This window comes from Sphaerodactylus townsendi, linkage group LG07 (genome assembly GCF_021028975.2).
Source record: "Sphaerodactylus townsendi isolate TG3544 linkage group LG07, MPM_Stown_v2.3, whole genome shotgun sequence".
Taxonomy (NCBI): Eukaryota; Metazoa; Chordata; class Lepidosauria; order Squamata; family Sphaerodactylidae; genus Sphaerodactylus; species Sphaerodactylus townsendi.
This window is the reverse complement of record NC_059431.1, coordinates 96,445,762-96,581,728: the sequence shown is the minus strand read 5'-3', so window position 1 is coordinate 96,581,728 and position 135,967 is coordinate 96,445,762. Positions and strand designations below refer to the sequence as shown.

Here is a 135,967-nt window from a genome sequence, read left to right as displayed (position 1 = left end):
AGAGGGTCTATCTATGAACAGAACACAGGTGCAATCCAAACCTATGCATGTTTACTTCCATGTCCCAAGGAACTTGCAGCTCCATCAGATACTTCTAACCCAGTGGTTCCCAATCCTTTTTCACTTGCATACCCCTTGGCAACCCGTTTACCTAAAACTATACCCCTCTATCAGCAAACCCATTTCATATTTTTTCCCGCATATCCCCAAACTCTGGTGTGTGCCTCAGGTTGGGAATCGCTGTTTCATCTTCTTGAGTGGGAAGTGCCAAGATGATGACAAACTAGCTGTTCATAATGTAAGCTCTTGAGTTATGACTGAGCTAACACCCTCTGGTCCAGTCCTCATGGTTTATGCCACCCAGGGGCAAGAAAAGAACCTGGACCAGCCCCAGCAAAAGATACGGAGGTGCATAAATCCAGCAAGCCAGAGAAACAGATGAGGACTGACTTTTCCAACCTCTTGCTATTAATCAAAAGCTGAAGAGTACCTGTGAGAACCACTGTGGTGTAGTGGTTAAGAGTAGTGGCCTCTAATCCGGACAACTGGGTTTGATATAGAGGTGGGATCCAGCAGGTTCTCACTAGTTCTCGAGAGTGGGTTACTAATTATTTGTGTGTGCCAAGAGGGTCTGCTTTCCGTTAGAAATTGGGTCTGCTAATTGGGTCTGCTTTTCCGTTAGAAATCCCATTAGGTCCAAAAATCATAAAGTCCTGTTGTTTCCTATGTGGCTGGATAGCGAAGGTAGAAAACAGGATAATTCTCCCTGTTGGGCTGTTTTAAAAACATGTTTTAGAAATATGGTAAAGTTCCTTGTTTAAAGAAAGTATCCTTTTGATTTCTAGAAACAAAATTAAGTATTTGAAAGTATTAAGTATTTGACAGGCAGTCAATTAGAGGAGAAGTAGTTGTTTCTGTTGGTAGTAGACGATAGGACTTGCTATAATGATCTTAAATTATGGACAGAAAGATACCAGCTGGAAATTAGGAACTTTTTTTTTACAGTAAGAGTTTTTTTACAGTAAGATAAATTATTAATGCCCCGCCCCTGGAATGCCTGGCCATGCCCCCATCGTGCCCCGCCCAGCCCCATTGGCGCTACGCCACTGTTTGAATCCCACCACCATGGGAACCTGTTACTAAAATTTTTGGATCCCACCACTGGTTTGATACCCCACTCTTCCACATAAAATAGAATAGAATAGAATAGAATAGAATCTTTATTGGCCAAGTGTGATTGGACACACAAGGAATTTGTCTCCGGTGCATATGCTCTCAGTGTACATAAAAGAAAATACATTTGTCAAGAATCATAAGGTACAGCACTTAATGATTGTCATATAGGTCTAGTAAGCAATCAGGAAACAATCAATAGTAATAAAAACATAAAATGTAAAATCATAAAATAAAATGAAATGTCAGCACAGGCTATAGTCATACAGTCATAATTGGGAGGAGATGGGTAATAGGAATGATGAAAAAAGTAGTGCAGTAATTATATAATAAATATATAATAAATAGTTTGACATTATCGAGGGAATTATTTGTTTAACAGAGTGATGGCATTCGGGAAAAAACTGTTCTTATGTCTAGTTGTCTTGGTGTGCAGTGCTCTGTAGCGACGTTTAGAGGGTAAGAGTTGAAACAGTTTATGTCCAGGATGCGAGGGGTCAGTAAATATTTTCACAGCCCTTTTTTTGACCCGTGCAGTATACAGGTCCTCAATGGAAGGCAGGTTAGCAGCAATTGTTTTTTCTGCAGTTCTGATTATTCTCTGAAGTCTGTGTCGATCTTGTTGGGTTGCAGAACCAAACCACACAGTTATAGAGGTGCAGATGACAGACTCAATGATTCCTCTGTAGAACTGTATCAGCAGCTCCTTGGGCAGTTTGAGCTTCCTGAGTTGGCGCAGAAAGAACATTCTTTGTTGTGCTTTTTTAATGACATTTTTGATATTAGGTGTCCATTTTAGGTCATGAGATATGATGGAGCCTAGAAATGTAAAGGTCTCTACTGTTGATACTGTGTTGTCTAGTATTGTGAGAGGAGGTAGGATGGGAGGGTTTCTCCTGAAATCTACCACCATTTTCTCGGTTTTAAGTGTGTTCAGTTCTAGATTGTTCCCTTTGACCCACGAGGCTAGTTGTTCAACCTCCCGTCTGTATGCGGTTTCATCGTTGTCTCGAATGAGACCAATCACTGTTGTATCATCTGCAAATTTCAGTATTTTAACAGATGGATCATTTGAGATGCAGTCATTGGTATACAGAGAGAAGAGAAGTGGTGAAAGTACACAGCCTTGGGGGGCCCCTGTGCTCATTTTACAGGTGTCTGATGTAATTTTTCCTAGCTTCACCTGCTGTTTCCTATCTGTTAGGAAGCTTGTGATCCACTTACAAATATGCTCAGGTACTGCTAGCTGATTTAGTTTGGTTAGAAGAATACTATCAATACTGATAGTATTGAATGCTGAACTAAAGTCAACAAAGAGGACCCTTGCATAGGTCTTTGGCGATTCAAGATGCTGTAGGATATAGTGCAAAGCCATATTAACAGCATCATCTGTCGATCTATTTGCTCGGTATGCAAATTGCAAGGGGTCCAACAGTGGATCCGTGATGGTTTTCAAATGGTACATCACTAGCCTTTCAAAAGTTTTCATAACTACAGATGTTAGAGCAACTGGTCTGTAGTTGTTAAGTTCCTTGATGGAAGGCTTCTTCGGCACTGGGACGCATAGTGGAGGCGTTTGAAGCAGGAAGGAACATAGCACATCTCTAGTGATTTGTTAAAGATTTGGGTGAAGATGGGGGCCAATTGGACAGCACAGACTTTTAGGCAAGAAGGTGTTATCTTGTCTGGGCCTGGTGCTTTTCCAGGCTTCTGTCTGTGAAATAGATCTTGCACTTCCTTTTCTGAGATCACCAGGGGTTGTAAACCCAATGAAAATGGAGTTCAGTTATAGGAAGTTTGGCTATTGTTGGTGCATCTGAGATAGAGGTTGTGGAGAAAGGTGACTGTAGATTGTTTTCAAACCTACAGTAGAACACGTTCAGGTCGTCTGCCAATTGCTGATTTCCTTCAGCTTGGGAAGGTGGTTTACTGTAACCGGTGATATTTTTTGAGAGTTTTCCACATGTTTGCTGTTCCGTTTGGTGAAAACTGATTTTTTAGCTTTTCAGAGTAGTTTCTTTTTTGCTGCTCTGATCTCCTTTGTTAATACATTTCTGGCCTGATTGTACAGCATTCTATCACCCTTTCTGTAGGCCTCTTCTTTGGAACGTCGTAACTGCTTAAGTTTAGCTGTGAACCAAGGTTTGTTGTTACTATATATACATAGCTAGTTCCTGGTTGGTATACAAAGATCTTCACAGAAGCTGACATATGATGTTACAGTATCTGTGAGTTCATCCAAATCTGCAGAGGTGTCTTTAAAAATATTCCAGTCTGTACAGTCAAGGCAAGCCTGCAGCTTTAACTTTGCCTCTTCAGTCCAAGTTCTCACTGATTTAGTTATTGGTTTTGTGGCTTTAAATCTTTGTTTGTAAGCAGGTACAAGGTGAATCATGCAATGATCAGAATGGCCTACAGCTGCTTTCGTGGTAAAAGACCGATAAGCATCTTTCAGTGTTGTATAGCAGTGGTCCTAAGATATTCTTGCCTCTGGTGGGACAGTTGACATGCTGAAAGTATTTTGGTAGGTCTTCCCTTAAGTTTGCTTTGTTTAAATCTCCCAAAATAATAACCAGTGAATCAGGGTATTTGGCTTCAGCCTCCATAATCTGATCGGTTAGAGTTCTTAATGCCTTTTACAGATGCTTGTGGATGAATATAAACCAAAAAAAACAGAACTGAATTTATCTCTCGAGGGGAATAAAAGGGTTTGCAATTAATAAGTAAGGACTCCAAATTTTCATCACAGAATTTTTGAATTATTGTTATGTCTTGACACCAGCTTTGTTGATGTATATACATAATCCTCCTCCTTTTTTCTTCCCTGATAATTCTGCAATCCTGTCTGAACGAAATATCTGAAACCCCGGTATGCACATGCTATTATCATCAATGCTCTCATTTAGCCAGGTTTCAGTAAAGCATAGGGCAGATGCGTTGTAAAAATCAGAATTGCATCTGTTTAAAAGAAGTATTTCATCTATCTTGTTGGCAAGTGAGCATAAATTGGTAAGAAAGATTGAAGGGAGCGGGGTTTTTTTTAATTCCCTTATTCCTTAGTCTATTTAAAATTCCCGCCCTTTTACCTCTTCGTCTCTGCCGCCTGTGCTTGTTTTTGCTGATCTGTTGTTGCCGGGAAATGGCTGCCTCCTGTGCTGAAATTTCCTCCATGGTTGTAAAGATCTGTTGTTGCCAGGAAATGGCTGCCTCCTGTGCTGAAATTTCCTCCGTGGTTGTAAAGACAGATAGGGGTAAAGTTGCAGAGAGCCACTCCTTAAGGAAACGTTCCCTAATTCTTAGCAGATGGTCTCTGGAGTATGAAATTCGTTGTAAATTGCAGGAAATAGTAGAAAGTGTAGAAGCCATTTGAGAGCATTCCACCGAGGCAGCCCTCGTCGGCGCCATCTTGGGGGATATAGATTTTGGTGAGCTGTATTTGTTTCCCCACTCCAACACATGAAGCCTGCTGGGTGATCTTGAGCTAATCAGAGTTCTTCAGAACTCTCTCAGCCCCACCTACCTCACAAAGTATCTGTTGTGGGGAGAGGAAGGGAAGGCATTTATAAGCCGCCCTTACAGGATAGAAGGCAGGCTATAAATTTAAACTCTTCTTTCTCGGCGAATCTGGTTTTGACTATTTACCCTACGTTCACTGCTTGCCTGAGAAGTCACATACCTGGGCAGACCACCCCTTGAGAATCACTGTGAGCTGAAAGAGTTTGTGTATTCTTGGTGGCTGTTAGTATTGATAGAAACTGCACAAAATACGATGGTCTGCAAAACTGAAAACACACCCAGGGCACTTTAAAGATTTTCAGCAATGCTTTCTATAAGGAGGATGGACTAACCTTCACATAATTTTTTTTTCAAACCAAATCTGTAAGGAGGAGCTTTATGGGAGATCCAAGATCTTTCCTGCAGGATCAGCCCAGAAAGTTTTCCAGATTGGAATTAGATGCTCAATTACTAAATAAATGCAACACCAAAATGCAACACCTGAGCCTACGGGGAGGGCGGTATACAAATATAATAAATAAATAAATAAATAAATAAAACCAGCCCTAATCTTCCTATATTAAAAAGGATTCATTTTGCAAGCCTGGAGACTTGAATCTGCATCCAGGGCAAATGATGGATGCTTAAGATGCACAAAATATACTGGAGGGGGGGGGGCAGGGATAACTTTGCTTCCTGCCCCCCAAATTTACCCTTCAGGACAGAACACTGGGAGGGGAAACTGTGCCCAGGACATGAATTGCCCTTGAGCTCCTTTCCGCCCCCGACATGTGACTGCAATAGCAGCGCCCAGGGTGAGCCACCCCAGATGTCCCCATTTTGCAGCTCCGCCTCTGGGTCAGAACATTAGCTGGCCTAGAGACCCTTCTTTCTGGGAAATGGCCATATAACTTCTTTAACAGCCTTCTAAAGCTCTTGGACAAGCAATGGAAAACAAGTTAACCAAAAGGAATGCTGGCGAAAGCTCTGACTGAAAGAGAACAAAAATTATCAAGGCAAGGGCAACAGGGACTGAGGAACAACATCACACCCCAAATAGCTATCTCAAACACAACCTTGGCTAGGGGTGTGTGTGTGTGTGCTGTCAAGTCACAGCTGATGTGACCCCATATGGTTTACAAAGCAAGAGACTTTCAGAGGTGGCTTGCCATTAACCTGCCTCAGCATGGGCTGAGAGAGTTCTGAGAGAACTTAGCAGGCTTCATGTGAAAGAGTGGAGAACTGAACCAGGTTCTCCAGGTTAAAGTCTGCTGATCTTAACTACTACACCACACTGCCTTAAAACAGCTGTGCAATACAACTAGCTAGCTGTACGCTCCGCCCCAATTCTCAAAAGCAGGCAGGTGACAAAGCAGAGAGATCAAAAAGGATGTGAAACGAAACTGCACTTGGCCTGAACAAACACCTAAAGAACTAGGCAAACATTTGCTACCCTCCTTGATTCCGGACCTTGGTTATTTGCAATACTGTCATATGTATGTAGAAAGAGGTGCAGCTTTGGGGCGACCACATTGACAGTTCCTACTTGTCACACCCAGGCTCTATCAGGCAATGGCTTCTTAAATGCAAACCTCTGGAAATCTTACTAAACTTGCCCTCTGACATTTCACCAAGGGAATTACAACGTGTTTGAAAGGTGAGAGCAGAGATTCTCGCAGTTGTGTGTTGCCATGCGCTCCAGCTGGATGAACTTCACTCCCACCAAACTGAGCAATACAGACAACACTGAGGGCCAAAAATACTACAAAACTATAAAGCATGCCAGCCAGAGATCACAAGCTGTGCTAAGATTCCAAAGTGTCCTAAAGAAGCCTTATCTGGATGTGACAAACCTCAAGATGGAGATCCCAAAAAGGGCAAAGCTGACCAATTTGACAAAGTAGCTCAGGGAGAAGAACAAGAGGTTCATGAAGACAGAACCGCACCAGAACACAACGGGGTAAAAATGGGACAGTGAAGACCTCCCCAAGGTTCGGAGTACATAGTGATACGTGGAAAGCTGGGCTAGGACTGAATTGCCCTACCTATTCTGAACCCGCTAACAGGAATTGTAAGAAGTTTCGAACACACAGAGTGCCACTGGACTGTATTAACCAGAGCAAGGCCACAGAGAATTGAACACTGGCCGAGTCAGACAAACGGATGGAACAAGGCGTGGGAGGTGTTAGAACTGAGTCAAACCCAGCCAAAGCAAATTACACTCATCTAATTTAGTGCAAAGAGCATCCTATTCCCCCATCACAACCACAAGCAAGTTCCTAGGGAGCTGAAATTTGAGTCATTTTAACTACTGTTGTATTATATTAACTATGATTGTACTGATCTGTAAATGTGTATTGATGGGTTGCACACTTCCCCGAGCTCGGCCTTTGGCTGGGGTAGGGCGGGGTAGAAATAAATAAAATAAATAAAAGTAAAAAGATTATGAGCAACTGAAAACATTGGCTATGGTGTGTTTCCCAGGCTGTGTGGCCATCGTCTGGCAGTTTTTGCTCCTTAACTTTTCACCTGCATGTGTTTCTCTCTGTGGCACAGTGAAGAGGCCAGACACAGATGTGCGCAAAACATTAGGAACAAAAGCTACCGGACCATGGCCACACAGCCTGGAAAACCCACAACACCAGTTGGCTCTTGCCATGAATTTCTCTGACAATAAATTGAAAACTTCCTCCAAATGTTTAAAAAACAGTAAAAAAACCCTTGTGAATCTTTGATGACATTTTTCTTCACACCTGAAGCCATTTATGGCATTCACTTAAGATTGTAGGTCTCCAGGGAGAGTTGTCACACGATTGGTGCCACATGCTTCCTGAAAGACCAATTCAGCAGCTTTTCCACCTTGTAACTCAGCAGAGGGGTCTACCCTAGCAGATGGAAACCAAATAGCCTTTTAGGAGATCCTAAAGTATGTTAAAGTTACTAACAGCAATGATGAAAAAAGACAGAACTAAGAAGAAGAAGAGTTTGGATTTATATCCCCCCTTCCTCTCCTGCAGGAGACTCAAAGGGGCTTACAATCTCCTTGCCCTTCCCCCCTCACAACAAACACCCTGTGAGGTGGGTGGAGCTGAGAGAGCTCCGAGAAGCTGTGACTAGCCCAAGGTCACCCAGCTGGCGTGTGTGGGAGTGCACAGGCTAGTCTGAATTCCCCAGATAAGCCTCCACAGCTCAGGCGGCAGAGCTGGGAATCAAACCCGGTTCCTCCAGATTAGATACACGAGCTCTTAACCTCCTACGCCACTGCTGCTCCTAAGACAACTGGATTCCGAATTCTACATCACGGCATTGCCTTGCTTTTTCAAGAATAACTGGGGTCAAAGCAACATTTTTAGACAGGAAGCACTGCAGAGAACGTTGTCAAGAATGTAAGGAGCAAAAGGGACAAGCGCACAGGCAGCAACTTAAAACAAGCTATTTTCTTTTCAGCAAAAATGATTCTTCTAATCGGACACCAACTCAGACTGGGTTGTGGACAAGGGTGTTTTTGTCTTGCAACGCTCCAGGTCCTTCCGCGTGCGAAACTGTGCAAAGACAGGGACAGAGCAGGGAGTTTTAGAGAACTGTCGACTGCCTAGTACTATTGCAGTGATCACACACACACACACACACCACAAAAAGACTGGAAGGTATGATGTGAAAAAAACCCAAACCTCATAAAGTTTATTGGATGCAGAGAGCGGCCGGAAAAATACAATATCCAAAATGCCTGTTCAGTCCAGGAACTCGGGTTCTGTTTGGTGATTGACAGCCAGGGAGAACTCCCAAGAACAGTCTTTGGGGCTGTTACAAGTGATCAGGGCAGTTAACAATCTGAACAGCATTCCTCCTGCCCCTTCACCCCCTTACAGAGGCAGTGAGCAAACGAACGTCCCCCCTGGAGGACGACGGCTCTCTGAACACCGATTCAGAACTATTACAAGCTCTGTGTAAACAGATAAGTTCTTTGGATTGCTGACTAAGCCAAAGACAAAACATCACAAAGGAGAACAATCCGAGGAATGGAAAAGGGTGAGGTGGAGAGAGGAGCATGTTCCTCACTGGCAGAAACAAAAGGTTTAGGCAAGCAAAGCCAGTAGCTTTATGCTGCCCATCTTGCAGAACAACTTCTGATGGGGTCATTAGAAAAACAAAACATCAATGTGCAGTTCGGCATTCCAAACCTGAGCAGGGGACACCACTGAGAAGGAAAAACAGAGCCCCACTTTGCAGGGATCAGGGACCGGAAGGAGGGCAACTTGGAAGATGCCAACTTGGTTCTCCAGGATTCGTTTGTCACTCACACTCAGGAGGACGGTGGGACTTAAAGCAAGACCTGCCTCCAAGTCACTTTGTACAGCATCGAGAACAATGCACTGCAGCCAAGGTAGGGGAGAATTAAGGAATATGCCTTCTTGTAAGGGCAGGGTGCCCTTTATTTCATTTTAAGGGTCGGAGGTGCCCTTGAGTGGAAAGGAAGAGATGTTAGACTGGATCCATTCTGCTAGCAGAAGTGCATTCCTCTAATGGAAGGAGTCCTCCCCAGCACAAGATACTCAAAGAGGATCTTTCCGCTAGAGGAACATGCCTCCACTAGAAGAATGGACCCACAAGATTCGACCCATTGCTAGAGTCTAGTTAGAAACACACAATGATTCCGACAGGAGACAAGGAGCAGGATCACAGCACAGAGGGACATCAGGCCCACTGATATGGGAGAAAGGGGGTACCCTGAGGGCACATCATGCTCCAAATAACCCTCAGGCGGCTGCTTTGACACGGGTGGTGTGGCACTTCCTACACAGCACGTGGCCATCCAGCGGGAAGCAGCCGTTATCATCGGCCTCAATGGAGAGAGGTTTCCCACAATCCTGGAAGGGACAAGGAGAGAGGGGGAGAATCAGTAACACTGAGAAGCTGATGATATCAAGGCAAAAAGGGGAGTATAAAGTGAAGTTGCAGCCAACTTATGGCAACCCAGAAGGGTTTTCAAAGCAAGAGAAGAATGGAAGTGGTTTCCCCATTACCCGCCTCTGCATAGCAACCCTTGGAGGCCTCTCAGCCAAGGACTAACCCGGGCCTACCCCGCTTAACTTCCAAGGTCGAGCCAGCCAAGTCAGGGCAATGGGGAAGATGGTATACAAAACAAAACTATCGTTTACCTCACATTTGTAGCATTTCATGTGGAAGTTCTTTTCAAGGGCCACCACTCGGACTGTCTCGTCCTTCCCAGGTTCGGGCATGATGGGCTCAGTGCATACCGAACAGCGAGGCGCATATTTCCTGGAAGCAAATAAGGGGACACTTGGAGGCTTCAAACCTACACTGGCAGCACTTGAGCTGAGCAAGCGCTCAAGGGAAAATAGGATGACTGTCGCAGTGAGAAAAGTAAATACCTGTGGTAATCATCCACACAGTGGGGCTGGTTGGCTTTGTCCACAATGAAGGAGGCTCCCTCCAGGGGTTTGTAGCACACCACGCAGGTGAAGCACTGAGGGTGATAAGAATTGCCCGTGGCTCGCAGCATCCGATCTGTGATGGTTTGCTTGCACACGCAACACTTCTCTAAAGTGCCCTGAAGAACAAAGAGGGGGGTCAGAGAGGAAGAGGAGCCAGGGATAAAACCACCAGAGGGTCAGAGGAAGGCTCTACAGTTCAGTCCACATATGTCCTGATCTATCTAGTAACTATTTATCTGGACTGATTTTCAAGTTCACCTTCTTTGATACAGGGCATCACTGCTTATAATGGAAGGTGACAGGTACACTGATGGGGTAATATGTTGACAATTATGTACACAAACTACTTGAACCTGAGCAGCAAAGATAAACAGTAGCACATTGTACTTTCAGACAAAAATCAATCAATGCCCCTGCTATTAGATAGATGCCTGATAATAAGACAAATATGATACAAATTGTGTATTACATTATACAACACAGTGAAGTGTATGAAGCATCGAACAAACAGCTAGAGGCAAATTACATCAAAACGTGGTATGCTAAACCCCATATACAAATGACTCATATGGTTTCAGACTGGGTTATGTGTAACATTCAACTTGAGAGACAGAACAAGATTGCCAACCAACTAAAAAAATGCTTCTGTAATAATTTAAAATTGTGTGTTTCTTTAAAATGAGACGTAAGTTGTAGAAAAAAAGGGGGTAAAGAGGGATGAGAGAGCGAGGTGATTGACTGACACTGGAGAGTGACTGTGTAGAGTTTGTGCTGGACTGGGGGAGAGAGAGGCTGTCTGGGATATACTGAAAGAGAAAACATATGCATCTGTGTTAAACTGATAATGTTATATGAAGTGTAGAACTGCCAAAGAAATAGGAAGAAACCTTGAGAGACTAGAAATGAAGTCAAATCCTAATAGGGTCAGAGATGTAAAGGAGTGAGAGAGGGTGGATTGATGTGAAGTGAAAGTCACTTCAGCAGAAGTTGTCGCCTCAAATTGTTTTATTTATTGTAAATTATTTTTGGAAACATTTAAACTAAATAAAATTTTATTCTGTTAAATGTAGCTTGAAATCCCACAATAGTACTTCCCTCAAGACCACGTAGAGTAGATCTTCAAAACTATTTTAAACTGTTTAAACTGTTTCCATCATCTAGGCCTCCGGTGGGCTCTGTTGGGGGCGGGGGGTTCCTTCCATCTGAGTTATCTGGTTTTAAATCTAAATATGTTCTGTTATGGTTTTTAATAATGTTTTATTGTATTTAATTATTATATCTTATGTTGTTCGCCACCCTGAGCCTTCTGAAGAAGGTGGCCAATAAGTCTAGAGAATGAAAGAGTGAATAAATAAAGCTCTAACCCATTACTTCAGGAAAAATTAAAAGGGGTTTGGAATTAAATTCCTGGTGGAAGCAAAATATAAGCAGAGAAAGAAAGGAACATTATTTTGCACCTATTTATATTATTTGCAAAGAAATAAGAGAGTGGGCATTGCAGCTTTCCGCAAGACTTACAGCATAGCATTCCTCACAGAAGGGCTTCTCATCTACGTTGTAGAACTGCTGTCCCTGCAGCTGTCTCTCACACTTGAAGCAAGTGAAACACTCCACATGGAACAACTTGTCCAGGGCACGGACAGCCGGCTGCGTCCGTGACAGGGCCTTGTTGCAAAGGTCACACAGCTCTGCTACAATGGGAAGGGAAAAAGAAGGAAAAAAAGAGGAAGACTAAAGACACAGAGCTGCCAATAGATAAAATTTCCTGTACCTCAGATTCAGAATTATTTATTTACAGTCACAGACCAATAGTTAAGCATAGAATAAACAATACCAGTTCCAGAATAATAAAATGAAGAACATTCCAAGGAAACCATAAATTATTCAAGATTTATAATTTGCAATAAAAAATAGAAAATATAATTTGCCACTAACACTTAAAGGTAAGATTATTTAAATCCAAAAACATTTCCTACATGATAGTAAAATTCTGTTTTAAAATGAGGCATGATCAGATTTGCCATGGATTTTAATCACATGGTAACAGAAATTTGCCACATGCCTCGAGATATTAGATTTACATCAGTTAACTATTTTTCTAAATGAGGCTTATCCAATTAAGATGGAAATATATTGAAGAGAGGGAGAACAATCTTTGCCTGTAATTACTTATAAAAAGGGCAGCAAAAAAAATGCATGACCCATAGTATCAACTTCTTGTAGCACATGGACATAATTTTTTTTGGAATAATCTTTCTTTGCATTTTGGAATAAGTTTTTCTTCACATGGGCACATATGGGGAAAGCCACACCTGTTCCAGTTCTGCATGTCAGGCTGCATCCACACACAGTTGGATAATGCTTATAGCAATAATTTGCAATGGGATTTTTCAGTGTGGGCAAGACCATGCAGGAGTCAAAATGACTGCTACCGCACAATGATAATTTACCATCCAACAGCATGTGGATGGACAGTCAATCTACAACACAGGTGTCAAACTTGTGGCCCTCCAGATGTTATGGACTACAGTTCCCATCACCCCCTGCCAGCATGATGGTGGCAGGGGATGATGGGAACTGTAGTCCTAAACTTCTGGAGGGGCGCGAATTTGACACCTATGATCTACAGCTAAAGCTGCAGTGAGGTGGGTACTGAAAAAAGGAAGTGGAAACGCTGGATGAAAATTCAATTATCTACCTTTCCCTCCTCTCTTTCCTTTCATACACCTACCAGAAGTGGAAGCTTCTGCAAGAGGAGGACGGTCCATGTCTTTCATCAGCTTCTGAGTTAGCATCTCCAGCTCTTCTACCTCCTTCATGGTCAGAACAGAATTTCCTCTGGGAGGATCTGACCTTTCGTTTGCAAAGGTTACTGGATTGCGCTGGATAAAAAACACAGATCCAAGAATCACTTGGACTAGTTCAGAAAAATGTTGGCTTACACTCCCCACCCTAAGCCACATATTGCACAACATGTGAACTCAAGATGACTTCACGTGGACTAGTCTCTCTACCTCTGTCGAGCACTTCCTCCACCCATCCGTGCCCTTGGAAATCCCTTTCCATCTTATCAAGCCTGCAAACCTCTGGATGGAGACCCCATAGCGAGGGAGAGGCCTAAGCTCCACCTCTTCCGTTGTAGTAGAAAAGAACTTATTTAACCTTTTAATTGGCTGCATAGAGAGGGGAATTTCAGCAGGCAGTTTGGGATAAAAGAAGCATGCATGAAATACCCTCATATACAGATGCTCTGGATGGCGTTCACATTTTTTAGATAAAAGAACACATTCTCTCTCCGTGCCAGAGAGAATACTTCACGTCATCTTTTCAGAAGACTGAAAACCCACACGTTTAAATGCTTTAAGAAACACCTGTCTGGAATGCTGTCCAACCATGTCTGATCGCACCCTCACTTCTGAAAGAGCAGTTAGGCAGCAATATGCAAAAGTGGCTCTGGCAAAACACAAGTCAAACCATTGGTCTGTCAGAGCAACACTGGCTACTTTGGTTTGCAGCAGCTCTCCGGTGTCTCGAGTGAAGGTCTTTCACGCAGCCTATAATCTGATCCTCTTAAACGGAGGAGGAGGGAGGAGTTTGGATTTATATCCCCCCTTTCTCTCCTGCAGGAGACTCAAAGGGGCTGACAATCTCCTTGCCCTTCCTCCCTCACAACAAACACCCTGTGAGGTAGGTGGGGCTGAGAGAGCTCCGAGAAGCTGTGACTAGCCCAAGGTCACCCAGCTGGCGTGTGTGGGAGTGTACAGGCTAATCTGAATTCCCCAGATAAGCCTCCACAGCTCAGGCGGCAAAGCTGGGAATCAAACCCGGTTCCTCCAGATTAGATACATGAGCTCTTAACCTCTTAACCTGCATGCAAAGCAGATGCTCTGCCATTGAGCCACGGTCTCGTGCAGGATGCAGCCAGTTAGAAAGGTGCTTATTAAGACAACAGAACAGGGTGTAAAACAACTTGTTGAAAATCATCGTCCCCTGCCTTGATCAGAAATATGGTTTTATTTCATCCAAGAGCCACAGTGACGATTCTGGGGTCCCCAGGAAACCTCTATGTTAAGAGGCAAGCTATAAATATAAGGAGACACAGTGCCTTTATTCCTCAATTATAGTATTCCTAGAGGTATCTGGACAGCAAAGGAGGTGTTTCCAGCACAATCCGGTAGCCTTTGCAAACGAAAGGTCAGATCCTCCTTTGCTGCCCAGGATGTTTTTTGGCACTCACTTGCTGCTTCCCTGAAGCACCCAAAGTAAAGCACAGAACCTGACTTTCCCCCATGTCACCAAAGGATGAAGGAAGCCAGAAGATGCTATCTACAGGAAATACCCCAAAAGGGACTTAGCTCAGTAATAAAATGCTGGGAGGGGACGTGCCTCAGTGGCAGAGCATTCACTTGGCAGGTAGGAGGTTCCAGGTTCAATACCCATGTCTCCAGATTTTACAAAATCTGTTAGCAAATGATGTGACAGACCTCTACCAAAGCTACTGCCAGTCTGAGTAGACAGTACTGACCTTAATGGATGTAAGGCAGTTTTATGTATTCATGGGAGGCTCAGCTCAATCACAAAGCATGGGAGATCCCAAGCCAAGTTTTCACCAATGGTGGATGCCACCAAGTCTTGGCTTGGATCTTCCCAGCACCTTGTGAGTGATCTTAACTTTCAAGGCAGCCATTTTCTGGTGGCCCACACTTGCTAATCTCAGAATTCCTGAACAGCCCACAAGGGAACTCCTGCCTTATAACCTCCTGCTCTCCAGCTATGGGCAGCTGTTTTCATCCAATACAAAACCTGGCACTCATGGGACTTTTCAGGGCAGGATGCATGGAAACCTGATATTAAACCCCCCCCCCCCCCCAAATATAACTCCACTCTTCAAGTCACTTAGACAAAAGTGCCATCTGTCTCGAGTAGGGTTGCCAACCTACAGGTCATGCATCTACCATGCTGAAACCCTAAACAAAGGAGGAGGGGCCACAATGATGCTACAACTGTATGAAAATGGCTGCTTTGGAAGGTGAACTTGATGCCTTATTCCCAGCGGAGGTCCTACTCTTCTCCAAATCTTGCCCTCACAGGGTTCACCCACAAAATCTCCAGGAACCTCCAACCTTGTCGGAAGCAAGCTAGCTCTATTTCGGCATGCCTGAATTTTCCACTCCCACACGTTGTCCCCTCACCGTATCTCGCAGGGCAGGTGGCTGTGCCATAGGGCGTGGCTTCTCCAGGACCTGAGGTTTTTCCTGCTGTTGTGCATAAGTGAAGGTAGGTGGCTGTGGCTTTAGGGCTGGACCAGTACCAGAAGGGGCCGACGAGTGAGACTGAGAAGAGGTTGGAGCAGCAGGTCTTGGGAAACTGGAAGGAGCTGGCTTAGGAACAAATTTAGGGGCAACAGCAACAGGGGGTGGCGTGAACTTGGGAGCAGATGGAGCTGGTGGAGGAGGAACAGTGGCAGGTGGCGGCGTGGGGAGCGGTGCAGACGGCAAGTCTCTACGCTGCTTCGAAGTCACCCAGGGTGGGGGAGGTGGAGATGCTTCTCTTTGCGATTTGGACAAGTAAATTCCACTTGGACTCGAGACAGCATTGGAAACAGGAGGGGGGTCATCTTTTGGAGGAGCCACGTTTTCCAAGGAAATCTTTGGTCCAGCAGATACACCTGCAGCAGCCACAGATCCAGGAAACACCTGCAGAATTAAAACAAGGATCATCAGATCTTAGAAAAGTGAAATGGCAGCAAAGGAGCAATCCAGTTACAGAACAAACGGATCCAACTCTCTGTTGGTGTGGAATGTAAGATCAGAAACAGAACATGGGCTGATTACAGATATCTACTTCACCACCGTCGTGGCATGTAATGAGATCCTCCTTACCACTTGGGCAAGCCAATACAGATGTTATGTCCTGGCTACCGAGGGGTGAGGAAGCTCAGCCCAGGGTAGCTATATTATCTGTATGGGCTCGCTTAAGAAAAACAGGCTTTGGGCCAGAGGTGTAATCCAGCAACAGTAAGACTGACTTTGACATCTCTTCTCCCAAACCCCCAATATTCAGAACTTGTTTCTCCCAAGACTCAAATTGTGTCCATGCCACACCACTGAAGCTTCCAAGAGGAGACTCAAATAACCATATGCAAACACTCCCTGCACACAGATAGCTAAGATGTCAAGGAGAAAGGTTCTAGCTTAGCCTCTGCCCCCAACAGAAGACATTCATGTGCAGGGAGATGTGTGCTTGCATGGAGGAGCCAGGCCTCAGAAGGGCTGCCCCCTGTTATTGCAGCTCACCCGGGGTTTGAAGGGATCATTCTTCTCCATCTCATCCAGCATTGAGGACAAAGAATCAATCTCCAAATCAATGCTGCTCATCTTGCCACGGGCCTGCCCCTTCCATCACGGAGGAGAAAGGAAGTGACATGTTAGAGGACATTCCAAGCCTGGCTGAGGTCACAAAAAGTGGCAGCCAACCCCAGAGAGGCTTGGTAGTGTTTCAACCCAGCTTTGCACAAGAGAATACAAAAGGCAAGTCAGGCCAGTAAGAGCAAGGGGTCCTGCACTGAACCATTTCCTCAAACATCTCAGTTTCCACTGAAAAACAGATGCCTCTAATTCACATAGTCAAGATGTGCGTAAGCAAACAAGCTCAGGGGAAAGTGCAGAAGCAGCTAGTTATTTTACCCTGCCTTTGGGGACCCCCAAGTGGCTTACATCATTCTCCTCTCCTCCATTTCCCCCCTTCACATCAGCCCTGTGAGGTAGGTTAGGCTGAGAGTAAGCGACTGACCCAAGATCACCCAGTGAGCTTCCATGGCAGAGCGAGGAATCAAACCTGGGTCTCTCAGATTCTAGTCCATCATTCTAGACATTACACCACACTGGATAAATACAGTTGCCACTTATCAGAGGGCAGGTCTCTTTGGTACACTGTTCCTCCCTGCAAAATGCAGATGCAAAATTTACACACTGCTAGCTAGGATTTGCTTGTTTTATAGGTCTCAGAAGTCCGGTTCTTTAAGTGTAAAATCTGAGTGACCTTGGCCTGAAATTTTAATTTTAAAAAACAGAGATTGCACAAACACACACAGAATATGCACAGGGTAAACAAAGAGAATGGCTGTGCTTCTTGAACTCAACTGCCCCTTCCCCCTTCTTAGAACTGCATCACTACTTGCTTCATGGTACGGATCATGACCCAATCTGGACAGGTTAACAGCACAGATGTCTAACCTAGGCAAAGCATCACAGGAATAAGAAGGTAGCGCAAAACCACACCCAGGTCAGAGACCCACCTGAGGAGCAGGCAGCCCACTCAGAGAAACAGGATCCTCCTCTATCACTGGAGGAGGCGGAGATGGAAAAATGTCCTCTGGAGCTGGGGGAAATGGCTCCACAAACGGGGGAGGTGGAGGAAGGAAGGCACTGCTGGTGGAGAGAACCATGTCTTCTCCTGGAGGGGGTGGTGGAGGCAGCGGAAGATCTGTGGAGAACAAAAAAGGCATTCTGTTACGGCTTGTGTCTTGCATCACTCTCCCACATTTTTTGCTGTTGTGAACGGACTGTTTCTCTGAGGGCACTCATGAAAATATGGCATTGGCTTTGGGGCAACCCATAACGTTTTGATTTATGAAGTACACATTTAAATCAACTTCAGTGCGAATCATCTGGTGTGCCTTCAGTCTTATTCCTCAACCATATCCAGGACATGCAGTGCCTCAGTAGGCCAAGATCTTCTTAACGCTCGTCAAGGAACAACGTGGTCTTTCCCACGCTGTTCCCCTCTCTGACAGAGCAAGCATTTACTTGCCTGACAGCGTGGCTGCACAAATTACACATCCACACATTTGTCTGTATCTTCTGCCAAACCAAAAGGAAAACAAGAAAGAGCATTTTTAAAGATAAGGGAAAGGGCTACTAGCCGGGCCCGAGCAAGGGGGAACTATGCCCAGGCCACACGTGCGCCCTGTGCCCCTGCCACGCTTCCAGAACGCCATACCACGCCCCCATGGCGTTATGCCACTGGCTACTAGTCCTTTCCAGACCTTTTACACACTTTGCCTACAGTGTAAAGTAGCCATTTCACGCAGTTTAGCCTAGCAGCCATATTCTGGCAATCCATTTGCAATCATTGAGGTGAAGTGATTAAGAACAAGCGGACTCTAACCTGGAGAACCAGGTTTGATTCCCCACTCCTCCACATGACCAGCAGACTCATCTGGTTAATCTGATTTGTTTCCCCACTCCTCCACATAAACAGCAGAATCTTATCTGGTGAACCAGATTTGCTTCTGCACACCCACAATTCTGCTAAATGACCTTGGGTTGATCACAGTTTGCTCAGAGCTCTCTCAGCCCCATCTGCCTCACAAGGTGTCTGTTAAGGGGAGAGGAAGGGAAAGGAGTTTGTAAGCCCCTTTGAGTTTCTTTCTTTCTTTCTTTCTTTCTTTCTTTCTTTCTTTCTTTCTTTCTTTCTTTCTTTCTTTCTTTCTTTCTTTCTTTCTTTCTTTGTTAGATTTATAGGCCGCCTCACCCCCAAAGGGCTCGAGGCGGCTCACAATATAGCTGTCCTCCAAGACAGCAAATCAATACCAAAATATAACTTAAACCCATTAAAACTTAAGCAGCAATTACTAGGAAGAGAAAGGGGTGGGGGTATAAATCTTTACAGGAGAAAGGGGTGGGGGTATAAATCCAAACTCTTCTTCCCTCTTTATCCACTTAACAGCCATGTTCACACAACAGTCAATGAATTCAGTACTAAATAACAGCACACGATAGATAAACACATGTCCAGAAAGAAAGCTCTGCAAGATAGCAGTATCTTCATTGCCTTATTTTTTCAAAGATTCCTTTTGCAATTTTTATTCATAAGGGTTGCAAGATGAACACATGATGCCTCCAGTTGTGTCAAAAGTTAGTGAAGGAAAAGCTGTACCGGCAATAGATAGCATTGCACCACAAATCATATTCTGCCTTGTGGCAGCAGCCAAGGAAGATAGAGCAACCAGGTAAGGTTAAGCAAGGCTTAACTAACATTGCCTACAAGTTCACAAGTGTGTAGATCTAGAACCTGAAGAATCTAAGAGTGTGAAGGGATGTTTCTGGAAGTCCAAGGAAACAATTATTCCACTAATTGGCCTGCCACAGTAGAACAAGGACAGTTTCGTTCATAGCCCTCTCCTTTTGAGACAAACACTGACCCTGCTTGTTTGAGACAGCAGCCCAAGATGAAAGCATCGGCTCTACTAAGGCAAAGATTTCAGCCAGAAGCAGCATTCCTGTTTCCTGAAAGTACTGACTGCACTTGGCGATTTCAAAGAGTTTCATGCCCATTCTCCCAGTAATTACTGAACACCCCTGTAAGGTAGGCCATGTTGTTGAACCAATCGCTAGTCAGCAACTTTCTCATTGGCATGAAAGATAAATTTGAAATGTTTGGGGAGATGGGGGGGGAGTTCATAACTTACACTCTAAACCAGGGGTAGGGAACCTGCGGCTCTCCAGATGTTCAGGAACTACAATTCCCATCAGCCCCTACCAGCATGGCCAATTGGCCATGCTGACAGAGGCTGATGGGAATTGTAGTTCCTGAACATCTGGAGAGCTGCAGGTTCCCTACCCCTGCTCTAAACCATCACTCAACATCCTCCTTGCATTGCTTATTTTGCTGAAAGAAAAGACATTAGACATTGCTCTCCACTCCGGCCAAACACAGCTGCTAGCTCAGTGGGCTAAACTGAGTGAAATGACTGCTTCTCATATTAAAACAGTAGTTGTTCAGTCTCGGTTTCTTTAAGCAGTAATTTCAGAGTTTCTAAGAGATATGTGCTATGGGAAGGGGAAAATATTAAAAGAACACCAGGTGGTATATGGCGGGGACACTTAACAGTGGCATTTTATAGCATCTGCCAAACACGGGCTACCAGATTGCCTGTAAGGATTGTTAAAAATATCTTGTTCGGCAATGGAAGACCAGTGCCCTCCACGGGAACATAACCGCAAAGCCCGGCAATAGTACACCAGTGTTGTTCTTGCTCAATTACACACACTGAGACGTCAGTTTTTCCACACAGATGTTGTATTGTGGTAGTGAGACTGACTTGTATTTATTGGTGGGGGTGGGGGGGAGAGCATAATGTAATATTCACAACTTTTGTACACTCTACATCAGAATGGAGCTACATCAACTGAGCATCAGGCCTAGTCCCAAGACTGGGACAAGAGGAAACTAACCAGTTTAGGTATATTGCTAACCACGTTCTGGTGTGCACCGCTTCACTTTCACCTACGACATCTGATTTCACTGCACAGGGAAAGCTCTGCCCTCCGGGGAGAACTCTTTCCGTAACTCAGAATCAGGAGGAAGCATTTCTCACTTCCTCCTCAGATGCTGACTGGAGATCACTGAGCTGGCCCAGAGTTGCGAAAGACAGGCCTGGCTATGCCCAAACCATTGTCCTTAATTAGGGTTACTAACTTCCAGTTGATCTCGCTGGGAAAAACAGCTGTTTTTGATAGTAGATGGTAGCATTATATCCTCCCCTCCCTTCTCCAAACCCCACCCTTCCCAGACTCCATCCCCAAATCTCAACAAATTTCCCCAAGCTAGAGTTAGAAATCCAAGCCTGAAAGATAGATGGGAAAGTGTAGAAGGGGGACTGATTGAAGGGCAGCTTGAGAATTTAAAATGCCCAAGGGCAGTGATGGTGAACCTGTTAGAGACCAAATGCCAGGGGCGGAGCGAGGGGAAACTGCGCCCAGGGCACATGTGCACCCTGCGCCCCTACCACGCCCCAAAACACCCCCACCATGCCACCGGAACACCCTTGCCATGCGCCCAGTGTGTCACACACCCCTCACCCCCCTGATGCTATGCCACTGCCAAGTGCCCAAACTGGGGCAACAGCACGCGTGCCCACAAAGAGGGCTCTGAGTGCCACCTCTGGCACGCCACAGGTTCACCACCACTGCCTTAGGGTAAGCAACTGGGGGTTGTCTCTGTTTGTCCCAGCAGCCCCAAGGAAGCCCTTGGGGACTGTCTTCAATTGTCACCCAACCAATCTTTGCTGCACTGGCCAACGTGAAGGATATTTAGCTAGATAAGACCTTACCTTCCCCAGGGGAGTTTCTAGGATGTCTCTCTCTATGGTAAGCAGCCCTTCAACTTTTACTTCCATATCTGATTTGTCCAAAAACATTTGTAAATGGAGACAAGGAATTAAGAAGCAGCAAAACAAGAACTCACGTAGTTTTTGCTTGGAACATCCAAAGCTATTGTTTTGGCTTCCGCTGTAGCCATGCGGCGCGCGTAGCTTATTCACATGAGTAATCTATCCCCACTTGTTGGACTGGCACCGTCTGCAGTACACCCAACGGTTGTTACACAGTGTTCCTGGAGATTTGCTTGCGTGGGCTGATCTAGGAAGGCTTTGCTCCACTTCAGTGGTCTGCTTGAAAGTCTGCTTCAGCAATGGAGAGTTTTGCACAGCCTGAAAACAGCTTGTTACAGCCAGGCATGGAAGCCCAACACTTCACGGTCCTATTAGTAGTGACAACTCCACATCTGGCTCGTCTCTTTACAACCCCTGCCATCATGTTGCCGCTTTTAGTCCAAAGGAAGTTGATAGGAAATTGCCTCTATCTAACCCCCTGACAACTTCGACCTAAAGCTTTTGTCAATTTCCCCATTCAGACAATAACTCACCTGAAGGGTTCAAGGATTTTATTGAAGACAGGAGGAAGACAGGAGAAGACAGTTCTGGCGAAAAGGCACCAAAGCAGTTGAGAATATGTTGCAGCAAATCTCCATCCCCACATGTGAACCAACCAGGTCAGTTGGGAAAGGTCCAGCCTGAAGACTCCTCCCAGCCGCCGAGCTCCAAGGCCAGGGAAACAGGTAAAGCAGCACCTGCAAATGCTACAGCTCTCCCCAGCAATTCCCCCCCTCCCAACAATGGCACCCTGACAAGCTTCTACAGCAAAACACTGGTACTCTGATAAGGCATTACTTTTCAGCAAGGACAACACAGGACAGTATTTTGATCTGAACAAGGATATCCATTCACACCACCCACACAAGTAGAGACCCATACACAGAGACCTTGAATGCCTCTCTCTCGCTCTCGCTCTCGCTCTCTCTCGCTCTCTCGCTCTCTCTCTCTCACACACACACACACACACACACCATGGCAAGGTCCTTCCTTTCTCACAATACTAGAACCAGGGGGCATTCATTGAAAATGCTGGGGGGAAGAATTAGGACTAAAAAAAGGAAACACTTCTTCACGCAACGTGTGATTGGTGTTTGGTATATGCTGCCACAGGAGGTGGTGATGGCCACTCACCTGGATAGCTTTAAAAAGGGCTTGGACAGATTTATGGAGGAGAAGTCGATCTATGGCTACCAATCTTGATCCTCCTTGATCTGAGATTGCAAATGCCTTAGCAGACCAGGTGCTTGGGAACAGAAGCCGTAGAAGGCCATTGCTTTCACATCCTGCATGTGAGCTCCCAAAGGCACCTGGTGGGCCACTACAAGTAGCAGAGTGCTGGACTAGACTCTGGTCTGATCCAGCAGGCTAGTTCTTATGTTCTTATGTTCTTTATGTACCACAACCACTTAGACACACACAGAAGCCCATATCCTGGCCAAGACATGGCCAAACCAGACTATGCCAGAAGTTAAGAGGCTCACCTTCAGCTTACAGAGGGAAGAAGGATAAAAACCCAGAGTGGAAGTGGGGAGAAGAGAAGGAATTCTTGAGGTTAGAATCTATGCTGTGCCAAAGAAAACGAGCCCTAAGGTAGCATAGATTTCTCAAGCTGTCACTCCATGGCAGGGGTAATTTGGGGGAATTGGATCTGCAGGCAGAAGCCAGCAAAATAACCACGCTTGGTCTTTGGAAGAAGCTCAAGGCCATACTACTTGCTCTTCTTTGAAACTGTATCCTCCCCTGGACCTTGCAAGAGTATGCTCAGGCAAGGAATCAAAGCACATGGAAAAGTCCACAGTCATTCTGAAGTCCTGCTCATACCTAACAGGTTTAGAGCTTGTCTTTTATCAAGGCCAAAGGACGTGGCTACGCTGTGCATTATCTAGCACAGTGATGGCGAACCTTTTTGAGACCGAGTGCCCAAATTGCACCCCAAACCCCACTTATTTATCGCAAAGTACCAACCCGGCAATTTAACCTGAATGCTGAGGTTTTAGTTTAGAAAAAACCAGTTGGCTCCCTCTTCCTCTGCCCCACCCGCTCGAGCAGGGGCCAGCCTGCTCTAGCCTCCAGTAAGTCCCATGCTCTGTGTCTCTCTAGCATCTCTGCCTCTGCCCCTGCCAGCAGCCACCCGGAACACAGGCAATCTGTGTCCCGCAGCGCCGAGTCCCTCCCTGCTCACCGTGGTGCGCACACGTCGTGCTCAGTGGCCCAGCCTAGATGTGTGTGTGTGTGTGGGGGGGGGTGATTTTCCACCCCCGACACACATGACGAACTCTGTGTGCGCGTGCCCACAGAGAGGGCTCTGAGTGCAACCTCTGGCACCGGTGCCATAGGTTCGCCATCACTGATCTAGCAGAAGAGGAGACATGCTCACTTAGGAGGGGTGGGCTAAGGTCAGAGGAGACACAGCGCCCACCCCCGGGGAAGCTGGCTGCCCATGCTGAGAAACCCAAAGGCGACGGATGCAAGACGCTACAAATTGTCAACGTTTGTCCTGAGACTACTTTTCTTTTTTGGAAAAAAGAGAGCAGCCTGCCAAAGAAACCTCAAAATGCTTTATAGAGTCATTTCACAAGCATCAATATGGGCACACTTCCCACTTAGCGGAGTAGGAAAGAAAAACATGGGTGATTTGGCAATTCAGAGCCGAGCTTGCCTCTCTCATTCTGACTTCATCCCCGCCCCCCCCGCCGCCGCCGCCGCCTCCAAGACATGTTTCTAAATACAGAAATATCTACCAATCAAGGAAAGCAGAGGGTAAGTTCAAGGATCAGTATGGCTTAAAAAAAAAAAGTTCTGGGCAGAAGTTTGGATTCAAACCCTGCTTTTCTCGACCATAAGGCATCTTAAAGGAGCTTACCAACTCCTCTCCTTCCTCTCCCCACATCAGACACCTTGTGAGGTAGATGGGGTTGACAGAATTCTGACAGAAACTGTGACCAGCCCAAGGTCTCCCAGCAGGCTTCAAGTGCAGGAGTGGGGAATCAAACTCAATTCTCCAAATTAGATTGGAGTCCACTGCTCTGAACCACTACGCCGTACTGGATTAACTTTGCCCAACCCAAACTCAGAAATGACCACTGGAGTCTCAGCTTCCTACCATTTCCAAATTTCATCAGAGATAGTGTAAATATTTCTGTGATACACAGGATTGAAAATTAGGGTTTCTATCTGAAAAAAAAATCAGGTAATAAACCAGCAAGCCGTCTTTTGCGTGGTAGCCCCTCCCTTATCTTTAAAGTATCTTCCCTTCAGATTTTTAAAAAAGTTTAGTTCTCTTTTCTCCTTCCAAAAGTATGTAAAAACAATTTGATTTAGACTGCTTCTGCGTTACCGGATGTCATGTGAATTTTGCACTTGTGACTACCATTCCCAACTCCAGTCAGGGAAATTTCTGGATATTTCGCCAAGGAGCCTTGGAAGGGCAAAATTTAAGGAGGGAACTCAGTGGGGATGTGATACCACAGAGTCCACCCTCTAAAGCTGTCGTTTCTTTTAGGAGAACTGATCTCTGTCATGTAGAGATCAGTTGTGACCTCAGGAGATCTCCAGGCCCCATCTAGAGACTGGAAATCCTAATTTGTGATTCTGCCTGGGGTTGCTTTAGTAGAAAGGTATGAGATAAATAGTTTAAGTACTTCAATAGATCTCTACAAATGTTATTTTGAAGGGGATCTTTCAGGAAGCATATGTTTCTCTGTATTTGCCAAAACAAGGGCTTCAACCACCAAATCTCACATGCGTCCCAACTGTGCAAGTCTTTACAAACGGAAACCACCAACTTCATGTCACATTTTTGAAGCATCAAGGGAAGTCAGGTGGTCTGATGACAGGCTAGTTTGTGGGGAAGAGAACAGCTCTCAGAAATGCAGAAGTTGGTCTGCTATTAACCCACAACAGCTGAAATTTCTACGCAAGAACATCCAGGGATGCCCAGCTTGTAGTTTTAAAGCCAGCACCGTACAGAACATAAGGAAGGATAAAAAAGGAGAACTTGTTATTCAAAGTCACTTTGCAAGGGACAAACATAAAAGAGACAGAATACTTCTTTGCCATTGAGTTGTGTACTTTCATAAGGGCCCAAGTATAATTATTTTTTTAGTCGGCTCAAGGTGAGTGTCCACAAAGCCTGAAAAACAGAGAAAAGGCCAAAGGTGACAGAATTATTTGAAGCCTGCAGAAGAAGTGACACAATCAGTCTGTGCATGGCATGTGCCACATTAAACTGGCCAGTGAGGGCACTTGTGACTGATACAAAAGGAAATCCCTCCCCAGGGAAAACTAAAACCAGTGTGAGGCAGTTGTTAGTGAGTTGGACTAAGGTCAGGAAGACCCAGATTCAAATTCCTACACTGCCAAGCAAGCTTACTACATGGCCTGGGTGAGTTATGCTCTGGCCCAGGGGTAGGGAACCTGAGGCTCTCCAGATGTTCAGGAACTACAATTCCCATCAGCCCCTACCAGCATGGCCAATTGGCCATGCTGACAGAGGCTGATGGGAATTGTAGTTCCTGAACATCTGGAGAGCCGCAGGTTCCCTACCCCTGCTCTGGCCCTTTCCACACAAACCTTTTAAAACATTTTGAGGTAGGAAATGAAACATCTCTTCCATGGAGTTCCATATTGGTTTCTCCCCTTTTAGTTCGGAAATCATTTTCTTTCCTGCCGCAAAACGTTTTCCGTGAATCCCCTTTTAAAAGGATACTTTAGGCTGAAACATTTTCAAAATGGATTCACTGCTATGCAGTCCAAAACGTTTTCCATGCCTCTCTGCCATGCCCAAGCTTTCTCCTGTTCACCATTTTGTGAACTCACTCTCCAATTCCCCTCACCTATGTATTTTATCATTTCTATTAGTTTTTGTTATTTTTTGGGGGGGGGGGCTAATCTTTGAGGCATCAATTATACAAAGTATGGAGAATCGCAGCACAAAGCTGTGACGCAAGAAAGCATCAATTCTTCAACTAACTAAAAAATGAGGAGAAACAAGTAGCCATGAATCATTTCGAGGGAGTGAGTGTGTGCATAAAAAGGGGTGTGTGTGAAAAATTTTTACAAATGTTTTGGGAGATCTGTACAGAAAAGAGCCACCCTCTGCCTAACGTACCACCTCATAGAGCTATTGCAAGGATAAAACATGGGAGAACCATGTTCACCACCCTGAGTTCCTTGAAGTAAGGGTGGGATACATATATTAAATAAGAATGCCAGGTGAAAGAGTTCTAGCCAGGGTTAAGAACATGTTCTTTTAATTCTTCTTTGCCTAGTTGCTCTTTGAAACCTAACTATCCTTTTTCTTTCTCTGTAGGATTTTGGAGTCATTTTCTAATCAATTGTTTTGATTCAACTGAAGGGGACAAGAAAGGAGGTTCAGCAAAAATTTCACTCTGTAGATGCACAGAGGCAGACAGTGTGTTCCCAAACCTCCTTATCCTCTTGCTAGGACACCACCCCGTGGTGTGAAACATAAAAGAACCACAAGATCTGAAGTTACAGAAAAGTACATCAATTTCTCTTCAAAGTGAAATCCCTCTTTGAAAGAGGGAATCAGAGGAGTCAATGGCTGTATCTAAAAAAACGTGAATTTTTTTGCGGGGAGAAGTTCTACTTCCTGTCACAACACTAGTTCTACTACAGCCTTCACCCCAATACACAAGCTTTCTAGAAAGACGGGTGAGCTTTCTAAAGAGAAAGGCATGAGGAAGCATTTGACCATGGGAGCCCCCAAATGGTATGCCAGGCATAGAGGTAGCGTCTTCATGACAGAATAAGGGATGCCTTGTGCGCGAGCAATCGACATGTTCACAAGGATTCTTGGATCAGAAACGAGAAAGTGAATCAGGAGCAGAGCTGGCCTTCCCGACAGACTGCCTCGCAATTTCAAACCCTGTAATGTTGGGAAATGTACAAGAGCAACTGGGAACACTGTTCGCTCGAGAAGAAGAGCACTGCTGTCCAAATTAAAACTTAGCCAAGAAAAGAACAGCGGTCTAGCAAGAGGGCTGCTGGAGCAGACAAGAAGCATAGGTAGATCCTGGAAATCAATGATCAATAACCTTGCTGGGCTTGTGAAGTTTAATTAGCTGACTGTTATACTGATGCTGAATGTTCTCTGGGGTGGCAGGTGGGAAGCTACAGAGGAACCAAGAAACAGCAGAAACATGCCTAAAGTGAGTGCAAACGCAGGGTGGATGCAGCAGCAGAAGAAATGCCTCATGCTGCAGAACTAAACCTGCTTTGGCTCTAAATACTGTTGGAGAACTATTTCACCAGGCCCAGCCCTACAACAGCAGAACTAACTTCCATTCTGGGCCAACACCTCCATAAAGAAGAGTTTGGATTTATATCCCTCCTTTCTCTCCTGTAGGAGACACAAAGAGGCTTACAATCTCCTTGCCCTTCCCCCCCACACAACAAACACCCTGTGAGGGGGGTGGGGCCAAGAGAGCTCCAAAAAGCTGTGACTAGCCCAACATCACCCAGCTGGCATGTGTGGGAGTGCACAGGCTAACCTGAATTCCCCAGGTAAGCCTCCACAGCTCAAGTGGCAGAGCAGGGAATCAAACCCGGTTCCTCCAGATTAGGTTGCACCTGCTCTTAACCACTACGCCACTGCTGATCCCTTAAGTTTAAGACTGTAACCTTCATCTTAGCACAGTAGTTCATTCAGTTTGTAAGCCACTTTGAGACTCCTTCCAGGAGAGAAAAGCACAGTATTAATCGAAACTCTTCTCTTCCTCAGGGGGTCATGATTCTTTAACGAGGACCTCTGCAAAAACAAACAAACAAAAACAATACTGTGCAAACAGAGGCTAGACCTAGGAAAAACAGCCGTTTAATACTGTTTTTGGATAGTGCCACTGTGTACTGGAGATAAGGGGACACAAATTCAGACGTTCCTCCAAAGGGAAAAAAAATGGTCTCCAGGTAGAAAACAAGTGTTAGGGAAAAGGCTACACTAGGATTCTAGTCAACAGCATTACATTTGATGAACTAGTCTTGTGTGCAGGGGGTGTTCCTTTATTCAGTTCCCCTCTAGTCCGAAGTGGTATAGCCCAGAAACAGTTTTTAACACATGAAGCGTTATTCCTGCAGATCAGCTCCAAGAGGCTTTCTCCCCTTTTCCATCTCAAAAGTGGATCTAGCACTTTTCACTAAGCCAATTCATGAATTCAGCTGGCATGAAACACAAAAGTCATGCAAACCAAACCCACACAAAACCATTGGGCTTAGGCAAGATGTTAAAAAAGAACTGCACAAAAAACATGCACAGGGTTGTGTGTCACTTTAGTTGCCCCTAATAAAATGTATTAAATGGGGGCAGGGGGGGGGGGTGTTCTGGATTGTGCACAAACAAATAGGGCTGGTTACAGATTTTGATCTAGAGTAGCCAATTCCTCCAGCCATCTAAACTATCAAAAAGGAAAAACAAGGGCTAAAATCTGGCACCTTCAAAATGCATTCGGAAGCTTGCTTAGCTTTTCTTTTCCTACTGTAGCCCCTGGCCAACGATCACCATGATCTCGTAGGGTGGCTATACCACTTCAGCAAGTAGATCTGGGTGGGTCCACATGCGAACACTTTCCCTTTCGTCCGCAGAAAGAGTTGCCTGCACCTCTCGATCCATGCTAGCTCCCAATATGCAGAGAAGCACAAAATCAGGCCCTGCACTACGAAGTGTGACTGTACCATGTGATAGTACTGCTGAGTATTTAGTCTGGCTCACTCACTGGGAATTTTTGTTTCTCAAGAACATTTAACATGCAGTGGTAAAAGGTTCTCCTCTTGAATAAGGACAAGCCATCTCTTGCTTCCTACTTTGAGTACATGATGTCATGTGGAAAAGACATAGATGCTTGTCTACCATGTTTGTTACCAAGTCCCAGACTAGCACACTGGTTCTGCTGACTATACAATATTAGATTATCCTGCATTTTCAGATTTAAAATCAAATTTAATTCTCCCATTACTTGGAGCTGGCTTCGGTTCCCTGGAAGAGAACATTTTCGGTTATTAAGAGATATAGAAAACCCTAGTTTCATTGGCTTAATTTTTGTCTCTAAGCCTTTCCTAAGGAGGAGGAGGAGGAGTTTGGATTTATATCCCCCCTTTCTCTCTTGCAGGAGACTCAAAGGGGCTTACAATCTCCTTGCCCTTCCCCCCTCACAACAAACACCCTGTGAGGTAGGTGGGGCTAAGAGAGCTCCGAGAAGCTGTGACTAGCCCAAGGTCACCCAGCTGGTGTGTGTGGGAGTGTACAGGCTAATCTGAATTCCCCAGATAAGCCTCCACAGCTCAGGTGGCAGAGTTGGGAATCAAACCCAGTTCCTCCAGATTAGATACACGAGCTCTTAACCTCCTACGCCACTGGCCCTCAGCTGGCTCATATCCACAATATCACTGCAGTTCTGCACTCTAAACTACCGGTCATTCTCACCCCTGGTTGATTTCATGACTTGGGGAACTATGACCAAGCCTCAAACTCCAGTCACAGGCCCAGTCTGAACCCGTGATTCCTCACGGAAAGCACATTCCCAACCATGAGAACGGCTCAATCTCTGCAGTCAATGATTTGGGGAAAGGGAAGACTGATGAAAGTTATTTTCACTATCATACCCTTCCTTCCAATGAGCTCAGAGCTGTTTATATGGTCTATTTTAATTCATGTATACCCCCTACCTTTCTCCTCAATAGGTTTCTATATACCACATATGGTGATCTTTCATGATTAGTGTTAATTATTTTACGCAAAGGAGAAAATATAGACTGTCTTATCATTTGAAGCATCTAACTTACAGATCCAGTCACATAGGGTAGAACTAGGAAACGGTGCACCCATAATCTGGAATTGAACTACGGGAGATGATGTTCCTAACAATGCACTTTTTGCCTCAGCAACCAGGAAGAGAACTTGATAATTAAAACTTCAAAGCATCTTGGCAGAATTTCTATCCTTATAAATCAACTACCATTTTGTTGATTTTAGTTACTTTAACTTAATAGTTTATCCATTAAGTTAACGCATCTAATCTTGTTTTGGATTTTATCTGCATTTCGTATTGAGATTTATTGTTTTATATTGTTACAGCCAATGGCCAAAATGCAATAAATTGTTTGTTAATGCAATAACTTGTTAGTTAATCCTTGAGCCAGTCACACAAACTTAGCCCAGCATCTACCTCACAGGGTTGTTGTGAGAGGAAAAGCCACTTTATTGAGTAAGCTAGGGGGTGACCAACCTATGGTGCTCCAGATGTTCATGAACTACAATTCCCACCAGCCCCTGGGAATTGTAGTCCATGAACATCTGGAGCACCAAAAGTTGGCCACCCCCTAGCTTACTCAATAAAGTGGCTTTTCCACTCACAACAACCCTGTGAGGTAGATGCTGGGCTAAGTTTGTGTGACTGGCTCAAGGATTAGCCAACAAGTTTCCATGACTGGGTAAGCATTTGAACCCGAGTCTCCCAGATTTTAATCTGACATTCTAACCACTACAGCACATTGACTCAAGAATATGTTATTTGTTACAGAGCCAAGTGCTCAAGGTACTATTACTATATTCACACCACGAGCCATCATACGACTGTACAACTCAAACCCATTTAAGACTGATGAGAGAAAAGTCCAGTCATTTGAGACATATGGAACAAGGTTATAGATAGGAAGCCATCTTATTCTGTTGTAGAGATACCTTAAAAATACAGGGATACCTTAAAAATCAGCCATTCTTGAAAGATTAGAATCCCCTTGGCCAAGTACACGAAGCAATCCCCTCAGAGGAAAGAGGGTCTGTACACAGTAGACTCACAAGACTGTGAAATTCAAGGGAACACCAGAAGAAAAGACATATTTCTATACTGAGTTTTAGACTGTGTCTTGTCCCTTGCGATAGCACACAGAGATAAAAATCAGGAGTGACTCCTAATTCCCTGGCACTGCTGATAAACATAACAGCAGCACTTACTGTCTGCAGCGGGGAAGAAAACCCCAGTGCCTGTTAACACCAGTAATTGAAGTTTAAAAATCAGCTAAAGGTTCAAATCAGTTTCCCACACATGGAATGATGTCTGAAGCACCCAAACCCCTTTCCTCATTAACTCCCCACCATGAGCAGATAAAGTTCTCCTCAGATGTTTCATGAGAATAAAGGCAAGCTTGGGTCAGGCCTTGTGAAGGTCTCCATCCTCCCAATGTTTTCCCTTTAACAGACTAGCAAAAAGAGGACAGCCAGTCACATTCTTGGGCCTGTCTCAGATGAGACATTATGCTTACACACTTCCTCTTTTATCTCTTAGCTGAGAAAAGCATCGTAACACTGTGGCTACCCTGCTGTGAAGTCAAGGACATATCCTTGAGTAGCTGCCAGATGTGGCAGGAGGCAAACATGGGAGTTTAATTTCTGGGAGGCCTGTGAAGCAGAGAAGGAAGACAGCTTTCAGATTAAAGGAAATTAAGGAGAGCCAGGTCAGCACATCGAAGTCCCTGCTGAAAGGCATCTTTAAAATGGGGAGGAGGGTGTGAAGAGCTAAAAAAAAACACACCCAGACAGAATTTATGCTAGGCTGTGGTTTCTGCATAGCATGTGCTGATGGTTTGTTTGATCCTTAGAAGTGATAAGCAGAAGTAATTTGGAAAAAAAACTCTCCACAGGCGCTGCTGGTTTCAGACTTCTAAAACTTCCTCCTCCTCTACCCACACCCAAAGTGTGGTATAGTTGTTAGAACTGCTACAATCTGGGGACTAAGGTTCAAAACCCCACTCTGCCATGACGCTTCCTGTGTGGCCTTGGAGTAGCTGCTCTCCTTCGCCTCACATACCTCACAAGGTTGTTGTAAGGGCAAGTGAGTGGAGAAAGAGCCAGACCCACTACTGAGCTCCTCAACAAAAGGACGGGGTAAAAATACAGAAGACAGAAAACAAGCATGAGATAACAAGGAACAGGACCTTTCAGAATGATCAGAACACCATTCACCTTATCCCTGAGCAACTGTTAACTTGACCACACGCATTCTGAATTAAGTAACAGGGTTTCCTCCCAAGGCAGACAGCTTAGAGACAGCAAGACTCCCATGCACACACACCCCAGTCTTGGCACCTCTGAGGTTTTTTAATTGCTCCCACAACCACGTCCCAAAAATACAGCACGAACGTTTATGACTTACCACTCCTGTAGGTCATTATCCCATGCTAGCTCACTTTTTCACCATCACAAGTATAAAAACAGAACCAGTGACAGGGGGAAATGTACCAACCAAAGATAAACTCCAGAAGAGGAGAGCAGTGCTTCACATCCATGCAGTGCATCAGAAGAGGTCAAAGCTTTTGAAGCCAGCTCTGTGGTCTTAACTGACCTACATAATCTACACTGCGGATTTGGAGGGCAGGTGCCAAAGCCCAAGTTCACCTGAAGAGTTCCTGCCTTCACCTTCCATCCCCCGCCCGGCCCCCAAATGCATTTTTGTATTCCATGTAGCCATCTGGAATTGCTCCATTAGACCATATGGTATTCCAGAAGGGTAAGAGGTACACTGTGCAAAGAAAGAGAGCTTAACCCTCCCTTCTCCAGCTCCCTCAGTTTAAGAGAATCCACAAGCAGAAGTGTGTTTGCTCTACTGCTCAGAGATTTACTTCCTCTCTCTAACAGAGGGTTAAAAGAAGGTTCATTCTTGAGCTGTATTTCTCACATCATCAACCTGGGGAACGCACTGATTTCCCAAGCACAAACTAGCATGGCAGTGACTTACCTTCAATAAGAGAAGGTGCTGTCGCTGTAGGGATCTCACCCACCTTCCCCACCTGAGCACAAGCCCCCGCCGGCGGAGGTGGCATCTGGTCCAAGCCATTTCCGGGCCCAGCCCCGCCAGATTTAAAGGGGTTCACTTTGGGCTTGGGAGCAACCACAGGTGCAAATTTCTTCTGGGGACTGTAGAAACTTGGAGTGGAGATGTTGATGCTGACTGAGGAGGTCATGCGGGTTCCTGGGGCTCCTGAGGAGGCCATCTTGAAAACAGGCCGGCTCAGCACCTAAGGAGAGAGAAAGAGTCATTCTGATCAAAATGAAGAGTCAAGATTTGGGAGAAAGGCAGGGTTGCATAAGAGGTCAGAAGGTCACAGGTATTTTTGGAGGGTTAAAAATCAAGAAAAGGGCAGGAAAAAAATTTGGGCACTTTGTAGAGATAAACAGAAGACAGGCCTAAAAAAAACTCTTTTTTTGTGCACACGACAGAGTACCACTACATTACCCTGGGGGAGGAGAAAGCTGAACAGTTTGCACAGGAACCACCAAACTAATGACACAAAGATAACCCAGGGACTTGACTTAGTGACAGCGAATGTCACCATTCATGTGGCATTTAAAAAAACCTGGAGGGGATTTCGAAGACTCCGCTCAACTCAAGAGTTCCTCCTTCAAATGCAACTGAGGAAACGAGGGGCTGGCCCTAGGCAGCTTCTGGCATGGCTACCCAATCCCCTTCCCCAATTCTACCACCCCCTCATCCCCTTAAGTTACTTGAGGTCCACCCCCCCCTCCCCTACACCTTACCTCAAGGCCCTCAGCTTATCCACAGAGAGGTCCCTACAGCAGAAGCGGAACAAAAGAAAACCTGGCAGATTCCTTGGCAGTGTCATCAGAGAATGACCCTCCGGCATCCCCAACGCACCGCCCAGCTGCCCTCTTTCTGCACAGGCAGCTGCGATTCTGCCCGGCCAATCCCCCCCTGTCACTGTGGCCAGCGACCAGCGCTCTTCTACTCCAGCATCTCCGCCTCCCTCCCTCCCCGCAGGAAGCAGCTCCGAGACCCAGCCAGCCTCGCTGACACGTTCCTGGAGTCACACGCCTCCTTTCCCAGCCGGAGCTACAGAGAGGCTGTCCTAAAGCCCGCCCGTCCCACTACTGGCCTTTTTTTTCTCCCCCAGGCAAAGCAAGGTAAGGGAAATGCTGCCGAGCGTGCAGGGCAAAGGGATGGCCACCGCTATGTCGCTGACACGGGCATGTTGTTCACAGACAGGCTGGCTTGGATAGAGCCAGAAAAAAGGAACGCCCAGATCGCTACAGATGGCTAAAAGCCTTGCAGTGAGAATATCACAAGAGGTTTTTTTAAAAGGTGAATTGCAGACAAGGTGTCTTTGGGGAAAGTTTCAAGTAATGCACGAGTCAGCAGCAACCGCACATCAAGAGTCTGGGTTTGGCCAATAGATATCCTATACATATACATGTTAAAATTTCTCCTTTTTATTAATGACTGTGACAGTACACAGTGTAAAAACCCAGTCCTAGCCAGTATCGAACGGCAATTTTTCCTTCGAATGATACCCTCCGTATAATACACTCCACACTTCAAAGACAATGCAAAAATCTTTAAGGCAGACTACCTTAACAAGTGGGAAGGAGGCCTTTTTGAAGGCCAGATTAACATAAGATTTCCTAAAGAAGATTCCTAACTTTCTCCCTCTATTTCCAAGAGGAAGAGATTTTTCCACAGATGCAAGTTGTGTCACCTATTGTCCATGCTAGTCCATCAGATCTTGGAAGCAAAGCAGGATTGGGCTGGTTAGTTCTTAGATGGAGTTGCTACACAGAGGCAGGCAATGGCTCAGAACATGTCTTGTGCTGCAAAGTTGTTCAGTCAGTTACACCTTGACAGCCCTTTCCATCACCACAACAGGCAGGCAAGCCCAGGACACTATCACTACCCAAGTCAAACAGATCCCAGGCTCTGGGTCAGCCATACCGATGTCTCTGCCATTTACAGCCACCAGTTTTCAACATCCTGCAAGCCCGGTCCAGTGATGGTACCCACCAGCTAAACCTCAAGGGCAACCGTCACATTAGACCTTAACCTGACACGCGCCAAGATCTCTGGTGCACAGTTAACAACATCACCCTTGTCATATTGAAGACACATGCAGAGATCGTTTCAAGCCCAGGCTGTTTGCAGAATCCATCTTCAACACCACCCACACAGCCAACAGCAATCTTATTTCCAGAGGCTGTTAAAGTCTTTTGGAGCAAAGCACATCCCTTTCAGTTTGTTTTTAGGAAACACAATAGAAATAGGAAAACACTCCCACCCTCAAGTTTGGATTATCTAGTTCTTTCCTCATACAAGCCAAACACACACACACACACACGTGTCTCACTCGCACATTTTGCCTGCTGCCAGAGTTTGACTAGAGAAACCACAAACTTGTCGTTTCCTATAAAGCAGCTCAGAAAACAAGGCTGTGGTTATTTTACATTTTCCGATCGTATTTGGGGCCTGATCTGAGAAGCAGCAGACTGGGGCTAGTTAAAAATGGAAGTTGGCTAGGCAGATATACAAGATGGGCGGTCAGCTGTCTCGCAAAACAATAAAGCAATCTTGGGCAGTCTTTGAAGCCCACTGGCTTCAGGAGAATGAGAAGGATAGAACTCCACTTAAGGGATGCAATATTTGCTCCACGGTCAGAGCAACTGTTCACTTCTCCTTGACCCCAGGACACACTCCGCTTGTACATGTCCTGCAGCTGCTCTCCTTATCTTCTTCCTCTGGCTTGCTTTGCCAGTGACCTCATATCTTTCCAAGACACCAGCCTTTGAAACAAAGCGTCAGCTGATGAACAAGGAGACAAAGGAAGGCCGTTTTAGGATGACATGAACACAAATGGAGACACACGTCCCAGAACCAAAAAAGCTAAGCTCCACTGTTTGTGCCAGCCACCCAGCAACACCAACCGGGCAGGCCTGAACGAGTTGTCAAACATGCCCCAGGGAAGACATTCCCTGTGCCATGTTGCAAAATGCAGGAATCTCCAGGACGGTTCTGGCGCCACCTCACTTTCCAACTACTTGGGAGGGATAGAGGGAGGATGTGGCGGCAACAAGGTACTTGATACTTTTTAAGAAACCAGGGGAGCCGCAACACCTCCTTGGACAGTGACTAGGTTGGGCGTGGGGCTGTGAATAATGCTGATCTAGGGAAGGTTCAAATGCATGCTCTGCTGTTAAGATTGTTGGGTGATCACTTTCTCTCAAACTAGTCTGGCTCACAGAACTATGAAAATAAAAATGGAGGAAGAGAGAACGATATATCCCGAGTTCTTTGGAAGGACAATTTTTTTTAAAAAAACAAACAAACACCCCATACTGAATAAACAAGCAAATCTTCACGGTGGCTATTTCCTTAAGACACGCAGTCTCCAAATGATTTTGGGAAAGGAGGGTTTTGCCAGCACAATGTATAATTTCTCAAAGAGTGCCTCCTCTAAGGCTCTTTACCATACAAGAAGGTTTAAGGCTTTGGACAGTGTTGCCAGAGGTAACAGCACCTTTTCTGTGATGGCACCTTTCTTAGGAAATTGCCAAGGGACTCTCCAGACTCTACGCATATAGCTGCATTTAATTATTTAAGTATGAGCTGCTGCTATAGGAGTACTGAATGGAAGGGGTTTTGTTTTGTTTTGCATACTTAATATTTGATTGCTTTTTTTATCACCATGAACTGTTGGAGATGGCAATAAAATATTTTAAATAAAAGGAATAGCTTGATGAAGCAATAACTGGGAAAGTCTGACCGTATCCGTTTACCATGACTTCTACAGATAACCAATCATTCAAGTCTCTTGCTCATTTATGTGCACAACTGAGTCAACTGGCCCACCTCCTGGGCATCCTGTAGTTGTAACAGCAACCTTTAAAATGCACATTAACACAACCTCACACTCACAGTCTCAGCACAAGTGTGTATTTTTTTTCTTCTCCAAAATACACAACCTGCAATACGATTGGCAAAGCCTGAGTGACACAAATTATATAATCCAGCAACAGGACATTAAATCTACAAAGGGATTACTGCATAGATGAAGCAGACAGTGTTTTGATGCCAGGGAGGGAGTTGATCAGATGCCAATTTATACAGTTAGCAAAACCAAGTGGAAGACTGTGCCAGTCCAATATACAGGAGCAGAAGATCTCAACACTGTTCAATGGGAAGGGGCACGAACACAGAGAGAAGAATTCCGCCAATGTTTCCCCTCGGATGCTAATTTTTTTTTCCAATTCATGAACACAACCTTAAAGCAAGAAAACTTCCCCGCTTTGCGGTCAGCAAATGAAATTTATTGGTGATCCCTGGCCCAAAACAGATCCAACTGACCTCAACCAGGGCTGGGGCGTTCTCTGTCCTGGTCCCAACCTTCTGAAATGCTCTGTCTAGTACAGGGGTCTGCAACCTGCAGCTCTCCAAATGTTCATGGACTACAATTCTCATCAGCCCATGCCAGCATGGCCAATTGGCCATGCTGGCAGGGGCTGATGGGATTTGTAGTCCATGAACATCTAGAGAGACAACAAGTTGCAGACCCCTGGTCTAGTAAGACCTGGGCCTGTAAGGCAGAGTCGTTCCATCCGGAATACAGCTGAGGCAGCTACAGTTTCCACCTTTCATCCTCCCTCTTTCCCACCCACCTTTACTTCCCTTTTGTATTCAGTATGATTTAGTCGCCATCTGATTTAGATTATGTTTTTAATTGTTTCAGTTGCTTTAGTGGGTTTATAAATTGTTGTGAGCTGTGCCGAGTCCACAAGGTGGGCAGGATACAAAACAAACAAACAACCACTGTGTGTTGTCCAAGGCTTTCAGGGCTGAAACCAACCTGCTGTTCTGGCTTTTCTGGGCAATGTGGCCACGGTCTGGTAGTTTTTGCTCCTAATGTTTCACCCGCATCTGCAAAGGCATGTCATGGTGAGATGCATTTCTCTGTGTGCCACAGCGTCAATAATAATAGCCCTCAATCTCTTGCCTCCTTCCCTCCCTGTGCAGACTCCTGAAAGCAAAGGAACCCCTCTGAAAGACAGTCACCTCCAAGAACAACATGAAGACATGAAGTTGCCTTATTCTGAATCAGAAAATCGGTGCATCACGATCAGTTTCGTCTATTCCAACCGGGAGCAGCTTTTCCCAGTCTCAGGCAGACATTTTTCACATAACCTACCATCCTGATCCTTTTTTCAAAACTAGGGATGCTGAGATGCTGAGGATCTGTAACGTCAAGTTGTTCCTCTACCACTGAGTCACAGCCCATCCCCAATCTACCAGTGACACTATTTGGTTTTGTTTCTTCTCATACTGCAATGCACAAATTGTGGTTATGTGCTTAGCCCCAACCAGATGCAGAATCAGGTCAATTTCTGCACATATCTATACCTGTATTTTGGGAGGGGGAGTAAGGAAATCCCACCAACAAAGTATGCCTGGCCTAATTCAATTTAATAGATCAGTTCACAACACAGTGCAGCATTTTAGCTTCTGAAGTAGTTTAGGGGCCACCACCAGTAGGGAAGTGAAACTAGGCAATGTCACACCCAGAGCTCTGGAGAATTTCTGACCTCTGTCCCAGCTCTGGGCCACACCCTGTGAATTATTGCAACCCTAATACAGTTAGCAGAACTTTATACAGTTAGCAGAAACTGTGCCAGTCCAATACACAGAAGCAGAAGATCTCAATACTGTTCTATGGGAAGGGGCATTCTGAATGAAGTCAGAAGGATTCAAGCTGGTCTTGCAGAGGATCTCTACACAATGAAATCGATGATGGCTCTTTTGACACCACTGTATTCCACTGATTGTGACAGATGTAATTGTAGGGAAGTACGCCCTCACCCAAATAAAGAACTATGAATAAAACACAGGTCTTTAGCAGAGCAATAGCATGCTGTGAAGTTCTCCTTCTCAAGACTATGAATGAATACACTGATCAGGCTACTGGAAAAGGGTAATGAAAAATGAAGCTGGATTATCAAGCTTCCTGTCCAGGAGCAGTATACCTCTGAATACCAGGTGCTGGGGTCAAAGAGGGGAAGACTGTTTCTTTTATACTCTGCCTCAGCTTTCCAGAGGTCTTCCATCTGACCACTGGTGCAGGGACCCAGATCTGACCCATGTCCACTTTTCTACTTCCACCAGTGCCAGACAGATGGGAGACCTCTGGAAAGCTGACGCAGAGTACAAAGGAAATGGTCTTCTCCTCTTTGACCCCAGCACCTGATATTCAGAGGTATACTGCTCCTGGACAGGGAGAGTTCATTTCATTCCCTTGGCTAACCTTGCACAAACTAAAGTGAAACAAGAAAGCACTGTTCCCTCCTATGCTCCTGTTCCTTCCCTTCCCTCATGCAAGTCACCCCTGGCTAATCTTGCACAATTTGCTTTGTTGGCAAGAAAAAGAGCATTACAACACTCCAGCAAAAGTATTTTCCTGTGACTAAGCTACAGCCGGACAATGAAGAACGCTGGCAGGAAGAAAGCAGACTCCTTGGAAAAGTGGTATTGGAAGAGAGTATTAGAGATACTGTGTGGACTGCCAAACTAATGATAATAATAATAAGTGTGTTCCATTGCAAATCAAGCCTGAACTGTCCCTAGAAGCTAAAATGACTACACTGAGGCGGCCGTACATTATGAGAAAAGACAATAATGCTAGGAAAGGTTGAAGGCACCAGGAAAAGAAGAAGACTCAGCATGAGGTGGGTTCACTTTATAAAGCAAGCCATGGCCCTCAGTTTGCAAGATCTGAGCAAGGGAGTTACCGACAGGACGTTTTGGAAATGACCAATTCATAGGGTTGCCATGAGTCCAAAGTGACTTGATTGCACTTAATACATACATTTGCAAAAACTACAGCAAAAATACGCCCCCCTCCCCCCCCCAAAAGAATTAGATGTTGGGGTCTTTAAGCAACGTCTCCAATCTGTCTAATCTTTTTTTGCGAACTGTTCACTTGAACACCACCCACCCCTCTTTTTTTCTTTCAGGAAAGGATTTTTGGCAGGGTTGTTTTTTTTCAAAGAGTAAACTAGAAAACTGATCCACCATCCCAATTCCCCCTTCCTGGAACAGACACCAAGTTCTTCCAACAATCGCATTCCCACAAGGGCTGGCAGATTCTTTCCGCTACCTAAACGCACACATCTGGAAAAGTGCGAAGGAACTTGGGGGTGGCGGGGCTGTGCTCCCACACAGGCAAAGCAGCCAAAAAAAACCCTCCCAGCCTGCGTCTCAACTTTCAGCAAACTGCCAAACCTTTACAAGAGAAAGGAGGAGATTGTCAGAGGTATTTCCTCCGAGCAGGAAAAGGGGGCTTGCCAGACACGAGACCGCATGGTGTGGTTTTACCCCAGGCTTTTCCAAGGGTCAGACACTGAGAAAGAAGGCCATTCCCTGCACCCACCCCTCAATGGATTAGACTTCCTCAGGAGGAGACTTCCTTCTTAGTAAGCAAGCTCACATATGCACCCCACTTTTAAAAGGGTCCCCAGCGTGGTGTAAGAGAGTCATTCTGGTGTAGTGGGTCAGAACAGCAGACTCTAATCTGGAGAACCGGGTTTGGTTCCCTGTTCCTCTACATGAAGCCTTGGCCAGTTCTCTCGGAACTTTCCCAGCACCACCGACCTCACAGGGCGTCTGTTGTGGGGAGGGGAATAAAGAGAGTTTGTATACCACTTTGCAACTCCCCACGGCTGAGAAAAGCGGGATATATATCCAAGCTGCTCGTCTCCTTCATTCAACTTTTTACCTGGAAAAAAACGCCCATGGACCTCAAGATGGCTTTGTGCACCAGCCTTGGCACAGTGGCCACCCAAGTTGGGAACCAACTCTAACAGACTTCACACTACAACTCAAGGCAGCCCAACTTTCAGCCAAGTCCCATTCAAGTCAATGGGGTCAGTGCGAGTAAAATTCCACTACTGCGACTCCGCCACGCCTCGGTCCTGCCCCGGCTGAGTCCGGCGAGACTCCCCTTTGCGTAAAAGCGCACGGGGCGGTTGTGCAAGCGAGCACCCATATGCAGACACGCGCGCGCTGCGTCCGGCTGGGTCAAAGGAAATTCCCCAGGCGCACGGGGCGCTCCGGACACGCAACTTTCCAAGCACGTCTGAGTTCTCAGGCACGCTTGAAACAGGGAACGGAGATTTTGGAAAGAGCTTGGAAGAAAGGAGATGGGCTTACCTTGAGGGCGAGGCTCCAAGAAACCACTGCAGCAGCAGCAGCAGCCTCTAGAAGGGGGCTCAGTTATTGGATCCCTACGGGAGGAGGAGGAGGAGGAGAGGAGGAGGAGGAGAGGGCCAAGGGAAAGCCTCTTTTCCCGGCCTCCCGGGAAGGAGGGCTGCTGCTCGCTTGCCCGCCCGCCTGCCTGCCGCTCGCTTGGCCCGCGAGCAACTTTGTGCGCTGCTTGGCTTTTGCCCAGAGGAGGCGGGGAGTGGGAAGTGCAAAGAGCAACTGCTCCGGGCCGACACTTCCTAGCCCATCGCCAACTTCTGGGTAGCTTTTTTTTTTTAAGCGGAAAAAAAAGGGTGCCTCGCCCCTGCCTGAGCTGTTTGACCATAAAAGGAGAGAGGCAGCTCGGAGCGAACAGCTGAGCTCACTCTTCGGGGAATGCGGGGGGGGGGGGGGGCGCCCGCCCGCCCGCCCGCCCGCCCGCCCTTGTTCAAAGAGATCATTTGTCAGCCAATCTCTTTTCCTTCCCCGGTCACGAATTTTCCCCTCCTCTTCTTTCGCGATCCCTTGCCCCACTCGCGCTGTCCCCAGAAGACGTCCCAACCGCCCTGGGGCACCCTCCCGAGTCGCCGCGCGCCGCAGAAGCTCACGAGGTTGGGGGGCGCCCTCCCGAGTCATTGCTCGCAACAGGTCGCGGCTCTGCAAGAGATCCCCGTCGTCGGGGAGGTGGATTACTCCCGAGGAAGCGGCCCGAGAGAACTCCTTTTTGCAAAGGGCCCGAGGCTTTGCAGTCGGATAGCAATGCAGGCCCTAAAAGGAGTGGGAGCCCTCCCCCTCGGGTAAAACCCGTGTCTCTGCCCGCTGGGAGATGCAGCATTTCCCCCCTCCCCTTGCCATGGCCTCCTCCACCTTCTTGGAGGTTTGTGGCTTCCTTCGGCTGGGTTGCCCATCCCCCGCCACTTGCAAAAAAACCACCCTTGCCTGCGCCTCCTGGCCCCCCGCCCACCTTTCTCCCCCACTAGGAATGACTTCATTTCCTGAGAAGCCCCCCAGGTCCAGGGAAGCGTGATGAGTCAGGGTCTGCTTCAGCCGGGCCTTCGCCCCACTCCTTGCTTGCACGAACTGTAAGGGAATCTGACTCAATTTCCTTGTTTGCAGAAACCGGTGAGGAAGTTTGTTCTTGCTCGATACCAACCCCCCGCCCCCGACGGCTAGCCTGACCCCCCCCCCCGGACTTTTCCGTTATCAGACACAAGTAATACAATGTGGGCCTCTGCCACTAGAGAAATTGGCCTCGAGGGTAAACCCCAGATTTGTCCAGACCTCTAGTCCAAAAATGAGCCGAGCCAGTGGAAGAGAAAATGAATTTCTGAACTCTGCGTTCCTTAATCCTGCACTGTAGGCCCGACTCTAATACATTCCCACGTATGTTAAGGCACTGGAGGGAGTATGAGGCAGCTGGAATAGGCTGTGTATATTTTGGGGTCCGGCTGCCAACTCCAGTTTGGGGGGAGAGCTTAGAAGGAATGTGATTTAATACAGCCCACCCTCAAAGATGCCATTTTCTCCTTATTATGAAGAAGAGCTGTAATTCTGGGACAACTCCAGGCCCCACCTGAAGGTTGGCAACCTTAGCTGGGGAGAATCTTTTCCAGGGGATTGTTGTGGGTTTTCCAGGCTGTGTGGCCGTGGTCTGGTAGATCTGGTTCCTAACGTTTCGCCTGCATCTGTGGCCGGCATCTTCAGAGGTGTATCACAGAGCGAAGTCTGTTACAGACTTGAGTCCAGCCATGAAAGCCTTCGACAATACATTTTCCAGGGGAGTTGTAGCTCTGAACCTGCCTGTTCTAAAAAAGTATTCTCTCTGCTGCTGAATTCTCCTCCTATCAACTTGCTGCCCTACCTGCGTGGACTGGCAAGAAATCCTCCTGTAGGAAGCCCAATGGCTCCTGGGGAGAGGTTCTTGGCCAAGGAAGTGGGCCATCACAACTAACCCAAGGTATCTGATTCATAGACAAGACCACTGAGGCATGATTCACATGTTACAGGTTCCTTATGGCCACCTCAAGGACTTTCACTCAGTTATATTCTTGGAGTTCCATGCTTAGAATTTAATTCCCAGGTGGGTGGTCCAATTCAGAATGAGGGTCACAGCGCACAGAAAGAGGGGGGCTTAGAATAAAAAGAAAGAGTTTGGATTTATATGCTGCTTTTCTGAACCGTCAGAAGTCTCAAAGCAGTTTACAAACTCCTTCCCCTCTTCCCACTACAGACCCCTTGTACTGGAGCTGACAGAGTTCTGAGAGGACTGTGACTAGCCCAAGGTCACCCAGCAGGCTTCATGTGTAGGAGTGAGGAATCAAACCTGGTTCTCCGGATTAGAGTCCACGGCTCTAACCACTACGTCACATTTAGCCCCCACTCCTGAACCATTTTCATGAGGTGCAATGGCTGCTGGGAGCCTCTGGCCGATTATACACTGGTGTTCTGCCCCACAGCAAGTGTATAATGCCCGCAGGACAGAGATTCTTGGACTGATGTCATTAGAGTTGCGTTGCCAAACTGCCCTGCAGTTTGCAAGAGCAGGGGTTTCCCTGCTCTTTCTGTGGGGTTTCCCTCCTTCCAGGTCTCTCCAATGAAAAGGCAAGATGAAGGTTGCCTGTTTTGTTTCTTTAAAGCCCTTTGGCAATATCAGTAATATCAATATTGTTGAGGCTGCTTTTGCATTTTTAGGGAAAAACCAGCCGTGAATCCCTGAAAGGAGGGGGGACCATCTCCCCCCTAAGGGATCCACAGCTGTCTTTCCCCTAAAAATGCAAAAGCAACAAAAAGCAGCCTAGATAATATTGATAAATTGATATAAACAATATCAATATTACCTTTTAAGGGTACTATCTTGCCTTTTGAGTGGGGGCAGGCAGCCACGAGCACGATTGTGGCTGCACGGCACACAGTGGGGCTCCTCCTTGCGTTTAACAGGTAAACATGAGGAGCCCCCACTGTGAAGGGACCGCAGGGCTAGAAGTACTGTAGAAAGCGCTCCATGCATAATGGGCCTCTGTTTGCCCAGTTGAGGAAGCTTGCATCTTCTGGTGGCTATGCATTCAGTCCCCACCACAAGGCATAGAGTAGTTGTGTGAAACCCCTTCAGACGAGGGAAGTGGTGTGGGTGAAATGGCCAAGCCCTCTCTTCCAACTTGCTCACCCCACACACCTGGTAATTAAGTTTTGAGCTCAACAGCCCTCATAGGGAACAATGGACTTTGTAACACATGAATGGACCCTTATGAGGCGTAGATAGCAAAAGCGTTGTGGGGGGGGGGGGTAGGAAGGGGAATAGCAAGACTCCTTTTGTTTACTGAATCCTTAGATTCTGAATCCTGCAATGCCAAGGCAAAATGTTTGTCTGAATTCCTGTTTTCTGCAATTAGAGGGGAAATAAAAGTTTGTCGGTGTCTGTCTCTGCCCCCACCCACCTTGATAGTAAATTTTGCTGACTTCTGACTAAACAAGCACAGGATAGCATTGCCACCAGGCCTGAAGGGGAAATGTCCTGTCCCTTTAATAGAGTTTTAATGGGACTGTATTTATCATGGGGATGTTATTTACCTCCATGTCATTAAAAGTTTCAGCTGCCCATTTCAGTACATTAAGTCTCTATTCAAGGGTCAAGACATTTTTTTCTACAAGGCAGATATATAGACTGTCAGCTCTTACTGATCTCAAAGATGTTGTTGCAGGAGTTCGTCTTTACCTGTCACCTGCAGGTGAGCCCTTGAACGGGCAGAAGCTGGCTAAGTGTCTCACTCAAAAGGAGGTGTTTTCCCTTTAACAGAGGATTGATGTATGGAAATGGGTCTCAAATCTTTTTATAGTATGAAGATAAGTAATATACCGGTAACCTGGTAAATAACATCCCCGTAAGCCTCTGGCCTTTTAGTCCTTTTTTTGCCCTGTCAAGTTGCAGCTGACTTTTCAAGGCAAGAGACGTTCAAAGGTGATTTGCCATTGTCCACATCTGTGTAGCAACCCTGGACTTACTTGGTGGTCTCCTATCCAAATACTGACTGGGGCTGGCCCTGGTTAGCTTCTGAGATTGAGCTTTCCAGGGCAGGGCCTCCAGGTTGTCAGGATCCCTATAATCCAGTTGCTTGGGAAAATATATATGTGAAATGAAAGTTAGTCAGATTCTGGAAGGTTAGGCTGATCTGTGAACCAAGACAGCTAAATAGAACCTCCAGTCTCTAAGGGAGCATACCTCTGAATACTTGTTACTAGGAACAAGAGGAGGTCACTGTGACTTTCCCACCCTACTTGTGTAATCTTTCTGTGAGAAACAGGATGTTGTATTAAATGGTCTGATCCAGCAGAGTCTGAGATATTTCTCATAGATTCATTCATGGCTCCTGTCCCTACAGACAGATCAGAGATCCCGGTACCCAAACCCTGCAGGTGCTGATCTCATGTTGAGTCCAAACTGGATACCAACAAGATTTTCAGAATGTGAGCATTCAAAAGTCAAAGATCCATTTACTAGATCACTCTCAGACTGATCTACAATCTGTGGGAGATGCTGACAATCATTTTGATCCAACTGGTTGTGGTGGTTTTTCCGGGTTGTGTGGCTGTGGTCTGGTAGATCTTACAAGATCTACCAGACCATGGCCACACAGCCTGGAAAACCCACCACAACCAGCTGAATCCGGCCATGAAAGCCTTCAACAAAACATTTTGATCCAAGGTTATGGGAAAGATTCCTGATGGGCAGAAAATTTCACATGGACACAGCCTTTGAAAGCAATCAAAGTCCTTAACATATGATACACTCTGGATCGTCTTGAAGTGTCATTGATTAGTTTTTGCTGAGTTTATACCCAGCTTTTTTCCCCAGTGAGAACCCAATAGAGTTGCTAACTGTGGGTTGGGAAATATCTGGAGCTTCTGGGGGTGGAGCCTGGGAAGGCAGGATTTAGGGAGAGGGAGCCCTCAATAGGGTATGATTCCATTCAGTGAATCCTCCAAAGCAGCCATTACTTATCTAGGGATCAGTTGTAATAGCAGAAGATCACCTGGAGGCTGACAACCCAAAGTGGCTGATGACATTCTCCCCTCTTCTGTTTTTTCCTCACGACAGGCCTGTGAGGTAGGTTAAGCAAATCCACCCTGTTTATTTGAAAGGAAAACCTGGAGTATTTTTCCCACATGTGTTATGAAAAAAGAGAGAGGAACATCTTTAATTCACCGAGAAGTTACAGTTATCTTCAGTAATTCAAAACCTTCTGTATACATGACCAGAAACCATCTTCTGGGGAAGGTAGCACTTCAGCGGGTTTGATTTCTTATGAGCTCCCTGCCACACATTACTGAAAGGGGCAATTTGCTGGGGTCAGAGCAGACTGGGTCTGGTTCCAGCTTCCCCAGGAGCTCTGGGGACCTTCAGTTTGACAGCTGAATTAGTTGGGGATTGTTAATAGACCCACTAGTTCTGAAAATATCCCGGATCAGTAGGTGTGTGCTAGGCCTTCGGCTTTCAGAAGCACCCCACTCAGTCTCTTTACTCCTTTTCTTTTTTCTTTAGTTTCATTTTCCCCATTATTTTCTTTTCTTGTAATTCTCAGGTCTTCTTTACTTTGGATTCCAGTCTTTTTTTTTTCTTCATTTCTAACTCTTTTATGTTTTTGTAACTCTGTGGAAAATATTTTTTGTCTTATAAAAAGCAAAACCTTCTGTATACAGGACCATCTCACTTTCAAGGTTGTTTTCCTTTTGGATAAGCACTGTGAATTCTAAATAGTGTTATTTCTTCAAGGGGGATGAAATCCAGCTAGGTTTAGGACCAAACCACATAATACAGTGTATGCAAACCTGCCAGCTGCAAGTGTGGCTTTGTGTACATTGACGTATGTAAGCGTTGCCCTTGGGATGCAATTTTAGTCCTGTCGACTCTAAATCCTGTTCAGGTCTATGTAGTGGGGCTGGCTCCTAAAGTTGCACTACATGCTGTTCATAGTCCCACCAACCCCAAGCACTGATTTAAACATTTGGAGAGCCAGTGTGGTATAGCGGTTAAAATATTGTGCTAGGATCTGGGAAACCAGGTTCGAATTCTCACTCTGTCATGAAAGATAACACAGAGTAATGTAAACCAATTGGGGGGCCTACTGAGAGAAAATGGCAGGATGTGAATAAAGTCAATAAATAACATATACTCAGTGGGATTTAAATGTACTTTGATTTGCATCCAGGGTGGCTCTGTTAGTCCTGACTCTCTTTCCATACATGGATGTCTGTGACATTTTCCTTCATTCTTAAAACAAACGGAAAATTCCGCATCCTTTCCGTTCTCGGCCGAGTGTGGGTGCCTACCCACGTGCATTCATGTATGTGCATACACTTGTGAAATCATAATCTTTGATCTAAGCCTTTGATTTGATTTGAAGCTGGGCGCTTTCATGATGTATCCTCATGCTGAGCCACAAGACATACAAACAGAGAGATTTTTTCTACGAGCCGGGTATATCTGAGAGGAAATGTCTGAGACAGAGGACTCCACCTGGAAGTCTGTGCTCGTTGTAATCTACAAAGCATGATATAGGAGTGATTCACCATGCACCTATAGAATTGATGGAAAAAGGAGACTCACACTGGAGCCATATGTTACATCACACTTAACAGGCTTATTTGGACCCTGTTCTAGCTATCAGTAGTGAAATGCCCACTAAACCCTGGGAATGAATAATGAGGAGCTCTTTGCTCACCTCTTTAGGCCTGCTTTCATTCTTGATCTTTTTTTCTTCCATGCCTGGGGATCACTTAGAATTACAGCTCATCTCCAGACTACATGGATCCCTCTGAAGAAAATGGATCCTTTGGAGGGTGGATTCTACGGCATCATGCCCCACTGAGGTCACTGTCTACCCCAGGTTCCATCCGCAAATCTCCAGGAGCTCCCCAATCTAAATCTGGCAACCCTACCCCCCAGCAGATCTCCAGTACGTTTTTAATTGTTAAATAGCAATCAGAGCACTGGGTTAACTCCTACTTAGGCCAAGATAATCAGGAACAGGTTGCCTCTATCCATGCCACGGTCCTTCTCTGAGCTGTGTGGCTGCTATTTGGGAAGAAAAATATGTTGGAGGTAAGCTGGATTTGAGTCCAGTAGCAACTCCGAATCCAATACGTTTTTCAGGGGATACGTTTTGAGAGTCAAAGCTCTCAATTTGCCCCTTGAAAACCTATACCCCAATAATCTTGTTTGACTCTAAGATGCTGCTGAACTTGAAACTAGCTCTTCCACTCCACACACTAGCTCAGTGATGGTGAACCTTTTTGAGACCGAGTGCCCAAACTGCAACCCAAAGCCCACTTATTTATCATGAAGTGCCAACACGGCAATTTAACCTGAATACTGAGGTTTTAGTGAAGGAAAAATGGTTGGCTCTGAGGCGTGCGTTACTCGGGAGTAAGCTTGGTGGTAGTTGTTGGCTTTGCTTTGAAGCCAGCAACCAAGCTTACTCCCAGGTAAAGGATCGTGCTTTAGTTCTTTGCATGAAAATCAGTGGGGTTTAACAGTACTTAACAGAGTTACCTATACTGCTTCCCCAAAACTAGGTCTTAGGTTTAATGCTAATAATCAAGCCCAGCGGCCCAGGCCAGCCTAGATATTGATATGGGGGGCAATTCCCCCCCCCCATGATGAACTCTGTTTGTGCGTGCCTACAGAGAGGGTTCTGAGTGCCACCTCTGGCACCCGTGCCATAGGTTCGCCATCACTGCACTAGCTGTTTTACTGCACAGCTACCCTTTGAAACCATGTCAGTGATCAAAATCTTCCAGCATCTCACAGCTTTTATGAATGAAATGTACCTCCTTTTTGTTTGGGGAGAAGGGGAAGCATGTCGCAGTCATTTGAGGTTTGGGAAATGCTTTGCCATATAGAATATTTTGTGGTGCAACAAAATGCCCAAATGATAAACGTTCTTATTAAACCACAAGCACCCTTCCTTTCTAAAATGGGGGGGAAAATATACAGAGGCAACAATCTGTGACTTGTAGGTAAATATTCCTCCAACACAGACACACCCTTACTGACTTCTTGCCTCCGTGCTAATCTAGACAACACCCAAAAAGGGTGCGCCCAAACCCTTGAAATCTGTAAATCTGGCTGCAGATATTGCAGACGGTGCATTGAAATGACACAGTCCTCTTTGCAACCCATTGTAATTGCCTGTGGCCCCCTGCTGGTCACTGTGCTGAGTGTCTCAACTGTGAAGAGTTTTGTGATTTGGTCTGAAACTGCGTAGACAAATTTCATACGTGGGACTTTGAGTAGTTTTGAGTCCCTCTCCTGACATTCATGTGCATTGGCTAAAAGAAAGAAGTGCAGTTTTAAATACACTGTTGTGATTTAAGTTTTCAAATCCGTTGTTAAAAGAATGCTGAGTTCCCTACCACATTTCAACTTTCCTGGGTGTTTCTGTATCCCCTGTAACCAGATGTATTCAACCTAAAGCCCACTTTTAATTCTCTGCTCAGGCAGCCAAGAACTTTTTTCCCCTAGATTTGGAAGTAGCTTGCATGTGCTCAGAGAGGGTGATGGTGTAGTACGCCGTCTCTGTACTGTAGTACACTGTCTCTTTAGCTGTCAAGAATGGCCAGAATACCCTGCTCCATTGGAGTCAAAATAATGGAAGGTGTCATATATATATGTGGTTGCTAGCCAATAGAGATGTGTGTCTTTTTGTTCTGCCTGCCAAATCTAAGCTGGAGTAAGAAACAATTTGGCATCGCACCCATTGAGGCAAAAATGAGAGAGAGGCACCTGAACTGGTTCGACCATGTCCGGCAAGCAGTCCCGGACTCTGTCGCCAGCATCGCCTATCACATTGAGGTTACTGGTTGGAGGCCACGCAGATGGCCAAAGCAATTATGGCAAGATACCATCAATGCAGATCTGAAAATGACAGGCCTGCAGCCAGACATCGCGCTTGATCTAGAGAAGTGGCGTTTAAAAATGCGAGCAGAGGACCCTGCGTTAGTGGGACAATGCTAGGAAGAAGAAGTATAGATGATAGTGATGCTGGGGAAATCCTAAACTAAGGCTAAGACTGGTAAGGGAAAGAGATTTAGTCGTATAGGGCTGGGGAAAGGCCTCTTTCTGACAGAGAGATCAGTGTTCCGTTACTTCTTTTTTCCTCTCCCCCAAAGCCCTAGATGGGGCTGCATTTACCTAATTCTGTCCAAGTTTCGTGCCTAAATGCAAACGTTCTTCTCAGTCCAGACTCTCAGTTGATCCAAACACCCAACTCTTGCTGTTTCTTCTCCAAATTCCACAGCCTCAGTCCATTTTCCTGCTGATCTTCACCCTTCTTCAGATCTGTACTCACATGCGGAGACTATTTCCTCACAACATCTCCTTCAGTATCATCACCCGCCCTCCCTTCATATTTTTCCCATTACCCCCAGCATGGTGTGGTCAAGAGTAGGTTTGATTCCGCACTCCTCCATGTGAGCGGTGTACTCTTGTGTGGTGAACTGGATTTATTTCCCTGCTCCTCCACATGAAGCCTGCTGGGTGACTTTGGGCTAGTTACAGTTCTCTCAGAACTCTCTCAGCCTCACCTATTTCGCAAGGTGTCATTTGTGGCAAGAGGAGGGGAATGGAGTTCATAGGCCCCTTTGATTCTCTTTACAGGAGAGAAATGGGGATAAATCCAAAGTCCTGTTCTTCTTCCCCCTATTATCCCCCTCACCAGTCACTCAGGTGGCATTTTTATTCCCCACAGTCTCACTCTGTCACCTGCTTACACCCTGCCCAGCCACACACCCACACACCCAAAACAACTTGCTTCCTTGTTTTGCTTTAAATTCTGCCCCTTAGAATTGCCAACCACCACATGGGGGCTAGCTATCTACTGGAAATATACCCTGCTGAGATCCCCCCCCCCCCCACACTTCCCACCAAACGCCATCCTGCCCAAACTCCACCTCAACATTTCCTGGAATTTCCCAATCTGGCACTGGTAGCCCTACAACCTCTTTTTATTTTTATTTATTTATTTATTATTTTATTTATTTTTCAAATTTATATCCCGCCCAACCCCCGAAGGGCTCTGGTTTTGTTAAAACAACCCCCAACACCACCTGAATGTTTGGTGATTTCTGCACCTGTGTGGACATACTATATGGAATTGTCCAGAGACCCAGTGTTTTACTTAGCTTTCTGGGAAAAAAAATATACTTTAATCCTTTGTGATCCCTCACCCCCCATGAGCATTTGCTCCGCAAGGTTGGAGCAGGCTAACCATCACAGGCTGATCTTGCTTCGATTAATGTTGTGGGACTATTTTGCAACCCTTATTTCTCTGGAGAGCAAAAAAGGCCACCGTGTTCTTTCTTCTCTGGGCAAGTGGCAACAACAGGAGTTTTTCTTCTGCCTTTGCGAACTCCTGGCAGCAGCTGCTGCTGCTGGTTTTCATCATGGTTTTCTTCCTGGGAGGGCAGAGAGATGATCTCCCAATGGCCCATCATTCTCTGGCCAAGGACAGCAGTCAGAGTGTCCTTTCGCTTCTCTTCTCTATGATTATTTATGGCACAGTAGCTATTTTTGGCTTTGCGTTCAAATACCACATCCCTCTATTCTGGTCCTCCCTGGCCAAAACCTTTTCCTCCCAGAGTTAGGCTGCACCTACACAGGGGACCTGAAAACTCACCTTTTTTCCCATCACACCTGGGCAAAAGAGAAGACACAATGATTGTTTGAGGGGACACAGACAGGACCCCTCTCACTTTCTATTTCCCCATTCAGACATGCTCGCAGTAGATTGGCTGTTAAGACTGTCGGGGAAAGGTCGGGTGAGCCAGTGACTTTTGGCTTCCCTGACCTCAGGAATGGTTCTGGGCAAAGTGGTCAGGAGCCACCACAACCTGGTCAGCTCTGGAAGAGGGAGGCTGGAACTGCCCCCACCACAAACCAGTGACCTCCCTCTGGAAGGACCCAGCAGCTTCCACCCTGCACAGGGCACGAGCAGGGCAGAAATTGTGGCAATCCAGTTTCTTTCATAACTCCATCTGCTATTGGATTGGGGAAGGGGGTCTTTTCCAGTGATATTTTGCTTCCCAGTTTGCCCTTGACCGTGCTGTAAATCTGGCTCCTCAGGGATCAAAAGGAGTGAGTCAGAGGTGGGATCCAGCAGGTTCTCACAGGTTCCCGAGAGTAGGTTACTAATTATTTGTGTGTGCCGAGAGGGGGTTACTAATTGGTGATTTTGCCACGTGACTTTTGCCTTAGTTACGCCCCTCCTCTCAGCAGTAGCGCGCAGAACTTGAAGCAGTCTAGCAGGAAGTGAACCGGCGTGTGTGGCAGCCTGCACCTGCATTTCCCACCCAAGGACCGGTGCAGTGGCTGCGTCCTTTCCACAGCCCCGCCCAGGAATGCTCCGCCCCAGAATGCCCGGCCATGCCCCCGTTGGTTCCCGCCCAGCCCCATTGGCACTACGCCACAGTTTGAATCCCACCACCATGGGAACCTGTTACTAAAATTTTTGAATCCCACCACTGGAGTGAGTCCTTTAAAGTGAGGGTGGGGGCATTCAGTGGCAGAGCTAGAGGGTGTGGGGGGTTACAGTCCCAGGCACCATGCCCTTGGGTCACTTGGGGATGCACTACAGAACTATCCATCCAACTGACCCCTGACCCCAAACTCCCAGTTTTATCCAGCTAGGGCCCAGGGTGTAAAGGATTCAATGGTGTTGATGAGCGGGTCAGCCGCCTGGCCTTGACTACATTCCCCAATGCTTCGAGGCGATGGCGCCAGCTTCTCCGGCCGGAGGAACGCCTTATCTCTTGAGGGAGATGAGACCTCCGTTCCCAGGAATCGGGGAGGATGGGATGGATGCCGGAAGATTATAACCTGTGTTTCTGGCGGGAGATCTTATTCCTGCCACTGCGTGTACGTGAGCTTTCTAAGATGTCTGAATAAACGGTCTTTTACACCCCAAAAGCCTTTTATTTCTGCTTCTGTAAGATTCACTTACATTGTATGGCGAGGAATCGCTTTGTTTAACCTATCTTCCTAGTGCAGTGGACCTCTAGGAATTGTCTCGGCATGGAAGGTTGAATATTCCTGTGTGGAAGGTTCGGTAGCCCCAAAAGAGAGGCTCCAGAGCTCTCCTTCTGGATTTTAGACGAACCGGCGGAGAAGCGAGGTCACCAGCTGGTGACTCTTTCCGTCCTCGTATCAGCCGCGAGTCTTCCCTTACTCGCTGGAGCGAGGGGCGTGAACTGAGCCATGGGGACTTACATGAAGTCGTTTAAGAGGTTCATCTATGGATACGGCAATGGTCCGAGTATCTACCCGTTTTGCGTTATGGATTACAGAGCCTCAGATGCAACCTGTCACGGAGGGGCGGGCCTGACCACCTTTCATCGCGACGCTTACCAGGAGTCCATTGAGCGATTCCTGGACTCATATTTTGGTGATGCTCCCAAAGATCCACCGTAGCATAGCACTGGGGCCGATCGAAGACCACCGGTGACACTGGGACTATACCAGGGATTGGGAGGGTATCGGTATTACGTCGCTTTCCACGATCCGGATCCCCCACGATCACGGATAGCGGCAGCACTTGCGGAATTTTGTTGAGCCACCCGGTGAGCCACGGCGTCACTGCGTTCAGGTGAAGTCGAGGAGAAAAGCCTGCACTCCCAGCGGATCTATTCCCTCTCCCATCCCGAAGAAGGCTGGGATGAGGAAGTGGGCCGACTTTCACCGAGATGCCCAGAAGCATGGGCCCGTGAGCGCCATGTGGGAAGAAGGAGCGAGAACAGCTGCAGCAAGAGGCGTGAAAACCTGCAAAAGAGACCGGGAACAGCAGCGGCGCAGAAGTCCAACTTCAGGTGGACCGTGCCAAAGATCTTCTGGCTGCGGCAATATCGCGCCAGAATCCTATCAGTCCATGATAAAGATCCTGGAACACTCCAAACGCTGGACTTACAGCGTCAGCATGGCAGTTCGACCCCATCACCATTACACAAAGTAGAAAATTACCGCAGCTGTTCAGCCGGGACGAACTGGCTAAGTGGAGCACGAGGAAAACAGCTGCATGGCACCAGGATGCAGTGATTTCGCAAAGGAGAGAGCTGAAAGCTCGCGGAGGAAGGGAACTGAAGAAACAACAGACCAGAGACAACCCAGAAGTTGGAGTCACAGCTGTCACTGGTACAGCCGGTAGCCAGAAGGCGGCAGCTGCTGGGTCCTACCACCTTCAGGACCGACTCCCACCGAACTTGCCAGCGTCACCGGCGTTGATATCTCCACCGATTCCAGCCCCCCCCCCCTGCGCAACCATGCCTCCAACCTGCTCAACCTGTAACCGCAACGCTTCTCGCGTATGCGCCAAAGGAGGCCGTGGAAGGATACTACAGACCTCCAATACCCTTGCCGTTTCGATCGGGACCCGGCTTCAAACTTCCCTCGCCATAAATGCAATTACGATTCGTGCCCACATGGAGGACTATGGCGATTTATATACCCGGTCTGGCTGAAAAAATGCGGGACATGCCGACTCCGGTCCTGGATAGGGCTGACGGCCGACTTTAGTTTGTGACTCTTTGCGATACCTGCAAGATGAAGATACTGCGCATGATTGCCCGCATTCGCTCCAAGCCGCCAGGGCTTTAAGCTTCCAGATCCGGGATTGCTGAAAATGAAGCCATCAGCACCATCAAAAAACCATGGCAACAAGGCAACATGCGTTTGCAGAATTTGCCCGTGAATTTAGATGCGGCGGCACCTGCATTCGACTCCCTCCTGAGTGGCCCTGGTAGCATGAAATCGCGAATACTTCTCCGGATGCTGTCGGCCGGCGAAGCTGCGTGAGGCGGTGTTTTTTAATTGGGGATTACCCAGCACTATTGCTGCAATTAGATTGAACTGGGATCCCCAGGTGATGGCGTCACCGTTTGAATGCCATTTCGTGCGGAGGAGAATACGCTTAAAACCTGCCACTCGTCCACCAAACCAAGCCCAGCCGCCCCGAGACCACCTCCGGCGCCCGTCGCCGTAACTGGGATTATTGATAACTGCCGGAGGACCAGGTCACCTGGCGTAACTGCCGAAAAAACAGAAGCCAACATCCGACGCGCTCACCCCAATCTGCCAAACCCGCAGCATGAAGCAAAACGCTTCCCGGCAGGCCCAACGGGCTCGTCTAAGGCAGTCATCGAAGGCGACCCAGAGGAGGAAGGCTAGCTGTTTGCCTTTCTTCAAGCTCCCATGGACATGAGTTCCCGACTCTGAGCGGTGAAAGGTGAAGGCAGCGGCTCCCATTACAATCAAAGCGTTTGCATTAGCCCGCTAAACATAGCGCCTTTGGTATTTATAGCCTCAGCCCTTGTGGATTCTGAAGCTGCTCCCATTGCTTAATCTTTTGACTGCCCCAGGTGGAGGAGGCTAGGTCTAGACCAGAATCCCCTGGCTAAGCCCATACCATTCACCCAAATGGATGACAGTCCTCACCGAGGGCGAAAGGACCGGCCCAGTTCAAAAGCGCCAGCGGTTCTCCTCCACTCCATGAAATAATTCAGAGAAGAAAAAATTCGAGTTTAATTCTAAACCCAGTGGCTACAAACGCTCTATAGTTCTGGGCGTGCCATGGTTGTTTGTTGCATGAACCAAAATTCCTTTGGAAAGAAAAGGATCTTCAGTGCAGAGGTCACTGACCCTCCTTACGGTGAACACGCATGAATGGAAGCCTTCGGCTTCTGCTGATACACCCCCCCTGAAAGCTTCATCAGCGATTGCTCGATTCTACGGCATCCACCGAGCATTGCCAAGATCCTGGCAAATTATTTCAGGAGCAAGAATGCGATCAGTTGCCACCCATAGAGGGTACTGACTGCAAAATGGTAATGCACAGCCAGAAGTAACGCTGCCCAAGGGTAGAATCTACGCATGAGTCCCAATGAGGAGAAGGAACCCCGTGCCTTCTTAGACAAGAACCTGGCTTCGTAGCGGGTTCATACGCAGTGAACTACCAAACACACCCATGCTGCTTTCCTTTCATATTGTTAAGTAAAAAAGAAAGATGGAATTCTTTAAATCTGCACAGATTACCGAGACTCAATGCAGATCTCCCTATCAATAATAAATACCCTTTGCCATTAATCAAGGACCTTTTAAGATGCATTAGACAGGGGCGCATCTTACTACTAAGTTGGACTTGAGAGAAGCTTACTACAGGGTCTTGCAGAAGTGCTGAAGGCCCCTATGAACACTTGACTGCATTTTAACACAAAGTTTGGACAGTTTGAATGCTTAATACTTAATAATGCCAGAATACTTAAATGGGGCCCCGGGCTTTTTATGGCCCTTATCAGCGAAGTTCTCCATGATTTATTGTACAAGGGGTAGTGAAGGTGTACTTAGATGGCCGGTGTTAATTTATTCCTACCAAACCATGGAGAACATGAAGCATTGGTTAGGAAGTATTGAAGCGTTGTTGCTCAACAACTCCTCTTTAGCAAACTTTCCAAGTGCTGTTTTCCACCAAACCTCTATTGAAGCTATTTGGGTTACGGATCTCGCCGAGGACCTAAAGTAATGGATCCTACGCTAAGATTGATGCAGATCCTCCAATGGCCTGCCCTACCAACGAAAGAACTCAATCTTTTCTAGGTTTTGCTAATTTCTGTCATTGACTTTATACCCCAATTACCGCTGAGACTGACTCTCCCTCTCACAGATCTCTTAAGCGCTAAGGGTAAAGATCCACTGACCCGTAAATGCCAGGGCCCCTTTCCTGGTCTGAAGAATGTCGAGCTGACGCTTTCGGCAACTTTTAAAATCTGCACTTTTACCCACAGACCTCCATCCTAAAGCAGCCTGGCCGAATCTCTCGCGTTTGTGGTTCCGCGTGGATGCCTCCGGACAAAGCGCTTAGGCAGACTTCTATTGCAGAGAAATAAAGATAATAGGCTGGATTTCACGTGTGCTTATTTATCAAAGAAGTTACTCCGGTGCTGAACTCAAGCTGGACTGGTAGGGATAAAGAGACTGCGCGCCATCAAAGTAGCACTCTCTACTTAAGCCGCACTGGCTGGAGGGGCTAAACTTACCCCTTTCAAGTTTTGGTGGGATCACAGAACTTGGCGCCCTCTCCACCCCCCTCAAGATGTCAGCTTGAAGCAACTTCGTTGGGCGATTTCTTTCTCGTTTTCTCTTTCCGCGGTCCATTTTTTCCCGGAAAAACCAATAAGCTGGCTGATGGCTCTGGCAGCCTACCGAGGAGGGTGGGGAGCTGCCTTACGGGACATTCAGCGCACTGTTCTCTCCCCTCCCAGTTGGGGCTGGCTGTCACCGATCTCAGGTATCGGCATCTCCTTACTCCATGCATTCCCAACCTGGTCTCTCCTTTCCCTCACGGGGCTTCGAGGGGCCGAGGGCTCTTGTGAACCTCCGGTGGAAGGTGGCTCCCAATTAGCGTTTGGAGGAGTATGGCGTTTGGCGGGGGGAGTGTTGAAGGCTACGTGCACTCCCCTCCGTAAGCAGGTTCACCGAGGCCTGCACCGCCATGATGCCAGCTTCGGCTGGACATTTTGGCTTTCTAAAAACTCTGCATTTAGCCGCCCGTCAGTTCTGGTGGCGCTGGCAGCGATGGCATAGAACGATGAGCGTATATTAAAGGTTAGCTCTGTTTGTGCTTTTTGAAGCCAAGAACATTCGGGGAAAACCCCATGGTCTGTTGAAACCTCTCCGGTGGCCTCCGCCCTGGGAAGTCATTTCCATGGATTTTATTACAGATTTGCCAGAAAGTCATGGCAACACCGGTCTTCTTGTGGGTAGTGGTGGACTTATTTTCCTAAACAAGCCCATTTCATCCCATGTGCTTCCATCCCCTCGGCTCTAAAGTCAACCACGTCTGTTCATTCAGCATGTTTACCCGTCTACACTCCGCCCCGTTAAAGGTGGTCTCGACCCTTTACGGCCCCAATTCATTTCAAAGTTCTGGGAAAGCTTTCTAGGGTTGTTAGCGAGGGCAGCCCGTGATTTCGCCCCCTACCGCGTTCAAAGTGGCCGGTGAGTCGGAGAGAGCGAACAGAACCCTAGAGCAGTATTGCGTTGTTACACCAACTACCACCAAGACAATTGGTCGCGAGCTAATTCCGTTTGCAGAATAAGCCTATAATAATGCCGGTTCGCTAGCAGTACAAAAAAAAACTGGCTATGAGAATTGTGTCCGATGCGGCTCCTTCCCGCCCGTTGCGCAGCGCTGCCTCGCGGAAGCATTGGATCCTCGGAGTTTCAGCAGTGGATTTCGGCATCTCTCTGGCCAAGGGGTGGAAAATGGTCCAGACTTTGCCTTACAGCAAGGTAAAGACTCCCCAAAAAAAGCTGCACAGAGTGGATAAAGCATTTCAGGATTTCCCTCTCTTGTAATAGGGAAACCTGGGTGTAATTGTCTACCAAAATCTCCAGAAGGCGTGCATAAATTTTTTTCTAAAACTAGGCAAAAGATTTGTGGGACCTTTTCAGATTACTAAAAGTGATTAATGATGTCGCTGCCCGATTAGTTGCTGCTAACTCTTAGTAATATTCATCCTGTGCTTCCATTTCCAGTTTACTCAAAAGGAGGCTCCCGTTTCCGATGCCACAACCGCGACCGCCCGGAGAGACCCCACCGACTATTATTGATGGCCACAAGCATTCTGTGAAATTGGCCATGCCATCCTGGACTCTAACAATAAAGCATAAGCTTACAATATTTGATCTCTTGGGTGGGGGGGTATTCCTCTGGGTCCATAATCAATGCGGTTTATTCGAGAAAATATTGTGCCCCGCCCTCATTTCCTGCTTTCCGCAGCGCCTTTCCGCGCTTGGAAACCTGGGGGGGAGGGTCTTTTTTTAAGGGGGGCAGAGTGTAAAGGATTCAATGGTGTTGATGGCCAGGGTCAACCGCTTCTGGCCTTGACTACATTCCACAGCCCGGGCGATGGGCCAGCTTCTCCGGCGGAGACCTTATCTCTGCGAGGGAGATGAGACCTCCGTTCCCATGGGAATCCGGGAGGGGGGATGGGATGGACAGAGTTATAACCTGCTATGTTTCTGGCGGAGAATCTTATTCCTGCCACCACTCGTTAATGCGATGAGCTTTCTAAGATGTCTGAATAAACGGTCTTTTACACCCCAAAAGCCTTTTATTTCTGCTTCTATGGAATTCCTTACACAGGGGGCATTAGCATGTGCACGTGGAAAATGGCACCTGTGTAGGCAGAATCTTCTAAAATGCACATCTTTTGATCAAATGGCCTGCTTGGCTGAATTCTTTCCAGAAACATAATACCAATCCAGAAAGACCATAACAAAGAAGGGAGGAAACCTGGAACGTTATCCCGGAAAGTGGTTATTTTGAGGATGACACTGTGCTAGGATTGCCAGCCTCCAGGTGGGGGCTACCTAGAGATATTGCAGAATTAGAACTCTCCAGGTGATATAGATCAGTTTCCCTGGGAGGAAAAATCTGCTTTGGAGGGTGGAGTTTATGGAATTATACCCAATAGAGGTCCTGACTCTCCACAAACTCTCCCCCAGGCTCCACCCCTAAACCTCCAGGTATTTCCCAATCCAGAGATAGCAATCCTAAACTGTGCTTATGTTCCCCTGTGTAAAATCTGACTGACAGAGGAAAACCTTCCATGTGAGTGCAGCCATTTTATTCTGTTGTTTTATCCGCTGTCAGGTTTCCTGAACAACATGGTTGGGAATTCGAGTGCATTTCCTTCCAACAATCTACACTTGCTCGATCAAACCGTATGCAAGCTCAATCAAAAAAGGGCTTGCCTGACTGGAATAGATACAGCACCTCGTGAACTATTTTGCTTGAGCAAAACTCAAGCGCATCACAATTTCCATGTGCCCGATGGGGAGATTGAAATCTCAGTCATGTAGAACTTACCACCAAAGCCCCAAGCATTGAGTAATTCTGAGCTATTTTGTAATCATCTCCTTTAAGAACAATCAGGGCTAGCAATCTGGCTGCCTTCTGTGCCATGTGCTAGACATATAGTCCAGAAATCTTGGCCACAAAGGGTTGCCAACTGTGGGGTAGGAAAATTCCTGCCGATTTGGGGGGCAGGGAAGTTGGGGAAGGAAGGGTTTGGGGAAGGACCACACCTGGGTATAACACCATAAACTCCACTCTCCGAGATGGTCCTGTTCTCCCAGGGAATTGCTCAGTAGTTTGGAGATTGGCTGTAATTCTGTGTGAACTTCAGCTCCCTGTTGCTTTGAACATGGCAAATGTTGCTACTGCATGGTTGGGAACTATGCTTCAGCCATATTGGCAATGGCTCTCTGGACACTAACATGTTGTTCAGTGGACTAATTCTTCCCTTAAACCTGCCTGACTCTGCCACAGATTTATGGACTCAAATTATGTTGAACTTGCTCAGCAAGAATATGAGTGTGCACATACTCCAAGGAGAGAAATAAATGTTGCTCAGTCTATTCAGGCGCATACCAAAATGGGAATGCTGTTGCGTGTGGAGAGGAGAAGGATAATATCTGGGGAATCATCTGAGCTCATTGAAGAGACAAGACGGATAGCTCCTGAAATTGGTGTAATTTTAAAACTGTACCGTTGCGGTCTAGCTAATGTATAATTTATTTGCAATGTGAGATATCCCAGAGCAGAGGTTTTACTGAATAATCAAGTATCCCTTATCTTAAAAAAAATAGTTTTGCCTGGATATATTCATGGCGGTTTCATGGCATGATGTAATGGGTTTAGATTTCATGCATTCCTAGAGAATCTGTAAATCTTGATGGTTTTGGGAAAACAAAGACGAGAAGGGAGTTAGCCAAGAACCAATAACATCAGAGATTCCTCTTTCACTGCTGGAACAATTATCTGCAATGGTTCCCTCTGGGTTATTTGCAGTACAAACATGTCCTGATTACATTTCTACATTTTTTGCACGTTTCTGGATGGTGAAGGGGATTTCACAGTCCTACAGAACCAACGGGATTATATTTACTTTGTTGGAGATAGATATATGTGCCTGTGAGATTAAGGCACATTCCCCCTGCCATTTAATCCCCGTTTTGCAAACCAATAGGAAGTCCCAGGGTCAGCATTTGATAGGACCTGTTTCTTTGTGAGCAGAGAATGCAGTAAGTTTGTAATTCAGCTTGTGGAGGCAGCCTAGCATTCTGACAGACAATGCTAGTACCCCTAAAATAGCATCCGCCCCAAAAACACTTTGTCGTCCCAAATGCCAGTTTCCTGCAACTTAAATTTGTGATGGGAATCCAGTAGCGAGCAGCTAGTTACCACTGTGTAACTATGGACCGATCATATACTTTTAAGGTGACTCCATGTCCCTATAGGCCATACGCCTCTGCTTTCAACCTAACCAACCTCACATTGTTGTTGTGTAGATAAAAAGGAGAAGAAACTAATGTGCACTGCTATGGTCCTTTCTGCGGAGGCAGACTGTAGTTTTCTGTGATAAAACCTGCAGTTGGGAGGTGACAGAAAGTATAAGACAGATGGGCCAATGAAGGTAGGTTGGCTGTTGGGTGAGAAGGAGGTGGGGTTGCCAACTCCAGGTTAGGACATCTCTGGAGATTTGAGGGGTGGAGCTTGATGAGGTTTGGGGAGTGGCAGGATCTCAGAAGGCATAATGATACAGACTCCACCCTCCAAAGCAGACCTCTACCTCCAGGGAAACTGATGTTGCTAATCTCCAGGTAAGGGGATCATTTAGAATTATAGCTTAGAATTTTCTAATCAAGGAGATCAATTCCTCTGGAGAAAATGGCAGCTTTGGAGGGCAGACTCCAGGGCATAGGTGTCAAACTTGCAGCCCTCCAGATGTTCTGGACTACAGTTCCCATCATCCCCTGCCAGCATGATGCTGGCAGGGGATGATGGGAACTATAGTCCATAACATCTGGAGGGGCACGACTTTGACACCTGTGCTCCATAGCATTATACCCTGCTGAGGTTGCTTCTTTCCTCGCCCTCCCAAGGCTCCGCCCCCAAATCTCAAGGAATTTCCCGACCTGGAGCTAGCAACCCTAAGAGGGAAATTATCTCTGTAGTTGGGAGATGTTATCATTCTGGGAGATCTCTGGCCACACCTGGAGGCTGGTAACTTTAGGAGGAGACAAGAAAGCCGAAAAAGGAGCAAGGCTGTGGGGGCTTTCGGGAAAGGGAAAAAGTAAACAGCGAGGGAGGGGACTTGCACGCTTCCTGGAAATCCCCGGGGATCCCCACATGGGTTATTTTAATGTGAACTGTCAATCAGATCTCAAACGGCCAGTCTGAAGTCCTGCTGGGCAGCAGCCTCATCTGGCTTCACCCACTTAAAAAAAATACTTGGTAGGCACTAGGAAAGGTGTCGGTGGGCACCATGGTACCCATAGGTACCATGTTGGGGCTCCTGGTTTAGGGCTTTAAAAGTTAAAACGAGCAGCTTGGATTTGAGTGGGAAGCCAATCGGAAGCCAGTGCAGCTGCCTCAAAATAGACTGAATGTGCACAGACCATGATGTGTCAGTCAACCACCTGGAAGCTGCATTCGACAGCCTGGGGTTTCTGATGCATTTTCAGGCGCGGCCATGAACAGAGCAAAGAGCCGTGCAAAGCCCACTAAAGAAACATCTCCAGCTGTTAAATATGCCAACATCCCTGATGTCACGCCTTTGCCGGGTTTTGTTTTTTTTTTAAATTCCATGCCAGTCACTGGAGTGCCAGTGGGCATACTGCAACCCTACACTAGATGGCACATGCATGTCACATCTATTCTGCAGACACTCCATTGGCTACATTCAGTTACTGAATTCAGTTCAAGATTCTGCTTATCATCCACAAAGCCCTTAATGGACTTGGATCAACATACCTACAGGACCACTTCTCTCATTGTGACAGCTTTGAGCAAAACCATCTAAAGGTGCCATTAAGGTACCTGCAAGCAGGTAAGATCACCAACCAAGCTTTTCAGGTGCATTTTCTGCTGTGGTTCCCATACTGTGAAATAGCCTGCACACTTCTAGCATTCTGAAGTATGGGCAAAACAGAAACATTCAGGTGGACATTTTTTAAAAGATACAAGGACTATTTTGGAATGGAACAGCCGACCAGGGCACCTTTATAATGAAACAGGATTGTGACTCTGGATGGTATAGGGGTAGATCCAACCCCTATCTTATCACTCCAGTGAGCAAACTTTATTTCGTTATTTAAACATTGACAATCCTTTCAGCTCAAGTTTGAAGTCGCCCTCCAATTTAAGGAGTCATCCTCAAAATCCAGTGGGTGAAAGAGCCACTTAAATTGAAGGAAAGCTCTTTGAAGGATGCTGATTCACCCTGCCACCTGCTTTAACTGCACTGTTTTAGGCATGGTAATCCATCCACCTTCTGCATTGTTTACAGTATACCTTGTGTTACATTAGTTTGTTGTTCCCATTGCTCTTTAAGTCTGTAACCCTAGTTCCATCTCATAAAATCTCAGAAGTGGAACAGGGTCAGCCCTGGTTGGTACTTGGATGGGAGGCTACCAAGGAAGTCTGGGATTCTTACAAAGGCAGGCAATGACAAACCACCTCTGAACATCTCCTGCCTTGAAAACCCCAAGAGGGGTCTCCGTACATTAGCTGTGACCTGACGGCACTTTCCACTACTAGCCCTACTGCATTGTTCATTGGCTGCAACATGCTGTCCAATTGTCTTGTTTGATATCCTGCAATTTGCCTTGTGTCTTAACAAGGAAGGCTGCCTGTAAACAAAGTAAATAAAATTAAAAATGAGGCTTAAGTAACTATGAATAGCTGACTGCAGGAGGATCCTATTGTGTAACCTCTGCACCCCTTAACCACCAGATAGAACTGCAAGGACAGCATGGAAATACTTCTGTGAATACTTCTGTTGTTCTTTCAGTTCTTTCTTGTGGGTTCTCGTCTTCTAAAATCCTAGTGCACTGGTTACTCAATGTCCCATCTTGCTGGTAGTACTAACTCAGTATGCATAATCCTCCTTGAGTTCCTATGGGAGAGGCAAACTAGGAATAGCACGAATAATGAAAATAAAATAAGGCAAGGTGGAACAGGAAAAGAAGGGTACAGTTCTCTCGCCCCATGTCACCTTGCTGGGTGCAAAGATCAGACCCCCCCACTCACTCCACTTTATATGGCAGCCACTGTCAAGCTTGATTTGGCCCTAAAGTAATGTGGCCTTGACCAGTGACCATGGCCACTCCTGACAGGATGTCCCACGGCATGCGCAAAACGCTTCATGGTCTTTTTGTGGCCTGGTGGAGAAGGTGGCTCAGCATCCAATTTTTTCCTCTGCTTAAAAAACAACTGTGTAATAGCAATCTCAGCACAGTTTCCCACAGGGCTTTGGTTGGGTTAGACATGAGGAACTTGGCGTAGAACTGCACTGTTAAGAGAGTTGGTGTGGTGATGTTGAACAAGAACTAGGTTCAAACCACTGCTTGTGTAGTACAACAAAGCAATGTTGTGTGGATAAAATGGAGAAGAACCATGCTATAAATAGGTCTGGGTTCCCCTTTGGGGAGAAAAGTAGAGTTTAAACATCTAAATAAATAAATGTCTAAACAAAACACAGACCTGGGGGCTTCTTCCTACTTACCCACCCTGCACCTTCTACCAGACATTCTCTCTCAGCTTAACATACCACTCTCATAATACTATGGAGGAGAGTAGAAGTTTCTATGTTACCTAGAACTCCATGGAAGAAAGGTGGGTTAAAAATGTACTAAATAAAGTTTAAATGATTGTGTGGAAAACAGGCAGATGGCTGGAACCATCGCATTCAACACCTTTCAAACAAGATGTACACAACACAAAATAGACAAATTGGTGACTTCCAGATGGAGACGATACCTCCCCCCCCCCGCAGCTGATGATTCAGAGCAGAAGCAACAGGGCCTACCTCATTTCGCCTACCTCAGCCCCACTGTGGTGGTTCTCTACCACACTGCATCAACAAGCAATTAATCTACTGTTATTGTGTTACAATGTTATAAAGGTCTATTAGGTCCATTGTTTCAAAAAAGGAAGTCCCTTTTCAATGCGGGGATAGAAGGGAAAAAGCATATTTCTGCAGTGAAAAAGTCTAGAGAGTTATTTTTCAACAACAGCTGGAAATGAAGAACAAATAACATCATCATGATTTGTCAATTACTGATTTTTCTAAATGCAAATTTATTCATCTCTATTTCACAAGAACCAAGGCAACTAACATTAAAAAATATGTAACAAAACCACGTTTTAAAATCGTTAATACCAACCAAAAGGAAAAACACATAATTAAAACCAGAATGAGAGTACATACGAAGCTGTCAAAACAATAATTAAAATATTGGGCAGAAAAGAGGGATCACAGAACAAAGATAATAGAAAGAGGAAAGAGCCCTCCAGTGGCCTGAGGGGGAATGACAAGGTAGGGGAAATGATGATGGCGTGGGTTGGACCAGGAGATATCTGGACTTTACCACCCACTTGGCACCCACCCACCCATCTGCAATGCAATGTTTCCTAAAAAGACTGTAGTAAAGCAGATTTAGGAACGATTGCATCACTAAATTTAACAGGCCTTAGCCTCCAGGAATATATGACTTGATGGCGCTTCCAATACCGTCCGTTCAGTAAAATTGGATGGAAAATAGCACCCAAAAAGATGCAGTGCCACAAAAAGGCCTCAGATCTGTGCTTCTTCTGTGTGGATGTTCTTGCCGATGTACCTATGAAACAGGCTTATGCCTAATACTGAAGAAGGGAAGAGGTTAGATTTATACCCTGCTTTTCTCAACCATAAGAAGTCTCAACGTGGCCTACAATCTCCTTCCCTTCTTCTCCCCACAACAGATACCTTGTGAGGCAGGTGACGCTGAGAGAGTTCTGAGAGAACTGTGATTAGCCCAAGGTCACACAGAACGCTTCATGAGTAAGAATGGGGAAACAAGCCTAGTTCCCCAGATTAGAGTTCACACTCATGTGGAGAATCCAACCCTGTTCCCCAGATTAGAGTTCACATGCTCTTAACCACTACATCACAGATATTGACTGGCTGTGGTATCCAAGTCTGGAGATGTCTTGTTGAAAGATGTCAAGGATGGAATTTTCTCTGCCCAAAGTTAAATCTATGAGCCCTCTCCAGAATACTTGTGATTCTTCTCATCTGCCAGGTGGACACGACAGGCATCATGCTGCTCGCAAATGATGGATACAACATATCACATCCAACACAGAAGTAAAGCCAGTGAAAAGTGACTCCTGGGGTGACAATCATAATTTACTTCTGAGAAGCACTGGGTTCCATAAAAGCGTTGGGCATTTGGTTTCCTTAGTCCAGAGGTGGCGAACCTTTGGCACTCCAGATGTTATGGACTACAATTCCCATCAGCCCCTGCCAGCATGGCCAATGCTGGCAGGGGCTGATGGGAATTGTAGTCCATAACATCTGGAGTGCCAAAGGTTCACCACCGCGGCCTTAGTCACTGTTGGGAAGACACATAAACAATTAAGAGCCGAATGGGGTGGCCCTGTGGCTCAGTGTTTGAACACCTGCCTGCATGTAGAACGTTACAGGTTAAATCCCTGGTATTTCCAGTGGAAACTGTTAGGTAATACAGGAGAGCCCCTGCCAGTCTGAGAAGACAGCCCTGTCCTTGGTGGACCTTCAGTAGAAGGTACTTCTGCATTTTAAACTGGGATTCGGAGATGTAAGCTGATCATACACTGGTGTTCTGCCCCACAGGGAGTGTATGATTCCTGCGGGGCAGATTCTCATACTGACACCATTAAAGTTGCGTTGCTGGAGATCCATAACGCCCCGCAGTTTGCGAAAGCGGGGAAACAGCAAGGTTTCTCTCTTGCTGCAGGGCTTCCCTCCTTCCAGGTGGCTCCAAAGGCAAGAGTGAACATTGGTTTGGTTTTGATCCCTGAAAGTCACCCAGCTTATATGGACATTACCTTTAAAGGGTCATATCGCTCTTTCCTTTTGACTTTCAATCTTTCCTTTTGAGCAACAGGGCGGCAAGTGTTCACAAGCTGTGAGGGAGACCATGGGGCAGCTCCTTGTGTTTAAACAGGGAACTGCAAGGAGACCCCACTCCAGAGGGACTAGGAATGCTGCAAAAATCACTCCATACATAATGAGCCATAGACTGGAACTAACATCTGAGCAGCAGAGGCGTAGCTCCAAGGGGATGGAGGTTGAGCGATGCACTGGGTGTCCCCCCTCTGAGGGCGTGGGGGGCATTCCAGGGAAGGGGCGGAGGACGCACCGGGTGCTTTCCCCCCTTGCTAAGCCTCTGCTGAGCAGACCAACTTAGCCTTGTTCCCTGTGAGTAGGATTCTTTGGTCCAGGAACATGCCATCAAATAAGCCCTCACTTCCAATTTGAAGAGCACAGACTCCAGATACAGATTTGCCATCTTCAGTCTTTGTAAAGCCAGCATGACAAGGAAATGGAACTCAGGGGAAGGCGGCCAGCCACGCAGATCAAGCTGCTTCCAGACACACATTAAGAAAAGACTCACACATGGTCTGAGCTCCCTTTTTGATCTATGTGTCTATTAACATAGGAATTAGTCTAATCCCCACTCTGTCAACGCATGACCTTGGGCAAGTCACACCCTCTCAGCCTAATTGACCTCACAGGGCTGTTGAGAGAAGGGGACAAATCCATCTAGGCCAGGGCAGCCGGAGCATCTTGGATGATGGATGGGATTCAGAAATCCCGCAGGCAGTGTCTGCTCCACTACTGCTGCCTTCCCATTCCACCTTCAAGGAACAAGCGGCCCTGCAGCCAATTGCTATACCCTTTTCAGGATACACATGATGCCAGATTTGAGAATTAATCTGCCATTTTCTGGGCCATCTTTGTTCTAGAACGCTCCGCTTGAGCCAGCGTGGTAGAGTGGTTAAGAGCAGGTGCACTCTAATTTGGAGAACAAGGTTTGATTCATGGCTCTGCCACTTGAGCTGTGGAGGCTTATCTGGTGAACTAGATTAGCCTGTGCACTCCAACACATGCCAGCTGGGTGACCTTGGGCTAGTTACAGTTCTTCGTAGCTCGCTCAGCCCCACCCACCTAACAGGATGTTTGTTAGGGGGGAAGGGAAAGGCGATTGTAAGCCCCGAGTCTCCTTGCAGGAGAGAAAGAGGGGATATAAATACAAACTACTACTCCTCGTGCCTTGGTGACAGAACTAGGTGGGCACCAGGACCCAAATGCAGCATTCTAGAACAAAGTCGGTCCAGGAAACGTTGGATGAATCTCCAGTCATCTTTATCCTGAAAAGGGTATAGAAATGGGCTAATTCCTCTCAGCCATTTGCTGGAGGGCATGAACCCAGCAGCCAGGCTATTTATTTGCTCCATTTATACCCTACTTTTCTCTCCAGTGGAGAGAACATCTAACACCATTCTTCTCTCCTCTATGATATCCTCACAACAACCCTGTGAGGTGGACTGAGCTGAGAATACATGACTAGCCCAAGGTCATCCAGCAAGCTTCCATGGCACAGCAAGCTGAAACTCTAACCACTCCACAACACCACCTCCTGACCTTTCTGAATGAAAGCGTCTGGCACAATAATACCAAAGGTGCTGGGACCTCTGAGCATGGTTTGTGATTCTCCCAAATGCGGGAGGGGACGGTATTGCCAGCCTGCTCATCCACTGCCCTTCCCTGTGCCACTCGCATCAACCCCCAAAGGGCAACGTATGCTTGCCAGTGCCTGAGCACAGCCCAAGGCAGGCCCAGGTTTCTGAAGCCTTCAGTCAGAGCGGCCTAGAAGACAAAAGGCAGCCGGCAGCCAGCGAGGCCAAACTGCTCCCTTGTCCTAGACACCATCGACAGCTTGGGCACCTGCTCAAGGGCTGCAGCAGGGGAAATCTTTGCAGAGGGGCCAAACACTTCGGAGGGTTGGGGAATTCTGGAGGTTGGGGTGGAGGCTGAGAGGGCAAAGTTCGGAGAGAGGAAGGGATCTTGGCAGGACATAATGTCAGAGTCCACTCTCCAAAGTGACCATTTTTCTCCAGGGGAACTGATCCTTTGTAAATCCAGTCAATCAATAGCAGGGAGACGGACTGTTATTCTAGGACATCTGCAAGATCCACCTGGTGGTTGGCATGCCATGCCTAGTCACTGGGCCCAGGACCTCCCCTTGTTGCTCCATGCCACCTCACCAGACAGTCAAGCCGCAACCCCCCCCGCCCCCCCGCAGCTTAAAGGACATACGGGTCGCCCTACTGCCGGTCCTAAGGACGGGCATTATGGCTAACGATGAGGCGCAGCCTTTCCACGGGCATCATTCCGATCTTCATTCCGCCTCCCTTCCACCATACCCTTCTCAACCCCCGCGTAAGGAAAGCGGCTCTGCAAGGGAGCGGAGGGCGCCACAACCGGCCCCGATTCTCCTCCAGCCAGCCAAGACCACGGCGGCTTCTTTCGCAACGCCTCTCGCCTAGCCCCGCGCTGGGTCCCGATCCGGCCGCTCCGCTGCCCTCTGGCCGCTTGTCTGGGGGCGTGCTGCGTCCACCTCCCCGCTGGACTCCCGGCCCGGGGCAGGCAGGCCGGCCGGCCCCTCCTTCCTCCCTGGCGTCACCGGGCCGGGCAAGGCAACGCAGTGCGGCTGTCTGGGCGCTCTGCACGGGGACCGCGTGTCCAAACGTTGCGGCCGAGGTTTCCGCGCGCCCCCCCCACAACCCCCCCCCCGGCTTCCGTGCAGGAAACGCAGGCGCTGGGAGAGGCCTTCGGCCACCTCCCGGACTCCTCTCCCGTCCCCGGTGGCTTCATGGCGGGGTGGGACGCCTCGCTTCGCCGGCTGTCCTGGGAGGGGGCCTTTTCCTTGGCGCTGGCTGCACCGTGGCAATCTCCCCCCCCCCACAAAGCGCCCCCCTCTTCCTCTCCCGCACCGCCGACCCGCCCGTGCAGCCCCTTTCTGTCCCCGGCAAGGCGGGTCTGCGCCGCCCACCCCTTCTTGCTACGCCCGCCTCAAAATGGCCCCCGGAGACGGGCCGGAGGGGAGGCGAGCGGTCCGGGCGCCGCTCTCCCGTGTGAATGCGACTCGGCGGCTTCGCAGTGCGGCTCCGCGGCGCGGGTGGGTGGGCGTGCGCGCGGAGTCCCTGGGCCCGGCGTGCCGCCTCGTGGCGCGCCTCGCCCGCCGCCGCCGCCTCCTCCTCCTTCCCGCCGCCGCGGCTCCGGCTCAGCCAATGGTGGTGCCGCGGAGCTGCTCACCCAATCTCCGCCGCCCTCCTCCGCCCGGCCTCCCGCCGCCCTCCTGCGCTGGGAGCCCCGGGAGCGCCTTCCACCCCGGCTGGCCGAAGGAGACGGCGGCGGGAGGCGGGTCTGGCTGCTGCCCGGCGGACGAGCGAGCCCCTCTCCCCCGTCCCTGGCCGCGGGAGGGAGCCGGGACCCCCTGCCTGGCTGGCTGCAAGGCTCGCCCCCGAGCGGCATGAGCAGCTCCCTCCGGCCCCGGGTGGGCCGCCCGGGGGACTGACCGTGCCCGGGACTCGCCGATTGCGCTGCCGCGCTCCCCTCTGCTGACGCCTCCTCTTCCTCGCCGGAGGGAGCCCGCCGGCCACAAGCATGGGCTGCATCGGCTCCCGGACCGTCGGTAAGGCAGGGCGGGTGGGCAGCCGGGCCCTGCTGGGGATACGGACCGAGGCACTGCCGGGGCTGCTGCTGCTGCAGCGGCGGCGCGGCGGGAAGGGCCTGGCGCATGGCTGGGGCTGGAGAGCGCCTGGCGCGGATGCCAAAGGGCGCCGTCTGGAGCGGAGGGGAGGCCAGCCCCGGGCCAAGCGCAAGCTGGGAGCGCAGGGGGACGCCGGGGGTCTGGCTGCCTTCCCGGGCGGGGGGAGGAGAACCATTGTCCTCCCCCCTCCCGTTGCAGCGCCATCGGGCGTGCATGGGCTGTGGACTCCTCTCCCCCCCCCCCCGGTCCCTTTAGGTGGTGAGCAGAGGAGTGATTGGCAGATAGCAGCACTGCACCCACATACCCCCAGGCAAGGTGCACGCTTCCCCTGTTGGATGCTTGGCAAAGCGTTTGCAGGGGAATTGCCGCCCCCTCCCGCAGCTGGCTGCTAGGATGGAGACGCACCTTGCATGGTAAACCAGAAGCCCGGGGAGGGGAGGGCAGAGGGGGTGCTTTCTCCCCTTGGCAGAGACTTGAGGGGGTTTCCTGTTTCGCTGAATAGGGCCCCTTCTCCGTCGCCCTCAATGCGATGAAAGCGAAGGCGGCACATCCGATCCCGCCCCATGTCTGCCCAGTGCCCACGCCTCAGCTGAAAGGACCACTGGGTCCCTCCTACCAGACCACAGCCTTGCCAAGGGCAGCATCCTCCCCTCAATTGCTGGAAGTGAAACTAGGCTCTCCCCCCAACTCTGTACCTAACCCAGCTTTCTGGACTGGACGCTGCATCTCATACCTTGGCACTCAGTTGGCAATAGAGCAATCTTGTTTACCTTGGTCCCCCCCCCCCCCCCAAAGGCCTGGATGCAAATGCTTCTTTTGCAGGGACAAAATACCAATCCAGGGCCCATAAACGCTAGGATTGGGGATGCCCTTAAAGCTTGGCTGAATGAACATGGGCAAATTTTGCCCCATAAAACTTTTTTTTAAAGTCCTTGCAATGAATGGGAGACAAGCACGTTCCAGTCAGTGGACTGTGCCTGCGTTAATTAGCATGCATGTTTCCATCTGGATTTTCTGCATCAAAACGCTTCAGGCCATCCCAGCTCTGTCCCTTTCCCCTGTGCTATGCCTGATATAAAATCACTCTTCTGTTTGTTTGTTTCCTTTCTTACCCAGCAGATTCCCTTTGGGGACTCATGGGCTTTAAAATGCACCCAAGCATCCCCATTTCATTTGGTTGTAACTGCCTGACTAGGAGGGAAGGCCCGTTATATGGGATGGGCTTTGCTTCCAAGTAGACATTTCACAAAAAGGTTCTGCCCAGCATGCCTCCCCATTGAGTCAGCCTGATCAAGACGTAGCTGTAATTGGGCAGGTAGTTTCCTCAGTAAAATATCAACAGCGAAAGGAGCAATTGGTCTAAGTACCAAGGAATTCAATGAATCCTTTGGTTCTCAGAATTGTCTTTGCAGGTGCAGCGCTGGGTTGTGAGCTGTATCCAATTCCATAATTAGGTTCTGTACTAAATGTTTTCAAATTGCCAAGAAGTTTGTGGAGGGGGCTGCTGCGGATTTGGTTGCAGAAGGGGAGTTGGAGGCTTTAGTTCTGCTTCTTCATCCATTTTTCCATACAAGGGAAAAGGTAGAGGGATCCTTTATCTTTCCTGCCACAGGTGTGGAAGCAGCAGGGGGAGGTGGGTAAGGGGCACAACTTTGAATGGGCATGCAGCAGGAAGGGAATGGGTTAACCACTCCCCCAAGACACACAGGTCAAATTTTTGCAGCGTGCTGTGGCTGAATTTTATTTAAAGGGGAGAGGAGGACGGGGAAACAGTTCTCCCTCACGATGCCTCAGTTTGCAAACAAACTGCTGATACTATTAAGAGTATAATAGAAAGCCATTACAATCCATGGGAGCTTTGGTATGGTCTTCAATTAAAGCTGGTCTGCCCCCTAAATGTGTTTGTAATGGGGGGGTGTGTGTTTTGCTGCAGCGATGCCCACTTGGCTGGCCTAATACTCTCCATACCTTACTGGGGAACGAAACTGTGTAACTTACCTATGGGATGTAGGAAACCCTTGGACCCAAATACGAGGTTGCCACCTTTAGTGTCCAGATGCTCTCTTGTGAAACTTCTGCATTGCTGTTCAAAAGCTGCCATTCATTTCATTCCCCAGCAATTTGTGCTCTATGTTAAATTAGTCTACTACACGATCTAAAAATCAGGGTGGTGCAATATTAATTAAACCCTAACCATCCCATATGTACCCCTAAACAAACAGTGCAGCAACCATAAAGTGAACTATACCTGTACCAAGATATTATAAGGACATTTATGCCAGATTTGTAGGAAGATATAAGGACATCTATTGTGGAACCATTTGGATTGAATATTAAAGGTTGAACATGTGTATAATATTACATACAACTGGAATACTTGAAGTTAACTGTTTGGTTCTTTAGTGGTACATATATGATTTAGAGAGCAGCAGTGGCGTAGGAGGTTAAGAGCTCGTGTATCTAATCTGGAGGAACCAGGTTTGATTCCCAGCTCTGCCGCCTGAGCTGTGGAGGCTTATCTGGGAATTCAGATTAGCCTGTACACTCCCACGCATGCCAGCTGGGTGACCTTGGGCTAGTCACAGCTTCTCAGAGCTCTCTCAGCCCCACCTACCTCATAGGGTGTTTGTTGTGTGGCCGGGGGGGGGGGGGGGGCAAAGGAAGTTGCTTATGGCCAGCACGGTGTCCCACCACAGGAGAGAAAGGGGGGATATAAATCCAAACTCTTCTTCTTCTCTTCTTAGTGGTACATATACAAATTAGTGGCATGCAGGTTCATCCTGTATTCTCTACCTCAGTCTTCCAAATGCCTGGAGATGGCCCTCATTTGGACATTTTTAACATTTTTTTTTTGGGGGGGGGAGCAGAGATTTTGTGGTGTTAAGTTTATTGTACATGCTTGATATCTAGAAAAGAAGTTGCAGGAACATTTATTGTGTTACTTAATTTCCAGACATTCTACCCCCTATTTCCAAGGAAGTATCCTGAACTTTTGGCTTGCTCCTTGGACCATTATGATCCCCTTTCTAAGACAGTCATGAAGTTGGAATCTTACCTGCAGGTGTAGCAGTCTGTTGCTTTGTCTAAGGCCCCTTCCATACATGAATGAAGGCCCCTTTCACAATGGTTTGAAAGTGGATTTTGCTATTCCGCACAGCTGCAAAGTTCATTGAAAGTGGATTGGAAGTGCATTATTCTGCATGTGCGGAAGGGGTCATATATGACACCATGCTGTTCTTTTCTGTTTTTCCAGCAGCATTCTGGGGGCTAAATGGAGAAGACCCCACTGCTTTTCCGTATCCAAGAGGCTGTGTGTGTGTAAAAAGTATCATCTTGTCACAGCTGATTTATGGCGACCCTGTAGGGTTTTCAAGGCAAGAGGTTAACAAGAGGTGGTTTGCCATTGCCTTCCTCTGGGTAGTGATCCTCGTATTCCTTAGTAGTCTCTCATCCAAGCACTAACCAGGGCCAACCAACCCTGCTTAGCTTCTAAGAACTGATGAGATCAGGCAGGCCTGAGCGATAGGAAGGTGACAATTTGCAGACAAAAATTCAGCAGCAAAGAGCATCTTTCTGTGACATGCCTCTGAAGATGCCAGCCAAAGATGCGGACGAAACATTCGGAGCAAAAACTACCAGACTGTGGCCACACTGCCCAGAAAACCTGCAACAATCAACTTAGCTGTTCTCTCCATCTGCTACTTTTCCCTAGAAAAGGTGAATGCGCAACTAGAACCCCATAGAGGACAGGGGAAGGGGGCGGTTTCAGTTGGAAAATGGTGGGTAAGGGAAGGATCAAACACTTATTTCCTGCTGTCTCCTCTCCTGCAAATTGCCATGTTGGAAAAGCAGCTGCTCGAGTGTATTTGGCATGTGATCCTCAACTGCTCTTCTGGAATGTGATCTTTTTGTTTACTTGATGTACATGGCGCCTCTTTTCATTTGTCAGCTCTTGGCAGATATGTCACTTTGGGATCTTCTCTTTTCCTTTCCCTGTCCCCAACGTAAATAGAAATTGCTGAGTGGAGAGCAGGTTTCCAGAATATGCGCAGAGCAACAGACGTAATTGCTGGACAGCGACTTCTGTGAGACCGATGCTGCCAATCAGCTTTACTACTGATGTCAGTCCAATTTTTTTAGTCTTCCTTCAGCACTAGAAAAAAGTCAGTAACTTATCTCATGTGGAAGACAGCTAATAGATTCCTCCTACACACACCTAAAATCTGGTGACAATGCTCACAGTGATGCCTGCTCGTCCCATTCCTGTCTTTGACCAAATAAGGTCTGCAGGTTTTATAGAGCTTTCAAAACACACACACACCAAATCGAAACCTTGATCCCTGCCGTTTTGACACATAATCAACACATACAATTGGCTTTATTTTTATCTGAGCTTTTCCATTTACAAAATTTTTACACTGGAATGAATGCATGTATACCTATGGGGAAATATGCAATACAACCGGTTTAATCTAGGAACAGATCACATACATTAGAGGCCGTGATAGTTCTGTCATAGCCACAAAGGTACAAAATTGAAAGCTGTAGAGCATCGCTCTCCCCCTTCTCATCACGTTATATTATATTTGGTTTTATTGTTATTGGATTATATTGGATTTTGTAAGCCACCTTGAATATGGACTGTAGTTAGGCAGGATATAAATACTTTTAATAAATAAATCTCTACGCAGAATGTACCATGCCACTCAGAGGGAAACAAATGCACTTTCAGTACCTGTAAGGCCTATAACACTGCCTGATTCTAGTCATGATCTTTTCCACCCCTCACCTCCAAAAACCCTTTCTTTACAGTATTCTGGAACCTAGTCCACTGTGGTGGCAATCTAAGGCCGAATTCCCACTGAAAATTTAATCTAGATTCAACCAAGTTTCAAAAGAATCGGCACCTTTTCATCCAGGTTCCAACATCCTCACTGCAGCATGTTTCTAGTGAAGATGTCTAGGCCTGCCCCTTGGTGGTGGGGGTGGGGGGTGCCTGCTGTCAGGGGTGCAATTGTTAAGCTAGCAGCACCAACATTTCAGAGTATCTTCTGGAGACCCTCCTGATGATACCCACCCAGGTTTGGTGAAGTTTAGTTCATGAGGGCCAAAGTTATGGACCCTCACATGTGTAGCCCTCATCTCCTATTAGCTCCCATTGGAGTATTTTTTCAAAAAGGTGCACATACAAGCAGGTCCAGGAAAATCCCTTGATAAAGGGGCGGGGCGGGGAGAGGAGCGCCAGAAACGGGACTGATCGGTGTTCCACGGTTCGTCTGTGAGGAGATCTCGAGGGAACCTGGATATTTCGGGTGACTACCCCAGGATTAATCGCCAGTGAGGATATCACCTAAGAATGTTACCTCTTTCAGTCGAGAACTAATCTGATCCATTTGTCTTCTAAGACATGCTCTGCATCTTTCTCTTGCATGTAAATTCATGGTATTCGCTCATCAAGTTTTCCGTGTCACCCACACATTTGCTTAAAATAACAGAAGTACCATCCCCAACGACACCCACTCTTTGCTGGCCAGGATTCCACTGAATGGCTCATCATTACCCACTTGGGGGAAACGGAATGCCAACTAGGGCTGAACGAAAAGGATTCTAAGAATTGAACCGAAGTCTTATCCAGAAGAGGCTTTTTCCCTTTTGAATTTGCTCAGAAGAATGGGCCAGGTGTACCATTGGCTGTTGGTGACAATACTCCTGCAGCATACTGGCTACGAGCTGTGGGGGGGGGGGGGGGGGACCCTTCTTGAAAGCCATACCATTTCTGTGAGCTTGTGAGGTAGTCTTAGACAAATGGCTGCCTCTTAGCCTGGGCCTCTTACCTGCAGTCTGAAGATAACACAACTTTATGGTTTAACGGTCATGGATATTTGTTGACACATTTCACATTTGTGTCTGCACCCCTTGTTTGGTTAGCACTGTGAGAAGATTCATATACAGTTATCACTTCCACACCACAACTTTCCCCATCACGGTTTTGATACATTGGAGGTCAGCATATGAAATTAAATGGAAATTTGGGGGAAGTTTTGCAGAAGCTGCAGACAACCTGTAAAGGCCATCAGACAACACAGAAAAAGTTCAGAAACTCAGAAATGCATAAAATACATGTGTAGTACTGTATAATATTGACATATCTTTTAATGCCATGGATATGCACCATTTCTTTTAAAATTAAAATAAAAGGTAAAATTCAGACTTATTCTCTGGTACGAAGGGAGGGTCAAAATTTGTACGTGGATTTCCAGATTGCAAGGGGGCGCCGCTCCCCTAACCCCAGTGATGTGGAAGGGATAGTTGTTAAAGCATACCAATATATATGCATCGGAATAGGAATGCATAATATCTGGCGCATTGTCTTGCTCTTGTTTTGTGCCTGCAATCCCAGTTTGCTGTTGTGAAGCTTTTTCAAGCTCTGTGGGTGGGCTCAACCTGTCCACTGATGATTTATTATAAAATGCTACCACTGGTTGTGGGTTTAAAGGCCTTTGAGTAATGCGGTATTGCTGTGAACGCATCTCCTAGTAGGATGAGTATGATTCAGATCTTACTGTGGGTGTGAGGAACTTGTCACTGGGAATCTCGAGGGTTCATCAACTTGGAAAGGCAGGGGCTGCAAAGTAGGAGAAAGATGCTTAGTTGAGCAGATAAACACCAGGGCTGGCAGAGTCCCAGGTGTTACTTATCGGAAGAGAACATATAGTAAAACAACATAATATAATCTTTCCATAAACTATAGCACAAAGGACACTTTCAGTTAAAAATGACAAAGCTTAAGACATGGAAATATGCTTTAAAAGTTGTTAGTCATGAAGAGAGGTGTTGTGTCTCTGAAGTAGAACATCTCTTGGAAGGCAGAAGGTCCAAGATTCCATTCTCAGCACTTCCTGTTAACGAGATCACGTAGCACGTGATGCAAAAGACCCCAAGATGAACCCTTGGAGGGCTGAGTAGGCAATCCTGATTCACCAAAATATTTGATTGAGTGTGATCAGCATGTTCAAAGAATTCTCAGAATAACTGGTGTTTGGACTGGAGATGACATGATATAATGAGCCACAGGCCTGTGGGATCAGACTAGGATCTGGGACATCCAAGTTTGAATCCCCACTCTGGCTAGGGCAGCTCGCTGGGTGACTTTGGGCCAATTTCTTTCTCATGCTAACCTACGGTATTTCATAGGGCAATGATGGTGAACCTTTTTGAGACCGAGTGCCCAAATTGCACCCCAAACCCCACTTATTTATCGCAAAGTACCAACCCGGCAATTTAACCTGAATGCTGAGGTTTTAGTTTAGAAAAAAACAGTTGGCTCCCTCTTCCTCTGCCCCACGCGCTCGAGCAGGGGCCAGCCTGCTCTAGTCTCCAGTAAGTCCCATGCACGCTACTCTGTGACTCTCTAGCATCTCTGCCTCCTCTGTGCCCCCACCCCTCGGGCAGCAGCCACCCGGAGCACAGGCACCAGGTCCGCCAGCCAAGTCCTCCCTGCTCACTGTGGTGTGCGCACGTCGTGCTCAGTGGCCCAGGCCAGCCTAGATGTGTGTGTGGGGTGTGTGTGTGTGATTTTCCATCCCCCACATGATGAACTCTTGTGTGCGTGCCCACAGAGAGGGCTCCGAGTGCAACCTCTGGCACCCATGCCATAGGTTCGCCATCACTGTCATAGGGTGTGAAGATAAAATTGAATCAGGGAGAATAGTGTAAGCTGCTTTGAGTTCCTGTTGTGGAGAAAAGCAGGGTATAAATGTCTATATAGATAAATATGCCTCCATTTAACATTGAACTTAATGTCCAGTGCAATTCTATGCAGAAAGAAGCCCCATTGAGTTTAGTAGGTAGGACATACTTTCAGGTCAATGTAAGCAGGTCTCGGACTGCAACCCTAGGTACCCTTGCTTGAGAAAATGCTCTGGCGTGGGACTTTCTTCTAAGTAAAGGGATAGCTGGGCTGCATCTTTGCAACGTTCTGTACCACATCACATCTATTCCACTTCCTTAGGTTGTTCCCTGCTTTGCCTCTGTCAGTCTGCTAACTGCTGATACTTATAGAAAGCTCTTTTAATTATGTCAAAGTAACACATGCAAAGTATCAGTAACCCATGAGGGAATTGGTTTACTACTCAATGGTTGAGCTGAGATTCAAACCTTGGTGCCCCAGGTCACAGCTTGCTTTTTTCATTGCAAATATGTGTAAGCATATGTCTTCTCTGCAAAACATTCTTTTTTTTTTGGTCAAAGTATAAAAACTTCTGTTTGCATAGCGGGGAAAATGTGTGGTTTGCTCTTTTCATCTGCAGCATTCCTGTCCCCCCACTCCACCCCCAAGCCACTGCAGGGTGTCTGCTAACCTCTGGCAACAATTTTCTTTTTTTGAGGGGGAGGCAGAAATAGAAGAGTTTCCCTACATAAAAAGGAGGTGCTGTCTGCTCAGGTGATGAGCTCTTTTGACCAAGGTGTATTTGCAAGTATCAACAAACCAGTTGTAGCATCATAGTGTATATTGTAGATAAAACTGTGTCATCAACATACATGAACACATATGAAACTGCCTACTCAGACTGCAGTGGCTTTTCAGGGTCTCAGGGAAATTCTTTCACATTCCCTACTGCCTAGTCCTTTTCACTAGAGTTGCCAGGGGTTGGACCTAGAACCTTCTGCTTGCCACAGCCTTTTTTCAAGCTGTAATTTCAGATTACCTAAATGACAATCAATACTCAAATTATCATTAATTACAGAATCAATGGGGAGATGTCAATGGAGCACTTTCCCCCTATGCTTATCCCAAACTTTCCATCAAGTATTAATGGTAAAAGTATCTTTGGGAAAATATATTTGTAACTCAGACTTGATTATCCATATTAGGTCTTCCACAGGTAACCTACAACTTAGAGTCATTATTTTCTTCCAGCCGTGACAACAACTAGGTCAGTCTGTTTGCACGGAAATTGCATGTTCAGGCTCAGAATTCCTAGCCCTCCATTTGCCTGGTGATCACATACAGCTGTGTAAATAATGTTGGGTCGTCTTTCATTCCAGATGAAACTGGATGTAATATTCTGCAGTATCCTAATGTTTTGTCAGAGGACCATTTGAAAAATAAAATCCTGGGAGAATATGCATCTTAATAACACCTGTTCTTCTGTGGAAGTATATCTATTAATCAATCAATCATTAGATGCACACCCATGTATATGTATGTGTACATAAACAGGGCCAGTGTGGTACAGAGGTTAGACTGTTGGACTAGAATCTGCGAGGCTCAAGTTTGAATGTCTGTTCTGCCATGGAAACTTGCTGGGTGACCTTGGACCAGTAAAGAAGATGATGATTTTGGATTTATGTGCCACCTTTCTCTCCTATAAGGAGACTCAAGGTGGCTTACAAACTTCTTTCCCTTCCACTCCCCACAATAGGCACCTTATGAGATTGGGGGTGGGGGAGTGGGGTCTGAGAAAACTGTAACTAGCCCTGGTCACCCAGCAGGAATCGAGGAGTGGGGAAACAAATCTGATTCACTGAGTGGAGAAGTGGGAAATCAAACCTGGTTCTCCAGATTAGAATCCACGTGGTGTTACTGGCTCTTAACCACTACACTATAGTGGTTTCAGCCTAACACATCTCACAAGGCTGTGGTGAGGAAGAAAGAGTAGGATGACATAAACCACTTTCAGTCCCCATTGTGGAGGAATGACATCAATAAAAATAAAATATTCTTTAAAACACCTTAACCACTATTTTTAAAATAAGTTTTGGTTGTCTTCTAAAACTTATCTAGAACTTTGAGGGTCATTTTTCATGATCAGTATTTTTTTAAGATACATTTTTTTAAAAAGGAACAGCTGAATAAATAGAAACGAACAACATGCCAGTGAAAAGAATTGCAGAAGCATGACAGAAATGCTTTTGGTGGTGGGGGTTTGGGGGGGGGGTGCTATTGAACCAATTGGGCTGCCATACACAGCTGGTGGACTCTGGTTAGTTTATTCAGTGACAAATTGCGTAGGTCAGCACCCCTCTGGTGATGCAATGCACTTCACTGGTGATGCAATAGCAGCGCACTATTTCTTCCCCTTCCAACCCACACACAGAAGAGGAGGCGGGAATCTTGTTCCTGGTGAAGCTAACTCATTGTTTTGCGGTGTATAATGGGGAAGGGGGTGGATGTTCGAGGCATTGCTTGGCATGATGAATGACCAGATACAACAAGCATTCGCTTTTTGGCAGTCTGCATATGGGTTGCCTGCTCTAGCCCTTTGCTGGCAAGGAACAGAGCTGGAGGCTGTTTGGTGAAGTCTTCCTATTAGATCTCTCGACTGCTCTCGAGACTGCTGAAGCAGACAGACTCTCCTTTGCCATGTGCTGTTTGGGGACAGAGAAAATAACCATCTCTCTTGGGCTGAGCCACAGATGGTTGAGACTCAATATCAACCCTGGAAGCCTGTCTGCTTTTCTGAAATTGTGAGCTTAATTATAAGGCGGAAACAAACATCAGATGCCGGAGTCATGTTTTTTTTCGTTTCATTACAGAGCAGCAAAATGCCTGGTTTTGTGATCGGCCATGCTTATTGACAGCAGGCGTTTGGTTAGTCAGCTATTGAAGGATCCTGTGCGGGTTGATTGAGACAGAGGGGTTCTAATACAGTGAATTTCTGTATAATGCATTGAGAGAATTCTTGCTGCTCCCCTAAAGAGTCCCTCTCACGTCGAATTTTAGACGTCTGTCCAACCCCTACAGGAAAGGGGAAGGCATTGCACGGGAAACCAGGAATGGGAAACTGACTGATGGATTCAAAATAAACACTCATATATGATTTTATCTGTAATTATGGCCGTGACCTTTTGGATCCTAATTTCAGCCCAGCAAAGCTGCAACATTTGCAAATGTTCGACCAAGTTCTAACCGAATTTGGGAGCCTTTTCCACATAACATAGCAATGTTTCTGTACTGATGACAAATGTATTTTTGTCCAGTCACAGGATACTTGCATATCAATACATTTCTAGTACATTCAGCAGAATACCATTAACTGTAGTTAGAGGGAGGGAGTGGCTGACTTGTTGAAGGCATTCCATCGAACCATTCTTGTGTACTTAAAGGCTTGTTGGACAACTCAGATTACTAAATACTTTTTTAAAGTTTGAAAAACTGTTTCAGGTAGGAGGTGAGTTCATTGTGATACAAGTGCTGGCCAATCGGTGCTGTGTACAGTGTGCTTCTGCTGGAACCTAGCTGAACTATCTTCTTGAGGGTTTAATCTTGCGAGCATGGTTGTATGTCTGACGCAATGTTCTGAGTGCAAATTCTGCAGTAGGCTTATTATTATTTGCATTTATTATTTTTAAAAATCCTTCTCAGTGGTGTTACGGCCTTAACAGGAGTAAGGGTTTTATTAAAGGGATTCTCCACCAGCTGCTAAAAAGTGTAACAGCACACATATAGTTTTTAAAAGTAGATCAATGGGGAATGAACACTCACGTTGGCAGCGAGAGGGGCCGAGAGGAGATCTTTTAGACTGTATCTACGGGGAAGGAATTCTTGTTATGCCTGATATTCCACAGGAGAAGCCAAAGAGTCCAAATTGAGTTTAAATGTTTATATAAATTTGTTTAAAAAATACACACACACAGCATAGAACCCACAAGGGCACATACATTCAAGTTCCTGAGATATAAAAAAAAGGTTTTAAAGATAGAATTGGATGATGATAGAAATGGAGGGGGGGGGGTTTTTGGGTAATACATTACCTATCGATTCTTAGGAGGGTAGAAGTAGAAGGCAGGGATTCCATGCCACAGCACAGGAACTCCAATGAAGGATCTAATCCATGTCTCAACACCACAGCAAGAGAACATGTAAGCAAATAGAGCAATATGTTGCAGGTAAACTGAACCTTTATAATTCTTTTGCCCAGGTGGGCGGAGAACAAGTAAGATTTTAAGTTTTATTTATTTTCTAAATTCTCACTGAACTTCCCATGCTGTGTTTTGGGGTGCTGAGGTAATTGGTCAGCTCCTTTCTATTGTTCCTACACCTTTGGGACAATGGGAGTCAATTGGTCCTGTAGATTAAGTCAGGAAGCTACAGGTGAAATGGCTTCTTTATGCAAAGTAACTCTGATTTTGAACAGGACATGAGACCCCAGGGACTGGAAAGGTGGGTGCTTTAGGGAAAATTCATAACAATGGGAAGAGGGGAGATGCAGAGAAGCAACCATCTGTTGATGAGCTTAGTTTCCTGTAGCTGAGATGTGGGAAATGACAGTATCTGATATGCAAGTTGAAACTTTCCATACCCCTTTGTTAACAGTATGTTCTTTGCAAGGTGAGGTAATCCAAGCATTCACTAGTTACTCAAATGAGACCTCCAGGTTTATGCTGGGGTAACTCATTATCTTAGCTTTTGTTAAAGTAGTTTTGACCTTTTGACATGCTGCTACCTACACCCATAGGAGTGCTTTTGGCAACTGGCTTTTGCCAATATGATTTTAAAGCAGAAATATATATAAATAATATTCTGGGGGTCCTTTGGGTCGTTACAGTGGTAACTTAGGTTGGAGGGAGAGGCTGCAGAAGTGTTCTCACTGTCGCATTTATTCGGTGTCTGCCATTAATGAACACTACATACCAATAAATAGGGAGTGCCAGTTCAACACTATTATTAGGTGCGTGGGGTTTTGTGAAAATAACTTGAAATGGTTGTCGAAGTTGGTTCCCTTCCTGATCCAAGGTTGTCATATCAAGGTGCCACCACGCCTGGAGCTTTCTGAATCCCACTAAAGAACCTTAATGTGAATTACAAATACTGTGACCCTCTCTGCTGTGTGTTACAGATATCTTGATGTTAGACAACATTACAACTACTTCAGTATTATTGTTCCCACAACTTAGATGATATTAACTGATGGTAATTGCCCAGAATTACCACTGATCTGCAGAGTGCACAGATCTGTTTCCCTGGAGAAAATGACTGATTTGAAGGCGAACTCTGTGATATCGGATCTCTCCCCAAACCTTTTCGCCCCCAAATTCCTAGGATTTTCCCAACCCAGAGTACTTGTAGCTTAAATTCTTAGCCATGATGGGGCACCCAGCTTTTCTGCGGAAATTAATTTTGACAAGGAGGTGTCTGCAAAACTCATCGGGGAGGGGGAATTCCATTTTCCTCCATAGCCAAAGCTGGCATGGCTCCAGGCTCTCCCACCCTCCTTTAAACCCTAGCCGCAGCTGTGGTATATAAATAGGAATGTAAACCCCAATGTATTTTTAAAAGATTTTAGATTTTTCTTGCAAACCTGGGGAGTTGGTAAGAAAATTTGTTTAATGTTGGTGTGGTCCTAATCCAGTGACTTAAATAGTCACAGCTGAGGTTGCATGTCGCGATTAAATATATAGGTTTTCAGTCCGATTGCATGACCCTATCAAAGAACATCTACTCTTTCCAAACTTGGTATCTTCACGTAGCCCTGAGCATGTCCAATATGTTAAGATTCTGGAGTATGTGCACAGTCAGCACTGAGGCCTACAGCTGCATCAAAGTATTTTGTCACCTCAGGGCTAAATCTCAACTTGGAGACCTAAATCTGTACCACCACAGGTTGTGTCCAAGCAAAGCTCTTGTAGCAACACCATGGGCTTCGCTTGAACCCCATGTTTATGTTTTATGTATGATTTTGTGTTGTTCACCGCCCTGAGCCCTTCGGGGATAGGGCGGTATACCAAGTTAAATAAATAAATAAAATAAAATAAAATAACCCAGTCAGCAATGCTGTAGGGCTGAGAAAGAATGCCATCCACTTCCCGTACCGCTGGTAGCTGGAGAGTAGCCTCAGTGATGTTGCTGTTCCTAAGCAGCTACTTGGGGACTTGGCTAGAGAGCTGTCCCTACTTCAGGTGCCTCGCAGTTGCCTTGCATAAAGAATCCAACAGTGATCTTCTGTGGCTGCTTATTTCAAGGAGAGATCCAAGAAGGTGTTTGTCAAGAAAGGCTTACCGAGATAAGGCACATAAAGCACTTTAGACATTCAGGACTATATAAATACGAAACAGTGGTGATGTTATTGTTGACAACAATATTGAATTGTGTGGGGCTCCCGAATTGCCCGCTTCTATGTTTGTTTAGGAGAGATCTGGCTGAAAGTGTTTAATTGGCTGAATAAAGGACAGTGGGGCAGGAAAAGATGGAGATTCATGAAGGGAAATGAGCTAATGAGATCTGGCATTATTAAGAGAGCAGAGCTGGGAGTTGATAGCATTGTAATGTATTCAAGCTGATTGGTGAGGCTGGGTTAAAGCTTGCTGGGCCTTCAAGCAGTGAGGAAATGGAAGCAAAGGAGCAGGTGACCCAGAGGGACCTGTTGTAACCAGTTTTTCCTCTGAGGCAGTAGCCTCCCCTGTCAGATCTTTGACATGAGCAGGAAACCTATTATGTGAAAAGCAATCGCTGATTTTTAACATCCACTGTTTAAAAGGGGAAGGGGAGGAGGCTGCCTTGTTTGTCATGTGAACATTGAAAGTCAGCTGTGAGTCACCGAGCAATACATGTTCCAGGTGCTCTCACGAGCGAGCCAAGATTGTGCATAACTCACATGTGCATATGGCCAAATGGGTGTTCGTGTGTGACAGAGTGGATTTGCTTCTTCTGTTTCTTTTTCTCCTCTGTGTCCTCTTCCTCCTCCCTAGTCAGTTAGACCTGATTTAAATCATGGTTTCTGCATAAAGACTGATTCTTGCTGGTATAATCTTAAAAATTACAAGAGATGAAGGTTTCATTTTTAGAATAATAAATTTTCAGATTCATTTTAGTGTTATATTAAAATTACTGATTTGGTCATACTATTAGAAATACATAGATGGATAATTATGAAATTATTGTGAGATGAACTATCTTCAGTTTCATTTGGGCCACAAGGCCTTGCATTTCTCTATGGCAGTGTTTGCATTTTGTCTGCCTGCCTTATCCACAGGCAGAGGAACTTCATTAAACTATTCCCAAACTAAGTCCCTTTTATAGCCTTCTCCATTATAGATTTTTTTCTCCAGGGAGATAACATCATGATAAACCTAATACTATAGCCACAATGATCCCAAAACTTATGGAGTATTCTGCTCAAAAGATTTCCTTTCATTTTTAGTGCTTGCCCCTCCCTCCTCCCACTTTGCTCCTTGTGCAGATCTGTTCCACTCCAAACAATCTTTTGTTCATTGAACTTCTTTAAACTTAGCACTTAGAGAGATAAGGGGTTGATTCAGTGTACGTAGATTTGCAAAGGGACAATAGGATTAAGGTATTTTTCTCAACTCTGTATGTATATTTTAGAACCTTTTTTACTATGAAGAAGAGGCATGTTATCTCTGCAGAAACAAATTCGCAGTTGTAAGAACTGCAAAACCAGGCATCTGTAATGTCATCTTCTAGATGGACAAATCTTGTAGATGGAAAAACTGTCTAAAATAATCTTACAGAAACCTCTGGAAGAGCATAACATTGTGAATGAATTAATGAAAGTCATTAACCAAAAAATTTAAACACTGCATGGATATACAGTCTCTCAAAAACTAATCCTTACTTCATGATGAACAACCTTTGTACTGTAACATATCTTAAATGGAAAACTATTTAAATGATCTGTAGATAGGTTTTTCCTCAAAAAGCAATTTTTTAAAAAAATCTGATTTAAAATTTACAAATCCAATTTACATTTTCAGGTAGCAGCTGGAGATGTTCTAGAATTACCGCTGATCCCTAGACAACAGAGATCAGTTACCCTCGAGAAAATGGCTTGTTTGGAGGGAGTCTGCTGAAATCCCTTCCCAAACTCCATCTTCCCTCAGACTCCACTCCCAAAATCTCCAACCATTTCCTGATCCAGAATTGGCAGCCCTAAAAATTAAGACATGCTTAACATAAGTTTAAGAGGCTCAGATCTTTACAAAAAAAAAATTATTTTACCATTACAATTTAGTAATTTTTCTAGTGGACCGTCAGAAAAGTACCAGAGACCAGATTACAGTTCAAGGGAACGCACATCAATGGTTTACTTATTTTCAAATAACAGAATGCTTCAAAGAAGATAACAAAGAATGGGGTTTCAGAGAAGATTAAACAGTTTTTTAAAGAATTACTGTGTTAAAATGATGTGAAGTTAATAGGGAAAATATGTAAGCAGTTAACATTTAAAACTGAAGAAGAAGTTAAGGAAGTCATGATTAAATGGACTCAAGACATTGGGGAAAAGGTTAAATTAGATGAATCGACTAAATTATGGGGAAATATTAACAAATTTGCACTAAGTATGGACCTTAAAGAGAATTTTTACAACATTTTTCATAGGTGGTACCTTGCTCCTGTGGCATTGTCTAAGATAAATAAAACATGTTCACCAAGTGTTGGAAATGCGAAGTGAAAGAAGGAACTTTTTTTTCACCAATGGCTGCAATTTAGGAAAGTGCAAACTTATTGAAGAGCAATTCACAAGGTAATGGAAAAAACAATGAAGGTAAAATTTGAAATGGCTCTTGAATCAAACTTATTAGATATAAGTAATGCCAAAAGGGTAAAATAGCATCATGTTCTGTTTGTCTTCTTGGTGGCTACAGCCAGGATTGTTCTGTAAAGTTGACAGCCAGTGGCTGGGGACGGGGTTTAACTGTAGAGTTCCCCTGAATCTTAGAATGGAGTGACATCACTTCCAGATTCACCCTGATATGATGTCACACAATTGGCATAACAGCAGAGGTTTTTTCTGCATTTTCCTCCTGCCAGCCTAGCTGAACTGCAGAGGGGGACAGGGTTGCTGGTGAGAGATGTTCCATCTTAGAGAGAGACTGCCAACCCTACTCTTCCCTAGTGTGACTCCTTTCCCATGTTCCTAGAGAGTGAGCAAGGCCATTGCCCAATAGAGCTTGCAGTTGACAGATAGTTCCCATATTAAAACAACCACTGCTGGTAGATGGGTTAGCTGTGAGCCTTTATAAACTTCCATTCCTCTCCAACACCTCCCACTGTCAAAGCTTTTGTGCGCTCATCTCAGCTGCTGGGAGGAGAGGAATTGGACTGCAGAGAAGAAAGTACAACAATTTCAGCAGGAATGAAGGAGCTAGTAGGCCACTAGGGATGTGCATGTGTGAGGGGTTGCTCTGCCGGTCCTCCTCCGGGCAACTTGGCTGTCTTACTCTTTTGTCCAACTTGCTGTGCATCATGCTGAGGAGAGAGTGGGAAGGCAGAAAGTAAAGTCCTTCCCCCTCACTGAAGATACACAATGGCTAAGGTTTAATAATAGTAGGGAAAGACAACTCTACCTGCATGTATGAATTCCAGTAAATTAGAAAGTTATAGTTACATACAATATCAGTAGGTTATACACAGTGTGTACACAGTTAAGAGTGAATGACTCTAATCGGAAGAATCAGATTTGATTCCCCACTCCTCCACATGAGGGGCAGGCTCTAATCTGGTGAATCTGGTTTATTTCTCCGCTTCAACCACATGAAGCCTCCTGGGTGACCTTGGGCTAGTTACAGTTCTCTCCTAACTCTCTCAGCCTAATCTGCCTCACAAGGGGTCTGTTGTGGGGAGGGGAAGGCAAGGCAAATGTATGCTGCTTTGAGACGCCTTAAAAGTAGAAAAAAGGGGGATGTTTCAAACCAACTCTTCTTATTATTTGATATCTTTCACAGGGCATACAATGGACATTGGCTCTTGATTGCTGGTAATTGTGAATGTGGCTCTCTCTGAAATCTGCTGAGTTAGTTGCATTGGGTTAAATATTTAGACCTTGTGTGTACTATTGGGCACTCACAAAGGGATCTATGCAGGGAAACCTCAGACTTTTCAAGATTGGGAGTGGAGCCAGAAAATACAATCCTGCCTCCCGTTTTCTCCATGCATTGATCTATGCATGCTTTAAATACACATCCAAGGCTTTTATCCATCTCTGTTTTCCCCCTCTCCCCATGAAAACAATGCCCAATGTTGCCCAGTCTTGTCGCCACCTCTGATTCAACTTTGTGATCATGTAACACTGTCTGGTTTGTGGAACTCATGTTTAGCCACAATGGTAACAGTCCAGTTTAGAATTACCAACCTCCAGGTCAGACGTTGACTTCTCCCAGAGCCACTTGACTATTAAGAGATCAGTTCCCATGGAGCAAAGGTCAGCTTTATCAGGCAGGTTTACATGGCGTCACGTTCCCACTGAATTCTCTACCCTTCTCAAACTGCACACTCTAAAGGTACCACTCTCTCAAGGTACTGATATTCTCTCTCTCCCTCCCCCCCCACACACACAGAGAGAGAGAGAGAGAGAGAGAGAGAGAGAGAGAGTTTCTGCCACTGCTGCCACTGCAGGAGAAGTAAGAGGCTTATTATATCGATATTCCTTGGTATTTCTATATTCCTGCATTAGATGATCTATTATAATTTTGATAGATCTAATGTGGTACAAACGCTTGAAGCTGAAATACAGTTTTACAAAGCCCTCCCAATCATCAGGAAAGGCAGAAGTAAAGTGGTGGTGGGGCCAAAAAGCCCGAAGCAAAGAATGACGCAGGGCCATTTGTGTAGTCTTTACAGGGGAAAATGCTTTGGGATCTTCCATGCAGTGAGTGTGAGAAGGGAGAAAGGCCTCCGTAACAGAAGCTCAGACCCGAAGTGAATCTCCCTTCAGCATGGGGCAGAGCACCAGTGTATAATCGGCCTGTGACTTGCATCCTAAAATTACAGCAACTCTCAGGCACCCACATGAAGATACCTTATGCTGGATCAGCCCATCTGTCCTTTGGATTGAGGTCTTTCCCATTACTTACTGCCCAGTCTTTTGAGATGCCAGGCATTCAAACTGGGATGTTCTGCATGCAAAACAGAGGGTTTTTCATTGAGCCACAATTTCTCCCTCTTGCTGCAGCCTACAGTGTCCATACTGGGAGTTCAGAAAATGCCTGAAAATAGCGTGGTGAAGGCAGTGGCGACGTGTGAGTCTGCTGTGTCATCGCCAGTTAGCATCCCTCTCCCCTGGGCCAAAGATGCTTGTGCATGTAGAAGTACAAATTTGGAATTTGAGCCAAGGGTTGCCAGCCTTTTTGAGACTATGGGCCCATTTGGAATTCTGACCAGGCCTGGTGAGCGCAGGAACAAAATGACAGTCACAAAATAGCTGCTGCAGGAGGTGGAGCCAGCCACAAAATGGTCAGCACAGCTTAGCTTCAGTAACACAGTGCAGATCCTTGTGCTGCGGTGGCAACTGTGTCAAAGGTACATTTTAGAAAGCTGCACAATCAAATCTCCAGTATCTCCCAGAATCCTTGCTGGGCAAAAGCCTTACATTGCCTTGCCCACTTCCTGAAGACGCTTGATGGGCACTTCAGACACCGTACTGGAGATCCCTGATCTAAGCCAATGACTGCACCAGTCCCCATTGATAACTGGACATCCTGCAGTCGTGGTCCTTTGCCTTCCCCAACCAAGAGCAACATCTGGCAGCAAATGCTGCTCACTCGTTTAAGTTCCGACTCGGTTGCAGTTTGCCACATATATCTTGTGCAACTTTGGACTGCGTTGCTTAAGTTGCATTTCTTTCTTCTCATCGTCCCATTCTTCAGACACATTTTCTTATTCCCCATGTCAGCACATATTGGATTATGTTCTGTTAACTGGTGCATGAACGGATTATGCTTGCCTGTCCCCTTTTAGACTATCTCCCTCCCTCAAAATAAATCTTTCACACAATTCTGTGGCACAAGTTCTGTGCCCTTTTTAGTGGGAAAAGAGGGGAGAAGGACAAAATTTGCATTGCCTACGTATGTACAGCAACTGGAGATGCTAAGCTGTGTTGTTTGCTCTCTAGACGTTTGTGTTCTGAGCAATCTTGGAAGGGTGCAATTTGAGTCCCCTGTGGTTATTTTTCCCCCCAAAAAACAGATAAATAAGGGCTACATCACTTCTCAGCTGAGAAGCAATTGGAAGTCAGTTCTGAGTTCATCTGGCATTTTTCTTGAGTTGAGTAGCAGAGAGATGGAGCAAAACACCAACGAAGTGAAGAGCACTGAACCAAATGGTGCACTTCTCTTCTGCTAGCCCACCAGACAAGGAGTGGATTTCTTTCAGGAACGTGTTCAATCAAAAGGTGCCCTTTTTTGGATCAAAGAGTTCAAACAGCACTGCAAGAAATCCAATTGTGGCTGCTGCTGTGACTGAACGTGGACTAACCAGCCTCCCAGGAATCTTTTATTTATATATATAGTTACTATATTAAAGGATTTAGAGCGGAAGGATTTAGAAAAGCGCAGCAAGGAATGTTTAGATTATCTGGCTAAAAAAAGCCTATTTTCCTAGGGATCTGTCACAAAAATCTAGCGGCATGCCCAGAATGCACAGATGCAGTCACAATGGCAAATGAACCTCCGTCTTATGGTGAGCTGAAGGAAGCTGGGGGTGGCCCTGCTCATTTTTCCAAAGATGAATGGGACATCAGCTGCAAGAGCAAGAGTTATCCTGGCAATCATAAAGTTTGCTAACTATAATTGGGAGTCCTGTGTGCCAGACTAGGGCGGGGGTTCCCATTCTTTTTGAGCCTGTAGGAACTTTTGAAATTTTGAGAGGGGGTGGAGAGCATCGCCCCAAAATGGCTACCTCAAGAAGCAGACCCAAATGGAATACCATTCTCCTCACACATGGAAAGAAGAAATGCCTGATGTAAGAATGGAACCACATGCTGGCTAAAGAAAACGCAAGGGCCTACCTAGCTGTTTTCCTTTTTTAAAAAATAATATTTATTAAGTTTTTCATATCATACACAAACGAAAAAAATGGTAGCTTTTTTAAAAAAGACAATTGAAAAGATTTCTTAATACTTTCCCCTACTTGGGAATTGTCTTAATATACTAACTCAACCTAGCTGTTTTCCTGATCCTCTGGTAGAAAGCCCTTTTATTTGAATGAAGGCTGCCAATAAGAAGTCCTACCTTGCACATTTTGAAAGTTTGGAAGGTGCCCAGGGAATTACTGACAGGTCCCATGGCACCTGTGGTTGCCACATTGGGGAACCCTGAACTAGCTTGCTTGTGGCAATATACAAGATGTGCAGATAAAGGAACACAGCCATAAAAGCGCCTCTCACTTTTGACCAGGCCCAAATTAATACCTTCCCACCCACCACCCATGTCTGCTCACACACAGCTGGTGGTACCCTGAGTCTACTCTTACTTTTCCAAATATACATTAAATAGTTGCAATTTACCCTGTGGAGAGAAATAAACCTTGTAGTAGTCTGCTATTGCAGGTAGGCATTTGGCAAATCTAATAGTGAAAAAAAACCCCCAAAAGTTTGGCAAACTCTACTCTTCCCAGGCACTGTCCCCAAATCTCCTGCAATTCCCAACCCAGAGTTGGCAACCCTACCTGAGGCTCTTTCTCTTCAAGGCTTGGCTGTGAATGTTAAACCATAGAGTACCCTTTCAGTTCTGTATGGATATAATTCGAGGTAATGCCTGAGTGCATGAATGGCTCTTATCCATGTAGAGTTTTTTGCAGCCTATTGTTGCATTTAGGAGGTTGTTAACTCCCATGCTGTAGTCAGGAGGTGAGGGATAAAAATGAACTGTCCATTAAGAAAGGGAGCTGAAGTCCTTAGGAAGAACTAGAGAGTGCTTCTGGATTATTACTAAGTCTTTTTCTGCCTGCTGTGCAAATTGGGATTATTTGCTCCAATTGGCTCTGTCTTTACTTATATTTATAATATGATGGCGGGTTTTTGCTTTTTTAAAGCCCAGGATTGTATCCAACAAGCCTAGCATTTTTGGGCAAACGCTTTTGTGAAGATCACTCTATCCTAACAGCTTTATGTGCACATTCACATTGGCACATGCAAGTACACAGATAGTTGTATCCATGCCAAACTGAACCTTTCAGCACTGCATTGTTGTTGTAGTTGTTGTTAAATTTTGTTTGATATCACAGCTGCCAATTCTTAGCTGGTTGTTGGCCTTTCATTACAATTGGAGCCTCACCCAGAGGTCTAGGACACTGTAATGTAGTATCTGAGCAGATCCCAGCAGAACTGCACTTTGAATCTGACAGACGTTGGTTTTGTCAATTTGAAGATGTTTCAAGTGCAGCTCTAGTGTTTTCAGAATGGTGCCCAGGGTTCCGATTGCCAGTGGGATGACCTCAACTGGTATGAGCCACAGTTTCTGAATTTCGATTTTCAAATACATAGCGATCGTCTCATGTTCTTTTTCATCGACCCTGCTGTCACCAAGTATTGCTATGTTAATGATGGTCACTACCCTGTTTCCCCGAAAATAAGACCTATCCCGAAAATAAGCCCTAGCATGATTTTTTTTGGAATTTTTGGATGCTTGAAATATAAGCCCCACTCTAAAAATAAGCCCTACCCTGTTTTTCGAAAATAAGACATCCCCTGAGAATAAGACATAGTAGAGGTTTTGCTGAAGTGCTAAATATAAAACATCCCCCGAAAGTAAGACGTAGCAAAGTTTTTGTTTGGAAGCATGCCCATCGAACAGAACACCAGAGCATGCAGCTGTGGAGCAGAAAAATAAGACATCCCCTGAAAATAAAACATAGCGCATCTTTGGGAGCAAAAATTAATATACCGGTAAGACACTGTCTTATTTTCGGAGAAACACGGTAGTTACAGATTTCCCAGTGCAGTGATCTGGTCACATGGGGGGCGCAAAAACATGGAGAAAAAAGACATCCCCTGAAAATAAGCCCTAACACATCTTTTGGAGCAAAAATTAATATAAGACCCTGTCTTATTTTCGAGGAAACACGGTATTTATCCTTGATCACTGTGTTGTCTGGTATGTTATATGCCAACATCTCGTCTGTTTGGATTCAAAAGTCTTAACCTTCTCATCTTCTGTGACTTTTTCTGGGCGATGTTCCCACTTATTATTGTTATTGCTATTATTATTATTATTCAAAGTCACCATATCTTCAATAGGTTTTGGCCTTCATCATCACAGGGTTCTTCCCAGATACCTGGGATGTTGTAATGTATTAGTGTAGTACATGTGTGAACCCAAGCAATATGGACTTTTGTAATTGACAAATGGAGATTTTATCGATATGTAGAAGGTTCAATTACCGTCCAAGGTTTTTTGGTATGGCACCCAGTATGCCAATAATCACTGGGACCACAACTGCTGGCGTGTGTCATAATCTCTTGACTTCCACTTTCAGATTGTTGTGATTACTACCTGTCAAGTTGCAGCTGATTATGGACAAGAGAGGTTCAGAGGTATTTTGCAATGGCCTACCTCTAGCCTGCCTCTATGTAGCCACCCTGGACTTCTGTGGTGGTCTCCCTTCTGAGTACTCACTGGGGCCAACCCTGCTTGTCTTCCAAGATTGGGCTAGCCTGGGCTATCCAGGTCAGAACAACTGCATTCAGTAGGTGTTCTATATTTTAAGGGTTGCCTTAAATAATGTGCTGTGATCCTTTAAAAAAAACTGACATAGATCTATGTCCATGGTGGTGAACCTTTGGCACTCCAGATGTTAAGCACTACAATTCCCATCAGCCCCAATTGGCCATGCTGGCAGGGGCTGATGGGAATTGTAGTCCATAACATCTGGAGTGCCAAAGGTTCGCCACCACTGATCTATGTTGTACTCTTCTCCTAAACATAGTACAGAATGAACTTTTATTTTTACTCATGCACCCGCCCTTTTGCCTTTGTGTAATGCCACTGGTGTAATTACAGCAAGTGGCTACTATTTTGTCTTGAGGAGCCCCGTGGCACAGATTGGTAAGTTGCAGTAAGGCAGACAAAGTTCTGCTCATAACTTGAGTTCGATCCTAATGGAAGTTGGTTTTAGGTGGCTGGTTCAAGGGTGACTCAACCTTTTATCCTTCTGAGTTTGGTAAAATTACCCAGCCTTCTGGGAGTAAAGTGTACATAACTGGGAAAGGCAATGGCAAACCACTATGTAGTCATAGTCTGTCTAGTAAATATGATGTGATGTCACCCGCATGGGTCAGTAATGATCCAGTCCTTGCACAGGGGACTACCTTTACCTAGGGTCTTCCAGGCTGTTTTAACAGGCCACCAGAGGATCTTTGAAGAATTGTAGCATGGTCAGTAATAGAGCCTTGGGTTCCAGTTCTGATTATGTCATGAAGCTCATTGGATGACTTTAAGCCAGCTGCTCTGTGTCAGCCTGACCTACCTCACAAGTTTGTTGTCAGACTAACAGTAGGTCATGCATTCTGCATGAGCTTCTTAGAGGAATGATGGGATACAGACTTGATCAATTAAATAAACGCTCGTTCATTCTTCCATTTCTGAAGTTATTTTGTCAGGCTCTTTTTTTAGCTGAAAAGCACTAATAAGCATGTAAAAAATAAATAATTGTACAGGCCGAGAACCCTGTAAATGTGATATCTGGCATTAAAGACCTATTACCTAACCTTTATAAATTAATTTCGTTAGAGAAAATTGAGGCGTATCAGCAGTGCCCATATTAGTTGAATGGGAGAATAAATGTTGTGAGTATGCCATTAGGTTGAAAAGTACTAATTACGTAAGAGGGAACAGGAAAGAGATGAAGTTGATTGAGCAGCATTGGTTGTGAACCAACCCATGGGGAAGACTTTTTAGATCCCTATGATTGACCGTCGATTCCAACATAACTGCAAGATTACCCAAAGGCAGCTGACTTTCTGGATTCCTGTTCATATGAATTTGAATGGTCAGTTCGTGGGCAAAGTTCCGGGCTAGGAAATACCTTGAGATTTTGGGGATGGAGTCTAAGGAGGGAGGGGTTTAGGGAGGGGAGCAGCTTCAATGCCAGAGTCCACTTTTTCTGTAGATCATCTGATCTCTAACCTCCAGAGACCAGTTGTAATCACAGGAGATTGCCAGTCACTGCCTGGGGACTGGAAACTCACAAAACCCTCCTATACCTATTAGTCCCATTTTCTGTGGTTGTCACCTCCATGGCTGGTTCCCTTTTGCCATTTTTGTTATTATTAGGCCTTTATTGGCATTAAAAGAAAAGAAAAAGGGAAAAAGAAAAAGACAGAAATTAAAACATAATAAATCTAAAATTAATACAGCAGATAAACATTTCCAAAACAGCCATAGTAACATGCTACATTCCAATCATAGTATATTATATTACAATAAACTGTTAAAATAAAATGGCATGATGAAGAAGAGAAAGAATTTACATTTACATATATTGAATTGTGTGAAATCCAGTGGGGCTTTAAAGACTAGCATAAACGTATAATAATATCTTGTCAGTTTTTAATATAATATAAAACAGGAATCCAGTGGCACTTTAGAGACTAGTGGGATTTATTGTAGTATAAGTTTTTGTGAGTCAGAGCTGACTTCATAAAAAACATGAAATATACATCTGTTAGGTCAATCTCTGTTTTATTTTGTTGCTACTGTCGACTTCTACCCATCTAGAATCATTCTGGGTAAGCTTTTGTGTCTTTTTCTTTTGTATTCTTATTTAGGAGGCTTCCATGGTTGGATCTGTGGGTCTTTGCAAAGTATTGTTTAGAGAAACAAATAAGCATAGGTAAGACACTTCCCCCTGTCCTGTCCAGGCAGTGGAGTGGGGTGAGGGGATGGCGCCCAGGGCAAAATGGCCCCCGCGTGCCCCCCCCCTTATGTTAGTTCAGCTAGCTGCTCTTTGCAGCCAGCTGAACTCCAGGCTGCAACGAGCAGTCAGCTGAACTTCAGGCTGCTCTGGGCTTCTGCCGGGCCTGGCGGGAGGGGGGAGGGCTATGGGTGGCGATTTTCCACCCCCCATGTGACTCCAATGGCGTGCACCAGGGACACAGCCCCCCTGCCCCATGGCAGCTATGCTACTCTGTCCAGGCAAGGTGCTCTCAGACATTTTTTCTCCAAAATTAAAACTGTCACTTTCAGGGCTCACTGAGCAGCTACCAACTGATTTTTAAACTGATGACGTAGCGTTAGTGTGGTGATTTTACTTGATTTGTTTCACTGTGTGTCCTCCCCCCCCCCCAAATATTTATAATAACGTTTTAAAAAGTTATTTAGCTTCTCAGATGGGCACCTCTCAGGCAAGTAAAAAAATCTGCTCCGAGGGAACACAAAAATAATCCCTTTCCCTCTGTCTAAAAAGCAGGCACCTGAGTCTCTTTAAAGTAAAAAGATGAAAGAAGATTTTATTTACAAGAAAAAGAATTTTGGAACAACTATAAACAAGAGGCTGGTATAGAGTGGTTCTTATATTCATGTAGTTACAGTATCTCTCTTCATAAGTGCTACAAGTTTGTCACAGCTTACTGTCATCAAGATGTTACATTAAATTTAATTTTAAATAAACATACACACACCAGAAAAGGTGACACTATATTCAGTTGGTCTTATTATTAGGTTGAAAAGACCTTCCTTTTACCCTCAAGTAAGTATTTTAAAAACAGTTCCTTAGAACATTGTATTCTAGACAATCCTATGTCTAGCCCCCACATATTCTTAACAGAACAGGAATTCCAGCTAACCTTCAGGAAGTCATTTCTTCTATCTCTACCACTACTCTCATAAGCTTTCCTGCTTAATTTCTGAGTGAGGTTTTCCTCTGAAACAAAACAACCAAGCAATTTGTGTGTTGATTTTGGGCACTGTTTTTGTATACACCAGGGATATAGTACAGATTCTCCTTTTAATCTAACCCCTCAGTCCCTCAAACAGAGTAGCTTAACCAGCTTTGAACAGAGCCCACTCGGCACACATCCATTCACTTCGGCTGTCTGACCAGAACTTCCCAAAATCTTATCACACTGCCTTTAGAATCCTGCCTTTCACAGCCAGCCAATCACAAGCAGTCTTCACTTAACTCCTTGTGGGCTGCAGTCTTCTTGCAGAAAATAAGGCTACGTCTTGGTAAGCATCACTGCATGCATCACATTATGAACCAGTGGGAGCAGAAGGCTAGTCTGCACCGGAAGGATTCAAAGGCCATTTCCCCACTGAGAAATTAAAGCCGGATACAACCAGGTTTCAAAAGAAATGGCACCTTTTCATTGAGGTTTCACCCTGCCCACTGCAGTGTGTGTGTGTGATGAGGACATCGATGTCTATCACGGTTTCAAAAAGTGCAGCACTCCCCATGATTGTGTGATCTGCTCAGCAGTTCTTTATTCCTCGTCCTGATTGGCTGTTGCGCTGTGTTGGGGCGGGAAATTTTTAAATCTTTTTTTTTTTTGCGGAGCTACGTCACTAAGCGCATGCGTAGATATAACGGTAGCTGTTTTTTGTGCGGCTTCGGCAATCTATACCCTGCAGCTGCACTAGCACGAAAGTTGGCCCAGAAATCACGTTCCATGCAGCCACGTTTCATGCAGCTGGTGCAAAACAAACAAAGGGCTGTGCGCGCTTTGCACACAGTCCACTATGCTCTGATTGGCTGGAAGGCTCCATGTCACTCCCAACGGTGGGAAAACAAACCTACATTCAACCCCTGAACCTCCCCATCGATCCGGCTTCAACGCATGTTTTTTTAAAAAGGTGCACTTCCATACAGGTTCTTAAAAAACACATGATAAGGGGGAGAGGGAGCACCAGTATACGTCTTCAGCAGTTAAGCAGTGGGGAGTTCTTGCTCAGACCTTGATATTTCGTGTGAGTATCACGCAAATCGACCCAAGTTATATATGGAGCGACAAGTAATTATTTCTGGGGTGGTTATTTTGGGTTGGGTATGTGCATGCACATTCGCATGTGAACTAGCCCTTTAGGCTTCATGTCTTTGGCTTCTGTGATTTTGTTGGAAGTTGAATCAGGGAAGTGTATTTAGATTCAAGGTCATACCAAGCCTGCACTCTTGCCCTGGCTTCCCCGTGCTGATTTATTCAAACAAGAGTAGATCAGCAGTGCGTTAAAATCGCCTTGCAAAGCAGTCTAAAAAAGTTACTAGCTCTGAACATTTTTTTACTAGCCCCCCTGCTCACACATACAAATCCCTTGAGAACCGTTGACAGCATAAATTAAAAGAGCCAACTCCATTCCAGTTGAGGAGCTTGTGTTAAATATTTAATGTTGACAGTAGTTAACACTGAGTAGTTAAAAAATGACTAAAACAGGATGAAGCTTGGCTCTTGTGTTGGGCCATTTCTTGGATTTAAAAAATCACATTAACAGACTCCACTGTACATTATATTTTAGCTCTGGATTTTGTATGATGAAGAACTTTTGTGTGATTGGGAAAGCCTGCAAAATGCTTTAAACTTAAGTAAATCCTACGAAGGATATTTATGATACCGACTCATGGTGACTTTAGCTGAACAAGTAAAATAAATGGGTGGATCATTTACTGTAGTTGAAAGAAGACTGATTAGTTTGTCTGTACATTAAATACTCTGTGGGAGCCCTTTCTTTCACTGAATGAGTTCATAATCCTTCCCTTTTTGACTCTGTTGGTATCTTTATTTTCTTCCCTAGGAGTCTGGATCAGAGGAAAACATTGCTAGAATGCAAAATGAATAGGCTTCTAATTGCAGCATTTAAGAAGCTTAGGGGTAGCGTAGTCTTAGTGATGTGGCTGTCTTGCAAGTTCTGCATAGCCAGGGCTGGTATTAAGATGTAGTAAAGCCATGTGGCATTACCATTTCTATGAAAGAGAAAGGGGAGTCCCTCCTGCCAAATGAAAAATGAAGCAACCACAAAAAATGAAGCAACCCAACAACAGAACATTTTTTAAAAGTTTGTGTGTATATAATGCATCCAAAGAATCACGCTGTCATCCAAAAGCATAATACTATAATTACTATGAGTAGTTAAGGAATAAACCATGCAGCTGCTATGTATTTGAGTCCATTTTTGTAACAAAACAGTGTCTTTGGACACTTACGAGTTTGTGTGTTCTGTGTTCAGCAGGACTTGTGGGATATAGTATTTCCTGCACAAAGGCAGAGTGCCCCATAGAACTTGAAAGAGTCACATTTTTCTCTCCCCACTATAGTTGCCAACCCCAGATTGGGGGCAGAGCCTGGGGAAGGTGGAATTTGGGGACAAGAGGATGCTAATCATGTCATGGAGTCCACCCTTTGAAGTTGCCATTTTCTCCAGGGGAACTGTTTCTGCAGTCTTCAGATCAGGATTTCTAGGAGAATCCCATGCTCTGTCTGGATGTTGCTAACCCGATTTCTGTGCAGAATTACCAGATCATATAACACAGGTCCAGCCCAAATTCTCCAGCCACCTGGTCACAGTTCTCCAGCCACCTGGCCACAGTAATGCTCTCACTAGGATTCACCCAGTCCATTTTAAAACCTGTTGCACCTGAATGAATGCTGCTGTGGAACAGGGCATGTCTATTCTGATCATGAATTATGTGTTACTACAACCATGTGCATGTTCCAGAGAGAGAATTTCTGAGCATCTGAACTGGGACACAGCAATGGTCTTGGTTCTGCCTGTTCTTTGCCTGACCATGGTGCCTGCTCACACTTGGTTTATCAGCACTGCCTCTGTTAAATTCCCAGTCTAAAAGAAGACTCATGGGACAGTCTTACATACCTGTTTGTCACTCAGACTCTTTCCCTTGTCTGTTCAGATATTTTCTCAAAATAATTTTTTTCTCTGCTTGAAAAATATCTGACGCTCACTAAGAGTCTGGCTGAGATTGCAGAAGGAAAAGTTTCTTCACTGTAGCTAAAAATATCTACACAAAGAAATATATATGTGATTATTTTAAAGGTCAGAATTGTGAGACAAGTAAGGGGAGCAATTCAGGGTTTGGAAATTCCTAGGGATTGGGGATGGAGATAGGATTAGCAACCTCCACATAGTGGCTGGAGATTTCTTAGGATTCCAGCTGATCTCCCAGCAACAGAGATCAGTTCACCTGGAGAAAATAGCTGATTTGGAAGGTAAACTTTAAGGCATTATATTCCAGTGAAGTCCCAAGAGGTCTGAGACCCAGCATGGTATAAAGGTTAAGAGCAAGTGGACACTAATTTGGAGAACCAGGTTTGAGTCCCACTCCTGCACAAGAATCGGGTGAACCGGATTTGTTTCCCCACTCCTCTACATGAAGCCTGCTGGGTAACCTCAGGCCAATCACAGTTCTCTCAGAACTCTCTCAATTCTACCTTCCCCACTAGGTGTCTGTTGTAGGGAGACGGAAGAAAAGGAGTTTGTAAGACCCTTTGTAAGTCCCTTACAGGAGAGAAAATGGGGAGGGTTATCAACCCAAACTTCTTCCACTTCTACTACTACTACCACTACTCCGTAAAAGCAGCTTCATATGCTGAAGGTGCAACTTAAATGAGCAAGAAAAATCATGTACCTTGTAATGTGTCAAAGGTTCCTTTTCTTCTATTCTCTGTATAGTTTTACAGCTGTTTTAAAAAATCCTTTTTATTTTTAAAAAGGAGAATGATAAATGTATAAATGAATAAGAGCCGGTGGCACTTAAGCCACACAGCAGGCCTGCTGGAGCGTGGCAGGAGAGGCAAGACTGATGGCTGAATTACTGTTTGAATAACTGGTATGTATGTGTGTCATGTAAACAATGAATCTGTGTGGCAGCTGGGTTCTCAATTGCGACAAGGAGAAATCAGAGCTCCAAACAAAAGAGAGCATCTGACTTGCTCCTTTCCCTATTACCACACTGTGGCTACAACTTCTGTTTTTATATTATGGTCTGCCTTGATCCTTGCAAACATGTCTAAATCTGGGGGTTTTAAAGTTCATGTTCCCTTTGACTCATTGGGAGCTATCCTGCTCATGACGATGGAAGTCCCACGGCTTCCGGTTTCTAAAGGCAAGTGCGGAGGGCAAGTGGTAGGGAATGAAAGACTCTTGGCCTGTCTGTGGCCCTTTTCCCCTCAACGTCCCCCCACACCACGTCACACACAATGTTTTTCTCTTCAATTGAGCTCCTGTACCAAAAGTAACCTTCTCCGGAATAGAAAGAAGCCTGTTAGGGTGTCAGGTTTCCCACCAGCTTCCCACAAGAGGGAAAAAAAAACAACCCTTCATCTTCTCTGCTACATCACTTCCAGAAGAAACCAGAAAGTGACATAAGGTTGTTCCAGGTCTGATTTGCCAGGAACTCTGTGGTTTTACCATAGAATTTCCAGTGATTTCTAGAACTATCCTATGTCACAGGTTTTCCTAAGAAGTGACATAGTAGTGCAGATGTCATTGTAGCTCCTCCCATGTCCTCACTCCCAACCCTAAAGCCTGGGTGATACAGTCGTTTGAGCACTGGAATAGGATCTGAGAGACCCTGGTACAAATTCCCACACTACCATAAAACTCACCAATTGACTTCAGGTCAGCTCAACTCTGACAGTTAGTCTAAACCAGGGGTAGGGAACCTGCGGCTCTCCAGATGTTCAGGAACTACAATTCCCATCATGGCCAGTTGGCCATGCCAGCCTTGGACAGTTGGCCATGCTGATGGGAATTGTAGTTCCTGAACATCTGGAGAGCCGCAGGTTCCTTACCCCTGGTCTAAACAAAGAGCCATTGTGGTGTAGTGGTTAGAATAATGTCCTAAATCCCGGGTTTAAATCTCTTCTCACTGTGAAACTGTGTGGCATTGAACCAGTCATTCTCTCTCATCCACACTTCACATGTGAGGTTACAGTGAAGACTAGAAAAATGTACACCACCTCTCAAGCTCTGTAGAGGAAGAATGGAATAATAATCCACTAAATAAACAAACAGCATTGGGGCGAGGATAAAGCGGAGGCATTGAGAACTGTGTATGTTGCCTTGAAATCCTTTTAATAAGGGCATATAGATATACTGGATTAATAGAAGGCACTTCATGACGGGGTCTCCAGGAAATTAAGTTGATGTGATGGGTCTTCACAGCTTTTGCTCTTACAATTCCTGTTTAAACACATGAAACTGCTGCCATTTCATGTAATCTGGCCCTCTGTGAGCTTTTCCCCAGGAACCTTGGCTTTTGTGTTTCCTTACTTTCATGCAATTGCTTCTTATCTCCAATCTCCTTTGAGATATTAAATAGAATGAGGAGATAATCACATTATTCAAGAGACATCCTCAGAACAACACAGTTGAATCCTCTACTTTCTGGAATAATAGTGTTACGGTTCCCATCTCTGAATCTTTTTCTTCCCAAATAGAACATTTCTGAACAATGGCCTCAAATGCTTATTACTTCTTTTCGTCTCCTGTCATCTCCCCACCCCTTCTAATAATAAGCCAGTGCATCTGTCTACTTTCTGAACTTGAATCATAAAATTGTGGCTCGAATGTGCATGCTGATGTGTTCTGCCATCTTAGTGTTCAAGAAATATATCAAATGGCAGGCAAGCGAAAGGAAAGGTACCAGGGCCTCACTTTGCTCAGACAGTTTGTGTGCGCTTTTGCCTGCTTTTATTGTTTCTAGAAAGGTCTGTAGCTCTGAACTGATGGCCAGGAAAGAGTTTTATCACTACTGCAGAACTTCAGAGTGTGAAGGTGACAGGCATCCTTTCTTTGACATCTGCTACTGCTGGAAATACCACAGGGACTTGGGCTTCATCTTCTAGCAGTGATGCAGTCCCAAGAGAAGATGGCTGAGGTAACTAACTTGAACAAACACCAGTTCACCCACTTCCCTCTGGGCTATTGCAGCGGCAGCATTGAGAAACATATTTATGGTGTTTTTGTTCTGCAGCGACCCTAGGGTTGCCACCTTCCAGGTAAGACCTGGAGATCATCCAGAATTACAACAAATTTCCATACTACAGGATCAATTCTGGAGAAAACGGCTGCTGTGGAAGGTTGACTCTTTGGCATCACATCCCTGCTGAGGTCACTCCGCTTCCCGAGCCCCACGCTCCTCAGGCTGCATCCCCAAATCTCCAAGAATTTCCCCAACCTGGAGGTGGCAACTCTAAGAGATCTGGTTCACACACACACCCACACACACACCTTAGTTTATTTTCAGTCTTTCTTTTGCCCCTTGAATTTTCTTCAATTTTTCCTTTAAAAAAAATTAGCTTGTTTGAATGATATACTTAATTAAACTTGCTCAGCATATGTTCTCCAGGTACATAATAAACCACACTTCAAAAGATTAGTATGGATTCTGGATGCTAGGTTCCTAAGTGATATCTAAAAAATATTATGTTCTTGAACTGCTATCAGAACTGTTGCTTAAACTGTAAACATAAGGTTTAGTTTCTCCTTATATCTATCAGAGGTAAACTGAAAGTACCCCTTGCCAAGGAACCATTTCTTATTTCATATGCATCCAGGTCTTGGCTCACTGTTTACCTTCTGGAAAATGTCACAGTGTGCCACAACCTTCCAGCTCCCTCCAGATACCTCAGATGCCCCAATGAGTTCTACAGGTCAGACTGCTAGAGATACTGTTAGAGGTTCCAGTTAGAGGGTAGACAAGTCCTGTGCCTTCCCAGCCAGGCATAGCATTGCCAGTTTCTAAACTGGTCCCTGTAGCTGTCCTTTTCACACCAGGTAAATCTGCAAGCAGTTATCAGGTGATATTATTCAACGTCATGCAGTGAACAGCTTCAGTTATGTATTTTCATGCATTAAACTTTGATAATAAGGGACAGGTCATCCTCCTTCCACCTCTGTAGCCTAGTTGGCAATCAGGCAACAGATACTTAGCTACAATCTCCCTGAGCTCACAAGTCAGCTGACTTAAGGGGTCCAATCCATCTCCTCCAGTGGTCATTGTAGAGTTGCTAGCTTTGTGTTGGGAAATACCTGGAAATGTTGGGGTTGAGCCTGAGGAGGGCGGGGTTTGGGGAGGGACTTCAATGAGGTATCAAAGAGTCCACCTTCCAAAAGGCGATTTTCTCCAAGTGACTTAATATCTGACCCTGGGAGATCAGTTGTAATCCCAGGGGAACTTCAGCTACCACCTGGAGGTTGGCAGCCATAGGTCACTGGGAAAGCAACAATCGCATCTATCAAGAGATATTTCCAGATAAATTTACCATCCCAGGGAGAATGGCCAACTCTAGGTTGAGAAATTCCTGGCAATTTGGGGGCAGAGACTGGTAAAGGTGGAGTTTGGGAGTAGAGTCTAGGAAGGGAGTGGGTTGGGAGGGGCAGGACCTTGGTCGGGGCACCCAGGAAGAGCTCCAACCCCCCCTTCCCAGACATGCTGTTTTCTCCAGGGGAATTGATCTCTGTCACTGGAGGACAGCTGTCATTCCAGGGAATCTCCATTACCTACCTGGAGATTGGAATCTTTACTATCCTCCCTGTATTGACTCCTCCCTCCCCATGCTACACAACCACAGAGTCTCTGACACTCATGTTGTCCCCCACACAGAATTCCACCCTTCCAGCCATTTCTGCTGCTTCAGGCCACCTGATCAGATATACCAACTCTGGGTCAGGGATGTGTCATTGCTAAACGACAAGATACCTAGTCCTCTTCATAGACGTGCATATGAGCCCGTGCCATTTTGGGCGTCATGATGTCATACATGGCAGCCCTTCAACTTCAAAGTGGTAAGTGGCAGATGGACATCAAGGTGGGAGCAACCAGGTCCATCTGCTGTCAGCCGTTGACTGTGCTTGGCCAATGTAAAGATGACCATGAGCCAGTTCTAGCAGAACTAGCCACTGTCAAAGGCACAGCTGCCTGGGTCTGGTGAAAGAAGAGCTTGGCAGTCTTTAAGTCAGAGGCTTCGTCGGATTGGAAAGCACTTATGAGGATAATTTAAGCTGTTCATTCCTTGGGGGGGTCTGGATTTTTCTGTGCTTTTTTTGTGCTCTGTGTTTTTATCAGCTGGGTTTTTAACAATTTGTCCATTCTAACGATTTATGTTTTCTAGGATTTGGTTTTGATTTGTAAGCTCTCTTGAGCAGGTCTCTAAAGGATTTAATATTTTCTTCACAAATGTAATTCAATTTCATTCTTACAGTGACGTTCAGCCGTGATTTCCAGATCTTTAGTAGCTGTGCTGTTTGTCAGTGACCTGATCTCCAGGAAAATATGTGTGATAACCTTAGTAAAGAGCGTCACTTGTTTTTATGTTAATTAGAACTGGAATCAGTAGGGTTGTGTCCCTGGAGTGAAGGTTCTACGCACACATGCACACACAGACCTTGTTTGGCTTCTTCCAGCGTTGGGTAATGTCATTCTTGCATTATGGATAAGACCTCCAGAACGCATCATCTGTAAATAGCCTAGCAGGGGCTGTTGAAGGCCAGTGAGAAAGGGGTCCATCTGAGTGTCAGACTAGGATCTGGCCGACCCTGGTTCAAATCCCTGCTCTGCCTTGGAAGCTTGCTGGTATTGGCACAAACATACATATATGTTCTTTGTGAGCCTTATAGAGGCTTCTGAACCACACAGGTCTCCGCGTCCGGGCATGGAGCCAGTGTAGCCAGGCAACCTGACTCAGGAAAATATGTTGTTATTTTCCTGTGGCAGTAACAGTAGGACAGTATGGTGGGCTTCCCCCTTTGTGTCCGGGCAGGTAGGCAGATGTGCTCTCTCTCACATACCCAGGGCTGAAGCTGTTTAGGACTTTATAGGTTAGCATCAGCACTTCACAAATGTTTATAGCCATTAACAAGCGTTTGATGAAGGTGGGGCCATATGGGATATAGCTCTGATTGGTAAAAGTAGTCTCTGACATCAGAGACGGAGTTTGCATGGGACTGGAGAAATGTGCTTGTCATTCTTAGAAAGAAAACTGGCTTAGGTCCAACTGCATTGAGCATAAATAGCTGTACATTTTGGGTTTTTTCAGTCTTTAGGGAAACTGGGTCCACAGGGCAATTGGACCCTTTGTTACCACAAGGACTCTGCCCATCTCCTCTGAGGAAACAGTTTAGCCTAGCAGCGCTAGTGCAGGTATATTGCTTTTCATTTGCATATCTCTGGGTTGCGGTTGCTGTGGGTTGGCCTTTTTCCACCCCTTTTTTGAATCCAACCACCCATTCCATTTTTTCCCTTTATATATTAGTGTTGTGATTTTAAGATCCAATGTGTTAGAGTTTGTGTGCGTGTGTGTGTATGAAAAAAAAACTTTCTATAAGAATATTCCTCTGACATAACCCCAAGCCTTTGAAGTCTGTATTTGAGGTTGGATTTTAACCAGAGAACCAACTAGCTCTGTGTTTTTTTGTTATTATCATTCCAATGTATGTTGTTGGTGAACACTGAATGTGCATTTGAAATTGCATTCCGTTCTCAATTGTGTCACTGAAAGCACAGTGGTGCATATTGCTCAAGTTTCATATTTATGAATATATAATCATAACACACTGATGCTTTTTAGGTGAGCCTATATTCAGTGCGAATTCTCTGACTTTCTACCAGGGTGGCTCCAGATTGTTTTGCTACTGTTCTCGTACTGTTCTAGAAGAATGATTTCCCAGTGGGCCAGTCTAGAGGCTCTCAGCAGGTCCTGAGTGGTGGCGGTGAGTTACCAGGTTACTTTCCAGGGAACCCTTGGTCTAAGGAGTTTACCAGCAAAGATAGGCACATTTTCCTTTTCCTGCCATAACACAGCCTAACTTAGCTCACAGGATTGTTGTGGAGAGAAGCAAAGGATGAAGGCTGCTTCAGATCTCCGTTGGGGAGAAAAGTGTGGTATAAATTAAATAAATAAATATAACTTAAAACAGATTTTAGTTGACTTATAGGCATTGCACAACAGAAAAGAAAGGGTGTATTCCTTCTTCCTGGTTTTTCTAGGGGGGAGGATACTACTGCTGCTGTTCTTTGCAGCTGTTATCATTTACAACTGCCAAGGAGAACAACAGAAGGCCCACTTGTGAGTGAGAAGTCCTGGAAAGCAGATCCACTGGTAGGCAGTTCTCCTTGTCTGTTGCTTGAGAAGAGGCCGTCCCCACTGGTCCATCTGCTCCAGCGGGGTTCTCCCTCAAGGGAGTGCAGCAGCTCACCTAATGATTACGCAGTGCGCAGGAGCAGGCCAGCTGCTTGAAGCCGAGCTCTTTCCCAGTCAGCAGGTGCGCTTGATGAACGACTGCAGCAGACCTGTCAGAGCTAGGCTGGCTTTTGAGCAGCCGCCGCCGATGCCGTGATGTCTGTCCTAGGATGCTCACCCAATTAAAGAACTTCCTGCCGATTAATTGACATAACTGGTCGGTTTGAATTAAGCCAAGCTATGAAGAAGAAAAGGGTGTACTTTGCCTTCAGCTGAGGTGTGCATGCCTCACAGCCAGTACAGAAGAAGCATTCCTTAGATGTGAAAGGAGGATGAATTATTATTTCTACCAGCCATTGTTCTTAAATACTCCTGTTAAAGATGGGGCTGCCGCACTCCAGGAGTGGCCGGGAGATCTTCCAAAATTACAATCACTTTCCAGTTTTCTTAGAAGATGCACGAGATTCAGAGAGTAGAATCTGGAAGAAAAAGAAGTCCTAGGATGCTATAAAATCCATGCAAAATTGTTGCTTCTCTCCAAATTTCACCCTCCCCAAGCACATTTTCCAAACTTCCAGAACCTTCTCACACCAGAGCTACCAATTCTTAGTTAAAGATCATTTTAAAATAATCTGCCCCACATGATTGCAAGTGTTTGGGGAGGGTGAAATTAAAGAGTGGTGGCAACTTTGCAGGGATTTGATATTGTGTTCCAGGACTTCTCTTTCTCCCAGGTTCCATGGAGTCTACTCTTTGAATCTAGTGTTTGAAATTGATTGAAAGACTGAATTCATTAATTGGTTGTGGGACTGAATAGCCTCACCTGTCTTTTGGAACAAGGTGAAATGCCTCATGAAGGAGTGACATCACTCTTCCAAGAGAATGTCCTCTGTCTGCATCCATTGAGAGCTCTCATCAGTTACCGATTCAGTGCAAACAGCAACAGGTTTTGTCAAAATGTATCTTGGGGGAACAGCTGGTGTAAACATACCCTTTGCCTCCTTGTCACTCTGAGTTTTGGATTTAAAATTTATGGTTCAGCAGTGTTATTGCCACTCTCTGGTTTGACTAAAAATGTCTGGTATCCTCAGCTTTCCGATTTGTCCGATCTTCGCTAATGCACTTTATGAGTTGAAAGCTTTCTTGCAATCAGATGCCATCTCTGCGTAGCGTCTTTGATGCAATGCGTGACCAGTTTGAAAACGATCGGAAACTTTGTAATTGCTTCTCCCCGCCACACGCACAGGGGGAAAAAAATTAACTAATACACTTTGTCAGTGTAGCTCAGGAGACCTGTGTGTTGCCTGGGAATCAATTTCCTTCATAATCTGTCCACTAATCGCTTCAGTTCATTCTTAGCAAATGTGTCTATTTATTTTGTGTTCTGAAAGTTAGCTGGGCAGGAACTTGGAATGGTAACTTGGAGAATTGTCCTGTAGAACTTCTCCTGGAAATTAGGGTGAGCTGTTGGATGTTGTTAACCCAGGGGTGTCCAACTCTGATGTCCATGAACTATGATTCCCATCAGTCCCTACCAGCATGGCCAATTGGATGCTATAATTGGCCATGCTGGCAGGAGCTGATGGGAATTGTAGTCCATGAACATCTGGGACACCAGAGTCCATGAACATCTGGGTTAACCTCAGCAGACAGTCTACATTTTAGTTGTGGGAATTAGCTGGAGATAGAGAGTGAGAGGAGGTAACTGGATTCGATAATCTATGTATGCCATACCAGGATAGTCCTGAGTGAAAACTCTCCAACGAGCAGACAGTTGTATAGTCAAAATTGGTTTTCTTAAAGAATAAAAATACTAAAACAAGAGCTATATTTTAAGCCCCTTGTTCTCAACCTTTTTTCCACTCGCTTACCCCCTGGCAACCCATTTCCCTGAAGTTGTACCCTTTTATTAGCAAACTCATTATGCAGTTTTTTTCACATACTCCCAAATGCTCTGTCACATACCCCTGGGGTACATGTGCCCCAGGTTGGGTGTCACTGTTTTAAGGAATGAATGCACCTTCACAACACACACAAGAGCTAACTAAGAGAAAAGGGAAAAGGTTGGATCAGGTTTCAGGGATGGGTGATAATTTCCGGTCTGGAAGGGAAAGTAGTGCTTAAAAGGAAAACAACCAGCATTTCCAGGAACAAAAGAAGAGCCGTCATGCAAGTGGGGGTACAGGCTCATGTGGACACAAATACACTATGAATGGCCAAAGGAACTATATTTATACCCCAAAATGAGTCCTAAAGTGGTTTGAGTTAAGCTGGCAGGAAAGCCAGAGACAAAGAATTGATTGCTTTTCCGGGGTTCCAACAATAAGATAGGAGAGGGTTGATGAGTCATCAAAAGAATCAAAAGAATACCTGGGCTACTTTCTTGAATACTGATTGATTGCTAGGATGGATGCAGATAAGATAATCAATGGCCTTAAAGAGCCCTGATTAAATTACATAGGGTGACACATTGGAGGTTAGCTAGCTCCATTGTCCAGTCAGGCACACCTTAGGTTGTGGAAGTAATTTGCCTTCCATAAGGTTAAGGGATTCATCAGTCCCTGCCAGCATGGCCAATTGGCCATGCTGGCAGGGGCTGATGGGAATTGTAGTCCATAACATATGGAGGGCCAAAGGTTCACCGCCGCGGCCTTAGGCCCAGCAGGAAAGTTCATTGACCAACTGCCTTCCTGCCCAGACTTGACACACAAGATAAATCCCAAAACACTCTGAGGGGCATCCATTTTGTGGAGAACAATGTCTTACTCTTATGCCTGCTTTGGCCACTGTGCCCTTCGCAGGAAGAGAGGTTTGGTGGCTTACAGACTTGCCAGCCTCCAAGTGAGGCCTGGAGTTCTCCCAGAATGGCAACTGATCTCCAGAGTACAGAAATTAGTTCCCTGCAGAAAATGGCTGCCTTGGAGGCTGGCTTGTATGACATCATATTCCACTAATGTCTTCCTCTCCCTATAGTCTCCCCTGCCCAGACTCCACCCCCAAACCTGTAACAATTTCCCAACCTGGAGTTATGCACTCTGATTCTGTATACCAACAAGCCAAATGGGGCTTTGCTGGTCTCTAGTCCAAATTTGGAGGCATGGTGGGTGGGGGTAGAGGGAGAAGGACCATCATCTAAACCAGGGGTCTCCAGACTCTTTATCTTGTGAGTAGGGTTGCCAACTCTGGGCAGGGAAGCTACCAGTGATTTGGGAAGCAGGGCCTGGGCAGGAGAGGGTTTAGTGAGGGCTGGGTGTAATGCCATAGAGTCCATTCTTCAAATCAGCCATTTTCTCCAGGGGAACAGAACTCTGTCGTCTGGAGATCGGTAGTAATTCCAGGAAACCTCCAGGTCCCACCTACAGGTTGGCAACTATGCTTGTGAACTACCGCTAGCTATTGCAGAATAGCTGCCGTTAGCTATTGCCAGTTGCTTGTGCTGACCCTGGAAGATCCAAGAAAATATCTGCTTTTTTCTTTGCTTTTTAGCCAATGGCTCAATTGTTGGGCCTGTCAAACCTCCTCCTGATAATCAGACTCGGGATTCCTGAAATCGATTTATTGCATCAGAGTAAACAAACAGGTATCCTCCAGAAGTTTTGCTGGATCTAATGTTCCCACACGAGGCAACAGTTTACAGCTCCCACTATGCAACCCCTCCCCCGGACGTTTTCCCCCAAAGCCTGCTCACAGGTTGTGCAGCTCTTCCAAGGTTGGAACCCTGATAAGGACCAGATGCTGTCTAGCTAGGGAAGGAAAACCATTCCAACAAGCTTTCAAACAAACCAAGCTCAGGCAAAAACGGAGCTTCTTTGGTGCCGCTGTCTCCCAGATCCCCCCGGGCACGCAAAACTTGTTTCCCCTAGGAACAAAAGGTGGTAACTTATTAGGGTGGAAGGAATAACTTGGTTTGGGGTGCTGTGTGGTTTCCGGGCTGTATTGCCGTGTTCTAGCAGCATTCTCTCCTGACATTTCGCCTGCATCTGTGGCTGGCATGTTCAGAGGATCTGAGGATTCAGAGGATCTGAGATGCCAGCCACAGATGCAGGCAAAACGTCAGGAGAGAATGCTGCTAGAACACGGCCATACAGCCCAGAAACCACACAGCACCCCAGTGATTCCGGCTGTGAAAGCCTTCAACAATACAAATAACTTGGTATGATTCTTGTTAACTCAGGGGTAGCTTTCATGAAGCATTTGTTGGTAGCCCCTCTAACCATAGTCCCCTAAGATTACTGTGCAATGCTGCTGTTTCTCTTCAAAGTTGCTATGTCAATGTGTGTCAGCGCCGTGGAGTCCATTCTTCAAAGCAGCCATTTTCTCCAGGGGAAACAATGAGACTGCCAACATGTTGCATGGAGACTTGATTGGGGGGCCAGGATTTGTTCAGTCCAGTGTGGCTCGTATGTGGTTTGCACAGGGAAATATCATCTGTGTTTGAAGGAAAGCACATTCCTGGCAGAGAAGGAAAGAGGAGCAGATACAGTCACATCACCATGGCGAATGGCTCCAAGCCTGACTCAAAGGGGGATCCTGTTTTTGCAACAGAGGACCTGCGGTTAAAAGCCAAGATTATCACGGCATCTAGAGAGATCTCCTGACTGTTCCCTGCTGAATTCTGCCTGCATTAATTTTTAATGCCGGCTGCCAAGGGGCAGCACAGAAACAGCTCCATCACAATCCTGCCTCGCCCACAGTTTGCGGTAATTGTCCTTCCAAAATTCACGTTTCGGTAGAAATAGAATAAAGCACGAGATCTGCGAGCGTCTGGAAGAAAATAACGAGGATGATTTGCAACCCCCAAATAACGCCAAATGCAAAACCGAAAGATTTTCTTTTCTTCTTAATTGGTTTCTTGGCTGAAAGAGAGGGCGGCATGTGAAGCCTGTCTCGATCTGTTGTGAAACTGGAACCTGGGAACCATGGGATCAGATCTGGATTAAGAGCTGTCCTTCCAAAGAGCAGTCATTAATGCAGAGTGACAAAATAGAGGCTTCTAAAATGTGTGCGCAGATCTGAATTAATGGATCACGGTCAAGGAGGAGTAATTAGAGATGTTCTGCGGGAGTCCGGCATAGGCTTGTAAATGATTTACGATTCTGTCTGTAGAAGAGTTGCACCCTTCCAGACAAATGGACTCAAAGGCCTGTGACTGTGCTTACCGTTAGGTTGTTTGACAAGCCATTCAAATATGTAGCTGCACATGGTTGAAGTTACATAAGCAGAGCCAGAGCATCAAGGTAGTTTTAACAAGATGCTTCTCTTGTTTTGGCTTTGGATTCCTTTTTGCAGAGAGCACGACTTCTCGTGACTCTTTTCCTCCGTTAAGCAACCCAGTGAGCATTTTTTTGTCACTGAAGGAGCCAGCATGTTTAGTAGTTAAAGTTTTGGACTAGCATTTGGGTGACCCAGGATTGGACTCCTACTCTACCGTGGTCACTCACTGAGCGATCTTAGGCCAATCAGGCACACTCAGCCTAAACTGAAGCTGAAACTGGTTCAAAATGTGGCGGCTCGGTTGCTCACTAGTGGTGCCGCTAGAGATCATATTTCGCCAGTGTTGCGCCTTCATTGGCTTCCAGTTGAGTTCCGAATCATCTTCAAGGTGTTGATGCTAACCTTTAAGGCCTTACGCGGCCTGGGACCCTCGTGCCTTTGGTACCATCTGACCCTGCATGTCCCAGTTTGGCTTCTGTGCTTGGCAGAGGCCAATCTCCTGGTAGTCCCCAGCCCCTCAATGATGCGGCTGGCCTCCACTAGGGTCCTGCCTGGTGGAACGCTCTCCCTCCAACTGTCCGGGCCCTGCGGGATCTTGGCGAGTTCCGCAGGGCCTATAAGAGCTGTTCCACCAGGCATTTGGAGAAGCTGGCCGCTCTCCTCTCTCTTCCCCTTTTTAACTTCTGCGGCCCTTATCCATCTCTGGGTCTTTCCATCTCCCTCTCAAGAGGGGCTTTTTAGAATGTCTGGACGCTATATTTTGTACACTGTGTTTTTAATGGCCTTAACTATTTTAATATTTAGAGCCTATATTTATATTGTATTATATTTAAATTACGAGAGTGCTCTTTTGTTAAGTTATGTTATGTTATGTTGTTTATGCTGTTCACCGCTCAGAGACCTTTGAGGGTAAGCGGTATAAAAGTCTCATAAATACTACTACTACTACTACTACTACTACTACTACTACTACTACTACTACTACTAATAATAATAATAATAATAATAATAATAATAATAATAATAATAATAATAATAATAATAATAATAATAATAATAGAACAGATAAATTAATGTTTTGCTCATATTCATAAGGGTTAGATAACGTTTCTGTTTTCATTTGAAAACCAGTTGTAATTACAGGAGATATTTAAGCACCACTTGGGGACTGGCAACTCTACTTTGGGCAAACATTTCACCAAAATCTACATTCTACAGAGGCACCATGGAAATATGGAAACCGCCATGAAGTGCCAAGTTCTTTGGAATGCTCATCAAGTCTCCCCGCACGGATTAGGTTTTGCACTGAAGCAGCCTACAGGAGAGGATGTAGGTTCTGTGTCAAAATCACCTGAAGAGGGTTTTGCCCTTTAGTAGTATTTCAGATGTGTGTTTGACAGCCGTGCATTTGAGCAGCTGATGATGCAACTAAGGTTGCCAACTTCTCATTATGAAATTCCTGGAGATGTGGGAGGGGATTGTAGGGAGGGCAGGGTTTCGGGGGAGGAAGGACCTCATTGGGGTACAATGCCATGGAATCCACCAGCCAAACAAATCACTTCCTCAAAAAGGAACTGATTTCTGTAGTCTGGAGATGAGCTGTAACTCTGGGGCAGGGGTCTGCAACCTGCAGCTCTCCAGATGTTCATGGACTACAGTTCCCATCAGTCCCTGGAGAGCTGCAGGTTGCAGACCCCTGCTCTGGGGGATCTACAGGCCCCACCTAGAGGCTGGCATCCCTGGATGTGACCATTAAACCTTTTAAAGTGCCGTGGTGGCAGCTTCTTTTCGTTCTGGGAGTTTTAAACTGTTGTTTTTGTGATTAAACTGTTGTTTTTGTGAGTTGCTCCTTCGGGGAGGGTTTTTTTTGTATGCAAATTTTACCAGCCAAAACTTAAGTGTCTTTCTTATTGGTATAGTCACTGTTACAAGGTTTGGACTACTAGACTTGATAAGCAATTTTTTCTAACATTGTTTACACGTCTGCCTTGTCCTTGGTGCTGAACTACTTGTGTAGTTCTCTGTGGTTATGCCAGGTTTTCATCTTGGATATGTTGCTCTTGATGTGACAAGTTTGAATTGCTGGTTTGTTCAGTCTCCGCACTTGATTGCAATTCAACCTAGTGTAACGTTCTGGTGTGGCTTTTCTCACATCAGGGTATGCTGTAGTCCTATCTCAGGATACTTTAAAGCAAGGGTGTTAAACATGCAGCCCAGGGGGTATATCTAGCCCATTGAGGGATTTAGCAGGCACCGTGAGCCAGCTGTGGTAACCCTGCCCCCTAGGCCAGACCGGGAGAGCAAGTTGGGGGTTGCCTCAACTGGTTTGCAAGCTGATAAGCCTTCTCAAAGCAGCCACCACACCATGCTGCCTGCTCATCAGTCCAGGCATCACCTCACCAGTGCCTTTCTGGGGCCGGCCAAGGCAGTCCCCCCCCCACCCCCGTCCAAGCCTGGCCTGACCAAGTCACATTTATGTCATAGCCAACTTTCATAGTGAATGAATATGACCGTGGTGGTGAACCTTTTGCACTCCAGATGTTATGGACTACAATTCCCATCATCCCCTGCCAGCATGGCCAATTGGTTCGCCACCACTGGAATATGATGTCCCTGCTTTAAAGCATTAGGCTGCCCCTTAATATAAATTGGGAGTTGAAGAGATTCTCAAATACTTGTCTTTGAGTACGTGCTGGCCAGAATGGATTGTGTTTCTTTAGATGAGGAGTCTCCCACTTCTTTGCTCCTGTGGGCGCCTTTTGAATTGTGACCTGGAATGGTGGGCACAAAATGGGTGACACAAGTTTGCCACTTCGGGAGGTGGAGCCAGCCACAAAATAAAGGTCATAGCTTTACCTTGGTCGCATCATGAAGATTTTTGTTCTGTGGTGCTGCCAAAGCAGCATTTTAAAGATCCCAACAGCAGATCAAATCCCCAACGACCATTCAGAAGCTTTACTGCCTTAAGCAATTAAAAACTTTCTCAAAACTGCTGTGCTAATTTCTCGTGGGTCCAAAGTACCCTTTACCAATCTTTTCCAGTATTCTCAATCCCAGCGAGAGCTGACTTTTCTGTCAGTTCTTCCCCCTTTACTATTCCAGAGTTCAGCCTTCCAAAGCAGCCAATTCCCCCAGGGAAACAGAACTCTGCCTTCTGGAGGCTGTAATTACAGGCGATCATCAGGTCCCGCTAAGAGGTTGACAAATGTGTTCTTAGGGAACCAATCCTGTGTGGTCATCAGACTGAGCAAACAGTAGGCCAGAGATCTCTACCAAATCAATGCTTTGTAGTTTCCGGTGCTAAAATGACGCACAGTGGCCATTTCAGAGCCATGGATGTTTTTGGAATGAAATTGGCAACTAGCAGCATCTGTCTTTGTGTGTCTGCAGGAAACGAAGTGATTGCTGTGGACTGGAAAGGACTGCGAGATGTCGACCAGATCAATATGGATAGCACCAGCTCGCTACATGGCAGCAGCATTCACCGGCCCTCCACGGAGGTGAGTGTCTGTCCTGTGGCCACAGAAGAGAGAAGCTGTAATTGGTCAGGAGCTTCATTTGCTGAAGATACACAAGTCCGTTATGTTCATCTTTTGCATCAATGATTCTGAATCCAGAATGGCTTATTCAGAGACATAGCTGGGCAAAACTATGCCTGGGGCAGACTCTGTGTTTTCTGCCGCCCCCCCCCCCCCCAGTGGGTTGCCTCCTTGCATGTAAATAGAGAAACACAAGGAGACCCCACTACGTCCCCAGTGTGGAACAAATTGCCCCGAGAAAAACATTCCATGCATAATGGGCTTCAGAGTCAGTTGTTAGAGAAAGAACAGTGAAAAGCGGTCCCAAAAGAACCAGAAAACAGGGGAAAATGTGAGGCAACAATGAATGTCTTAGGAGAACGTTCAGAAGCCGTTTGGGACTGGAACCAAAACAATAACTCTCTCCCAAAAAGCCAGTACTCTGATGCCGGTCTAAGCTACTCAGGTTCTTTATATCATCATTTTACGTTAGTGTGGCTGCTCAGAGATTCTCTTTTTCTTTTTACTCCATGCAATCACAGCCAAGTCCTGGTCATTTGATTACCAGGCAGTAATTGCTGTACAGCTTAATTTTGTTATTTGGCAGCTGCCTTGCCTTCTGTAATTTTAGGTGAGTTATCTGTCTAATAAGGTAAATCTGATCTGATGAGATCTTTGATTTTCCAAAGATCAAGGCTATTTTTATCCAGACCTAGGGTGTTATTTTGGGGAAGATATCCATAGTTTTACCTATTGTCCAATGCAGACAACTCAGGAGTCCTGCTTTTTAGCAATGCTGGGTAATAGTACCTGTATGGCACATAAGGCAGCACTGTGCAGTTAAAGGAAAAGCCCATCTTCTTGCGTGTGTGAATTTGCCAGTGGCAGCCTATTAGCTAGTTTTAGAGAGTGACTGTTGGACTAGTGCAGTGGCCATGCTGGCAGAGGCTGGTGGGAATTGTAGTCCATGAACATCTGGAGTGCCATAGGTTCGCCACCATGGGACTAGTTAGATTTTTGGTCTGATGCAGTGTAGATTGATTGGAACAGGCCTCCCCAACATGGTACCCACAATGCCTTTCCTAGCACCCGCCAAGTGTTTCTAGAAACTGTTTGGGAGCAAGGAAGGTGTCTGATTGGTCCTTGAAGCTGTGATTGGCTGTGCAGGTTGTGCAGCTACAGGGCAGCACAAGGATCTTTACCACATGACTACAGGTAAGCTGTATGTATGCAGAAAAATATTTTTAAACAACATGTTCATTTTTAAAAGGCATCCTTTTAAACAGAGCTTCTGCCTGAAAGATTGACAGATTACTTTTAGAGTTAGGCCTTTTCCGCACAAATCACCTAAAATATTTGTAAAACATTTTCAATACCCTCCTTTATCACAATGTTTGTCCACAGTCACCCCCTCAAAACCATTCATGGCTGCCATTAGGGTTTTTTTTTAAAAAACTTTTTCATTATTTGTTGAATGGATGCTTCATGCTGCGATTCTCTATTGCACAGTTAATCGATGCTTCTACAATTTTACACCCCCCCAATTAAAAAAAAACACACAGAAGTAATTAAAATAAATAGGCAAGGGGGAACGATAAAATTGCATTGCTTTGACTGGGATGTGCAATCCAACTTTCTTTTAAAAGATGCATACCTTTCTGCTTTTTCATCAAACTAGTTACATGTGAACAGGTTGCTTTTTGCTGACTAGAACTGGATCAGGGCCAAGATCCCTGTGTGCAGGCTTGTAACTTAATGTGGACATCTGAGGGTAGAGTAGTGCGGGGAAACTGAAAAGGAGAAACCAGGAAGTGAATGGTTAGGGGTGAGTGGACAATTTTCAGCTAGGAAAAAGGTAAAATTGGGAAGAGAGCGTTCTGTAAGCAGAATATGGTTGGATAAAAAGAAGACGGGAAAATAAATGGCATTCAAGAGGAAGATTAAAACCGGAAGAACTAAGAAACGTGAAGGGATGTAGAAAACTGAGTAGAAGCAAGAGAGTTTCTAGCCCACAGCCATAGCATGTTCCATTCTATATATCTTGCATGTGCTTTATTGTCACGTTCGCTGTGAATAAACTTCAGTCTGACACATTCATCCCCTTAAAATATGAGCCTATCAGTATCAGAGTTTGTGTTCAGTCATAAAGGGAGAAGGGGTTAGAGACTTGTGTGGGGCAAACCAAAGGTGTTACATTTCTGTTCTTATCTCCTTGCTATCTCCCCTATTTCCTGTTCTTATCTCAGACAGATACTGCCAGAGTAGGATTTTCTCCACTAAAAGCTCTTTCTTTTCCACTCAACTGGAAGCAGTAGCTCCTTCATTTGTGACAACGTATTCTGCTTTTTGTAGTGACCTCCAGAGACAGCTGATAGAGAAAAACATATCACATGCTGAAAAGTTCTTGTCTAATTCTAACGCCCCCTCTTCTTTTTTCATAGCAAACACGGACAGACTTCTCTTGGGACGGCATTAATGTAAGTACAACCTCCGTACCTGAAAGCATTTTTGTGCATGCCTGTTGTGATCTGTTCGCGAGTAGCAGCTCTGCTTTGGTGGGCGTGCAGGTGAATATGGCCGAGGCCTAGCATTAGGCTTCAAAGCCCCCTATTGGGGAAAGGAATTCCCTGCCCCCTGCTCCAGTTTCTCCTACTTAGAGCAACAGAGGGAGACAAATGTAAAAAACCCCATAATGCACGCTGTAGCGTCACATCACTTCAAGTGAAAACTGGATTGGTTACCTAAATGCTTGCTGAAGATCCAGGAATTAATTTGGTTTTCTCAAATATCTGCAAATCAATGCCTACAATTTTTCTTCTGGGAGTGAGGAGTCTGCCTCCTCTTCTGCAGTTGGGAGGAGAAAAACTGTTAAAAAACCCCACCGTCAGTAGCAGGTGATGTCTCTTCTGGGGAATCAGTCTACTCTAAGAATCTGTGGAAACTCTATAGTTTTACCATGGAGGTACTGGCAGTTCCTACAGAGGTGTGACATCACATTTGTGTTTCCCCCCAGAATTGCAGGCAGGCTCTGGTGTCCCAGGGTTGCACCAGCACATTGCTAACACATGTGCCTTCTCCCCTGTTTCTCCTGCTGGGATCCAAGGCACCAGTAGGCAATGACACGGGATACTGGGAGGCTTCTCACTATAGTGGGAGAAGAGTGGGCCTACAGGCCTTCTCACAGTTTGGTGCCTCATTTGAATTTTTTCCTGTTTTTCTCTAGCTGCCAAAGGTAGAGTAGAGGCAAATATGTCATGGTGAATGATCTGGGGTTTTAGGATAATGAATGCTTCTGTATTTACTGTTGGAGAGATGCATTAAACTTTACATTCCTGACAGTGCAAACCTAAACCAATTTTCATCCTTCTAAGCCCCTGTACTTTACAGAGCCCTTAGGGGGTGGGCTGGTTATTAAATTGAATAAATAATAATAATAATGGTTATGTTCAGACATCAGCCACTACTAACCATGTCTTGAGCTTCCAACTACACAAATTCAAAACTAACAAAATGAATTTTAACAGGGATAAATTTAAGATACTATTACACTGAGGCAGAAAAAAATGAAATGCTGCGGTACAAGGTGGGGGACACCTGACTTGACAACAGTACATGTGAAAGGGATCTGGGAGTCTTAGTAGACCACAGACTGAATATGAATCAGCAGTGTGGTGGGGCATCCAAGAAAACCAGTACAGTATAGGAGCATAGTGTCTAGATCGAGGGATGCAGTAGTACCACACTATTCTGCATTGGTCAGACCTCACCTGGAATACTGTGTCCAGTTTTGGGCATCGCAGTTGAAGAAGGATATTGACAAGCTGGAACAGGTCCACTGGAGGACAACCAAAATGCTTCATAGGGATTCCATGCCCTATGACAGTGGTGGTGAACCTATGGCACTCCAATTGGCCATGCTAGTCCATGAACATCTGGAGTGCCATAGGTTCGCCACCACGGCCCTATGAGAAACAGCTTAGGGAGCTGGGTATGTTTAGTCTGGAGAAGAGTCGATTAAGGGGTGACATGATATCCATGTTTGAATATCTGAAGGGGTGTCATGTTGAAGAGGGAGCAAGCTTGTTTTCTGCTGCTCCAGAGACTAGGACCAGGAATAATGGATTCAAGGTGTAGGAAAGAAGATTCCACCTAAATATCAGGAGAAACTTTCTGAAGGTAAGAGCTGTTCAACAGTGGAATCCACAGCCTCAGAGAGTGGTGGACTCACCTTCTCTGGAAGTTTTTAAACAGAGACTGGATGGCCATCTGTCAAGAGTGCTTTGATTTTGTATTCCTGCATGGCAGGGGGTTGGACTGGATGACCCTTGTGGTCTCTTCCAATTCTATGATTCTAATAAATAAACTGATGGTGGACATATGTTATTCTCCTTCCGTTTCCCTTTTCTCAACTTCATAATTTTCTTCTGCAGTGACTGTTAATTCTCTGGTTTGTCAGTATGTTGAATAAGCACATAATTCCCTGCATATGTACCAAATGTCCAAGTACAAATGTTGTAATATATTCAGAGGTGTTCCTGGGGTAAATGACGCCTGGAGACAAATTGTCTCCAGGACGCTCCCAGGCTCTGCCCTCCCTGCCCCGCCCCACCCCCAGGCTCTGCCCCCCCACCCCGGCTCCACCCCCAACTGCCCTTGACCCCACCCATGTCACCATGGACATGGGCAAGGTCTAGGGTGCCCACCTCCCCCGCAGACTCCCCCTGCCGGCTAGACTCCGAGGCCGGGACTGCAGCCTGGAGGGGAGGTCAGAAGAGACTGCAGTCCGAGCCTCAGAGACCTTCTTTTATAAGCACTGAGGGGGGGGGCACTTGGGGAGCAGGAAGGGGTGGGACTTCCTGCTCCCCAAGCCCCACCCCCGGCCTCAGTGCTTATAAAAGAAGATCTCCAAAGCCGGGACTGCAGTCTCTTCTGGCCTGCCCGGAGGGGACTGCAGGCTGCCGGCTGGGAGCCCAGCCAGCAGGGCGGGAAGGAAGGGAGGGAAGAGTCCAGGGCAGGGTTGAGGGCGCTTGGAGGCAGCAGGAAGTCCTGCTGTCTCATCGTTTTGGCATGCCTCGGATGGGGTCAAGGCACGCGAAAATGACGAGACAGCAGGATTTCCTGGTCACATGGGGGGGCTGATTTTGCGCCCACCCCCACATGACCAGGAGAGTGGTACCCGGGGACAAGGGGTACCCCTTGTCCCTAGGCAGATACGCCACTGAATATATTAAATAGATTATCTTATCCCATTTATCATCCCTATCTTTCCCTTTTTTATTAGCAAAGCTTTCTGCTTTGCAAAGAAAATTGCATATGGCAAAAAGATGCATATCTGCTTCTATAGAGACACCACTAATTTCTTCAGCTGTCTGAGGATAAAAAAGGATTGGTGTCGTTTAACTGCCACAGTTTTCAGCCACATTCTTTGTTCATGGAGACGTCTCAAATGTATGTTTTCTCCTCTTATCCTGCTTTGAAACTTATTGGTATTCATTTAGATGTATGGTTTCTTCAGCTGTTCTGAAATGTGTAAACCTCTTCTTCTCCGTTGAAAGCCAAGATGGCTTTCAAACCTCACCTCAAGCACGGACTCACCAGGTGGTATTAAACAAGCTAGTTTTTTTCTTTCTCTTCCCTCTGATACACAATCTAGGGTTAAATAATACTGGCCTTCATGATTTGGATCATGACATTAGGAAAAGATGTTCAAAGAAACTTCAGAACAGAGAGCCAGCATGGTGTAGTGCACAGGTATCAAACTTGCGGCCCTCCAGATGTTATGAACTGCAGTTCCCATCATCCCCTGCCAGCATCATGCTGGCAGGGGATGATAGGAACTGTAGTCCATAACATCTGGAGGGCTGCAAGTTTGACACCTGTGGTGTAGTGATTAAGAGAGGTGAACTCAACATCTGGAGAGCGGGTTTGATTCCCCGCTCCTCCACATGACCAGCCGACTCTAATCTGGGTTCAGCTCCTCATTCCTCTTCACAAAGCCAGCTGGGTAACCTCTCTTATCTCCACCTATCTCACAAGGTTCCTAATGCAGGAGGTTAGGGAAGGTGATCGTGAGTCACTTTGAGAGGTAGAGAAAAGTGGGGTATAAAAACCATCCAATCCTCCTCCTCCTCCTTCTCCAGAAAGGTTTCAGATGGGCCTGGTATTGCAATGTAGGGGAAGGAAGGATGAGATCCTTTCCTCCCATTCATTTTTTCCAATTTTAGGCATTCGCTCAAGGGGTTGCATCTGGTGCTTATAGACTTTCCCCTCGTGGAGAAAAGAGCAGTTGGGGGGAAATGGCTGGTTTTCCAGTGGAAAAGGCATGATGGAAAGGGTTCGCCCAAATTGATTCCTACCTTCTATGGTTGTTCTTAACAAAAAATGGATCCATGGCCAGATCCAGTTATGGATCTCCTTAGTTCTCATCTAGTATGATTCTTACCAAGAGAAGGTAGGACAAACTGCCATGAAGAGAACCAACATAATATGGTGGTTAGAGTGTTGGACGAAGACTGGGGAGATCCAGTTTCAAATCCCATGGAGGCTTATGGAGTAAAACTGGGCCAGTCACTCTTTCAGTTTTACCCACCACGCTGCATGCTGGTTGTGGGGATAAAGTAGTGGTGAGAATAGTGTTGTAAACTGCTTTAGATCCCCAGTGGAGGAAAAGCGGGATATAAATTTATAAAAATATAGAGAAAATAAAAATAATGATAAAAACAAATAAATTGAGCCATTATTAGCAGTGTTGGAGATGTGACCAGATAACACAGGTCATGTGTCCAATATTGTAATCAGGGTCTAAAAAGGCCCAGTGGCGGGGCAAGGAGTAAGACTGGGGGTGGAGGCAGGGAGAGCATGGGGGTAGTTGGCAGCAGTGATGTGACATCACTTCTGGAGGGAAAAAAGCCAAAAGTGATGTCATACAACATTGAAAATGCTATCGTAAAGAAATGGAGATCCAGCGATTCCTAGAGAGGATTTACATCACTTCTGAGTGTTCTCTGGAAATGACACCACATAGTGCTGTCAAATTCCATTTTTAAAAATTCTACTGTCCTTTTGTGCAGCAGCGGGAAGCAGAGGCTGGTGGGGGCCTAGAAACAATGGAAAAGAGAAAGAATTTGGACTGGGGCTATAGCACTGGGTGTTTTTCCTCTCCCCCCATGGCTGCCACAGTTTCTTTGGTTGAAAATCAGAGGTGGGATCCAGCAGGTTCTCACCAGTTCCCGAGAGTGGGTTACTAATTATTTGTATCTGCCGAGAGGGGGTTACGAATTGGGTCTGCTTTTCCATTAGAAATTCCATTAGGTCCGAAAATCATCGAGTCCTGTTGTTTCCTATGTGGCTTGTTAGCGAAGGTAGAAAACAGGATAATTCTCCCTGCTGTGCTGTTTTAAAAACATGTTTTAGAAATATGGTAAAGTTCCTTGTTTAAGGAAAGTATCCTTCTTTTGATTTCTAGAAACAAAATTAAGTATTTGAAAGTATTAAGTATTTGACAGGCAGTCAATTAGAGAAGTAGTTGTTTCTGTTGGCAGTAGACGATAGGATTTGCTATAATGAGTTTAAATTATGGACAGAAAGATACCAGCTGGAAATTGGAACCTTTTTTATTACAGTAAGAGTTGTTTACAGTAACAGAGAAATTATTAATGCCCCGCCCCCGGAATGCCCGGCCACGCCCCCGTCGTGCCCCGCCCAGCCCCATTGGCACTACGCCACTGTTTGAATCCCACCACCATGGGAACCTGTTACTAAAATTTTTGGATCCCACCACTGTTGAAAATGAACTCTTAAGTTGTCTGTAAGCCCTCTGTGGAAAGAAAAGATATGCGGCTATGTTGTGCTCTCTTTTTCTCAACCGATAGGGTTGGAAATCAATTTATGGGAATGGTTTTTCTATTACAGAAATGGGTGCAGCACGTGGTGTTATTCCTTGTTCCTCATCACCACGTCCCTGATGGAGGTCTCCCTCTGTGCCACCTACACCGTTATTTTTTAAAGGCCGGAATTCATGTTTCAGTGATAGACCTCCACTATCCTGTGTAGTTTTGCTTTCGAATATACCTTTTCTGGCCGCATTTGTTATCTCCTCCCGTGATTCCTGTATCCCGACTTTATTGATCTTCTGTTCTCATACCTCCCCTCTCCCCTCTCCCTTGCATTCCAATGCTTATATGTGGAAGTATCTCACCTTCAACTGGTGGTGGGGGGGTGTTCTCATAATTGTCTTCCTTTAATAAATTGCCATATGAAATCAGACCAGCAGACCAAGGCTGGCCCAAGGCAGTAAACCTGAAAAGCTAACATGTTCACAATAGGTGCCCAACCACCCCTATCCGTTCTTTCCTGGGTGCTCAGCTCAGTTAAGTTTCATTCAGATTTTCAGCCCAGTTAATAACTTTCCCTTTTTGTTTGTTCCCTTCTCCTTCAGTTTTCTTCTGCTTCCCATTTCCCTGTGTTCTTAGAAGTCCAGAATGGAATTCCTCTTGTCGCCCCTTACTCTTTCCTTTCTCCACCCTACCTTTCATTCCTTTTCACGATCTTTCTTTCAGCTCTCTATGGAAGACACAACCTCCATCCTTCCCAAGCTGAAACGAAACTCCAATGCGTATGGGATCGGAGCCCTTGCTAAGTCCTCTTTCTCTGGTGAGGATCCTTGTACAAAACTCATAATTTCTTGATAATCTTGTATTTGTTCCTTAGCTTCTGCTCCTCACTTTAGGCCTTTCCTAAAATACCTTCTTTTGTAAAGTTACTTCATTATACTCCTAGACCCCGGTTTGAATCACCACTCTGGCTTGGAAGCTTGTTGGGTGACCTAGAGCTTAAGAACATAAGAACATAAGAACAAGCCAGCTGGATCAGACCAAAGTCCATCTAGTCCAGCTCTCTGCTACTCGCAGTGGCCCACCAGGTGCCTTTGGGAGCTCACATGTAGGATGTGAACACAATGGCCTTCTGCGGCTGTTGCTCCCGATCACCTGGTCTGTTAAGGCATTTGCAATCTCAGATCAAAGAGGATCAAGATTGGTAGCCATAAATCAACTTCTCCTCCATAAATCTGTCCAAGCCCCTTTTACAGCTATCCAGGTTAGTGGCCATCACCACCTCCTGTGGCAGCATATTCCAAACACCAATCACACGTTGCGTGAAGAAGTGTTTCCTTTTATTAGTCCTAATTCTTCCCCCCCAGCATTTTCAATGAATGTCCCCTGGTTCTAGTATTGTGAGAAAGAGAGAAAAATGTCTCTCTGTCAACATTTTCTACCCCATGCATAATTTTGTAGACTTCAATCATATCCCCCCCTCAGCCGCCTCCTCTCCAAACTAAAGAGTCCCAAACGCTGCAGCCTCTCCTCATAGGGAAGGTGCTCCAGTCCCTCAATCATCCTTGTTGCCCTTCTCTGCACTTTTTCTATCTCCTCAATATCCTTTTTGAGATGCGGCGACCAGAACTGGACACAGTACTCCAAGTGCGGTCGCACCACTGCTTTATATAAGGGCATGACAATCTTTGCAGTTTTATTATCAATTCCTTTTCTAATGATCCCCAGCATAGAGTTTGCCTTTTTCACAGCTGCCTTTTTCACAGGGGGAAGGAGTTAATCTTGGTATGAAAAGCTTGTCACACACTCTCAATCTAACTTACCTCACAGGGTTGCTGTGAGCAAAAGGGTTGCTGTGAGCAAAAGCAGAGGAAAAGAGAATGATGTGAGCTGCTTTTGTCTCGATTGGGGAGAAAGGCGGGATATAAATAAAGAAAATAAATAAATAGTTCAGTTCAGTATTTCACAGTTTCATTCTAACCTGGGTACGGCTGCTCAAGACCTGGTCTGGGAAGGAAACCCCCTACCCTAAATGCCCCTTGCCCACTGCTGCTCAGAGCAGAAAAATACCCCCCCCTCCCCGACATGACATAGGATGATTGTATTAATTGTTGCAATGGTAAAACCATAGAGTAAAACAATGAATGTTGGTAATTCCTAGAGCTACATATGTCACTTCTGTTCTTTTACCAGAAGTGGCATGATGCCACAGCCAGTATCATGACTCCCACTGAATATCTCTGCCCATAGGCCTACTGCTAGTTGCTGGACCCTGATTTTTGCACTGCCTGGAAACCCTAAACTGGGAGGATGGAGTAATTTCTCATAGCTAAGAAAATTTCTGTAACTGTCCCACAGAGAAATGAGCTGTCCGTTTGTCGACAGCTATTAACCGCAGGTCTTTAGGGGGAAGGAGTTAATCTTGGTATGAAAAGCCAGAAGCAAGAGGACAAGCTATTTTCTTCAGTTCGCATTATAAATGTTAAAGCAATTCAACCTTTCCTCAGTATGTTCACCTGGTCTTGATCCCTCTGAGGTAGAGAATGACTGAGTTTGGAGATAAGATAAAAAGATAGCCTCAATCTCTTTTTTTATTTAAAAAAATTACCACTGTCTTCAGGCTCTGCCTGTGGATGTAACATCCTCAAGTCTTGAGGGCTCAGGTTCTTTCATCTGCCAGAAAGGTCAGGAAATGCAGAGTTGGAGGCCTCTCGTGTAAACTCTGGGAGTGAAAAAGCCCCAGTAAAGCATTACCTTTCCTTATTTTAATGACACAGTAAATTGTCATGCATTAAAGTAGGTTTACAACTTGTTTAGCTTTTAAAACGTAACTAACACATACTTAACAATGCGATTTCTTACCTGTTGTTCATTTGCATGGACTATTCATATTTTCAAAGCACTTTTTGTAATAAGAAGCACATTTATTCTGGAGAACTCTCCCAAAACATTGTTCAGGAAAACAGATGTTTCAGGGGTCTGCAGACATGCAGTGTTACCTTGACAGACTATATCAGTGGTGGCGAACCTTTGGCACTCCAGATGTTATGGACTGCAATTCCCATCAGCCCCTTCCAGCATGGCCAATTGGCCATGGGAATTGTAGTCCATAACATCTGGAGTGCCAAAGGTTCGCCACCACGGGACTGTATGGTTGAACTTTGTCCATAATAATCAGCAAACTCAGCTATGAATGAAGTGTGTCCATACAAGCGTGTTTGGAGAGAGGGGCTTTGGAGGTAGTCAAGAGCAACCGTACTGAATGTGTGCTTTGTAGAGAGGTATATGTGAATGAGACGTGGGGGAAACAGAGGCTCCTTCTGCACAAGCAGAATAATGCACTTTCAATCCACATTCAATGCATTTTGCAGTGAAATAGTAAAATCCACTTACAAACAATTGTGAAAGTGAATTGAAAGTGCATTGTTCTGCATGTGCAGAGGGGCTGGAGTAAAAGTGGGCCCAACCCAGAATGAAACCGCAAAGGGCCCTGGGACTGTATAATAGCCCCTTCTTGTTTTTTTTAATGTCTGGCGCCTTAGGGATATCTCGCAGCATGAAGGATCACGTCACCAAACCCACAGCCATGGGCAGTGGTCGTGTTGCTCACATGATCGAGTGGCAGGGCTGGGGCCAAGGGTCCACCACACAGCAAGTGCACACCCACGAAACCATCCGCAAGGATGCCGATGCCTACTCTGACCTGAGTGATGGCGAGAAGGAGGCCCGGTTCCTTGCAGGTATGCATCCGCTCATTGATTACCCACCAGTGTTTGGTTGGGGCATATGTGTGGGGGCATGGATCAATTGAATTGCCTTGTGAGTGAACCTTTCCTGTTATTGGTCTGGGTTGTATATGCAGTATATTTGATTTAAAAAACCCCAGTGCTGCCTCCAAAACAGCAGCCCTGCGTCAAGTTCCCATTTTGTCTCCACAACGTGCCCTGCTACTTACTTCACATTTTGATGCTGTTACGCTGTGCGTTTCCTCCTCAGCCACCTGCTCTGCATTGCTCTCTGGCTCCTTGGGGGCCGAAAAATACTCAATAAAATGATAGGAAGGCATACATTTCACCATATTTTAGGGGAGGGAGGGACTTAAGCACAATTCTGTTTTCAGCAACAACCCCATACCCAGAATCCCTGTCGCCGGACTCCCTGACGCCACCCTTTTTCCCACTTCAGCCTAGCATGCCAGCCCTCCCCACAAGGCCCTGGCTGGGATGACAATGCGTTGGGATGGCAAGAAGAGGGGCCCCAGGAGCAGCCAGGGTCCAAAAGAGAGTCACCTTCGCAGAGGCGTAGCCCAGTGCACTGGTGCATCCCCCGCACCAGAATGCCCCCACCCTGGAATGCCCCCGCCACACCCACAGAATGCCCTTGCTGCACCCCCACAGGGACGCACCCCTGGTGCGTTGTGCATCCCCCCGTCCCCTTGGAGCTACGCCTCTGAACCTTCGCCCGGGAACGCTAGAAGCCTGCCAGCACCAGGAGCAGCTGCAGAGTAATGACCCTGGTGCTCCCTGCCTGATGTGACATTTCTGGAGTGAAGCCACAGAAGGGAGGGGCAGGGCGGAGAAGAAGCCTGCAGCCTCCCAGGTTCTAGAGCCGCCCAGTGCAGGAAGCAGCAAAGAGCAGCCAGGCAGGGATTTGGGGTCTGATGCCTCAGGGAGGAAAGGTAAGGGTTTTTTTTTCCACAGGTTCTAACCCCTCCCATTACATGTCCAGCTTGCTTGAAACAATGCATGGAACGAAACAGCTGGAAAGTCAGCTCAGTCACTGAACCCACCTCATTAAAAATGTATATCTACGTCACTGGGAGGCGGGGGCGAGGCTGGAATCCCGGGAGCAGGGAATGCAGACGGAGAGGGATATAACAGCCAGGGGTCCTGATGGCAAAGGAGGAAAAAAGCTTGGTTGCTGTTGCCCCTCCAAAGGCCCCTTGGCAACCAGTTGGGTCACCCTCTCGACTCTAGAGAAGACATTGGACCCTGACTGAAGCCACAGGAGGGACCCCACAGGTCACGGCATTTGGGCCAGGGTAGCAGCTGGGATCCCTGAGCGCCACACCTATGTTTCTAGTTAACCTATATTCATTCATTAACTAAAGTGCTTAAAATGGTTGAAAGGTTTGTATTTTCTCTCTACTTTTTGAATGCTTTCTCATAGGAAGATTAGAAATTATAATGGCGTTAGTGATTTCTGATGTGGAATCAGGATGTGGCAACTGTTCTGGATTAGGGTTGCCAAAAGCTGAATGCTTAGATGAGGTCTGGCAACTGTTCCCTGTGAATAGGGCTGAGTCCAGCGCTAGAGCTCTTTGTGGACAGTACAGATCCTCAGTGTGGCAACCACTGTGGATACCATGGTGCCCACCAGTGTTTCCCAGCTCCTACTTTCCAGCCCTAAGGAAATCCAGAAATTTCATTACATTTCTGGGACTGGATATCTCTTCCCATTACCTTGCTTGGAGTTTTCTTTGGAAACTGAAGCCAAACGCTGTTTTCTTCCAAAAGCAAAGGGCTACTCCTGGCTTTCTTTATCCTCTGTGATGCTGGAGGTGTTTAAGAAGAGGTCAGTGCAGGGGTAGGGAACCTGCGGCTCTCCAGATGTTCAGGAACTACAATTCCCATCAGCCCCTACCAGCATGGCCAATTGGCCATGCTGACAGAGGCTGATGGGAATTGTAGTTCCTGAACATCTGGAGAGCCGCAGGTTCCCTACCCCTGGGTCAGTGGGACCTCCCTTTGGGTTTGCGGGGAGCACTTGTTTGGAAACAACTGCCTATATCGTATGAAGCTGCAGGTGTTGGAACTTGACATTTTGCAGAACCTTCCAGTGTTTTGGCGACCGTTTTGTAGTGGTGCTCCATAGTCTTTCATAAAGTGCACACAGGGTCAACAAATTTGGGGATCCCTGAGGTACAATGCATAGGTCAAGCAAATACATAAGGAGCAACAAAAACAAATACCTAAAGGAGCTTAGCTCCTTGCTTTTCCAGTGGTTGGTTTTGCCAGCATGGTGTAGTGGTGAAGAGTGGTGGACTTTCATCTGAAGAACCAGGTTTGATCTCACAGTTCTCCATGTGAGCACAGTTCTCCATATTCTGGTGAACCAAATTTGTTTTCCCACTCCTCCACATGAAGCCTGTTAGGAGACCTTGGGCCAGTCACAGTTCTTTGGAACTCTCTCAGCCCCTCCTACCTTACAAAGTGCCTGTTGTGGGGAGAGGAAGGAAAGGAGTTTATAAGCTGCTTTGAGACTCCTTAAGGTTGAGAAAAGCAAGGTATGAACTCAAATTCGTCTTCTCTTCAAAATAGCTAGGCTATTTTTCTTCCTGGTTAATTGGCAACCTTATTCTGTATTAATTCATTATTGTGGAAATCCAGAACATAATGTATATGGGACCACACAATGGATAATTCTTAACTGAAGGGTGATCAGCTGTATGTCTTGGCAATTGTTAACTGGTAGAGAGATACAGGAGGCTAGACTATACTACAGGGATGAGCCACCCCAATCACATCTCCTCCTCAGCAAGACATAAGCAGAGTTGTTGAAGCACCAAAGGGCCAACAGCTGAAGTAGCAAGGAAGAGATGGAGAGCTACATCTTCCATCATTATCCTTCTCTCCCTGTCTAATTCTTTGTAACGCAGGGGTGATGCAGCAATTTGCTATCTCCGAGGCCACCCTCATGGCTTGGTCTTCCATGGATGGCGAGGATGTCAGTGTCAATTCCACCCAGGAGAACCAAGCTGGCAACTACAGTGAGGTGATGGAGAACCAGGGTGAGTGTTGACCTTTCTGTCTTCTAAGGCGAGGGGGCAAAGATGGGCTTAAGACTACAAGTACCGTATATACTCGCGTATAAGCTGTGGGCTTAAGACTACAAGTACCGTATATACTCACGTATAACCTGTTTTAAGGCTGAAAAATGCCCCCTCGGCTTATACATGAGTCCTGCTTACCAGCCGGTTCTTCAGGCCTCTGTCGAGGCTGGGGGCGTGGCCAGGACGTCCTCCCTGTGGCTGCACAAGCCGCTTGTTGCTGCCCTCCTCCGAGGGTGAAGGGAAACCCTGGCTGGCTGGACTTCCTCAAACCCGGGAGGCAGAGGGAGCTTCTTATTTGGGCAGTGACTCCCCCTGATGTCATTGCCCAAATAAGGAGCTCTCTCCACCTCTGGGCTGGGTTTGAGGAAGCCCAGCCTGCTGGGAGGTGGAGGGAGCTCCTTATTTGGGCAGTGACTCCCCCTGATGTCAGGAGCAGCCTGGCAGGGTGGGGCTGAGGGGTGCACGGCAGCAGCCCAGCCAGGCTCCGCCCCCCACGTGACCCCATTACCCCACATGTCCCCAAGAGCGTCTGTACCAGAGGTATAGAAGTCTGGTCTGTACTGATGGGAAGGATGCAAGTTTAATTCCTTGGTGAGTGTCCGTCCTGGTTTACATTGCTGTAAGCCAGTTTAGTGAAACAGGAAGAGCATCAGAGTAGGGACACCCAGGTTTGAATCCCCACTCTGCTGTGGAAGCTTCCTGGGTGCTCTTGGGCCATTCACACACAGTCAGCCTAACCTTCTTCACAAGATTTTTGTGAGGCTAACATGTGAAAGAAGCACCAGGTATGCCACCTTGAGTTCCTTGGAGGATAAATAGCCAAATGCTGCAAAGACTGGCAACTAAGAGGAAAGATCATGGCCCCCAGATGAATTCCTTCTGAGGTCCCCTCAGATACCAAACCCATCCTCAATATCATGCCAATAAATGAACCATCATCTGGGATACAGGAAATCTCCACATTTAGGGACAGTAAACCTCTGAATACCAGTGCCAAGAGACCAAATTGTGGGAAAGACTCTATACCTTGTCATTGACTCTCCAGAGTAACTGGTTGGCCACTATCTGAGACAGTATGCTTGGCTGGATGCAGCATTGGTCTGATCTTCTTCTGCTTAAATCGCACGACATGGCCAGCTCCAATGTCCCTAGAATTGTGTCTCCTTCATGCTCCCCTTCTAAATGAGCCTCCCCACCTTATGACTGAGACTTGTCCACTCTGTTTTTCATCTTGACCTTCTCTGTCTCCCCTTTCTTGTTTTGATCCTTTCTCCTTCTGGCTTGTCTGAAGATCACGTGGCCCAGGCACAGTACGACAGCTGGCCCCATTCCTACGTCTCCCAGGGCATGTATTGCCTGGGCTCCTCCGATGCCTGGGAGACAAGCGACCAGTCTCTCATCGCTTCCCCAGCTGCTGGCTCCTATGCCGGCCAGAACTTTGAAGACTCCCAGCCCAACCTGCAGGAGAGTGTTCTGATCCAGAACAACCTTATCCAGCAGCACCAGTTGCTGCAACAACACCAGCAGCAGCAACTGCAACAACACCAGCTTCTGCAACAACAACAGCAGCAGCAGCAACAACAGCAGCAGCAGCTGCTGATGCAACAACAACAGCAGCTGATGCAACAACAGCAGCTGCAGCAGCAGCAGCAGCAACAGCAGCAGCAGCAGCAGCAGCAACAACAACAGCAGCAGACCCTGCTTCCAAATACAGGCCTAGTTGAGGTTTGGCCTGCTCAGACAGTTCCTAGCAGTGACGGCGACAACACAGAATCTGATACCTTAGTAGGCGTTCACACAGAGGAGGACGGGGACCCCTCGCTGGAGAAAGCCTCACTCTTGGACAAGAAGCCCTCGCCGGAGGAGGATGATGTAGTGTGTCGGGACCTGGAGTCCCTTTCCCCTCGGGAGGAGCTGGAGCCCGCTGCCCTTAGCCGCAAAGTCTCTGACGTAACATCATCTGGGGTACAGTCTTTCGATGAGGAGGAAGGCGAAGCCAACAACTGACGCTGCCACAGAGAACCCCTTTGCCGTTATGCATGGGAAACATGGGTGGGGAGTGTTCGGGAAGCCCCTCTCCAGCTCCTCAAATTCCCCAGGCACATGAGCACACTTGGGGTTTTGTGTTTTGTTATTTATTTTACTTAAAGAATAATCCAAGGACCGAAATTTCGGGCCAATGCCAAACCTCCATCTCTTCCTGCACATATTGGACTGAAGACTGGAGACCCTAGATGGGGCAGGCACAGGAAGCTCAGGGAACGGACATCCTCTGATTCTGGGGGCAGGTTGTGCTGAGAGGCAGGGTTGCTGTGCTCCGGATGCAAATTCAGGCTTAATATAGCAATGGAGAGGAAGTTGCTGCAGTCTGCATTCGCCCAAGGCAGATGCGGGCAGATGTTTTGTACTGTGAGTGTGGCTCAGGGGTAGCCGGAATGCGTGGCTTTGTAAGCACACATACATCCAAAATGGCAGCCCCAAGCCTATTTGCCAAGTCTAGTTTTTGTAGGGAAGGAGTTATTTTTGCTCGAGATTTGTGTACCAGGATGGGGAAGGAATGACTCTGTGGATAAGTATACCAGAAGGGAAGGTGGGTACCAGTTTTCTGGCAGCGTGGTGAGTCCAGTTGAAACCTCATTCTCTCGCATTGATTCTCTGGGAAGATCCCCTGATTCACTTTTTAATAATCTCCCCCCATCTGGGAGCTGGAGAGTGGGTTTCCCTCACTTATTTACTGCTGGGCACTGCATGCAAGGGAGGGAAAGGGAGGTGACCTCTGTCTTTTTAAATATAATTTGTACAGACATGAAGCCTTTTTTTTTCCATCTGCGTGCAGGGAAAACAAGACAGAGAGGTCAAGGGGAAGCAAGCATGTATGGTTTCAATGTCAGTTTTCCAGTTTACATTAGGGCATTTGTTGCTTTTTTCCTTATTTTTAAAAATATCTCCAGTTTCTCTAAATGGTGGCTACCAGAGAGAAAGACCTGGGATACCACCTGTGGTGAAGTAACACGCTTTTCCCCTTCGCCATGTCTTCTGTAGTGCCAAAACATCGACGGTGCAGAAAATGAGGAGAGTTAAATTCTGTTTTCTTTCATTTCACTTTTGTCCTTTCTTTTCCAATCTGTTCTTTGTCATTGATATTGTTGACAACGTCTCTCAAACTTTGACTCAACCAGGAATGGGGAAAGCATCTTTTTTATTTTTTTTAATGAACAAGAAGTCATCGTTTATATATTATATATTTTGGGCTTAAGTTGTCCCACCTTAATTGCTGTTTTGCAGGGTTTATAAGCAAGTATTTAAAAAAACACACATACACACACACAATTTTTTATCCTCTCTGACCTTCTGCAGAGAATAAAAGGGAAACAAAAAAAGCAGCATGGGACAATTAACATTTGCCAGGTGGCAACCAAAAAGAACGTGGTCGCTACTGAAGCCAATTGTGTCCCATAAGGAAGCTCTCGCCAAAGGTGACTTGAGCTAAAGGTAACTTGGCCTGGCAAAGAGCATCCTTCTGGAAAAAGGACCTGTGTCTACTCCAGTCTGGAAGTGCTTCTCCCAGGACACTTCTTGCCCGTGCACTATTGATGAACAATCAAAGAAGTTCTTCAGCTCATCTGTTTCGGAAGCCAAGCGAGCTCCGTCTTCCCTCTCTGTCGCACTTTCTTTGGAAACATTGTCGTGATGATGGAGAAAGTGCTTGGGCAGGAGTGTACCACAGCAGATGCATGAAACGACACCTTCCTCTTCTCTGTTCCCCATTTCTTTAGCTCTTCCTGTCTCCACGAGTGGGGAGCTGCTCAGTTTCTGAGCATTGGGGGAGTCTAGTTTTGCTCTCTTTCTCTCTTTTAAAAATATGTTTACATGCTTTGGTGCCAACCTCTGAAGGCAAGGAGGATTGAGCACAGCACTGCTCTGAACGTGAGGGGGAAAGCCTCATGTTCCCATGCTTCTCTTCAATTGCTGCGCTCCGGCTGTCCGTCAGTGTGGGGTAATTCTGCCCACAGTGACGAGGAGGAAATGAAGAAAATGCAGAGGGCCATCTTCTCTGCAAATGGAAACTAGAGGATTCCAGGTGCCCCAAAGGTTTTGGAGCCTTCAGGATAACCAGGAAAGATTTGGGATTCTTCCCAAATTCGGGCAGGAAGGGGGAAGCGTCAGGCAGCCTGCTACTTCTTCCCTCCAAACTCTTTTGCTCCACGTGCCTATCCAGGACCAGGACTTAACCGCCTGGATGTTTACGGTAATTATATTTCAGTGTCAATGTATCCTCCCGTCATCTTGGCACTTACAAGGCTCAAGACAAAAGTGACTCATCTTATTTCGCTCTGTTCTTTTAATGGCTTTTAAAAAAAACCAAAATTGCAAGCAAATGTGTGCATTTGGTTCTATGTGACACAACTGTTTGGGGGATATGTAGTTTCTGCACCTGAGAGCCAGTAGAGAGGGATGTATTACATGATAAGTAGGTAAAAAGTAACAGAAAAGAGGTAACTGATTGGAGGGAGCGGGATATGGAATTGTGTCTGTGGAGGGCGGGATTAAGAATCTAAAATCAGCTGTAGAATTTTACAGTCTGCTACTAAAATGTCCAGAGACACAAACCTTGTTCTCTGTTTTAAAAGTCTTGGGAGAGATTTCTAT

General features: G+C 45.9%; 2 protein-coding genes across 10 annotated transcripts; one reads left to right on the top strand and one right to left on the bottom strand.

Moving 5' to 3' along the window:
* Positions 1–8,318: 8,318 nt before the first annotated feature.
* On the bottom strand, positions 8,319–42,159 carry ZYX (zyxin). 6 transcript variants are annotated; one of them, XM_048504491.1, is made up of 11 exons: positions 41,975–42,159; positions 37,984–38,054; positions 33,093–33,372; positions 17,422–17,609; positions 16,421–16,519; positions 15,317–15,820; positions 12,856–13,006; positions 11,643–11,815; positions 10,062–10,240; positions 9,828–9,948; positions 8,319–9,536 (listed from the first exon to the last, which is right to left on the bottom strand). In XM_048504491.1, the coding sequence occupies exons 1-11, from the start codon at positions 42,000–42,002 to the stop codon at positions 9,426–9,428; spliced, it is 1,905 nt and encodes a 634-aa protein (XP_048360448.1). In that variant the 5' UTR covers positions 42,003–42,159; the 3' UTR covers positions 8,319–9,425. The 6 variants fall into 6 exon arrangements, with proteins under 6 accessions (XP_048360448.1, XP_048360446.1, XP_048360451.1 ...); XM_048504489.1 differs by lacking the exon at positions 41,975–42,159 and adding an exon at positions 41,337–41,759; XM_048504494.1 differs by lacking the exon at positions 37,984–38,054 and having other exon boundaries at positions 41,975–42,154.
* A 28,685-nt stretch (positions 42,160–70,844) lies between these two features.
* FAM131B (family with sequence similarity 131 member B) lies at positions 70,845–135,691 on the top strand. Of its 4 annotated transcripts, none has more exons than XM_048504500.1 (8): positions 70,854–70,977; positions 74,309–74,772; positions 116,526–116,635; positions 119,095–119,130; positions 125,212–125,305; positions 128,028–128,225; positions 131,144–131,275; positions 132,609–135,691. In XM_048504500.1, the coding sequence occupies exons 2-8, from the start codon at positions 74,661–74,663 to the stop codon at positions 133,322–133,324; spliced, it is 1,398 nt and encodes a 465-aa protein (XP_048360457.1). In that variant the 5' UTR covers positions 70,854–70,977; positions 74,309–74,660; the 3' UTR covers positions 133,325–135,691. The 4 variants fall into 4 exon arrangements, with proteins under 4 accessions (XP_048360458.1, XP_048360457.1, XP_048360456.1 ...); XM_048504499.1 differs by having other exon boundaries at positions 128,019–128,225; XM_048504501.1 differs by lacking the exon at positions 74,309–74,772 and having other exon boundaries at positions 70,845–70,977; positions 128,019–128,225.
* Positions 135,692–135,967: the final 276 nt, after the last annotated feature.

Bases quoted from the DNA above. Each gene is read 5' to 3' on its own strand.
- ZYX (XM_048504489.1), bottom strand. From the start codon at position 41,712: ATGGTCAAACAGCTCAGGCAGGGGCGAGGCACCCTTTTTTTTCCGCTT. The intron at 16,520-17,421 runs GTGGGTCTCTGA...CCGTGATGGAAG, and splicing joins GTGGGCTGCCTGCTCCTCAG to GGGCAGGCCCGTGGCAAGAT. The intron at 9,949-10,061 runs GTATTTACTTTT...ATTTGCTTCCAG, and splicing joins TGTGTGGATGATTACCACAG to GAAATATGCGCCTCGCTGTT.
- FAM131B (XM_048504499.1), top strand. From the start codon at position 74,661: ATGCGGACGAAACATTCGGAGCAAAAACTACCAGACTGTGGCCACACT. The intron at 74,773-116,525 runs GTGAATGCGCAA...GTGTGTCTGCAG, and splicing joins GCTACTTTTCCCTAGAAAAG to GAAACGAAGTGATTGCTGTG. The intron at 128,226-131,143 runs GTATGCATCCGC...TTTGTAACGCAG, and splicing joins GGAGGCCCGGTTCCTTGCAG to GGGTGATGCAGCAATTTGCT.